The sequence below is a fragment of the Miniopterus schreibersii genome (genome assembly GCF_964146895.1).
Source record: "Miniopterus schreibersii genome assembly, chromosome: 3".
In the NCBI taxonomy this organism is placed as follows: Eukaryota; Metazoa; Chordata; class Mammalia; order Chiroptera; family Miniopteridae; genus Miniopterus; species Miniopterus schreibersii.
In genome coordinates, this window is record NC_138103.1 from 69,264,553 (window position 1) to 69,408,731 (window position 144,179).

Consider the following 144,179-nt stretch of genomic DNA (forward strand, 5'->3'; position numbering starts at 1 on the left):
TAAGAACTAATATTTTATCTGCTGAAATCAACCAATTAAAGTATTTCTTGGACACCTTCTACATGCTTACGGTTGTGTAAGGTCTTGCAGAGGACATAAAAGAAGTTTAGTGTATGATCTTCAACTAGAAGGGCTTTCAAAATTAGCATGTGAAAAGAATTATTACATAGTTAAGTGCTTAATTGTGTAGGATAGACTACAAAAGCAAATGACATATATTAGGTTGGCTTTCTAAGGTTCATAAAAAGCCACAAATATGTGTACACATATCAATTCTGCATGTGTAATTCCCCAATAAAAAGTCTGTAGTACGCATTTGCCCTGGTAACGCTCGTCATTTACGCTATGGGGGGAAGGAGGTCACCTCTGTCAGGCAACAAGCCTTTGTTAGTTTGAGTGCTTACTTCACAAAACTACTTATTTTATTGCATACTCACTGTACTCTCATTTCAGTAGGAAGGAAAATGGTCTGTGTAATTGAAACGAAAAACGGACCATTGCTTACACTTTTTAGAGGGATATAAATCAGACAGAATCAACATCAGGTCGAACAGGCAGGGTAAGGAAGAAAAACCACTCATAACTGTGTTATGGCCTGCATGTTTGTTTCCCCCTAAAATTCATATGTCATAGCCTAATTCCCAGTGTGATGGTATTTGGAGGTGGGGTAATTAGTTCATGGGGGTGGAGCCCACAGGCATGGGATTAGTGCCCTTATAAGAAGAGATAAGAGAGAGAGATGACCTGTCTCTCTCCCTGTCACATGAGAATGTGGAAGAAGGTAACTTATCTACAAGCCAGGAGGTTGGTCCTCAGCAGACACCAGATCTTCCAGTGCCTTGATCTTGGACTTCCCAGTCTCCAGTGCCATAAAGAATGAATGTTTGCTGTTTAAGTCACTGTTTATGGTATTTCTGTTAAAGCAGTCTGAACTGATAGACAAACTCTTTAGCGTAACAGCCTAATGCAGTGTATTGCCCAACTTCCAGATAAAGAAATCTAGCTCAAAGCAGAGAACCTCTCAAACAACAGGACCCCTTCACAATCTAATACAGGGCTATCTCTTCCATGATGAAGCCCCGGGCAGGCTGGCCCATTGTGATGCTCCCACCTCCTCAAATCCCCACGCAGAACTCCGCAGGGAGCCACAAACGCCCAGCTTTTTTTCTCCCGAAAATAGATGGAGTCAGCTTTGCAGAAAGGAGACCAATTTAGATGAAACATGGTGCCTGTTACTTTCCCTGTGAAAACTGTTCTTAGGTGAGGTGTCAGAAGTGCAGGGAAGTGATATGTCTCTCTTTGTTCCTGCTCATTAACAAAGGAAACTGTGCTACAGGGTTTAAATCATGCTGGAGGGGTTTCCTGCACTTTAGACCCGGAGCCAGGGGGCTCAAGCCCTAGCCCTGGCTCTGCTGTGTATGTACCTAAGACGCCCCTTAACTTCTTTAGTCCAAGACTCCTGATTCCTTATAAAGCCTGGCTGGCAATAAACACATTTTATGTGAAAAGATTTCAGGAAGTTTGGGTCCCTGAAACTCTTAGTGCAACCCTTTAAAGTGCCCCTGGGCTGCTTACATCTGAGGGTCACCATCCCTTGGTGGCTCGCCCCTGAGCTGAGTTTATTCTGGAGAGCACCTGCTCGCTTGCTCCAGTGCCAAAATGAGCCTTAAAAGGGCCTATTGCATTAACACAGTGTTTTTAAGTTTTGAAAACACTTTCATACACACCATTTCAGTTAATCCTCACAACACCTCTTTGAAATAGAGCAAGTATTATTCTTATTCTTATTTTAGGGATGAAGGAACCAAGGCTCAGAGCCCAGGAGCGTTTCACATCTTTGAACTCCAACCAACTCCCCAGCTTCTCTCTCTCCTTCCTGTAAGGTTCCCATGTTGGTTTTTCAGGCCCCTCTTCATTCTCTGAGCCTTCCAGATTAGAGCCTAGAAGCTCGGCTGGTCTTCCCACCCACCCTGCAGACAAATGTTTTTTCTTGTTCCTTTTAATCTCAGGTTGTCTATAATTCTTTATCTGGGAGAAAAAGAAAAGCCCTAGCTTTCTGTACGCATATATTGCCCACCTACCTTGCGCCAGGGGCTCTACCCAGTCACCCTCTCCCCTTCGTCTCCATCACCGTGAAGTCATGTATTTACTCAGCAAATACGCCTCGAGTTCCGACTTTTTGCAGGGCACTATTTCGATATTTAGTAGTGAAGGTAGCAATGCAGTCAGTGGGGCAGCTATTTGCATTTTTAAGTGGTATGACTTTTACGATTGCTCTTTATTTCTCTACATTTGAATTTTCAGTCTTGGGTTGTAAATTACACAAGAACTCATCCCTAGTTGGTACATGAAGAGAGATACTTCAACAGGGCATTTTTGTCTGACTCTGTGATTTCCACTGACCTCAAAAGCCAAGACTGATAGAAACATGAGAACAAAACAGTTTCATCTCAAAAGAAACAGCTAAATAAATGGTGGCAAAAGCAAGATCATCTTAATTATTGAATGCTATGTGTTCTTTAGTCTTTATTTCTAGCATACACAGATTCTCCTACCCCCAGCTGCTGGGTTAATGTAAATTCCCTACTAAGCACCAGCTACATGTTACAGATGCTCATTTGTGCATCTGCTTCATGGAGCCTATAGTGAAGTGTAAGTTCAAGACCGTCTTCATTCATTAGTTGGTAACTTATTGATTCTGAAAGCTACAGACCCTGTGCCTTGTCATCATTTTCATAAAGCACTCCTCAGGGTGGTGTTCTCTGTAAAATATGGAGCTTATTAAGAGTTTCTGGGCCTCTGATTAACTTTCACAGCAAAAGCTATGTTAAGTAAATTAGGTACCAAATAAATCTAAAATGATTGTGGAAAGTCATCAGCTAAATTAAGACGCTGGCAGCTCACATAACAAGATGCAAAGCAATGGTAATTAAGAAAAGTAACCACCTTTGCTGCTGAGAGTACAGGTTTGACCCCAGTGAAGTAACTCCCGAGGCATCTGTTCTAATAGACACATCTTGCTCTTCCGTTCTTCTGTGAAGGGGCAGAGGGGCAAGGGATCCCTTTCTGTATTCCAGTATTCACTGCGTACTCTAATGCAGACAATATGTTTGGGGATTAATCTAGTTTGAGCAGAAGGACAGATGCACTGAATTACCCAAGATCTCTTGTAGCCCTATGTGTGGCTGACTCACAGCTCTCCTCCCTGCTCTCCTCTCTTGAAGAGGCAAGAAAACCAAAAAATCCACCTTTATAGACTCATTTACAGGTATGGTCATGTGACCAGTGAGATGTGAATGGGGTCACTGGATATAGGTTCTGGGAAGCCTTTCCAAAGGGGACAGATGTGACCAGCCTGACCATCCTGTCTTCTGCTCCCTTGTCCTTCTGTCTTCTTCTCTTGGGAAGGTGACCAGGCTGCCTGGCTGGAGGTGCAGCAGCCACATTTGAAGGATGGCCACGTAGGAAGCCAAAAGGAGCCCGCTGTCTACGGGTTGCTTTCTTATTTAGGGGAACAACCCTTGTCTGTTTAAACCATTTTTAGCAGGGTTCTGTCGTTTGCCATCAAATACAAACCTTTTAGGATTTTTCAGCTCAGAGGATGATTCCCTCCCAGTGCTGCCGGGTTTAGTGGAAGTAAAATAACAACAACCAGAACAACCGTAGCGATGACAATAACAAGACTCGATTCCTTCAGGGTAACAATTTACACTACGCATTTTCAGACAACGACGTGGACTTCTCTGGAGGACTCAGGCCGAGCCCGTGAATGCAGGCCAGTGTAAGCATTATTGTCATCTGGCCCTTCAGTTTTCTTCTTGGGGGATAACTTTCCATCGATCTCAATGGATTTATTTGAGAAGCAGGATTGTATCTTCCTTGCCAGCTTCTTGGAATGATGCATCTGTGTTTGCTTTCTTGGGAGGTAGCATTTAAACCTCTCCTGCTCCAAGGAATGCTTCTCAACGTTTAAAAATAAGATGGGGTTTCTTGGCTATACTGCTTTCACTTACCAGACTTTTGTTCTTTTATATAGTCCTGGAAAGTGCAGCAATGACAACAAAGATAAATTCAGACAAGAAGAAAAGGAAGAAGGGACAGTGAGAGGACACTCAAACTTAACTCTTACAGAACATGATGCCCTACGTCACAATCTGTCTGTCATGCCCTCCACATATATTTTGGGCACTCCTTGAGCATTCAAGTAAGAAGACACTGGAAGGTGGAAGAGGTGGAAGCAATTCGAGAGGGAGGGACCCCAGCACTCCTGCATGTATAGAGGAGCCAGCTGAGGTTTGATCGTCCGGGCCTGTTGGAGGACATGCGTACACGGTGGCACGATGCCCTCTGGCTCCACTCAGCCGGCTGTGAGCTGAGGGGCAGGGAGTGGAAAATAACAGCTGCCCACACAAATGGCCACCGCGGGGAATCTCGGGAGACTTGAGCCATCTGATTTTCACCCTGACTGATTGTTCCCATTACATGGGGTAATTTCATTCCTTTGAAAATCACTATGAACTTTGGGCTGAGAAGAAATGGCATAATCTGTCACTTAAATGTGTGGTGTGTAATGGGGAAAATATGGAAAGAGTTTGATATCTTTTTAACAATCCTTAACATGAACAATTTAAGATTCAGTGCTGCTTCAGATCAAATAAATGATGTCACTATCCTCTTTATAATTCAGCCCACAGGAAGTAAACACTCAGTTTTCAGGGTCTTCCATGGATAGGTCCCATAATGACCTATGTAAAGCCAACCACATTTTATGGGAAATATCCTCAAGAGTATAGGAAATAGTACTGGACTGGGGCTTAGAAGACCTGGGTTCAATTCCAGCTCTGCCACTATTTATGTGACCGACCCTGGGAGTCACTTAATCACTCCCGGGCCTTAACCACTCACCTGTAAAATAGGAAACTGGGTTGGATGCTCTCTAATCCCTTCCAGCTCTAAGATTTCCTGGTTCTACAGTTTCCAGCCTATCAAATCACCTAGATTCTCCTCTGTGAGTGCCACATGAGTTGGACACTAGAGGTCACATTTAGATAACCACTCATAACACATTTATCCGAGACTGGTAAACATGCCCCACTTCCTTCAACAGACGACCCTCAGCAGCTAGATGATGACTGGCCTAGTTTCTCATTAAAAACATCCTTAAATGAAATTGTGTTGTTTCCCTTTCTGGCCCACTGAGGAGTCTGGGTTAAGTGAGAAAAGGGTTTCTCTGACTCAGGACTTTCCCTTTGGGTTAAATGCTATTTTCTTTCTCTCACGCATGACTCCCCAAGGCAGGCCAATCATTCATTCATGGGGAAAATAAATTCTTTCTGAAGCTTTCATTTTTTTCTCTTCCAATATTGCTTCTTGGGTGGGTAGGTGGTACCCCCCCAACTGGATCACTTTAAGAATATCAGAATTGCCTCCATGGAAAATCATTTTTTATAGCTTCTCATTGAATGATCAGTATTTCTTCCACAACCTGCTGTTGTTGTCCACTTTGCTTTCAGGAGAAGTTACCTGGAGAGATGGGCCCCTTTCCCAATTTCTTGGCCAGAAGGTCTCTGCAGTCTTTCTTTATCCTGATGGATGTGAGGTGGTGTAACTTGCCACATGGATTTTGGACTTGCCGTATATAGATATGTCCTATTGGTTCTGGAGAACTCTGACTACTGCACCTCCCCACACTTCTCTGCATCCAGGAGCCAGAGGGAGCTCCTCAAGATGCAAACCCGCAGGCCACTCCTGCCATCCCAGAGGCAGGTAGCCTGCGCATTCCTTTTCCACCCTCCATCTCAAGCTGGCTTGAGTTAAAGCGTGTCTTTGTGGGGAAAGAGTGGGTAATGTCATGGACATACATGGACAATACAAGGACAAGAAAAAAAGGACGTGTCAGAGGCCTAATGGGAGTCAGAAACGGGAACCCGTCAGTCCCTCAATCAAGGCCCCTCTCAGGGGCCCACGGTCTCTGTGCTCTCCTCCCCACTGTGCCCCCGGGGTTCCCTTCTCCTCTGCCCTCCCCTGCTTGCTCGTGTGCACTCGGCCTCCAAGTGGCTGACTCATGGCCCACGTCACCCAGTCACTCAGCAGTTGTAAGTAAATGCCTCTATGTGACAGGCGCTGTGGATAAAGCCGTGAAGAAAACCAACAAGAATGGGTCTTTCTAGAACTTACGTTAGAGTATGTGTTGGGAGGCGGGGAGTGGGGGTAGATATAAAAATAAACTAGGTGAATATGCAAAGCATATGGTTAAAAGTGTTTCGGGGAAAGAAAGCCGGGAAGATGGAGAAAATCGAGGTGGGACAGTATCCACGGTGGTAGGGGAAGCACTCACTGAGGTGGCCATGGGAGAATCTGCAGGAAGGAAGGACACGGGCAAAGAGAGCAGGGTGGCCGGGGAGAGGAGGCGCGAGGTCAGTTGCTGTGGGACAGAGAGCAGGTTGGGAGGGCCCTGCACACCAGGAGGGTTTTGGCTTTTACTTCGGGTGAGATGGGTGTTATTGGAGGGTTTTGAGCGGAGGAGTTCTTTGATCTGATTCACGTTTTAACAGGATCACCCTGACCATTGTGTTGAGAACAGACTGTGGGGAGACAAGGACAGAAGAAAGCAGTCCATTTAAAATAATTCCAGTAATCTGCGGGAGTGGCAGGGCAGCTTGGACCAGCGTGGAGCAGGGAGTCTCCTACTGTAGTATGATTTGGAGGAGTCTCTTTGTAAAGAGTTGTGGGATGAGGGGGCAGAGACCAAAGCATGATCAAAGCATGATTAATGTCCTCTTTTAATAATCCTGCAGACCATTTCCACAGCACTTGTGAGAAGATAGTCGCCAGGTTTGATCACTAAAGCCTCATTTGTCATCCACCTTGCTCTCTCCTTGAGGTATTGGATAGCACTTGTTCTAGATGGGGAAACTAAATGTTAACAAATTTTGTTCAGTGAGTTATTTAATTAGAAAAGAGCCTTTGCATATTTCACAAGCTTGTATCTCTATTCTGAAATTGGTCGATAACTCCTTCCAGAAGACCCGTAGTCATCCTGTTGATATCAAACAGATTGCAAGTGCCCTGGTGGGTACCAGAGAAAGATTATGCTGTGAGGTATTAACCTCTTACAGACCTCACCACTAATCTAGTTGATGCAAAGGGCTTGAGGCAATTTAAAAACTTTTTTCCATCTTATCTTAAGAAGATAAATGAAATGAACTGAAATACTGGAGAACTTATTAAGATAGTTTGGGGATTATTCTAAGTGGAAAAGTAAGATAACCTTCAGGATCTATCTCGCTTTGGAGGACTCACTCACAGTCCTGGGACTCTTCCTTTTGTGCATAGTAGGGCCTCCAGGGACAGAGGGAGGACAGACTCTGTTATCTTTGCACCTCTTAAGTGGTCAGAGTGAGGCTGCTCCTGCTCGGGGGCCGATAAAGAACAGAAGGAGCCCGGCCGGGCGTGGCTCAGCAGTTGAGAATCGACCTAGGAACCAGGAGATCAAGGTTCGATTCCCGGTCAGGGCACATGCCTGGTTGCAGGCTTGATCAATGACTCTCTCATCATTGATGTTTCTGTCTCTCTCCCTCCCTCTCCTTTCCTCTCTCTGAAATCAATAAAGATCTATTTAAAAAAAAAAAAAAAAAAAAAGATCAGAAGGAGCCAGGCCTGGCCTCGACTCCAGAGGTCCCAGAAACTGCACCTGATTCTCAAAGTCACCCCAACATGCCTAGACTTCGGAGTTTTGGAGGAGCAGGAGGAAGGCCTGACTAAGGGCTTGGGAACCGCGTCCCCGAGCACAGAGCAGTGATGGGCAGCACACAGGGAGAAAGCGGCCCATCGGCCCTTTCCACGGTGTCCAGGGGCCCATTCAGAATGAAAGAGCTGAGAATGCCTCCATGTGGCTGCTTCTCAGATGTGTGAATATTGATGTTTGGTACTTAAAACGCCACGGCAATCTTTCTTTGGCTTTATTCTATTCATCACCATAACCTTAAAATACACAGTCCCATAGGAATCCATGAAGCCATGCTCACTGAGAATGGAATGGAATATAGGTTGTAAAGATACATAACTTTCCTGAACTGAGCCTGGAACAAAACACTATTGCTGACTGCAGGACGAAACAAAGGCCCTGAGATGCGCAGGAGATTCAGGATTCCCGGGGCTGACACCGAGGGGAAGGCTGCCTGCCCTGTCTCTGGTGTCTCCTGTGGCAGAGAAGCTCCCCAGGTCCTGCTCTGGTCTAGATGGAGGGCTGGTCGGGATGCCAGTTTCATCCTCAGTGGCAGCGTGACAGCTTGTGTTCAGAGTATGCAAAACAACTGTTAGCTGAACCGAAGGGATTTTGCATGGTGACGTGTCCTACACAAACCTAAAGGCTAAGATGACTATGAGAGGGGTGTCAGGAACTACTGGGGCAGTTTACACCACAACTGGTGGTAGCTCCCTGGTTTGGGTGAGAAAGACAGCAAGTGGGAGGGAGAACCCAGCCTGCTTCCAGCACTGTGGCCCCAAACCCAGTTTTGACTGAGTTGAGTAGCCAGGCTGAGCCTATGAGATAGAAGAGAGAAAACATACCTTTTTTCTGGGGGCCATATCTTGAGAGGTATCTTGTCTGCCTCTACTGGAAGGAGCTAGAATGTCTCAAGGCAGCTGTGGTTCCTGGGGCTTGAGAGACTTTTCTGGTATTGTTGTAGGATTGGAATCCTGGGCTAGAGCCAGAGGAGTACGTTTGGGCAAGTTCAGCAGGCAGGCCTGAGGCACCTATGGGAGCAAGCTAGGGGTGTCCAACAGAGAGGGAAGGCAAGAGCAAAAAAATGAGACCCGGCAGGTGGAGTGGGACAGCAGGCTGAGGCTCCCCAGAGCCTGGCTAAATGGGCGGCCAGCCTAGTTAAAAACCAAGGATCAAACAAAGGGTAGGCCTATTCCTCCCTCGGTACAGTGTTAAGGAGAAGCTTTACCAGTCTCTGTGTCTCTCCCCTCCCTCAGGAGAGAGGCCAGCATCTTGTTTCTAAAGTCTGAGAGGCCCTCACATTACAACCTGTGCCAAAAGGACTGCCCTGCCCCCCCGGGCGCATATACAGGCACATATTCAGGCACACACAGGTGCACACACAGGCACATGCACACAGGCACATATTCAGGCACACACAGGTGCACACACAGGCACATGCACACAGGCACATATTCAGGCACACACAGGTGCATACACAGGCACATGCACACACAGGCGCACACATACAGGGGAAGTAAAGGGCTTTCATGATTTTAGGCCCCTCTGGGTTGGGGGTTAAGGGTGGAAGAGGGTGGGTCTTGAGTCAGTGAGGTGGAAGTGGCTGAGCCTGAAAGGTATTGCTGGGGGGCTCCCTGACATTGGGAAGACAGAGGAATAGCAGGTGGGGGATCGTGGCATGAGAAGCAGGCTGGATTTGCACTTGGTCACCAGATCCAGCCCACCCGCTTTCCCTCAGGGACACGTGCACTTCGCGGTCCACACTAACTCTCTCTGACTTCTCACCGAGCATTCAGGCTCCTCAGTCGGGAGTTTAGTAAAAAAGCCACAATCTCAGGAACACAGAGACTTAAAACAATCTAACCACCCCTTTGTCCAAACTTTGCAAGTTCTGCTTTTGCCTCTAAGTGTTAAGGCCCAGGAAACTTTTTAAGGAGCAGCTATCCTTTGGAATTAAACCTCTTTTAATAGTAATCTTATAAATTGAAGACAGATTCCAGTGTCGACATAAAAGATAGCCCCAGGAAAGCCAAATGCTCACTGTTTAGCACTTTCCCAAGCTCTCTTCCTCTTTTTGCCTTTGCACTAGGAACCTGTGTTTACGTATCATCCAGAAATATTCTACATTAAATGATGAATTAAGTTTGTTTTCAGCAATAATGCAAATGTTTGAAAGTCTTCAGACTCTCCAACAACTAACTTCTTTCTTTCTGCTATTCATATGTGAAAAGGAAAATTTTCCTTATTGCTGTTTTGAGTCCTCACCATAAAAACTGTCATCTCAGTTGATTGACTGAAGTGAAAAATTAAATTTTTGCTTATTTCCAAAACAAGGTTTCCATTCTGGGTTCCCATTGCTCCCATGTGATCACATGCCTTGTTGCAAAATTAAACTCAAAAAGAAAGTTCCTACTTCCTGGATGAATTCCAAAAGATAATGTAGCCATAGTAACCTCCTGGTCATCACTTTGTCAGCCACACAACTTGGAATAATTGCTTCTGCACTCATTTATTAAGCCTACACCTCTGTTTTCATAATGGATCTGAGGCAGCTCTTTGGAAAATCAATAAACATCTACCTCCACCTCACACATGTAACAAAGCTCACAGTAGTAGTGATATGTTTTCACTTAGAAGATACCTAAGTGATTTTATCTAAAGCTACACAATTACATATTTTATACATTTAAAATTATTTAAAATAATGAATTATAATTGTGTATCTTGCTGTGTTCCTGAATACTATAACTCCACGGAACTTGAAATTCACAATTTTTGAACTTCATAGTGTCATGAACAAATTGACCATGTGGCTCAGTCATGTGTGAAAGCCAGCTAGCAAGCCCAAGGTCAAGGTCGCCACTCCTTTCCCTAGGCCTTGGACCAGCAGCAGGCGCCTCATTGGTTCTCACTCATAAGCATCAAGTACTGAGGAGAATCTTATCAGTTGTCTTTTTACTCAGCTGGTTGGCATGGACTCTAATTGGGATTCCAGATTTCTTTCCCATCACCCCTCCCTTTTTTGGGATATTTTCCTCAAACTTGCCATTAGCCCAACTATCTCTTCCTATGTGATTAACTATCTCTGAAGTTTTGTCACAGTTTTCCCCTGCAGCTTCCAATGTCACTTGAAATCTGTGTGCTAGTGATTATTGCCATTCTGCTATAATGTTAGAGTAAAGGGAAAATTGTCATTCCTTTTATATTGGCCTTTCTCAAACCATATTCCACACAATACTAGTTCCTCCAAATGTTAACATGTGTTATAAAGAAAGGTTCCATGGTTAATATGGTTTGTGAAACACTGGTGATTATTACACATATTAGCATTTCAAAGGCTCCAAGAAGTCTTACAGTAAAGAAATTTGCTTAATTTGGCTTAACTCAGCATTTCCTGAATTTATTTGCCATAGCCCCCCCCCCCCCACTTTCATGAAATATAGTTTTGGACATGAGTATTCATGAATCTTGCATGGGATAACTATTATATCCAGAAAACATAGATGAGGGTATATTTACATACTGAGATAATTACTGTTATGACCCCAACTTTGGCTGGGGGTTGGAGAGTATTTTCCTAAGGATGTCGCTCTTTTGCTGAGACCTGAATGGTGAGGAGTTAGCTACCTGCTGGCGGGGGTGGGGTGGGGCAAGGAGCCTTCCTTAGGCCATGCCGTCCAGGCTTCTGACTCCGTGGAACGGCTGCTAGGCTTCTAGGTCTTCTCGGAAGACTAGGCTTCAGGAAAGCTAATTTATTCTCTGACATATGGCCATCCATTTTAATCTCTGGTAACACTGAGATTTCCTTAGAGAGAGAAAAGGAAAGAACAGAGAAGCCACTAAAGCTTTGGGGGGAAACAAAAACCCTCATAGGATTAGGAGACAGCTGGGATGTGGGAGGTGTAGCTGGAGGCAGTGAGGAGGGAGATGCCAAAGATAACACCCATTTTTATAACAAGACTTGGCTATTTTTACAAATAATTGTACAGATTGTTCAACTGTGGTCTATGAAACACAGACTGTCACTCACCAGTACTTATAGGATATTGTATAGTACAAACCTCAAAGAGTTTAGCATATTTCCCATCATACACTTGTTAACTGAATGCTGGAATTGTCTACCTTCACCGTGAATGGACTAAACTTAGTGCTCAAAGGCTTGAGACCAGGTGCAGGAGGCATTCACAGTTAGGGAAGCGATTATGGGTTTATTTAAAGGCCATAAAATTGGGCTTCTTTCTTTGATTTTTTAAAAAAGATTTTCCAGGGAAGATAATCTGAACATTTTCCTCCCTCTGGCAGAAGATCTGGTTTTGAGAAATCTGATATTCACCCTCTTTTAGGCTCCCCTAAATGTAATACAGTGCAGTAAGCCGGACCTTTCCGCAACGTTCAACAGATGATAGTGGCTTATCAGGAGTGGCATGACCTTGATGATTGACCAACAGAATACTGTTGATAAATGATTTACCCCAGCAATCTAGTGGGGGGGGGCAAGAGAAAGTACACAAACAAAATACTAGGACCTGGTGTGTAAGCAGAGTGGGTTATCATGGGAGGATGGGGTCTCCAAGGGTTGAGGCTTAAAGGAGGGGCAAAAGGCCAGGAGCGCTAGGAGGAGACTGAATTGCTCTCAAGCACTGGCAGCTTATTGAGCAACATGAGACTCCAGCCTGCCTTCATGGTGCACACTCAGTGCCATGGGAATCTCTCCTCTAGGAGAAAACCCAGTTTTACCAGATTGGCCCTGGGGTTCAGGGAGCAGAGTCAGAACAGCGTAAAGGGTTGCCGTGCCAGAGGCAGCCCTTAGAAACGAACCCTTCTTGCCCCATTTTGATCTGTGGGTTGGTGGCATTGTAAAGTTAACTCATGATTGTGAGCGGTGACAACACAAAATGAGAATTCTTCTCATGGGCTTGCTCTGGGGGAAACAAACACCACTAGTTTGCCATTGAAGTTCAGAGAATCTCTCTGTGACTTAACTGTCAATAAAATGTGGTCTTCAGAGTGTGGTTGCCGGAATGAAATGCACTGAACTTCGAATCCTCACTCAGCCACTTAGTAAATGCTCTATCAGTTAGGGTCTGCTCAGGAAAACAGAGCCAGTAACTAGATAAAATTTAATATGGAGAACTAATTGCAAGTGGAACGAAAGAGCTAAAGCTAAACAGGAGACAGTGAGACCACCCAAAGGCTAGCAAAAGAAGGAAGCTGTTTTCACCCTTGGGCCTGGAGGATGACAGGGAGGATGGGACTTCCTGGTGGGAGCTGGCATTCTCGTGGGATCCAGGGCACGCAGAAGAGGCAGTGTTTGCCAGAGATGTCAAGCACAAGGGGAAGATATCTTGGCTTCTCCCTTTATCCTGCTATTCGCTTTCCTGCCAGCGAACCTCTTAGTGAGTCAGAAGCCAGTTGGCAAGGGAGCCTGGGAAATATACTTTGCACAGCCAACAAAGCAGAGGAAGGCTGCAAAATAGATGTGAGGGCAAATAAGCAAATGACCAGCCCAGGAGCCATGTAATCCAGCTTCTGAATGCCTTGTAGCCTCAGTTTCCCCATTTGTAAAATGGGAACATCATTCCCACCTCTCAGAGTTGTCGGGAGGACCAATGACTTAACATGTTTCTGTTGGGTTTTCTTCGTTGGAAGGATCAGTCTCATTCAAAGAACCTCAAATAATTGGAGCGGAGGAGGAGAGATAATTATAAAGATCCCTGTGAAACCAAGGAACTAGAGGTCCAAGCCCAGGACCACGCTTAGCAGTAACTGATGAGGAGCCACACTGGCAGCCTCTGGGAGGAAGGGCAGGAATGACTGCAGAGCCGGGACTCCTGGAGGTGAAATCAGAAAGACCTTCGAGACCCGGAGCCCTCCTCTGGATCTCAGTGGTGGGAGGTGTAGAATTTCACTTTTCTTTTCTACACTAGTGTGACTCTAAATTTCTCTGTGGGTTTAGTTTCCTCCGTTAGCTGTCAAGTGGTCTCGTCATCTTTCACTCTAAAGCTTATACGATTTGTGATCTCAGAGCTTCTGCTTCCTCATGACTGTGTCTTGATAGTGATACATCAAAGGCCTTTGCCCCTCTCTGCCTCAAGATCCTTCAGATTTAGTTTTCATTGAAAATTGTTTACTTCTTGACATGGTTCCTGATCTAATTTCATTGGAACAAGACTCATTTGTGGTCAGTCCCTTTGCATTTGGTAGAACTTTTCATTCCAGGCCCCTCGTAAGAGCCCTGTGGCTTGGATGCCTTGGTCCTTGGTCCAGTCTTGGAGGGGGTAGGGCAGGATGGAGTGGTTCAAAATGTGGCTGCACAGCACTGTCCTGTTAGAAGGGGCTGTGGATGAGTAATATGCAGTAATAACCTTCTCTGGGGCATTGTGGTTTCCATAGTCCCACAGGACTGTTGACTTATGGTTCAGACCCCAGTGGTCTACTCTCCATTTTTCCCTCTTCCTATTCTAGTACATAGAGATATTTGTTTTGTTTTGAACATGGCCATGCTTTTTTGTTTTGTTTTGTTTTCCTTTTTTAAATTTATCATTATTGTTGAAAGTATCACAGGTGTCCCATTTTTCCTCCCAATTGACTTCCTCCACCTCACTCCCATCCCCTCCCCAGGCCTTCACCCCATTATTGTCTGTGTCCATGGGTTATGCATACATGCATATAACTTCTTTGGTTAATCTCTTCCCACCCCCCAGCCCCCTTCCCTCTTTCCTCTGAAATATGATCGTCTGTTACATGCGTCAGTGTCTCTGGATCTATTTAGTTTATCAGATTCTTTTGTTCATTAGCTTCTTCTTATAGAAGACCCTTCAACATTTCCTGTAGTGCTGGTCTGGTGGTGATGAACTCCTTTAGCTTTTTCTTATCTGGGAAGATCTTTATCTGACCTCAGTCCTAATTGATGGCTTTGCTGGGTAGAGCAATCTTGGTTATAGTTCCATGTTTTTCATCACTTTGAATATTTCTTGCCATTCCCTTCTGGCCTGCAAAGTTTCTGTTGAGAAATCAGCTGATAGTCGTAATGGGTACTCCCTTGTAGGTAACTAATTGCTTTTCTCTTGCTTCTTTTAAGATTCTCTCTTTGTCTTTAACCTTTGGCATTTTAATTATGATGTGTCTTGCTGTGGGCCTCTTTGGGTTCCTCTTCTTTGGGACCCTCTGTGCTTCCTGGACTTGTAAGTCGATTTCTTTCCCCAGGTAGGGGAAGTTTTCTGTCATTATTTTTTCAAATAGGTTTTCAATTTCTTGGTCTGTTTCTTCCCCTTCTGGCACCCCAATAATACAAATGCTGGGCCTCTTGAAGTTGTCCCAGTGGCTCCTTATACTATCTTCATATTTCTGGATTCTTTTTTCTTTTTGCTCTTCTGGTTGGGTGTTTTTTGTTTCCTCATGTTCCAAATTTCTGATTTGATTCTCAGCATCCTCTACTCTACTGTTGATTCCCAGTAAATTATTCTTCATTTCAGTTCATGTAGCCTTCATTTCAAATTGGTACTTTATTATGTGATCGATTTTCTTAGTTGTTTTTGTAATTATATGCTTGAGAATCCTTATAAACAAAATTCTGAACGCTGTATCTGTTAGCTTGCTTGGATCTATTTCATTTAGTTCCTCTTCTAGAGATTTCTTCTGTTCTTTCCTTTGTGACATGTTTCTTTGCCTCCACATTTTGGCTGCTTCCAGGTGTTGTTTCTATGTATTAGGTAGAGCTGCTATGTCTCCGGGAATTTGTAGAGTGACTTTGTGTAGTAGGTGTCCTGTAGGGTCCAGTGGCTCAGCCTCCCCAGTCACCTGAGCAGGGCCTTCTAGGTGCTCCCCTGTGTGGGCTGTATGCACTGTCCTGTGGTAGTTGAGCCTTGGTTGCTGTTGGCATCACTGGGAGGAATTGACCCCCAGGCCAATCGGCTGTGAGGACCAGCTGCAACTACAGCCAAAGAGCTGCTGTGCTGGAGACACCCCTATGGAGCAGGATTTACTTCAGTGGGGCTTTGGTGTTCCCCAAGTGCGCCCCTTGAGTGTACCACTCGTGGATGTGGTAGGGTTGTTATCCAGCATGGTCGAGTCTGACCACCAGGTGCACTGTCTCTGGGGCCTCCTGGGAGATGCAAAGTCAGCCTCTGCCAGTGCCTTGCCCAGGGCCACCCAGCATGAGCTACACAGCAAACCATAGTTGGCTGCTACTTGTGCTGGGCTTGGAGGTGTCCAGGAGAGGCCAAGCTATGAGCCAATGCAGCTGCCGCTAGTGCCAGGCCTGGGGCCACTTACCAAGCTGTATGGGGCCCGCTGCTGCTTGTTTGAGAGATTTTAGGAAAGTCCTAAGTATGAGGCTCGAGAGGCCACTTGCACAGAAAAGCCCCTGGAAATGGCCTGGATGAGCTGCAGGTGGGGAGGGGCGGGGCCTCCGGGAATCACGGGGCGGGGCCAAAGGTGGGAGTCAGGTGCTGGCGATTCAAACATGGCGCCCGCCTGCCGGCTGTGTGCGGGGAGGACTCGCCACAGGAGCCATGGCCTCCGCCAGCCCTTCTGCCTGGGAGGAAGCCGCCCCTCCGCCTCTCGCCCGGATTCCAGGCAGGTTAGTTCCCCCCGAGTGTCCCGGGTCCTTTCAGGCTGCTGCCCGGCGCTGGGCTCAGAGGGAGCGTCCGAGTGAGTCCGTGCCGGGCCCTTTAGAGGAGCTGCTGGGGCTCCTGCAGCCTCCCCGACCCTCAGGGACAGTCCCCGCTGGTTTCACAGCCCGGCGTTGTGGGGACGTCTCTTCCCGGCCTAGAGCCCTGGGCTGGGGGCCTGCTGTGGGGCTGGGACCCCTCCCTCCTCCGGGAATCCGCCGCCGAGATACCCTCCAGGTTTCAACCTCGGCACTGGGTGTGGGCCCGCGGCCGCATCTCTGCGATTCAGCCCTGATCCGCCCGCGTCTCTGTCCCTCCTCCCGGTCTCAGTGCTGCTTCAGCTCCCTGGCTGTGGGGCTTCTGTGCAGCCAGATCTTAGGAGGCTCTGAGGGACGGTGGTTCTGTGTTTTAGTTGTAATGTTGATGTGGTTGCAGGAGGCCGCGGGTGCAGCTATTCCCTACACCGCCATCTTGTTTCCTGTTTATTTTTTCTATTGTACGAATCACAGCAGTGCCTTTGGAGCAAAACAAAGCCTCACATTTTGAACTTGCAACACCATCTTGACTAGAATTCATACCAATCATTTCTAAAATGTATGGCCAATGAAAAGCTGGAAGTTATCAAAATTAAGTTCTTACAAGAAACTCTTTTAAGAAGAATGGGAGAGCCCGGCCGGGCGTGGCTCAGCGGTTAAGCGTCGACCTAGGATCCATGTGATCAGGGTTCGATTTCCTGTCAGGGCACATGCCTGGGTTGCAGGCTGCAGCCGATCAATGACTGTCTCATCATTGATGTTTCTATCTCTCTCTCTCCCTCTTCTTTCCTCTCTCTGAAATCAATAAAGATATATTTAAGAAAAAAAGAAGAATGGGAGAACAGAGGAAAGGACTGAAGGTGATCTAGCGCACAGATTGAGAGAACATGAAGACGTGGGTGTCACTAAGGCAACGGAGAGACTAGTGTTGTGGGGAATATAAGTCGGGCTCAGGCGGTTTCAGAGACTGAAGTAAATATGGGTTCCTTGTCTTAAAATCAATAACCTTATCACAAAAACCAAAACTAAAAACTCATAAACAACAATAAAATCAATAGACACGTGGATGAGTTGAGTGATGAAGGGAAAATGGGCCCAAAGGCAATTTTAGGATTGAGACGAGGGTGAGACATTTTGTCTTAACATCATCGACTCCTACTCGCTTCTCCTTGTCACACACTGAGCAGCCAGCACAACAATCAAGGATAAACCAGGACAAAAAACATACGGGACCTTGTGAGAAAATGAACTGCACGTGGGGCTTATCGCTAAGCGAGCAGGGCTTCTAGGGAGAGAAGGGGTTTCTCAGCGCCACTCAGTTTCTGCAGTGGAGGTGGGCAGACGGGGGAGGAAGACCTAGTGCGTGCAGCTCTGTCCCCCTCACTTCTGAGCCTGTGTGGGTCCAGAGCAGTGCCCCAGGCTGACTGTGAATGAGGGCACAGTCTTTCCTCAACCTCCTTATGGCCTGTCAGGACTTATACCTGTTGTTTCTCCACCAAAGCGCTTGGGGGCCCTGTCTCTTTCTGGCGTGGGGGATACGGCAAAAGAGATGAGAAAGGTCTGGCCTTGGCAGTCTCAGAGAGAGGAAAGCCAGGTTCTGCTGAGGATTCGCAGGTACGCTGCGGGCTTTCCCCAGCCCCATGCCTATTTGCGCTGCTTGTCAGACGTATGGAGTGAATCCAGGTTGATTAAGGAGTGAAGGAACTGTCTTCAGGGGTGGGGGACTTCCCTCACGGGAAATATTCTGGCTGGACTCGCTGACTGGAGACAGGGAGGCTCCCTTAGTGCTGCCAGAAAAGAATGGTCTTGGCTGACATCAATGGGGCTGTTTGTGTCTTCAGACCAGACACAGTATTGACTCTGCCTCCTGAACTGCTGTCTTGGGGCTGACGAGTGGGCAGACCCCGTGAAGCAGAAGGGACAAGTGAAAGGGGGTTGGATTTAACAGGGAGGAGGGGAAGATTAGCTGCAGAGTCAAGGGGCCTGGGCCCCTTGGGGTCCTGAGGCCCTCTCCCCGTGTGGCCTGGATTTCTCAGTACTCTTCAACAAAAGGAAAATTGGACTATTATTTTCAAAGTCTTTCCAACTCTAATAATCACACAGGTGGGTGGGGGGTGGGGACACATGGCATAGAGAGTGGTTCATTTGGAAGCTGAGGGAACAATTTAAGTTTAAACATCAAAATCGCAAAAATGGTAAAGAGAAGAAAGAACCCAATTTCTCTCCTCTCAGAAAGGTCAGGAGATTTTAGATCTGATCGCATCAAAGTTTTTTCCTCTTTTGCAAAAAATTTTTTAAAAAAAAATCACGCTATACTTTATTTTACTCATAATCCTTTCTAGTGACTTTAATACTTTACCAGTCCCTGTGTAGCTACTGGTTTTCACATTTAAGGTGGGGTCTTCATTATATAATCTTAAAAGTGTTGGTATGAAGCTCACTAATGGCCACACTGGGATATTACAGAGGTTCTGTCTAATGTTTTTGTTGCTTTCATGTTTCAGATCCATCCCCTCACCTTTTTTTTCCAGATAGAAGAATCCAGAGGAAATGCCATTTTAGATTCAAGATGTTATATTCATTCACTATTTATTCGATATTTGTTGAGAGCTAGCACTGAGAAAGATATCAGTGACAAAGGAGGGAAGCAGATGTGGTCCCCATCTTCTTAGTACCTATGGATATGTGTGCGTGTGGAAGGGGGCAGCCTGGAGACAGAAAAGCAGAAGACAAGTTAGGTAGTTGTGTGTTGTGGTAAGAGATATGAAGTAGACAAAGGGCTGGGTGATGGTGTGCCCAGCTGTGTGTTGGGAAGGGGTGAGGGAGCTCTTCTGAGTGAGTGGCCAGGGAAGATCTCTTTGCAGAAGTACCATTTCCTCTGAAACTTGAGGGAAGCAGCTATGCCCATAGTGCAGACCTGATTCTAGGCAGAGGAAAAGCGCTGTGGCCTCTGGAGATGAGAATGACTCATGGAGGGGATTGATGGATCCCCAGAGCAGCTGGGAAGGTAGATGCACGTTTTCTTCTCTACACACTAACATGTGTGGGATTTTCATTTATTAAGATTTAGTTTAGCTAAGTTCATATACATGAAACATTAGCAAAGGCTCCTAGAGACGTGTCTGGAACAGCTCAGCAGGCCTGACCTTCTTTAGTACAGGTCCCAGAAGAATTGCGCTTGGTGTGTTGTCTCTTTCAGTGAGCACCAAGCAAATTTGGGACTAGAAAAATCTCCACTTTTTTTTTTAATCCTTCCATCAACAGGAGCCCGAAGAATAGGAAGTTTATCCAAATGATAATAGTTAACCTTTATTGAACCTAATCCATGCCAGGCTCTTTCTAATTGTTTTACATGTTTATTATAAGCTGTGTTTAATTTCTATGAGGTGAGAATTATTGTTACCCCAATTTTACACATAAAGGCAGGCACAGAGAGGTCCATGTGCTTATCCAAGGTCCCACAGTTGCAGACTCAGAACCCATCCCCACTGGGCTACACTGCTGAGGGGTCAGCTTCACATGAGGACTTCAGCTTGCACAGCGTTAGAGGGGAGAGTGGAGGCTCTTTCTCTTTCTGGGTTCTTTAAGAGAATGCAAATTTTCCATTCAAGAGTGAGGTTTCTAGGACCCTCATATATACTCAATTAGAATTTCTAGGGGTGGAACTCAGGAATTTGCATTTTTAGATTGATGTCCAGTTGATTCTAAATGCTATCCCACTAATGTTTGAAAAGCACAGACATGGGCATTCACAAGTATGGAGCCAAGGGGCTGGACTCTGAATTTCTTCAATAATAGCAATAATAATAATAATGCCATTTCTCGAGTGCCTTCTCAGGGCCAGACATTATATTAGGTGTTTCCATGTGTGATAATGTTTAATCTTGATAAGTCTGCCAGGAACATATGATTTTACATTTTACAAATGAGGGAATCAAGTCAGAGAGATAAGTAACTTGTCAGAAGTTTTGTAGACAGTGAGTTGCAGAGCTGACGTTCAAAGCCCACCTGCCTGTTCATGTTCACCACATCATACCTGGTGTCAATAATTCTGCAAGGTCATTTTTAGAATACAGGGTAGCCAATTCATTTTTTTCCTTGTCTCATCTCAAAATGTAACTAAATAATTAAATGAAATCTTTCCAGATATATGGTTTTTGGCAAATTGTTTAGTCTCTCATTTTCTTATTTGCAAAATGGAAAAAAAGTAGTGCTTCCTCATAAATTTGTTGCAAAGATTTAATTAGACAACCTATGTAAAGCCTATACAGAAGTAACCAGCATTGGTAAATACTTCATTACTGCTGTTATACTGTCCAACTCTTCCTTAAGTGAATTTTTACAGTTGTCTCATGATCAGAATTTCTGACAACCAAGATTAATTGCTGGTTTCCTCTTGGTCCTTTTGAACTGGCAAAAATCGGTCTATTCCTTAAAAAGCAAAAATAGTCCTCAGATGTATTTGACCACCCTCACAAGATATCCATCATGGCATAACATCTCTCAGCTCAGAACCCTCCAAAGGCCACTAGAGCTCTAGTGCATCTGCTAGTTCACCTTCTCATTCCTCCCCTTTCCCTTTTTCAGGTAAACTTCCACTTTCACTAATCACTAACATCCCATCCATCCTTCCATCCATCCAATATTTACTGCAGACCTATTCTGTGCCAGGCACTCACTATTCCAGGCACTGTAGATGCCACAGTGAAGAAAACAAAGATCTCTGCCTTTTTGGAGCTTACATTCTAGTGGGGGCTGAGAGTCTGTTGTAAACAAACAAATAAGTCAAGTATAGAAGAGGTTAGATGTTGAGCAGGGAAAAGTTATAGAGAATGCCAGGGATGACGGGATTCAGTTTTAAATCGCATTGCCAGGGGAGCCTTCACCAGGAAGGGAATGTTCAGCAGAGGCTTGAAGGTGGTGAGGGAGTGGGTTATGTAGATTTCTGGGGGAGGAACTTCCCAGGGAGAATTTCGGCAAGTGAACAGTCTTTGATTCAGGTATGTTCAAGCAGCTGCTGCAGGTTGAGTGAGAGAGACGGTAATGGCAATGTGACCAGAGGGACCACGTAGGGATTTTTAGGCCACTGTAAAGTCTTTGGCTTTTACTCTGAGTGAGGAGGGATGCCACTGCAGGGTTCAAAAACAAGAAAGGGTCTCCCATGATGACATTTTCACAGGAACACTCTAGCTCCTCCATTGAGAATAGATTATATATAGAAGGGCAAGGATTGAGTAGAGCAACAATTACTTGACTGTCACAAAAATCCAGGTTCACTTAAGCAGAAAAATTTTTTTTATTAAAAGGATATTGGATAGCTGATCAAATATCTGAGTGGTCCAAAAACCAGCTCCATCATAGCGTAGAACTTGCCCCATGATGACCATCCACTGCCAGCACCACACCCTCAGTGTTGTAGCCCCACCCCCCCAGTGCCCATCCTCTAGAACCACTGCTTAGTGCCATCACATCCCACTTCTGATCCCTGGCCTTCTGATTCTAGGTCTGAGCGTACCTGTGACTGGCTGAGCCCAGGTCAGGGAGCTATGCCGACGCCCCAGCTACAAAGGCGGCAGGCTAAATGAGTGTATGACGCTCTTGGCTTCCATAGTGGCGAGTGGGTGATTCCCAGCTGTAGCACAGGGATTCAAAATGTTAATTGGCCAAAAAGAATGACAGTTCCAACACTGAGTGTTCCCCCTGTTCCTTAGCCCTTGCGCTTCTGCCTGGGTGTGCACCAAATGTCAGTTTGGGGCAAGTCTTCTCATGGTTTTTCCACAATGGCAGCAGCAGTGAAATATCATTGTTCCCATAGTTACCCACACCACATCCTCTCAGTGTTGATGATTCAGGTACATAATATGAGTCACGCTGAGATGCTATTTCTGTGCTTTTCCATTGTTCTATAGCATTTTACCGATTCCATCATTTGAGGCGTGTTGATCGTCTCCTGCTCCTTTCTTATCGCTATAATTGACAGTTCAGAATGGTGAATAGGTGGGGAAATTGAAGAGATACTTGGAGTCAGGGATGAGTAAGAAACACCGTGGTATTCTCACAGCTGTCACTATTGTGACCTCAATCACTTTGTCATCAGATGACTCATGTTATCGAATGAACCAAACATTTGAGATAAATAGAATTTAGAATCTGCCATTCCTCACTTATCTTAGAAAGACTGGGCAACCAGGCATCGTGTCACATCCCTTAAAGACTTTCTCTCCCCCCACCCATTTTCTATTTAAATTTAGTATTAATAGGTGCACAATGACCTAGAAGGAATTCATATGACTTTCAATCCCAGAAGCTGAAATGGCGCAAAGGCTAATTCAGTGTCCCTATTTGCAAAACTGTTGAAAGTTACTATTTGCAGAGAGCTATTAGAGACTGGGAATATATTACCTTCTTCACACTTGTTTGATATTATGCTTTCAATTTTTACTACTTGCTTCAACCTTTTGGTTTTATAAGTAAAACCCTGCTGAGATTTTAAAAGACAGTTTCCCTGATAAATTAAACTGGGGAACTATTAAAAATACCCAGGCACACTCAAGATCAATTAAATCAGACCCTCCAAGGCCCACCCCCCTATCCCTCTTCATTCTAATACACAGGCAGGAGCTGAGAACCACTGGTCTGGACCTTGGAAGCATTTGGATATTGAATCAAAGAGTATCTGGATGGTGGCTCAGCTGGTAACCGCACTTGACCGAGACCAGACATGGGAATGTACCAGATGGTCTAATGACAGTGTAGGCTTTGCAACAGGGAGGGACCCAGTACTAACTTGGGCTATGAGAGGTGAAGTGGTGAGGTTGCAGGGAAAGCTGGTGATTCCTGTCAATGTCACACAGTTCTATTCCCAAAGAAGAGTTAAAAAGAAGGATTTCACCCCAGGATGGAATCAGCCTTAAATACAGGTAAATGACTGTGTCAAATAAACTAAGAGAGAGGAAACTGGGTCAAAGGGTCAGAGAGACCTATGAGGGTGATAGCAGAAGGAATTATCATGTTGTGTGAGAATGTGGTTTGGACGGCAATGCTGTGAAGGTGGTGTCCTGAGAAGTTTAATGCTCAAAAGCAGCAGCAGCAGAAGCCCTAATGAGGTATTGCTGGCCTAGGACTAGTGATGTCAGCTCTGGGGCCTGTGCCAGCTGCTGCAGCAGGAGGATCTCCCAGGAACACCTGTGGTGTAATTTGGGAAGCCTTCCTGGCTTCATCCCCTCCACTCCCGATTCCCCAGCCTTCTGAGGGATTGTGGTCCCTCAGCATCCCTAAATAAATCACTGTTGTGCTTAAGCCAACAGGGGTAAGTCTGTGTTTACAATGAAGTATTCTGAATGATACACATATGTTCTTATTTAATACTCATTCAATTCAATGAGATAAAATATATTATTCCTATTTAGCAAAAAGGAAAGTGAGAATCAGAGAAGTTAAGAAGCTTGTCCAAGGCCAGACAGCCAAAAACAAAAGGGGGCAGAACTGAACTCAGATTCCCAGGTGAATGGCCTCAGAGCCCATGCCCCTTCCCAGACCCAGACCCAGACCCAGACCCAGACCCAGACCCAGACCCAGACCCAGACCCAGACCCAGACCCAGACCCAGACCCAGACCCAGGCAGGGGCTGCAGATGCTGAATAGTGGAGACTGAATATCTTTGGCTTGGCATCCTTCTCCTCCATGGTTCAGCCGAGAGAAATGATCTGGGGCTCGAGGGTGCCTAATATTTGCTAACCAATGTCTCCCTTTTACTGAAGTTATTCAAAGAATGTGTGCTCTGGCTGGATGCTTCTATGGTTTCATGTTTTTGTACTTTGTAATTTCCTAGCAAAAAGTCTTTCTGAAAAATTTCTTCCTTTTCAGTGTTGAACTTGTAGAAGAGATTTTCCCCACACCTCAGCCAGTATTAGAGTGGTCACATGTGTATGGCCCGGGGACCCAGTTTCAGAAGAGTTGGGGCAGATAATGAGTGTCCAGGAGGGAAGGAACCAGGAGTCACTGCTGCCTCCTTTTCCTGGTGGCCACTCACGGATGCCACCCACCCATGACCTCCACAAACAAAGTATTTAGACCCAAAGCCACAGTAGCAGGACCAGCTCTGTCCAGTAAGCCAACTCTAGATCTCCTTGGAATGTCGCTGGATTTAAAAGCTGGAAGGAACCTTAGATATCTCATTTTGCACGTGAGAAAACTAGTCCAGCAGGACTTTCCTGAAGGCACACAATGAGTGGCAGTGAGGGGTGAGGGTCATTGCTTTGAGTTGAGCACAATAGAAACTTACAGAAGCACTTTATAATGAGAAAAAAAAGAAAGTTTAAGAAAGAACATATGGCTCTCTATGTGTTCCCAGTTTAACTGGGAAGACATGTACTGAGAGATGAGAGATCATGTGAACTGTAAAAATGCTGCAGGATTCGGGGGGGGGGGGGCTTCACGAGGGGGCAGGGTGGTCAGAACTGGCTTCTGGGGAAGTGGAGGGGCCACCAGGAGAGCCTGGCAGCTGGCTATGGCGAGGGGAGGAGCAGGGAGAGCAGCTGGCCCCTTCCTGGCCTGGGCTTGGTGGTTCTCTGGGTTTCCCAAGTCCCTTTTCCTCACTCTTGAGGGTCTATTTCTTCCTGAATCATCGACATTTCTAGGCTTTGCTCCGGCTTCTCTTTTTGCCACTTGCTTCTCATTTTTCATCACTTTTTTCTTGATCCTTCTGTGTTTCTCCCACTTAATTCCCCTGGACTACCAGGTTTTGATATTCTCAATGGTTGGCTTTTATAACCTTCGGAGGTCCTGCCCTCCCTGAGTGTGCGCTGTTGTCTGGGACAAGAAATGGTTGCCTTGTGTCTTTAACCTTCAAGCTTTTTCTCTTCCCAGAGTGCTCACTCCCACAGGCCTTTGGGGATATTTTCAGGTTTGCAGCTGTTGTGGAGAATAGGTTGTGCCAGATGTCAGAGTAGTATCAGGTGACTCTTAATGCACTATTATTATTATTTTGGAAGTAAAATCTTGCCTTTGGAATCCCTTGCCTATTTTAAAATTAGTTTGCATTCCATGAGCTCAAACTAGTTGAGCTGTAGGGGGCAAATGAGCCAAGATGTTTGTTGTGCTAAATTCAGGAAAAAGCCAACTCGAATTAAAAATTGACCTCAGGTAATGAACAGCATAAATATTGCTAGATAATTAAGAAATGATGATAGTGCTGATTCTAATAGTAGCTAGAAAACACCTGAACACAGTATGAATGAGCAAAATAGAATAATTCAGAGAGAGTTTTCAATTTTCCAAATGATAGGTAAGCAAATATCCTATCAGAAAATTTCTTACAGTTCATTTTCTTCAGAGATTGGAAAACCTATTCTTTGTCTAGTTTCTAGATTTCCATGGGTCTTTCACATCTGACATACAGGTGGACTTAAGGATCACAGGTTGGCCTAATAGCATGAGAAAACAAAGTGACCTGATATCTTTAAAACACCACTTTCCCTGCAAGGCTTTAGAAAGTGTGGAACAAATGAGTTCAGACAGAGTATAGCTTTCTGTCTCCCCTTCCCCTTCTCCCACTGAAAAAGTAGAAAAACAGACCTCTCGCCATCCTGGATCTTATTGTGGAGCATCGTTACCCTGGATTGTAAAAGATGCCGGGCACCAAACAATTCAAGAATGCAGTCTGAGAGAGCAACATGAGGCAAAGAGAAGAGAGCACTGGGAGGAAATATTGAAGGTGCAGCAAATTGTTTCATTCAGGGGAAAAGATCATCCATCCATCCATCCATCCATCCATGTTGCTTAGAATTAAAATTTAGATGGGTTTGCCAAGGGATGTGTGTTAATATGGTTTTTTGAAATGATAAAAATAAACAGAAAGCATGTCTGAATGAAAGTAAGTCTGATTTTGCTAATTAATTTTCAATGAGGACAGCTTTGCCAGTTGTGTAACATTTTCTATGAATTACATGAGCTAAACTTGTAATTTTGAAGTTTTAAAAATATTACAGTATTAAACAATTTAAAATATGTCAGAAATTCCACTCTTTGAATTAATTTAAAATAGTGATAAAAATTTAGGATGCCAGCTTAAAAATGTGAGAATGGGTATAGAGTTTCCCCCCCAAATTTCACCCTGGGGATATCAGAGCAAAAGAATAGAGTACAATTGTGGTAAAGAATGGTCTGGGAGTGATGATGTTTTGTTTAGCAAAGAGACGAGGGAATTTTGGAGGATAGAGAGTTGTTCTCAAACAATTTAATGCAATTAAACAAAATTTATAACCCCTTTTTTTGTGCAGAACAAGGTTTTATGGACACACGGAGGTGAGTCAATGCTGATGACACTGCCATGTCCTTAAACCAGGTTAATTTTTTTTTTTTGAGTCTATGCCATATATCACTTTGTGAGGAAGTAGGTGCCCTAAGGAAATAAAAACAAGGCATTGTAACTCCAGAAATGCTGTGAATCTTGGGAGCGAACCATCTTCCTGGTAGAGAGGGTCAGAGAACCAACGGGCAGTCCCACATCAAACTTTTAAAATAAGAGCTGGCATGTGCCAGAACATTCGGGCAAAACCATGGATGTGGTCACAAACCAAACCAACCCAAATGCCCTCTGCAGTAGAGTGGGTATCAAAGCCTTTGTATTTAAGCAACAGAATACTTTATAACAATGAGCACAAGAGTAAACAGACTACAGCTATATACGACATGGTGGAATCTCACCAACAGAAGATGGAGTAACAAAAATGACATAAAAGAGTCAGTACTGTATGATAGCTTTTTATGCAAGTTCAGAAACGGGCCAAATGAATGGTCACCCTTAGAAGTCAGGCAGAGTCATGGTTATACCTCAGGAGCCAATGGCTGAAAGAGACGTGAAGGGGGAGGCTCTGGTGCCGATCACATTCCATCTCTGGCTAAAGCTGACTATGATTTGTGTTTTTCTGTAGATATGTTACACTTCAAAATATTTTTAAAACTAAGCAAAAGGAAAAAATCAGCAGTAGTCTGGTGTTAAATTAGTCCCGGGTTGAATGGACAGCCCTGCTTGTGTAAATCATTGGATCTGAAGAAGGAAAGAGAAACAAAGGTGCCTCAGGTGGCGGGAAGCCAGTGGATAGAGTTTAGGACTCTGCGTGTATGGTCAGAATTGTGCTGTTACTGTTTCTGCCCTGTCAGTTGCAACCGTGGTTTTCCCCTCCTTCTCCCACCCCATCACGAGGTCGGGCAGACTCTGGCTCTTGCTGAAAGTCTAGGTTCCAAACACCCCGTTTGGAGCTTACCTGCCGCGTCAGAGGCGTGGCCATACGCCGTTTCCACACACAGTTTCCTCAGTTGTCTGCAGGGCAAACATCCTTCCCTCAGAATCGGAATGAGCCACGAGGGAGCTGGGGAGGAAGCTACACCAGCTTGAGGGGCCTGATTAGAAATCTCTCCTGTGAAACCCAGTGGGAGGGACTTAGGAATTTAGCTCCTGGACACCCAGTGGGCGACTGGACAAGTATCAGAGGATGAGCCTCCAGGTGGCTGGCAGAGCACGGGAAGAGGGAGAGGCCTGTTTCCAAGGGGCTGTGCGAAGGGACAGCTTGGCCCAGGCCGGGCTGAGAATCCCTTTTGAAAACTGTGGCTGACATGCCCAGGACCATGCAGCCTCACAGGAGTGTTTTGAAAACATGAGAAACCGCCTTCCAGTGTTTCCAGACGATGCCTCCATATCCCGACTGGACGCCCCTCCGTGACATCAAAGCTGCGCAGTTCAGGTGGCACGGTCCCGCCCAGGCCTCCTTTGGGCGGTCAGCTGGCTGGGAGAAAACAACCCGCCTCAACGTGACAGTCCCCACACTCTGCAGACTTGAAAGGGAAATCCTCTGGACTCAGCCTGGGCTCCTGGGGCTCAGCCTGGCCTGGCCCCGAGGCTGCAGGAGGAATGAAAACACGGGAAGGGCTGCAGGCTGCTGCCACTGGTTCCTCAGGTGACAGAGCCTTGAGTCCTGCAAGGATTGTGCAGCCTGAGCGTCTTTGCCCCTCGCCCCCCTCGTTGTCTCTGCTGGTGACACCACAGGCCCAGGGCAGCCTCCCCCCACTTGCCCTCTCCCTCCCTCGCTCCACCTACTTCCGCGCTTCAGGCTCCATTTCAGCAGCATTCGCCCGAATTTGCTTCTGGACCCTCACAGTTACTGCAGAGGCGGCCCGACATTGCTACTCCTTTAGAAGGGGTGCTTCCTGCGCCTCCCTGGCCGTCCTCTCATGCTCCTCTCTTGCTTCTTGGGTTTTCCTTTTCCTTTTCCTTCCCACATCTGCAGGAGGGACATGGGAAGGCCGGCAGAGGCCAAGGGCACGCGCTGCGCCGGCTGGAGGAGCGTTCTGGGCTGGCGGCTGCTGTGTTGGCCTTGGGCAAGCCCTCCAGGCTCTTCTCTGGGTGCCACTTTCTCATCTGTAGATGGGGTTGGGTCACCCATACTGGAAACGTGTGTTGTGCCAGTATTGGTGCTGCAGGGAATCTCTCTCCCTCTCCTCCCCTCCCCTTTTCTCTCTCTCTCTCCCTCTCTCTCTCTCTTTTTGTCTCTCTCTCTGTCACACACACACACACACACACACACACACACACACACACACACACACCCCACCCACCCACCCACCCACCCATGGGCCGAGTCAGAATGTTTCTTAACCCTGAGTCTTTGTAAGTGGTGAAAATAGACCTCGGTCCTTGAGTTCTGGCTAAGAAAGAATTCAGAGCCAAAACTCAACTCCCAAGAGAAAGTTTATTCAGCAAGCAAAGCAAGAATACACCCAAAACAAAGTTTCCAGTGGGCCACTCAAAGAGCTGCCCTGGGTGTGGGCCAGGGCTCCTTTTAACCTTTTGCAGAGAGTTAACTGTTTTCCTCTTTGAGCTGACGTATTGGGGACGGTCCCATCATGTCCTGTCCTTGTATGGAAGTCAGATGGGGCTCTTCTCCAGCCTCCTTGTTCAGGGGGAGGATCTGACCCACATGACCAGAGACCATCTAGGAGAGGAAAGGGTGCCCCAGAGGCGAGGTCCTTGCTTTCCCAGTTTTGTCTGTTGTTAGGCACCTGGGGCTTTCTAGCCTGGTGACTTCTGTACCTGCCCATCACCCTTGCTCTGCTCCTGTGTCTTTCTGCCTACTACAACATTAGTAGCTCCTTGCTGTCAGGTATTTATTTTTCAAATTTGGTGAAATGAAGACATTAACTCAAGGCTGATTTTTTTTTTTCTACCATAAATGTCCACATTATTGCTGGATCACCTTAGTAGTAAAAACTACCCTGAAGCAGTAGTGTTTACTCTAAAATGGAGATAATAATTATACCAACCTCACAGACTCTTTGTCATGATTGAATGAGGAAATATATATAGCAAAGATTTATTATTGTTCCTCTTTAAATATTAAAAATTATTCAATTTTTTTTTTGCCTTTTTGTAAATCATTTACCACTGTTTTTTGAAACTTTATTGGCTTGTTTTCTAAAGCTCTATTGAGACATGGTTTGCATATAAGAAAATGCATACACCCACACTCTTCAGAGGTTTAGTTGCTCCATATCCCTACCAATATGTAGTATTTTTCCATCTTCTTTATTTTAGTCATTCTAAAGGGCATATAGTTACATCTCATTGTGGTTTTCATTTGCATTTCCCTGGTGATCAGCAATTTTGAACATCTTTTCATGTGTTTACTTGCTATTCATGTCTTCTTTTGTGACTCAAATCTGCCCATAATTAACTGATTATCTTTTTATTATTGAGTGATAAAAGCTCTTTATTCTGGTCCTCCATCAGATATATGTATCATGAGTATTTTCTCCCTGTCTGTGACTTGTCTTTTCATTTTCTTAATAATATTTCCTAAAAGAACGTGAAGTTTTAATTTTGATGAAGTCCAATTTAATAAGTTTTTCTCTTATGGGTTGTGTTTTTTTGTGTCCTAAGAAATCTTTGCTTACTCCAAGGTTACAAAGACTCACTCTTGTGTTTTATCCTAGTTTTATAAGTTTTGCTTGTATATTTTAATCTGTGATCCATTTTGAGTTAGTTTTTGTGTATCACGTGAGGTTAGGGTTGAGGTTCGTGTTTTGCCCATACAATTGTTTTAGCACCACTTGTTGAAAAGATTATCCTTTCCCCATCAAATTGCTGTGGCACCTTAAAAAATCTATTTGCTATTTATGTGTGGGCCTATGTCTAACTCTCCATTGATCTATACGCCTGTTGTTCCACAGATACCAGTCTTGATTACTGTAGCTCTGTAGTAAGACTTGAAACAAGGCAGTGTAAGTCCCCCAGCTCTGGTCTTTTTCACAAACTGTCCGGGCTCCTCTAGGTTCTTTGTGTTCCTGTATAAATCACAGAATTGCTTTGTCAATGTCCACCAAAAAAAAAAAAGCCTGCTGGGAGTTTGATAGGAATTGCATTGAATCTATGTATCAATTTGGGGAGAATCCATATCTTAACAAAGTTGAGTCTTGCAATATTGAGTATGGCATATCTCTCTGTTTATCTGGGTCTTTAATTTCTCATCAGTGTTTTCTAGATTTCGGTGTAGAGCTATTGCCTATATTTTGTTTTGTTTTTTCAAGCCCTCCCTTATATCTGCTGGGCTTTATTTATTCTTCAATGCTTCCAGGTAGTGGGTTTTTAATACACTGTCTGGAGCATATAGTTATTTGCAGGAGAGTTGCTTCAATGGGAGCTCCTCAGACATGGCTGGGAGTGGAAGATGCCCGGTTCCTACAATTCAAAGATGGTCTGAGAGGAGACATGACGTCAATCTTTCTTACAGATCATATGATAACCCATGTATATGTGTGTCTCTAGAATGGCTTTCCCTATTAGTTTTTATTTTTTTAAATGTTTTTATTAATATTTTTTAGGGATATACATATATATATATGGCAGCCAATGGATGATGTTTCCATATATCTATGGAAACATCATCCATTGGCTGCCTCCTGCATGCCCCCTGCTGGGGATTGAGCCCACAACCCAGGCATGTGCCCTGACCAGGAATTGAACCAATGACCTCTTGGTTCATGGGTTGATGCTCAGCCACTGAGCCACACTGGCTGGGCCCCATTAGTTTTTAAAGACTACCTTACATTTAAATAATTTAATTTCCTCTTAGAGGCCATATGCCAGGACACTTCTTAATTGCAGAATCCCACAGAGTCCTCCCGCAGGCGAGGGCTGGGCAGGCAGAGCCAGCCTTCCAGAGCGGTAATCCTTTAAAGGTGTGTCCCTGGAGGCACACCCCAAAGCTGTCTCTCCTGTGTGCCAGGCTGGACTCCTCAGTGGCTGCAGGGCTCCCCAGGAAGCCTGTCTCTCTGGGCCCATTTTTGTGGCCTGGTGATTGGTTCACTCTGTTGGCAGAAGCATCCAAACTCTCTCCAAGTGGCAGAAATTCAAAACAGCTCTCCTGCTTAAGGAATGTTGCCAGCCATCACTGACATCAAAGGGAGAAAGAAAGGACAAAGCTGATGGGGCTAATAGAGCCACTATCTGGGAGCACATGTCCTCAGAATCCTGTATGCAGCGTTGAGACGGGTTTTCATGTACAATATCATTAGACTGGAAAAAGCCCACTCAGTTGCCTTATTGGCATCTTTCCACTGACAATGAGCAATGTGACACTTCCTTCTCCCAACCTTCTCCTCTGCTTCTGCTGTAGGAGTGTTATTTGTCTTTTTTTGTTGTTGTTGTTTTCAAAATATGTTTTTATTGGTTTTTAGAGAATGAGGAAGGGAGAGAGAGAGAGACAGAAACATCGATGAGAGAAACATCAATTGGCTGTCTCCTGCACGCCCCCTACTGGGTATTGAGTCTGCAACCCAGGCCTGTGCCCTGATCAGGACTCGCACTGGTGCAGTCTTGGTGTGGGGTCTGATGCTCAACCGAGTCTTACTGCCCGGGCTTATTTGTTTTTAAATAAAGGCCAGGCCTCAGGAAATACCCTGAGGGATGTCATCCCCATTTCCAACATGTCACTCCCCATCCTTCCATCCCTATGACAAAGGAAAGGCCAACCATGATTTACTCTTTGAAGCACATAGCCACTCAGAGGAGGCTACACAAAACAGGGGCTCTGTTGGAAAAGAAGAGAGGGGAGAATTATTAACAGACAGTCAACAGCATCAACTTCACCTGGATAATCTTTATTAAACCTGTTTAGATACAAATATGTTTTAATCTTTGTTAATGACAGACACCATGAATTTCATGACCCACTTGTTCTCAAGCCTGACTGCACATAGCGATCATCTGGGGAACTTAGAAAAAGCTGATGGCTGGGTGCCTCCTCCAGAGAGTCTGGCTTAATTGGTCTGGGGCACAGCCTGAGCACTGGGATTTTTAAATGCTCTGAAGGTAATTCTAAAAACAGAAAAATTTGAGAACCATCATCAGGGTCCGTCATTATTTTACACATTCCACATAGCAAAGAGAACTAGAAATGTAGTTGCAATTAAAAGCAAATATCAATAGCTCCAGACTGTCAATAATTGGTATTTTTTTATCTACCATAACTGGTATGGCCTGCGACCTGTACAAGCAAGGTTAAAACTCAGTTGTAGTGTCAAAATAATCACCTGAGCCCTTCTTTCACCTGCCCCCCCCATCCTAACCAGCACAAATTCATAGAAAATCCTACATTCCTCTGCAGACGTCCCCTCATTCTGACCTTGGGATTGCCCAAGAAGACCCCTGCAGCTTACTCAGCCCAAAGGGCCAGTCCTGGTTCTAAACATCCCGTGGAGAAAGAAATGTGGGATTTGTTCACTCCTCTGGCCAGTCCTCCCTCTTTTCCTGCCATTCCTTCTGCTACTGCCACCTGATGGCCCTTATTTAAGGCAGACGTCCGTGTGCTGTCTGCTGCTACATGGATGCCTTTGCTGGAAGCCACAGCAGTAGCTCTTCAGCTATTATAAAAATGATAAGTTACACTCATCAGGCACCCCCATGTCTATTTATTCATTCTTCCAAATTTCTGACCGAAAGAAAACACGAAAGGTTTTTTGTTGTTGTTGTTTGCTTGTTTTCACTTTTGTTTTGTTAGCTAGTTACATGGAACCTGAGCCAGAAAAGCTTCCTTTTAAAAGCTACTACTGAGGCTTCTTTTCCTGTCTGGGAATGAAGTGTCCCTACTCAATTATCCAAATATAAGGTGAGTAGGCACTTAATACCCTGGAAGGTAACATGGCATTTATGGCCTTTGTTATGTAGAGGTCCATTAAAGTATAATGCAGTGGTCCATAAAGAGTTAAAAAAAATTATAGGGAAGGAGGTGAAGATGCCTTCTGGGAAGAGAGAGATAAGATCGCCTATTTTGAAGTTCAGTGTGGTCCTGACTGAACTATAGCAGCAGGAAAAGACATGGGGGGCCCTCTCAGGGTAGTTCACAAGGAGGAAGGGGATCTGGCCCACGACCTGGGCTGAGCAGTAGGCTGGGTGTCCATGTGGACCGAGCCAGTACAGCTCAGCACGAGGCTCAGGCAAGCTTGAATGCCACACCCACACGTCCCCAGGCACTCGGGGCTCACAAAGACAACGCTTATCTCAGGAGCCCCAGCAGGGGGCCCTACCTGGTCCATTTCCAACCCTGAATGAAGCTGTGAGAGGGACCACGGCAGTCCTCAACGCAGCCTGCTGTGGAACCCTCTAGATCTGCAACACTAGCCACACATGGCTATTGAGCTTTTAAAATGTGGCTCATATGAACAGAGGTATGTGCTGCCAGTGTAAAATGCACACTAGATTTTGAAGATTTCACAGAATACAAGATTGTAAAATATCTTCATTTTTATGTTGGCTGCATGTCGAAACAATGATATTTTGCATGTAATAGGTTAAAAATGCATTACTGAAATTAAATTCATCTTAATGTAGCTACTAAAAATGTTAGATGACACATCTGGCTTATATTGTGGCTCACATTGGACAGCACTAGTCTATATGATCCTATTCTCACTGCTGGAGCCATTCAGAAGCAGGTATTATCAGTTGGGATGCTTTTGTGTTCAAGTAATAGAAACTGCAACTCAAAGAGGTATAAATGATGAAGAACTATTTTATCTCACAGAGAAAGCTGTCAGAGGCTGGGAAGAACTAGGGTTGTTAACACACTGGCTCAACGACATCATTAGGACCTGGTGCTTCTCACGTTTCCACCCTGCTCTCATCTGGCTCAGTTCAAGGTCAATACATATCTGTAGAAGTCCCCAAAGTCACATCCCAACATTTTTAATGTCCAGAAGAAACAAAAGGGGAGTTGCCTTTTATCTCTCTTATTAGAAGTGGGGAAATCTTTTCCAGAAGGATCCTCTCCTGCTCTCATGTCTAATTGGCCAGAATTGGGTCACACATTTCGTGCTGAGCCACTCGCTGGCTACATAATTGGATACCGAATGGCTTAGAGTAATCTGGAGTGACATCTGTGAAGGAGCAAAGAACCAGGACAGTGAGAGGAGGAATGGCTATTTTGGAGCAAATACCCCTGATGTTCCTGTACAATTCCGGGAGAGGGCTCAGGTCCTGCAGGTGCCACTACACATGCCACTGTTGCAACTGGGCTGATTTAGTTTGAAACACAAAAGATGTTATTATATTGTATATGTTTGTATCCCCAGGCTACTGAAGCTTCATAAGTAAATAACTTTACATAAATAGACACCCAAAGCAAATAAAATCTCTTATCTCAGTGTGGGAAATGGAGAGGACACTGTGTCCTGATCAGGAGACTGGGCTTTCATAACACCTGTGTGGCACCTCTGAAGCTCAGCTCACCCACCTGGGCCTCAGCTGGTTAACCTTTGAAATGAATGTCCAAAGATTCTGAGTCAAAATGGCATAGTAATCATGTGACTACTTCTCCCTATGCTAATACACATAGGAATGGTGATAGCAATAGAATATAAAGCATTTACAAAAATGTCATACTCAGAATCAAAAGGGAAAAAAAATCTCTTTTTAAAATTAAAAATAGCAAGTATGTGGAAAGTTGAAGTCATGGGGCATGTGGAAAGTAGGTTCTGTCAGAGTTCTTTGGAAATGGAGGCCAAGTGCACTCTATGCATCGTGGCAAACCAGGTTCCCTGAGTTAAGCAGGGAGCTGGGATTGAAATAACTACCTGACCACCCAGCAGTGGCTAGACATGTTGCACTTGCCTAGAGAGTCATGGACTGGAACTGGAGCCTCAGTCTGCCTTTGGAGCCTCTAAACCACAGTGCCCAACCCTAGTCCAAGGACCTTCGGCTGCTCAGTTCCAAGTAGCTGTGGGATTCACGCCACTCTCAGAGTCACCCCAGGGACCTGGTTTTTAACTAGGCCTGAGGTTTATAGATTTCTCTGTTTGTGTAATGTACCCCCACCACTCTCATGTGAGCAAACATCTCCAAAATATTTTTCTAATTGTTTATTTACTAGCCATACACACAAGCTCTCATATTAGTTCATTATAAAACACACAGAAATTTTTAAACGAATGGAAGAAAATGTAATAAACCATACTCTTCAGGTTTCCTGCTCATTACAATGGCCCCATTCTATCACGAGCTGGTATCGGCTGGTATTGGTTGAAGTTTTCATTAATGACACAGGGTATAAATCTATATTTCAAGAAGCCTTCTTTTTTTGCATTTATTTTTTTCAATTACAATTGACATTTAATATTATATTAGTTTCAGGTATGAAGCGATGCCACCAATAAGTCTAATGCCCACTGGGCACCATATGGAATTACTACAATATTATTGACTATATTCCCTAGGCTGTCCTTTATATCCCCATGACTATTTTTTAACAGCCGATTTGTACTTCTTAATCCATCACCTTTTTCACCCAGCCCCCCAACCCCTCTCATCTGGCAACCACCAGTCTGTTCTCTGAGTCTAAGGTCTGTTTCTGTTTTGTTTATCCATTTATCAAAAAGCCTTCTTGACAGCGTTTAGGACTGTTAGCAGGCTTCTTTGCAGATCTGGTTACACTATCATTGTCTTTGCTTTGCAATGTGGTCAAAGGAGTAGGAAAATATCGGGTCTGCTATTTTCCTGTCCTTTGCCTGAGCTTGCACTATTCACACTCTATTTAATTTGTAGTTATTTTGTCAGGAACCTTTTTAAGCCAATCGTTAGTTGGCAAAATAGAAGCTGTATTTCACTGCAGTACACGGAGAGCGAATGAAGAGTGACAGTATAAGTGTCAACCACTTCACAGTGTGGAATTCCCTCTTTTCCCCTCAGGATAACTCAACTCTGTTTGTGGCCTGTGACCATCTTACATGTGGACCAAGGGAAGGTAATTGTGTCGTCAGGTGTATTAAATGTTGATAAATCTGAATTTCTTATGGGGAAAGATGCATATAAATAGCTCTGGAAGTTCCACCCACCTTTCATTAGAGACCATTGACTTGCATTTTTCATTTGCTAACTCAAACAAAACATTGTTGAAGATTCTGGCATAGTGTGAACAGTCATTTAAAGAATATACTGTGTTTAACTAAACCCACTCCTCCTCTAACGCCTACCATTTCCCTATGCCATCTCAGGTATCTTGCCCAGTAGCAGAGGTTTAAGAGAATTCAATTTTGTCTCAGCAGAGGGCGTCCCTTCCTTCTAGGAATGTGACAAGCCCTTAGCAGCAAGAGGCTATCTTAAGACCTGGGACCTATGTGGTTAGAGCAGTCTAAGTCTGTGAGGGCTGAGTGAAGCTCACTCACTCGTTACCCAACCCAATGTGCTCATTTCTTGGAGGAGCTGACATGCTGAGAACTGTTCAGAATTCCATAGTTAGCTGATGACTAAACCAGCGTCTACATTCAGGCCTCCTACCCTCAGCCCAGTGCACTTTCTAACATTCCTTACAGCCTTCTGATGTACAAGTGTGAAGCAATAGTAAGGCCAACCCATTTCCATTTAATGTAATTACTGATATATTTGAGTTTTAATCTATCATCTTGTTTCATGATTTCAATATGTCCTACCTCTTCTATGATTCTTTCTTTTGTTTTCTGACTTCTTTTGGATTATCTAAGATTTATCGTTATTTTTTCCCCTTTCCTATTTTGAAAGATTTATCTCTTTTTTTTAGTGCCTAGCTTAAAAACTATTTTTTCTATTAATTTGTTTTCAACCTTGCATTGTTAACATATCCAAATCTAATATAAATACTTTATCACTGGCCTATACAATTCAGAAACATACACACTTTAATCCCATTTACCCACAACCCAACTCATTTGCTATTATTGTCAACATTTAAAATGTTATATAACTTTTAAATTCCACAAGACACTCTTCCCTCCCCCTTTTATTTCTTCTTGCATCTCAGACTTTCCATCTGGATCATTTTACTTCATCCTGAAATATATCCTTTAAAATTTCCCAAACCCTTTCATTTAAAAAAGTCTTTATTAATCTTTATTGTTGATATTTATAATCTATTATATGTATATAATAGATTTTATATTTACTGGGATAGAACTCTAAGCAGGCATTTGTTTTCTTTCAGCATGTTGACAATACCATTTTACTGTCCTCTAACATACATTATTGATTTTTAGAAATCAGCTGTCAGTTTAACTTTATGTCTTTGACAGTGATATATCCTTTCCCTATGGCTGCTTTTAATATATGGTATACATACAGTTCAATTTCTTTTGGTTCCCATGGTTTTACTATGATGTGTTTCAGAGTGTTGTATAGATATACTGTACAGAATCTATGGATTGATGTCTTTCATTAGTTCTAAATATTGTGAGCTATTACATCTTAAAACATTACCTTGGGATCTCTCTTTTCTTCAAATAAGAGTCTCTCTCTTCTTCAAACATATCAAGGTGTTTTTATAATTTGTGGCTAATAATTGCAGCAGACATTATCCAGTGCTTATAGGCCTATTTGAGTTGTCTGTTGTTTCTGATGGTTCTTGCTCAGTATGTTTTGTTTCTCTGTATGACTATTTTTGACAGTGTGTTGGACATTATATTTTAAATATTTGTAAGAATAATTTGAGGCTTAAAATGATAGCATCTTCTTCCAAGAAGGATTTTTATTTGCCTCTGCCAGACACTGAGGTGCTACCATTCTGGATCCATCTCAAACCAAGTTCAAGGCTTGAGGTTCCCTGGACCACTCAGATGACATAGAGCCAGAAGGAAATTTTTTTGCAGGGATTGACTTGCTAGTGATTGACCTTACTTGAAGCTGTAACTCTTTGGGATCCTAGTTTGAAGTAGAGGTGGTTTAATAGAATCCCCACTTCTGGTCAGTTGCAGGTCTTCCTTTTGCCCCCTGGCTCTGGGAATTTGTCAAAAGTACAGCTCAGTTTTGCAGGTGTTTCTTTAGGATTGGCAAATGCCTTTAAGGCAAAATCAGATTTGAATATCAGTCTTGTTCTCTGGGTTCTCCTCTTCTACATTTTGGCTTTCAAACTCCTCACTACCTTGTTAACATTTTGATGCTTTTAAGAAGGTGTTTTTGAATATTTTGTCCAGTTCTTTATGTTTCCTTAGTGAGAGGATTGGTCCAAATTTCCTAGTCAACAATTACTGGGAGTAGAAGTTACAATTTATATATTCATCAGAGGAAAGAAAACCTTTCAGTCTTCTATTTCTACTTCCTGCTTATCAATTGTTAGTCCCTATAAAGCACTTTACATATGCCAAGGATGTAATATGTCCCACAGAACCAAAAGTTTATTATGGAACCCTCATGAAATCCTTTTAAAGGACTCCATCTGGTATGATATGAAATAGTTCATAAGATAACTTTCAGTCATGACTACTTCTGGCTTTTAGGATTCAGTATGATAAGCTCGTACCCCATCAACTCATAAAAATATAATGGAAGATCCCGTGATCCATATTTAACCTACATACACAATATCATATCCTACTAAGGGCACTCACTCTCCTACTAAATGAAAGCTTCTTCCCCTTCCTTTGCTTCTTTCAGATGTTTTGTCTCTTCTCCCCTTCTCCCCTAAACATCCTGTTTGGAATCGCAAACTCCCCTCATTCCCACCCTTCTTCATCTCCTCCCACGCTTTCTGTCACATCCTTACATACGACGTGTCAGATATCCTGGCTCTGCTTACCACCACCTCTCTGATCTTGATAGATCATCTTAACCGCTCAATTTCTAGGTTTCTCTAGATATAAAATAGGGTTAAGGAAGGCATCCCACCATTCCTCATATGGATGTTTCACAGATGAGTGTGGTGATAGATTAGAAAGTGATTCTAAAAGCTTTTTTTTTTTTTAAAAAAAAAGAACTAAATGAAAATCTAGAACTGAAAGTTATAATGTCTAAAAAAAATTCACTGGTTGGGCTTAACCGTAAGATAGAGAGAACAGGAAAAAAATAGTGAACTTTAAAATAGTTCAATATAAACGATCCAAAATGGAGAACAGAGAGAAGAGAGATTGAAAAAAAAAAAGAGCAGATCCTCAGAAACCCGTGGACAATATCAAAAGGTCTAATGAATATTTAATAGGAGTCACCGAAGGAGAAGAGAGAGATAATGGGGCAGGAAAGAATATTAGAAAAAGAAAAAAGAGTAGATGAACAATTTCCAAGTTTGGAGAAAGAGATAAATTTACAGATTTAGGAAGGAGAGCAACCCCCACACAGCATAGATTTAAACACACACACACACACACACGCGCGCGCGTACACACATGCACTCACACACACGCACTCACATGCGCGTACTCACACACGCGCACTCACACACACATGCACTCACACATGCACACTCACGCGCGCACACACATGCACACTCTCACACATGAACACTCACACACTCACACACTCACACACGCCCAGGCATATCAGAGTCCAACTGCCAAAAATCAATGCTAGGGAGGAAAATCTTGAAAGAATCCAAAAGGATTTTGAAACAGACTGATTCCACACAGAGTAAAATACTGCAGCCGAAGTTTAGTGACCGTGAAGCGCTGGGGAACACTGCCGCCCGGGAGGACCTGCGGCTTTTCGCCTTCGCCTTTCATAGCTCATCCTGAACGTGAGGCGCTCACTGACCGGCAGTGTGGGCACGTGGGGGTGGGTGGCCGGGCGCAGGGTAGCAGCCCTTCCTTCCCATTTGGGTTGGGCCAGGTCTCTGGAAGAGGCAAGATGCTGTGGGCTCTCTGGAAAACAGAAAGACTTTTTAAACAAATGACTTAAAATCAGGGAAAGGGAGAAGTGAGATCCTTGTGCTGAACTTGAAAATGGCCTGACCAGGAAGTGTAGTGTTTCTTTGAGCCAGGGGAGTTTTTGAAGTGGAATTAGAGGAAAGAAATTGGGGGAAAATGGGGAAGACCCAGAGGATTTTGATTATTTGACAGCATTTGTTTCCTTGGCCTGTTTTTCTTCCTTTCTCTCACCATGTAGCCTAATCCTCCAGAGGGTGGGTAGGCTTCAGGAGCGAGTGCTTTGAAAAGTAAGAAGGCAGATCCTTTCCTGCCCTTTCACAGGGAAATCGCAGGGTTCTGGCAGCAGCCATAGAGAAATTGGCCTTCTGGGGCAGAGTTGTGGTTCTGTTTTGGCAAATGCGGCCTCTTTAGTGCATAGAGGATGACTTTAATGGTTGAAAACAAATAAACAAAATCCCCGAAGGTAAACCCAAAGTTTGTTACTTGTAATTATATTTTCCATACTAAAGTGAAAACAAGGTCACAGTGTTTTCTTTTTAACGTAAGCCACTTTTCCTCTTTTTGTTCCCCCGTCCCTGCCCACCACCGCTCCATCCCTCACCACCTTTATGCTTTAGGATCAATATCCCCAAGGGAAGGAAGAAGTAAGTGCAGCCGGAGAAATGGCTGAAGGCCGGCGGCCAGGGCCCAGCCTCAGGTCCCAGGGCTGCGCACCCGCACCCGCACCCGCACCCGCACCCGCACCCGCACCCGCACCCGCACCCGCACCCGTGGGGAAAGGTACAGGCGCCCGCAGCATCTCAGCAAGGCCTCCAAGCCCGTCTGCAACTCTTCCTGTAACCAGAGGCCTTTTCCTGTGTTTGAACTCTGCCAGCAATGGCTGTCCTAGCAAAGGTAAACTGCAGCAGTCTAAGCAAACTACTCTTTTCCCAAAAGGAAGCTTTTAACTTTTCTTTTGGAGGAGGCAGGAGGGGGTTGTTTGAGGACTGGGTGGAGGAGGAGAGGGAGGAGGTGAGACAGGAGGAAACACAAGTGACCCTGAGCCCTGCCCTGCGTGGTTTTTCTTTCTTTTCTTTTCTTTTTTTTTTCTTTTCACCTCCCTCATTATTTTTGGCTGGCTCCTTTGTGCAGATCGCCTTCTATTCACTGACAGCTGCTTTGAACATCGGTCACATCAGGTCATCTGCCACGCTGTGTGCCTCAGGTCACATTGCTCCGAGGCCTCTGGTTTGTCAGCTTCAAAGTGCCTCACAAATGGTGGCTTGCCTCCTTCGGGTTGAATATTAAAACAAGGGGAAGCCTGGATGGCTCCTGACGCCTCTGGAATTAAGGCTGGAAGCTTCTATCTAATTTTGCAGATGAAGCAATCAGAACCAACGAAGAGCTGTGAAGCCCACTGCCAGGCCTGTGGCCAGTAAGTGGAAGGAAGGGGGGCCGGGTCTGCCCGTGTCTAGTCCCGAAGGTTTCTTCCTGGTCTTTGCATTTAAAACTGTGTTTCTCAAGGAGTCTTAGCCTCCTTGAAGGTGCCTCAGAGATGGTGACATTTGAGAGTGAATGGAAGAAGGGAACAGGGAGGAAAATGCCCAGTGAACAGTACTCCTCCTCCAATGGAGCCTGTTTGCTTTGGTTTCATTCCCTCATTCCCTCATTCATTCGTTCATTCAACAATGTTTATTGAGCAACTTCCATGGGCTAGGTGACTTCCAGACACAGGAGATACAACGATGAACCAGCAAAGTCTAGGTTTCTGTGATACATTCTGTTGTCTGTATTAGTTTCTAAAGTAGGATTATTTTTTTGGTAAAAGGTTTCTGTTAATTTTTTTTTCCCTTTTAAATCCAATATTTAGCTTTCAAAGGATTAACTGGTATTCATCAAGCACTCACAACACTAAGTGGAGATTTTATTAGCACATAAAGCAAATTAGCAACTGATCTTCTGACCCCCGGCTATTTAAAATCTGTCAAGTAAAGATACCTAAAAAGAGAACTTGCCCCAGACAGCATCACCTCCACTCACTGAAAAATGGAGAGAAATAAACAAATCGATGGTATAGGTGGTAAGCTGAACTCACAGTCTGATATATCCGTGCCAGGGGTCACTATTGCATTTTCCTCTCAGGTATTCCAGGTAGGAGAGGATAGGTATGGGATTACTCTAAAGTTGACCCCCTTTGGTGGTGGTGTGGAGGTGGGTATAGCAGTTAACAGCCTTGTTGAGTTTCAGGGTCAAACTGCGATTGCTACTGGCAAATATTCCACCTGGGATTTTTTATTTGAAAAGTTAAGGTCATATTTATTTGTAAAGTTGTAAATTAGTAGCTTCCCAAGAGCTAATGTATTCATTATCTTTTGGGATATAACAAATTACCCCCAAACCTAGTAGCTTAAAACAAATAAAAATGTATTATCTCACTGTTTCTGTGGGTGACAAGTTTAGGAACAGCTCAGCTGGGTGGTTTGGCTCAGGATTTCTCATGAGGTTGCTGTCAGGATGGGGCAGGGGCTACAGTCACCGAAAGGCTTGACTGGGCTGGATGATACATTACCAGGATGAAGCACTCACAGGGCTGTTAAAGGAAGACTCAGTTTTGCTTCATGTGGCCCTTTTTACAGGTTACTGAAGTGTCCTTATGACGTGGCAGCAAATTTCCCCAGAGCAAGCCATCTGAGAGAGAGCAAACGAGGAGGAACCTCAATATCTTTGTGACTTGGTCTCCTCAGTCACTCTCTGTTACTCTCACCTTACTCAATTTTAGGAATAAATCACTAAGTCTAAGTCATTAGATCTCAAAGGATGGGGAATTGGGACCATCTCTCAAGAAGAGGAATATCAAAGAATTTAAAATATGTAGATATATTTTAAAACCATAACATTTATATTCCCTTTGCATATAAAATTAATTTTTCCTGTAGAATCATAACACAAATCTCACTTCAGCTGGTAATACTTCACTATGTATTTTTAGAGCAAAGCCACCACACCATTATTATGCTCCCTCAAATTAATAATTCCTTAATATAATTTAAAAGCATTCTTTTTAATTCTAAAATTTTAAAATGAAGAGATTTCACATAAAAATCCAGATTTCTGTCTTATTTTTTTTTTAAATAAGATGATGTGGTCATGCTAGGCCTATGTTCTCACACAGTCACAAGCCACTTTAGATAGGACAAGGACTCTTTGATTTGCCATGTGCCCCACCACACCCTCTTGTATTACACATGGGGCATTGATTTGTGTTACTGGTTCATTTAATATTTAATTTTACCACTGGTCTAGGTACAAAGAAATTGAAAGTTGTGGCAATGGGTTTGAAGAAGAGAAAACCTAACCCCCTGTGTGAGTTGGATACCAAAATATTGGGAAATGAGGTAGATTGTGGATTTTCTTAAAGTAACAACAACCTTGGGTCTCAACTATATAAGGCTGTCAAGATGACAAGGATAACTGTAGAGGTCTGGGTGTTAGTCAGTATGGTCTTGGAAGATTTAGTGGACATTCCTGTAACAGAACTTGGCACTGAGGGTGTAGAGCCATGAGCAGAACCAGTCACTTCTGAGGGAACCATGAATCAGTCAATGTTGGTCAAGGCTCAGTGCTAATTTCCTAGGACTGCGAAAGGAAGTGGTGAGAGCCATGAAAAATAATGGTATAGGACTATTAGCCAACTTTATCAAGGAGGGCAAACTCTAATCATATTTAATTTAATGTATAAATAAGGTTATTTCTTGTCCTTTTTGTGCCACAGATACGTGCAATCTTAGGATGCTTGGAGAGGGACTGTAAGAAAAAAACACCTCTGGAGGGAGAATGTGAAAGATGAGCTCACTGAATTATGAAAGTGAATGCGGGAGGAGAATGCATGCTCGCCTCTGACCTGGTAATAAAGCCACAGTTATTTTTTAATACACCTACTGCCATGCCCCAACTTAAAAATGCTCATTTGTTTATATCAGATGTTTGGAGCCCAGAAAGCATTTTCCTGTAGAAACCACATGCTCCTTGGTGATTAAGTCCATAGGCCAGTCCTTAAGACCCATAGTATGCTGTAACTAAATTATGACACTACCAACCCACCACATATAACAGACTTGCCTTAGAAAGCCTCTGCCTGGGTTCTAACGTGGAATGCCAGGGTACAGTTTCTTCAACCCTAGTTAGTATTCAAACACTGAGTTCTACTCCATCCCTCAAACTCACCACTCCTGGCAGCTTTGAGGATGCCACCAGATTTTCAGTAAAGCAGTGGGTATGTGATAGAGGAACGTGAACTCTGTTGGGTGAAATGTTAAGAAATTTAGGCATGGGATACACCTTAGGACAGTGACAGCAGGGCAAGTAGACCAGGAGGTTGGGGTGGGGCGAAGGCAGATAGGTACTCAGATTTGGAGGCTCTGGGAACTGGGGATGGGGTGGGAGCATGGTAGAGGTGTTGCTATTCAGAAGTATGAACTTTCACAAGCCAGTTGTTTGTGTGCCAGGCACTGCCTATATTCATTCTGCAGCAGACTCCTGCCATACAACATATCAGTGTAGCTTGCAAACTATCGTCCCACGAACTCTCTAGGTAATGAACACATCCGCCTGCATCTCCTGAGAGCCCTACTGACACGATCAACTTTCGACTAGACTTTACAACTCTTCATCTGATTCTACTCTTGCCCTCCACAACCCATTTTTTACACACTGATCAAAATCGGCTTTTAGAAACGCATGTCTGATCATTTCTCATTCTTGTGTAAATCTTTAATGAGTTCTCATTTTCATCTTAGGATCAAGCTCAGAACCTGAACTTGGACTTACCAGGCCGCCCCTTGCATGAGCTGCTGCCTCCCCATCGTTGCCTGGAGCGAGCTTATTCATTCTCCGGGTCCAGTTTACGTGTCATTTTCTTAGGAAGGTCTTTTCTGACCTTTCATCCAGATTTGGTGCCTGACTACAAGCTCTCGTAACTCCCAGATTTCCTCTTCAGAGCACTGACCACAATGGCTTACTCAGGTATGAGTTGTTCAGTGTGTCTCTCCTGCAGCAGGCAGTAAAATCCAGAAGCACATTAGCCCCTCTAGCATAGGGCCTTCTGGTCCATTAGACGTGTGCGCCCGGTGGTCGCAGAGGGCACCCCTATGCCATACATTTTTACCTTTTGAGTTATAAAGGGTGTTGTTCTCCAGTTTTGGGGACCATTTATAGCTTTTTTACCATGTGACAGGCAGTGTTCATTTAGAGGGCAGGGTAAGTTAGCGTCACAGTCAAAAATTAGGGCTCCCGGCCAGAACTCCCTGGGCTTGCAATTTTGGTGATTGTGTGATGCTGGGGAAGTAGTGTAACTGCTCCGTGCCTCGGTCTCTCATTGTAAAGAGGAGGAGGTGAAGGGCGACACCAGCCGCTGCTTCACAGGGCCACTGTAATGATTAGGTGAGTACGACGTGTCGGGTGTTTAGAGCGGCATCTGGCACGTGGGGAGTGTGTGAAAGACATGAGTTCTTCCTCTTCGCTCCCAATGCTGTGAAAAGTGGGTGTCAGGTCATCACCCCCACTTGCCGAGTAAGGAAACTGGATGCAAAAAACAGACCTTCTCCAACAACTTGTTTAAATGATTTCTTCACTTCATCTTTTCATGCTCAAAAAAATAAGAGCTTAAAAGGAAGAAAGAAATGAATGTTCTCACGTTTTGAGGGTTTGGGACTTGGAGGATATTGGGGTTTGGCAAGATGGAGAAAATAAATCAAAGAAACAGAGGAAGTGTCACAGCAGTTTCAGGCCTGAGTCTTGGCCACCTTTTCTGCACATTAATATGGTGAAACTTAGCCTGTCCGTGAGAAGCCCAGAGCAGGGGGAGCTGCCCCACTCTCCCCAGAATCTGGAGGGGAGATGGAGGGCCGATGGAGTGTGACTCAGAGCAGCAGGAACTAGCATCTCCAGGCAGCAGCCAGAGCTGAGAACGGTGGCTCCCAACTCCTTCCAAAGCTCCTCAAGAACTCTGCCGTTATCTCCAAGGGCATCACCATGTCCTCAAACCTAAGCCATTTGAATTTTTAAAAAATCCATGTATGCCATGCATCCCATGTGATAGGAAATGTGTGCCAAAGGACGTCAACAAAAAGGCTGCGCATCACTGGAGTGGACAGTCTTCCTGGAGAGAGGTGAGCCCTGCATCAGACTTCAAAAGACAGCTGGCAGGAACAGGAGTATTCCTGGCAGCCCATTCGAAATGGCCTCGAACTAGAAACAACCCAAATGCCCATCTTCAGTAGAGCAGATGCATAAACTGGGATATAGTCACAGAATGAAATATTCTCCAGCCACGAGAGTGAATGAACTCCCACTGCACCCAACAACAGGGGCAAATCTCACAGATACAATACTGAGGCAAAGAGGCTCGGAACAAAAAGTTCAATCTGATATCACTTGTTACGTGAATTTAATACCAGCTAATGCACATCTAGGTCAGGTGTAGGAGTTAGGACCCTGTGACCCCTGAGCAGAGATGGTAGCTAGAGGGCCACAGGGGATATTCTGTTCTGTTTCTGTTACTCAGATGTGTTCATTCTGTGAAGGGTCACGGATGTGTACACCTGTTCTTTTGTACACTGTTCGGAACATACGTTATATTTTTATCCACCCTCGCTCCACCACCCGCCATGATAAGGGTTTACTTAGTCCTGTGTGGGCAGATAGCTCTAGGGTTCTGGATGATCAGAGCTGGACAAGTACCACTCAGGCTGCTTCAGCAGTGGGAAGCCATTGTGAGTAGAGCTTACGTTTCTGAGGTTCTGAGTTGGGTCACTGCTTTGGTCACACCAAATTTTACATGTTGGTGTTTCTCCCTGTCCCCTGTTCCTGTCCCAGAGTTGTGCAGCCCTCTCTCTCTACTTAAATGATCTCTAATATCCAAAGTAATGTGGCTTACCTGCCGCGTCAGAGGTGTGGCCATATGCCGTTTCCACACACGGTTTCCTCAGTTGTCTGCAGGGCAAACATCCTTCCCTCCACCTTCCCTCAGAATCGGAATGAGCCACGAGGGAGCTGGGGAGGAAGCTTCACCAGCTTGAGGGGCCTGATTAGAAATCTCTCCTGTGAAACCCAGTGGGAGGGACTTAGGAATTTAGCTCCTGGACACCCAGTGGGCGACTGGACAAGTATCAGAGGATGAGCCTCCAGGTGGCTGGCAGAGCACGGGAAGAGGGAGAGGCCTGTTTCCAAGGGGCTGTGCGAAGGGACAGCTTGGCCCAGGCCAGGCTGAGAATCCCTTTTGAAAGCTGTGGCTGACATGCCCAGGACCATGCAGCCTCACAGGAGTGTTTTGAAAACATGAGAAACCGCCTTCCAGTGTTTCCAGACAATGCCTCCATATCCCGACTGGACGCCCCTCCGTGACATCAAAGCTGCGCAGTTCAGGCGGCACGGTCCCGCCCAGGCCTCCTTTGGGTGGTCAGCTGGCTGGGAGAAAACAACCCGCCTCAACGTGACAGTCCCCACACTCTGCAGACTTGAAAGGGAAATCCTCTGGACTCAGCCTGGGCTCCTGGGGCTCAGCCTGGCCTGGCCCCGAGGCTGCAGGAGGAATGAAAACACGGGAAGGGCTGCAGGCTGCTGCCACTGGTTCCTCAGGTGACAGAGCCTTGAGTCCTGCAAGGATTGTGCAGCCTGAGCGTCTTTGCCCCTCGCCCCCCTCGTTGTCTCTGCTGGTGACACCACAGGCCCAGGGCAGCCTCCCCCCACTTGCCCTCTCCCTCCCTCGCTCCACCTACTTCCGCGCTTCAGGCTCCATTTCAGCAGCATTCGCCCGAATTTGCTTCTGGACCCTCACAGTTACTGCAGAGGCGGCCCGACATTGCTACTCCTTTAGAAGGGGTGCTTCCTGCGCCTCCCCGGCCGTCCTCTCACGCTCCTCTCTTGCTTCTTGGGTTTTCCTTTTCCTTTTCCTTCCCACGTCTGCAGGGGAGACACGGGAAGGCTGGCAGAGGCCAAGGGCACGCGCTGCGCCGGCTGGAGGAGCGTTCTGGGCTGGCGGCTGCTGTGTTGGCCTTGGGCAAGCCCTCCAGGCTCTTCTCTGGGTGCCACTTTCTCATCTGTAGATGGGGTTGGGTCACCCATACTGGAAACGTGTGTTGTGCCAGTATTGGTGCCGCGTAGAGTGCAAACAATAAGACTCTGTCTTGGCTCTTACAAACCTACTGAATCACAATATATTTATGTTCTCTTTATACATAGATTAGATAGATGGATGGATGGATGAATGAATAGATGATAGATAGATAGATAGATAGATAGATAGATAGATAGATAGATAGATGAAGATAATTAATAGGGAGTAAGCTGTTGGGATAAAAAAATCATCTTACAGACCGTAAGACCCAATAAAAGTCCTGTGGAGGGACTAGATCAGAGTCGCTTTTTTCCTGCTATTACTTTAATTGCTTTTTTTGATCAGGTGTAACTCTCTACCCCTTTTTTCAAAACTGAGTGAAATAGGGAACTACCTTAAAGCCAGTTTTTCTTTTACTGCCACAGAGGTCCACATAACTGCTGGTTCCTGTTCGTGGTGAAAATGGTCTCAACCAAATGAATGGGCACGAGACACATAGCACAAGTCAGAGGGTTTTAAGCCAAGCTTATTCCCAAGTGCCTGACCCTAAAGCAGAGCTCATGCCTGCCCACTGAGATCCCAAGTCCTCCTAACTCAGTAAAGGATGTCTCCTCCATTCTCTCCTTCTATTTGGCCTCCCCACCCTTGTGGCTGATGGATGTAAGGCCTATGCTGCCTCACAGTATTTTGTGAATCCAAGAAGCATTAAGAATGTAAAGGACAGAACGCTGTAAACAATACTTCTGAGAAAACTATGTCCAGCACCATGGTGGTAAGTTGCGTTTTCAAAAATTTTTAACCATCAGCTTGGTTTGGTCAGGGCATAAAGCTCAGTGAGCAGTGCATGGTGTCTAATAGATCCTGGGAAAACCCTACGGATCCAGGGTCAGGCTGTAGGTTTGCCTCAGTTAGCACAACAAACTCTCCTTTGCTCAGAGTCAACATGACATGATTTGTTCCCTTTTGGCTGTGTCAGTTCTGCAAACCAGATACCAGAGACTGCAAACTCAGGAGAGCCTCTCTCTGGAACACCGTTTGTTTGGACAGGCCGGGCCTGTAAGGCTTTTCATCTCGTTAAAGCTCCCAGGGCACAGAACATTTTTGAGGAATTCCTTTTCTCAAAGTTTTTTTTTTTTTCTTTCTTTCTTTTTTTTCTTTTTTTTTTGCCCCTTCCAACATTTTGTTTAAGAGAAAATGAGATGTCTATCTCATGTTTCCTTATTTTTTTTCAGGAAAGCAAAGGGTTGTTGACTTCCTCCCTCTCCCCTCCCTTCCTTCCTTCTTCCCGAAGGTACTCATCTGAGAAAAAGAGAACGAAGTATTGTTCCTGTTCTCCTTCTTAAGTCATTTGAAACACTGTCTCTGCGAGTCCTTTAAGTTCCCTGCAATCCGTACACGAGAGAAAGGGAGAGAGGGAGAGGCACAGAGAGAGCAAGGGACCAGGTAAAGCGCTGGGCTGCTGCAGCCATCCAGACTCGGGAGCGGGTAAGTTACCATGCAACCATTTCCACTTCCACCTCAGTGTCCCTGGGACGGGTGCTGCTGTGGGCATCTCAACAGAAAGTGCCTTGCTGGGTGCAATCCTTAATCAAAGGGTACGGCTGATGGATGGCCCAGAAGTTAAGCTTATACTTTTTAACAAACAGAATACTGATGCACTGCAGAGCTGAGGCTGGCTGGAAATAGGATTGCATTGGGGCTAAGGAGGACATTGTGTTAAATCTGAATTTTGGCATAGATAACGTGACTGGGTTAACCAGGAGCCCTTGGAGTGTGTAATGTGTCTCACTGGAGAATTTAGCTCCTCCTCAGAGCTCTGTCTTTGGAGCCTTATCATGGTGTCTGCTAAGAACTGTGGTTTGCTCTGAGGCTTCTGTGACCCGTTGTCTAGATGGAGGTGCCCTTCTCTTGGATGTTTTGCATCACTGAGGTAGGAGGGAAAACAGAAGGGAATGCCACTTTGAATTGTACTGTGTGTGGGGTGCTTCTGTGTTCAGGCTTCACAAGTGGGATGAGTGCAAATTTATTATCCACTCAGTGGAAGATGTCATCTGCCACACAAGAGAAGACAAAGATTTGGGGGCATATCGCTTTAGTTTTGGAGAATGACAGGTACCTGGAATAGGAGGGTTGAGATTGATCACTTGTGTCAGCAGGATGAAGAACTAAGCTGTAGGTGTCACTGAAAAACATTCACCCAGAGCCTGCTTTTCCAAACTCCAAATAGGACACAGCAAACCAGTCAAGCTTAAAAACACACAGCTTGCTTTTATACGTCTAAATTGTTTCAATTAAGTTTGTCAGAAAGGGTAAGGTTACTAAGAACTCATCATGGAAAGCCACGAGGTCAGAAATGGGCCAGCAAAGTCCCTCGGAAATACTATGTAGATTTACTAATATTAATCATTTAATTCAGAGATGTTGAATGGGTGAAAGACGAAAACCATGCAGAGCTTTTTTTATATTCATTTCTATGAAATTTACTGGTTAAAGTCACCTGGGATGTGAAAAGTATAATAAAAATAGCCGATCTCTCACTTGTAAATTAATTTGGCCCGACTATACATTAACCACAATCAAGTAATTAATCTTTATTCAAAACTGAGCCATCATCTTAATAAGAGTGAGAAAATATGATAGAACTGGACTGTAGGTTATTGTTAGGTAGGTTTTGTTCCACTAGGAGACTTCTTTTTTCTCCATTTTTCAAGAGATTTTCCTTAGGAGCACTGTAAAATGAGCGATGTAAAAGAGACGTGATGAGCGTGTGCTTGATTGAGGCTGCAAAATCATGCTAATCACAGCTGAAAGTGGTTTCCAGCTCCCCTACCACCCACCCTAGCCACCCGTTTCATAGATCTTCTGGTGAAGAGGCAGCAGGAACTGCTTGGATGGGCACTTTGCATCTGTTATCAGCAACTGTGACCCCAGGAGAAAACTCAGGGCTGCGATCTTGACTAGTTTCTTTCGGTTTCGCTTTTCCTTGATAATGTATTTAATTTTGTGTCCAATTAAAACAACATCACGGAACGATCTCCAGTTTTGGTTATTGGATAAAAACATAAAATGCAACACAATATTTTTAAAAAGTGACAGCAGAGTCACACTGACTAAAGACAGATAATGCAGAAGGTCACATGCCAATGGCACACAGAACAGCCCCCTTCTAGGGTGGGTCTCCACTGTGGCCTAAGGTTAAGGAGCTCAGGACATGTTCTTTTATTTTAAAGAAAAAAATTATATTCACTATTTCCATTTAAAGTGTTAAGTCATTGCCAGGAGAATATTTGATGGGTCAAACAGTTTCAGCTACTCAAAAAGCCATTGACTAGTTTAGTCTGGTCAGTGCCAATCTGTCTTCACTCCTTTCCGAGGAGTGAGCTGGCATTTGTGGAAACTTCCAGCGTGTGATTCTTCTCTGGGGTCATCGGAGGCTCTTTCGTGATATCATTAGGGGAACTCCAGCTTGGAATGATCCAGAATTTGACAAACAGAACATTTTATTAATTAACTTGTGCCCAAACTGTACAGATACTCTAACTAAACTACAGATTTGTCGTATAAGTGCTATGCTAGGATGTGTCCTGTGGGTCTGTGTGCTGGGCCGTGGCTCAGAGCATCTAAAGCAGAGCTTTGTTGTTATACAAGTTTGGGTGTGGATTCCAGTTTTGTGGCTTACTGACTGTGAGCCTTATTCCAGGTAATGAACCTCCTTAAGCCTCAGTTTTCCCAAACGTAAAATTGCATCAACATAATAGACTTGTTGTGAAGATTAAATAAGATTATTTATGCAATGCAATTAACACAGTGCGTGGCAAGCACTAGGAGTCGATCGGTGGCAGTTGTAACTTTTTAAGAGGCATATAACTACTTACAGGTACTGCATTTTTTTAATGTAGAGAATAGAATATATCTCTTATAGTTTGTGTCATACTTCTTGGTAGTTGGGCACACATCCAGTGAAGATATCCTGAACCCCAAATTCTTGTAAAATTAAGGAAAGTAGAGGCGAATGTTTTGATGTTCTGTTTTGATAATGGCGGAAATGCCAGATTTAGCCTCATTAAAATGCCAGCTGTGTTCAGTAGAGCTCCATGCGGGGGAAAGTTTACCTTGGGATAGAGGTTTCTAATTTAGATGAACGTTCGAAGAGACTGCAATCATACTGTAGACATTCATTGTCCCTTTCACCACTTCCCCAAGCTCTTGACTCAGTGTCATCGGCGACCTTTTCCCTGGCCGTGAGGGCTGGAAACACCTTTGTGGAGACCATCGTGGTGGTTCCACGACAACCATAGAGAAAAGGAATTGAAGTAACATGTTCTTCCACCACCAAGGGCTAAGCACACTTGGAGATCCTGTTCCTCAAACATGTTAGTATTGAACCACTTACCTTCACACCGATAGATAGAACCCTAAGGTCACCATAGTGTGGGTATGGACGGGGTCCGGGGGGGGGTGTCATCCAGCTGCTGTTTCTCTCTCTCTCAACTTTAAACATACATGCTGGTTAGTTTGTCAACTAATAACGGGACTTTAACTTGGGTCTTAAACTTCCCTCTCTACTTTCCAAAAGCAAAACACACAACTGCAGAAACCACCAAAAATCGACCACCAGTAACCCAAACCCGTGAGCTTCTTTAGTTAGAAAAAGAGGCTCTGATACAATAGAGATTTGTTTGGGCAACTTAACCTTCAAAGAGCAAACTGAAGCTGGGTTGTTCCACGCTTATGTGCAAAAGGTGTCTCCTATTGCAGCTTAGTGCATAGAACAAAGACCAGACGGAGGCCGGCATTTCTGTTCTGTTCTGCCGGCCCCTGTATGTGAGACTTGGCAGGATTCTTTACTTGCTTGGACCTCAGTTTTCTCACCTATAAAGTGATGGGGTTGAGCCAAACCAGTGATTCCTAAGGTGGTGTGTGTGCGCACCAGAACTCACCTGCAGGCTTGTTTATATTCTGCTTCTATCCTGCCCGCTGTGCGAGATTCTGACGCTGACATCCTATGATCTTCTCAAATGGATTCTTAGTGTCTTGCTCTGTCTTCTTCAGGGTTGCACTGATAATAAATAAAAATGTATTTTTTAAGAGCCATGCTTTTAAGTGGAATTCCTATTCAGCTTTGGATATTCTCTCTAGAAATTAGTTTTGAATATATCAATTGTTATTCTAGAAGTATTATAGAGCAGAGAATATGCTTGTCAGTCAAGCAATCTGATGAGACTGATCAATGTTCTTTAACCATATATAAATAATAAAAAAGCAATTAGTGAGATCTATCAATACTCTAGTTCTGTATGAATAGCCCTTTTTGATTTATTCATTTCTATATTATTTGTATCTTTTAGTGAGCATGCCTTCTTTTTTTCATCAAGGAAAACAGATACTACATTTTTCTATTCACTTAAAAAATATTGGTAGAGTCAATCTCATAAGTTTGGTTTTGTTTTTACCTTTTTACAATATGTGCTGTGCTGAGCCTATTTTAGAAGATAGATTCTTGTCCCTAAGTTAATGGTGACATAAAGGACAAAAGATTGATAATGGTGTTTAGAAAACTAACACTCACAAGTCATGTTAAGACTGTTTTAATTATAAGAAAAATCTGTAATTTAGAGAAAAAAAATTGTTTTGATTCTCCTGATTTTATTTCTACCTAAATCACTAGATACTTTTCCTCCTATATTTATATGGCCATTTAAGTAAAACACCAACAGACACAGGTCTCCATCTGACAGGAGCAGAGAGGCAGCAAACATTTTGATGTATGCTTTCAGGAACAGTTAGCCAAATACCAAATACAGCTAGATGTAACAATGGCATTTAGATAAAAGAATAGGAATAGATCTTCACCCGAAGTTATGAGTGATATGTAAGCTCATGAAAAAGCAAGCATCATGAGGACAGGGACTTCATTCACCTGTATGCCCGGAGCCTAGAACAGCACATGGCATATAGTTATAATAGATGTACAATAAATATTTGTTGAATCAATGATTTAAATAAGTGGGCTATAGATTAAATATGCTACCTTTATATAATGCCAAATGCAGCACTTCATAAGTAAAAAAGTTAGTCACACTTTATTTGGGGTCTGGACAATACCAATCTGCCAGCCTGACATATTGACTCCCCATCAGAACTGGCTGGAATCATGGCTTGTTCCACCATTCTGGGCATGGGCTGCTCCATCTATATGACTGTGCCATCTGGAAAGGGCCACCACCCCCTTGCTCTTGGAGATAAACATTTAGCAGGTACACAGAAAAGACTGTTGGTGCATTATATTTTTCATTTATTTTCTGGACAGATGATGGGTTAGCAGATTGTTTTTGGTGAGAGAGAGAGAATGGTCATTTGTTTTTCCTTGACTGAAAAAGCTGGGAGCCAGGATTCAGCCTTGTAGGAAATCCTCAGCTCCCTGCTTTTTTTTTCAGCAGGGTTGTAAATCCAAGTTAAAGGGATGCCACTTGGGCTGAGTTTACACAAACACAGGGGGTGAATTCAGGGAGGGAAATGTGACATCCTTGTGGAGCACAATGCCCTTTCCTTTATATAATTAGGCCATGGAGACAGCCAAATGAATAAATCCTGGATGGAGGCAGTTCTGCACTTATTTGGCGAATTTAAAGTGGTAAATATAAATTTGTGGTAGAAACGGAAGGAGCTCTCTCTGTTCACATCGATAAAGCCTGTCTCTTTAGTGTCAAGTACAGGGCACACACAGGCAGTTCTGACCCCTTCTCCTATTTTCCACCAGTTTATTATGGCCTCACTTAAGCCTCGTTCCATGACGGCCACTGCTGTTGAGTGGGAGAGTGAGATAACCAGAAGGGCACCATCACCTCCAGTGGCAACATTTTAGGAGGAGTCGCTGTCAAGTTTGGGGCCTGCTGAGAACTCCATGTACATCATTTCACTTAACCTTCCCATTCTGAGAAGTGAGTGCTTTATTACCCCATTGCAGAGATGAAGAGATGTAGAGATGAACCACCTAGTTTAACAGATAGACAATAAGTGAGTGACTTGTCCAAGATCACCAAATTGATTTGCTTGTTTATAGGTCTCTTGTTAAGAAGAAAGTGTCATTTGTAATGATTATTTTTAAAAAATTAAGTATCCCTTAAGGCAGTGCTGTTCAAAAGTAGTCCAAGAACCAACAGCATAGCATCACCTGGGGGGTTGTTAGAATCTCAGGTTCCACCCCAGACCTCTCAAATCAGAATCAGCATTTTAAGACAATCTCCATGTGATCCAGGTCTGAGCAGCACTACTTTAGGGTCTTGCCCTGTTGTGTACACAGATTGATTTTGGAGTGTAAGTCTTCGTTCCAAAGAGTTTCAAGATAACTTTGACCTTGACCAAGACAACATAACTCCCTCTGGGATAGTGGTGTTACTGGACAAGTCTGAGTCTACTCAGCTCTGAGCAACGTTAGGCATGATTTCTGTGATCTCATTCAGCAAGTTCATTCCATCCTGAGGGATCTTGGTAATCTCAGAGAGGAAAGGTCTGGGGTATTGTTTCTCAAGTATGTTCTGAGCACCAGACTTCAGAATCACCTGGGGTGGATTCCTAGGCCTTTCCCTAGATCTAATAAATCTAGGGAGAGGCCCAAGTCTCTGTCTAGTCCACAAACTATTGGCTCAGGGTAGGAAAGTCCCAGCAGGGGCAGTGACAAGTATTTTGGGGACATCACCCCAAAGAGATGTTCAGCTTTTTCAGCAGTTTGAAAAATATTTAAAAGCAACAGTTCAAGAGAGAGTACCTCAGAGTCCTTCCAGGAAAAAGAGATACTCTGTCAGCTTTCTCCTTTGACTGCTGGAGAATGGAGACAAGAAACCATGCTACTGCCTGGTGTCCTTGGGGAACAGGGAGGGGGGCCTGGATGTCCATCATCACCACCAGGGAGCAGATGCCAGAGCACACACCTCACTCTCCCCAGTTAGAAAGCCTGTGGAAAGAATCCTTAGAGTTTCCTTTGCATTTGGGACTCACCGTTCTTTCTTGGAACAGAAATCAAGAGGGGGCTATTGTTGGAGGGGTGGGGAAAGGAAGCAGGGCCGGAAGAGAGTGAGGGAGAGGACCGGAATTGCCTCTGGTTTGCGGCAGCCTGGACAAAACGGGGCCTCTGCCTGGATGGAGATGATGGCATCGCCCCGTTAATGGAGGCCCTCTGGTCTTCCATAAGAAGTGAAGGGAGAAGAAAACTTCAGGTTTTCAGCGCTGTTTTATGGAGCTCCTACCACAATACAACACCCCTTTGTTTCTTGCTGTTTCTCTAGTTCAGGCAGTTTTCTTTCCCACAGCATAGTGGAACTTCCTCCCCTTACCTCACCCCTGTAGACTTTCTCAGTTAAAAAAATGTACAAAGAGGGGTCTTCCAGCATTACCCTAAAAAAGGTGTATACTGAACACTTTTAAGGTGCTAATACTTAATCCACAAAGACAGGGTTTCTGCACTACTAGAACTTGGCCTCGCAGGGTGAGGAACATGCAGAAGTTCTACACGGTTACCCCTAGGTGTATTGAGAATCCCGCCTCCTATCAGATTTCTTTTTAAGAGATATGGGCAAGGAGGGGCTATTCTGAGCATCGTCTTGGGCATCCAATAATGCAGCAAGCAGGTTGGCATCTCTTGCAACATTATCCACAGCCTTCCTGAACCCCAGTCATATCCTGGCACAATCACCCATCTCTGGCTCCATTAAGGTTCCAAGGGATGGAGAATTCTTATTTCCTGGTTGCAGCCCAGGCCCTTGGTCTGAAAGGGAATGTTAGAGAAAGAGTGGAAAGCCAGTTTTTGGAAAAGAAGGTGCAATCCCAAACTACATCGTTTTGAAGAAGGCAATTTGATGTGTCTTTACAACCTCTAAGTGCTCATATATCCCACTCTTTACCAGGGCTTACCTCAGCTCCTGTCTGCTCCTTCTGAGCCTCCTAGGAGAGGACTTTTGGCATCACCTATTTAATACCTGCGTTTGGGAAGGACACTGAACCGTGAGCAAATCCTATCCCAGAAGGATCAGGACATGAAGTACTAATTTCATTTGCTCTTCAACCAATATGGGTTCGGTTGAATAAAGTACTATCTCTTCTGTATGTGGCACATCTGCTTTACACATGTGTGTTCAAACACACACACATTCAGCCTATCTGGAATCATTGGCTCTTATGGAAGGAAGCCATGAATTACCACCAAATTGTGTATTTGACTCAAGAATGTGGTATCCAATTCTCAGTCTCTTGTATTTCCACATTTACTGTTGTAACTATATATTTCTTAGCGATGTTAAAAAGAGTTTGAATTTTGTTAGCTCATGGCAGTGGGGTAGAAGGTGAGAGAAGACTCAAGTGTTATTGCAGGCAATTCATAAGTGCTTCATTCACTTACTGTGTGGTGTTAGGAGAATGTTGCAGGAGAGAAGGCTAAACTTGGATCCAGAGATAGAGATTTGAGTGTGCTTGTTGACACATAAAAAGATGGCAAATCAGTGAACCCAAATGCATATGAAAAAAAAATTTTAAATATATCTTTATTGATTTCAGAGAGAGGAGGGGAGAGGGAGAGAGAGAGATAGAAACATCAATGATGAGAGTCATTGATCGGCTGTCTCCTGCATGCCCCCTGCTGGGAATCAAGCCCAAAACCTGGGCATGTGCCCTGACCAGTAGTCGAACCATGATCTCCTGGATCATAGGTTGATGCGCAACCTCAACTGCTGAGCCATGCCGGCCAGGCCATATAAAAATTTAATAGATGATTAAAATATTGCATTTCCAAGGGGAAAGTTATTATATAATTATTGATGTTGGGACCACTAGGTAGCTGTTTGGGGAAAAAATAAACTTATATCCCTACTTTAATTCTTAAATTAAAATAAATTCCTGATCAAAGATTTAAAATGTTAAAAATAAAAACAAAAATACTAGAAGAAAAAAAGGGAGATTTATTTATCTTGAATCTCTGAGTAGGGGAACTCTTTCTGGTTTTACCCAGGCCTATCATTTATTGTATATTTTATTACATTAAAATAAAAAGCTTCTACAGGCCCCAAAGTAAATAAACAAGATCAAAAGACAAACAAAAAACTAAGGGAAACATTTGTAATGTGTATCACAAAGAACATAATATGAACAGAATATGGGCAAATGACATGAAACATGCATTTCACATAAAATGAAATATAGTTGACTCTTAAATGTGTAAAAATTAAAGATTTTCATCCTACTTCTTAAGAAAATGCAAATTAAAACTATGAGATACCATTCTTACCTACTTGATGAAACAAAGGATGAAACATTTGTTATCATGTAGTTGGTGAGTGGACAAAGGGTGGTATATCTACACAACAGAATACTAGTCAGCAATAAAAAGAAACTCTTATATGCAATTTGTGAGTAAATCTCAAAAACATCTTGCTAAGCCAGACATAATATGATTTAAGGAGCCAGATATACAATAAGTATTGAATGATTTTATCTATATGTAATTTTGAAAAGCACAAAATTATGGAGAAAGATTAGTGGTTGCCTGGGGCTCAGGTGGAAGTTGGGAGTGATTGCAAATGAGCATAATGGAGCTTTTGGAGGGGTGATAAAATTATTTCAAAATTAGATTTTGGTAATAAATTCACAACTTTATAAATTTTCTAAAACTCATCACATTGACACTTAAAATGCATGAATTCTATATTGTGGAAATTGACCTCAATAAAGCTGTTAAGAAGTTGACAATAAGAAGAATGAGGCAGCTTTGTATGCTCTGATAATGGAGCAATTGCTAACCTGGATAATTAAGTTCAAAAAACAAGATTCTGCCAGTGTGTAGAATGCTGTAATTTCTTGTGTAAAAATAAAGCCTATTTTTGACATGCAAAGAATATCTCTAGAAGGATGCAATAGATCTGCTAATAGAATTTGCCTTTGGGCCGGGGATGAGATGGCTGGGGTGGGGGAAAGGGGTGTAAGGGGAACATTTTCACTGCATATCCTTTTGTCCTCGATCAAAAATAACTATTGAGAGAGGAGGGAGAGAGTGTGTGTTTTGAGTCCTACACCAGCTCTGCGGTCTTGGGCAACTGCCTGAGACTGTATTTCCTCATCTGTAAATTAAAGGGGTTAGACCATTGATCTCTAAGGGTACTTCAGATTTTAAGTTCCTTACTCTGAGGATTTACTTAAGGATGATCACCTCGCACTGTCTACATTCCTCTTGTCCTTCCTCTGCCAGCACGTCATCACTGCCACACATCGAGCCACAACCAAAGGCTTTGCTCTTTCTCACTCAATTGCCTCTCACTTTATTGAGTCTCCATCCAACATGTAAAATGCAGGTGTCAACCAGGGTGAGAATGCAGCCCAGAAAGCCTGAAGTGAAGGAGTGACGAGACAGCATAGAGGAGAGGTTTCAACCCATGTCTTAGGGGCAACTGCTTGATGTCCAGCCAAGCCCCTTGCTTGCTGCAGTGTGACCAAGGGTAGTTGTAATTTCTTCATCTCCATGGTGGGTGTAACATCGCACCACCCTCTTAGGGTTTGTTGTAAGGATTAAGAGTGATAATTCATGTCATTGTTTAGCACAGTGCCTGGTAATACTCAATAAATGTTACCCCTTTTAATTAATCTGAACTCCGCCTGCGCATGGGCCCTGGAGCCTTCCTGGAGGCATCTAAGTTATCGAGCCGTGTACTCATTAACACCATGAACCTGGAGTCCTGGAGTGATGAAATGGCTTTTTTTTTCAATCCAACAACCCAAAAGGACAGACTGGAGGAATTTCTGCTGCCCTGAAGCCAATATCATTGAGGGAAAGTTCTTCCAAGATTTCATCCCTTGGAGGCAATTATATCCTGAAAATGTGATGAATACAGGCTGTAAAATTGCAAGTTTGTGACATTGTGCAGCGAGCTGAACCAGTTAAGTTAAACAGCAAGTTTCTACTTGCATGATAAATGTGCCTTAAATTACTTTTGGATCAAAATCACATTAAATATTAATATCAGGGCCATTGTATAACTTCCTCTCCATGGTAGCCATTTAATGAATATGAGTTGCAGCTTCAAACCAAACCAAAAACCTTCCATCACCATGATGTGCACATGCCCGTTTTCCCAAAATCAGCCTCCGCACAGCAAGGGATGTATCTCCACCGGCAACCTGTGGGTTCCTGTAACTTCAAGCTTCTCAGCCACAGACACCAGCCCCCCTTCCCCCAATATATATATTTACTCTTAGTGATAGAGCTTAAGTGAATTGAATTCCCTGTGTGTAAGGTACCCCTTTTGCATGCACTCCCTGCCTTACAGATGATCAGATCACATTCTAGAACTAGATCCCAAAGGCATAGTTTAGTTTAATGGATTGCCCTGCTTACTAATTCTTTCACGTGTCTGTTCTCCGTACTACATTGGGACGATATTTGTTAGGGACTGTGATATTAACCATTTCTGTACTCTCCAGTGTAAGAGCTGTCCAAATTCTTTCTGGTCTCTAATTCTCTCTGAGACCCTCTAAAAAGCCTCTTGTTATCCCCACTGTAGAGATGAAGAAACTGAGGCTCAGAGAAGATAAAAGATTTGGCTCAAGCCATGTAGCTCTGTGGATCTCTTGGGGGGCAGGTGTCGTGTTCTGTGGAGCGTGCAAGGAGTTGAGTCTGTGTTTTGAAAGTATGTGAACCTCTGCTTTTCCAATCTGGTTATAGTGTAGTAATTAATAAAATATAAGTTAATTTAAAGATGTATTGAATTCAAAACAGCTTTTTGTTGTTTTGTATTTTTTTTTTCTGACTTACTGGGGATTTGCAAAATAAGTTTATTTTTAAATTTTACAAAGGCCTCACGTTGAGAAATCTGAGACCATTGCAGTAGACCAAAGCTGGGGTCACTAATACATTGTAGGAAGGTGCTTTGAATAGCCCTGGCCTTCTGGTGGCCATGAGCTTTTCCATCCTTAAACTGCTCCCTAGAGTAAGTTTGTATATTTGATAGAAGTCTAGAAAGCTTCTGGAAATATGCATCATTATTGTTTAATCTCTTCCCTCTAACAACTATCTACAAAAAACTCCTGGTTCCTTCCTTTATTATCTGTGTGACCTTGGGCGATTTGTTTAACCTATATGTGTCCTAGTTTCCTCAATGGCAAAATGAGGAAAAGAGTAACACCTACCTTGTAGGATGCTGTGACAGTCACATGAGTCGGTGTCTTTAACACATTCTTGTTGCACAGGAAACACTCAGCAAATGTTGTGTTAGGCACTGCTTGCTAGACATTCTTGCAGTCAATGTGCGAACAAATGAAAATGTGAACTAGGAATAAAGGGCAATTCTAGATATGTCATTCCTCATCTGCATGCCCTTGGTCACAGGCAGGCAGTGAGGGCAGCTGCTTTCAGGCAAATGCTACATTTGGGAATATACGCTTCAGTGAGCTCGAGCTAGACGGATGATAATGTTTCTATATCTTCTGGTCCAGCAGACTTTCCAAGTCTATGAACTTTATGTGGAGATTCATCAAGACATGTACTCAGGCAGAAAGAGTTTGGGCTTGGAGCTGATGTCAAGTACAGGCTTTATTCCTCATTAAAAGCTCTAAGAGGAAATAAGTCCGGTAGAACATTAGATAGGAGAGAGAAGCAATGTTTTCTTGCCACAAACAAAAGTGCTGAGGACCACAGCAATAAGAGGGCCAAAGGAAGTTACAATGGCCTTTCATTGCCGGTCAAAGTTTATCTAGTTTAAAATTTCACTTCCAGATCATCCCGCAGATAGTTCTGTAGCTTTATTACGTACACGGCCTTTGAGCCTGACAGAAACTTTTGTTTCCTTCAGTGTTTGCAAACCGTGGTGTTAAAGGTAGAAGAAAAGTACATGTTGCTAGACTATAAAAGATGGGCTGTCCTGGGTCTCGCTGCTGGCTGGCATGTAGTTTTAACAAGGTCTCAGACCGATGGGTCAATGAACAGATAATCAGCTTCTCAGAATCGGCTTTTTTCCAAGACCCGCCAATAGAAATTCTGGCAGCTAAAGCTCCTCGGCTGTCCCACTTGGATGAGGCTCTGTGCTGGGGCTATAGACACGACAGCGAAGGAGATCCAATTTGAGTCTTCCAGAAGTTTCCAGTAAATTCATGGTTATACCGAGTGGAGGCGAATGCTTCCCTTATCACCTCCATCCGCAGGCCCTGTCTCTGCCTACTGGGACCACAGGAAACAAACCCAGTCCATCTAAGCGTGAGCTCTTTGAAGTATTTAAGCATAAGCTCTCAAGGCCCAGGCCTCCAACGCGCCTCCGGCACAACATACCAGGTCCCATCTCAGCAGGACGCGGGCTCGTGTCTCCTCACCTCTGTGCTCTCTAGCTTGTCCCTCTCCAAGCGTTTGACCCAGAATGGCCCCTCTCCCCACCCCAGGGCTTTGGCCAGTACACCACAGAGCTGGGCTCTCCGAGGCCCATTTTCAGGGTTGTAGAAGCTGCTGGAATTCTTCCTCAAAGGGCCCAGATGGAGGGCCAAAGGAAAACCACGGAACTTGGAATGAGAATTACTGATTTGTCATATTACTTTTCTATCTCCCCACCCCTAAGCTTGTGTTAGGTCCTCCTCTTGTTTTACAACCATGAGGATATCTTCTTACCAGGGTTGTTAGGAAGCCCAAATACTAGTACACTTACTATTTATTGTATAACTTTTTTTCGATATCAGAGGCTTTCTAATTTTTATTTTATGAAATCTTGTAGTTACCCTGTGAGATGTTATTTTTTTCTCACCATATTCCATATGAGGAAATTGAGGCTCAGAGGTTAACTTGTCCCAGCTCTATCTCATCTGTATTCCATTCCTTTTTCCTTCCCCTCTTCTCAAAATTTTCAACAATTTGGAGACTCACAGCTGCAATGAATGCTTTCTAAATTGATTAGTTGGGATTTATCCTTTGAGACATGGCTTTCCACAGTAATTTTAGGTAGGAGCTTTTTTTCCCTCCTAAGTAAACTCAAACACTAAAAAGGTATTAGGCTGGTGGCCGAAGTGAGTAAGTTGTTAAGTGATTAACTCTAAGCATTTGCTCAAAGCTGCGGCAGTGGCCTGGTTGGCTCCCCCTCTCACATGCATAGAGCTACAGCCTGGATCAGGTGGAGGAAGGGGCAGGCCTCTTAAGGAGCCAGTGAGGAAAGACCTAAAAGCTTGAGATCTGACCATCTTCATCATTCTCGCTGAAACGAAAGCTGGTGTTCCCCCAGAAGACAAGGACCCCACCTCCCTCCAGGACAGATACCTGCTAAAGGGGAGTCGGAGCTGGGTCTCATGAGATATCTGTGCCCTGATCCCAGCACAGTGCTGTAGGGTGGAGTGCTCTCTGTGGTTGGAAATTTTCAGAGTTCATTGGTTTTACTTTCTGGCTGATTCCTTTCATAAGACCCTTAGCTCCTTTCTCTTTTGTGAATTTCAGAGAACCAGGTTCTCTTCCCATCGTGGGAACTCCCAACTTGGCTCCACTCGGGGGCTCTCTCGTGTTTTTTAAAGGGATCTAGGGAATACTTGAAGAACTCTTGAAATGAAGTTTATTTTCATTTTTCTGTAATTGAAAAACTGTCTGATGAGTAGCATAGCTCAGGGCTGATAAGGAAGGGCTGGGAAGGATCACAAAGCAGAGATGTTTGGTGAGGGAGGAAAGAACTAACATTTTTTTAGCACCTGCTGTGTGCCATGGGTATGACCTATTAGGTATTCCATTTTAATCTTTCTCCAGATCCATGAAGTAGTATATTCATCAGGATAGACTAGGTTATGCTTTAATAGCAAACAACCTCTAAAAAAAGAAAGAAAGAAAACAAGGATTTATTTTCCACTTTCATCACATGTCCATTACATAAATCAGCTGTAGCTTTGACTCAGGTCATCTTAACTTTCAGCTCCAGGCTGATAGAACTTCAGCTCTTATTGGAAATGCTTGAGGTTGCTATGGCAGAGGGAAAGAAAATTATGTGGAATCATGGATTGCTTCTCACAGATTCCACAAGGAAATGACACATGTCACTTGTACTCACATTTTTTAAAAAATTGTATTGTTGAGAGTATCACAGATGTCCCCCATTCCCCTCCCCTCCACCCATCTACTTGTTCTCACATTTTATTAGCCAAAGAAAGTCTCGTGGCCATGTCATCATATAAAGGGAATAGGGAAGTGCAATTTAACCATGTGCCCGCGACAGCTAGAAATAATTTGATGAATGAAGTGTTATTATGGCTGAGAAAATGGATACTTAGGAAAGTTAGTAGGTGGTGCAGCTGGGATTCAAAGCCAGGTTTTCTGACTTTGTGTCCTGAGCCCTTTGCTCCCTACATACATGGTGCTGTGCCTTCTCTCCAAATGCTGTGCTGGGCTAAGGAAGGAGACACACGTGCATGTGCACCTGGGTGTGGACAGGTGAAGCCAAATCAGTGATACTGTGGCTCAGCGTTTATTTTATTTTACCCATTTCTATTTTCTTTAAAGGTCTTCAACACATTCAGTGTGAAATCATTATGTAACAGAAATTTCATCTGTGAACATGTGCCAGCTTTTTCTTTTTAATCACAGCCTTGAGTGCGATAGGTTTCCCTGCTTATCGCTTCTCTTTGCTGAACGAGAAAAGGGCCACTATGCCCTTAGTTTGGTGAGACTGTTGCCTGGTGGCTGTTCAAGGACCAGGGAAAAGGGTGGCCCAGATTCCCTCCGTTACCAAGAGTCTCCAGAAAAAAAAAAAAAAAATTCTTGCTCAAAAGAACAATAAAATAACAAGACTGATTCCACAAGCCCTTAGAAAATCAATCCCAACATTTCATCTCCCTGGAGCCCAGAGGAAAGGTTGCTATGTCAGTTCTTCTCAGGTTTTTAAGTCTAAGTACTCCTAATGGGAGAGAAAAATCTGGAAACGAAATCCTGAGTGGTCTGCCACAAGTGGAATTTCAGACTTGAACCTGTCCTGTGTTTTTTTTTTGCATTCTGCTTCAGAACATAGTTATATTTGTTTGCATTTAAAATGTTTTCTGAATGAGTCATTGGGGAGAAAAAGGGGCATCTGTAATATTTTAAACTAAAAAGTAAATGTTTTCTGTTACCACTACATAAAATTAATAGGCCAGGAAGACATACCAACTTATTCTATTGTTTTCACCACCCTTAGGAACTTGACCTCAGGCCTTCCCCATCCATTAACAATATGCTTAGCACCTGAGAGTGGGTACCAGAGGGACAGGGGTAAGGGTTCCTGTCAAGTTGGGGATATGGTAGGTTCCCCTCGGCATGTAGGGTTCCCCTCGGATAAGGGCAAAGCAGAGGAGGAGGAGGAGGGGTAGAGAGAAGGGAGAAGAGGGATGGGAAATGGTGTCTGGAGACAGGGTGAGGGGGCAGGACAGCCGAGGGAGCAAGTCACAGTGTGGCTTAAAAACGCACGGAGGAAGAACTCAGAACTAATTTACTGATGAAAACAATTGTTAAAGAGGTACCTTTTTAAATCGGTCATATTTTCCTATTCATTAAAAGACACAAAGTACTTTGTGCAAAGCACAGGTAGCTATAGCCTTAGGCAAATTGTTTAACCTTGCTGATTTCCCAGCCATCAGGCATGAACTCAAGTCCTGCTCAGCCTAATGGAGTGTAAAATCTGCAAAACTCTTTGAAGGCAGAGAGTGTAATTTAAGTATTATGTATTATTAAATAAAATGCCTGTTTAGAAAGGGAACTCTCCATTAGCATTAGATGTACCTTAACCAGCAGTCAACACTTGGTAGAGCTGGTTGTCAAAATGTTTTTGACAGAAGAGACCCAGGTGCTAATCACTTAAAATAGAAAATAAAAGAACAAAGAAACAAGCTTAGGCAGTAAAAAAAAAAAAAAAAAAAAAAAAATGGCATGCACCATTAAGGCACTGGCTTGGTTCAGAGAGATTCCTGAGCTAAAGAAGACCTCATTTACTGGAATGGAAAAATATAGGGCCAGGAAATTGCTCAGAGGTCTTCTGCCTTTTCCTGTGCCCATTCAGAAGCACTATGTGTTGGCTACTGTTTTGGATCAGAATCTCAGTTTTAGAAATAGCCTGAGTTGTGTCCTTGGAAAGGGAGAGGGTTGTGTGGAGTATTGTGTGTGGTGGGGGTGGAAGAGGGAGTAGAGAGAGGATGTTGAGAGGAGCATTTAGATGCTCTCTGGAACCAAACTGCTTCCTTGGGCCTCACAGTTTCAGAAACGAGCTGGGAGATTGAGCAGTTGGCCAGGGCTTAGGAATCCTCCAGGTCTCCTGCACTAGCTCTGAGGTGGAGCCAAGGCTGTCTCCCTGATGACACAGGACAACTCTGCATATTCACACTCGATGGCTGGGTTCACCTATTTTTCAGATGCATTAGTTGAGCCTCAGTCTTTCCTTTAATAAACATTTATTGAGCAACCACCTCCTGGCAGACACTGGTTTAGGCACTGGGGATATATCAGGGAACAAAAGACAAAGTAGTGAAGGAGAGAAGGTAGGAAGTGCTGGGGGTGGGGGGAAGCAGGGGTAGGGTGTCTCACTGAAAAGGTAATATTGAGTAAAAACTTGAAGGAAGCAAAGGAGAGAGCCATGTAGGTATCCTGAGGAAGAGCTGTTCAAGTAGAAAGAACAGAGGCTGTACAGGCCCTGAGGGGTACAATGTCTGCCGTGTGTGGGGAACCACGTGAGGCCAGAGGGGCTGGAGTAGAGTAAACAAGCGAGAGTGTGGTCGGGTAGGAGGTGAGAGTGGTGCCTGTCTCATGGGGAGCCTTGTAGGCTACTGGGGGGACTTTGGCTTTTACTCTAAAATAGAAAATCACTGGAGGGTTTTAGGCAGGGGAGTGACAAGATGTGACTTACATTTTAATAAAATCAGTTTGACTATTACGTTGAGTAGGCTAAGGGGAGCCCAGGGTGGAAGTAAGGAGTAGAATTAGGAGGCTATTAGGAAGTGATTTTCCATCTATTTCAGAGGAAAAGCCAAAACTCCTGGGGGAAGGTAGTTGCGGCTTGGCCAAGGTAGGGGCAATGGAGGTGGTAAGAAATGGTTGGATTCTGAAGAGACAGTGAAAACCGAACCCGTGGAATTTGCTAATCGATAACCTGGGGTACTCGGGTGCTCTGTGGAGGGGCACGTTAGTGCGCTGTGAAGGAACGGTGAGGAGCAGTGGAGGGCAGTCAAGGAGGAAGAGGCGGGAGTCTGGCTGGCACAGACTGCCTCGCCTTTCTCCCTTTGTCCTTCCTGTTAATTGAGGGCCTGTTATGTGCCAGGCACTGTGCTGGGAGACAATAGTGAATGTGAACTAACAGGCTTGCTGCCCTCATGGAGCAAGCAGTCTACAAAGGGAGCCAGACATTAAATAAATAACCACACAGGTAAATGTAAAATGCCTCTGATATACACTGAGTGTCAAAATTAGTGTATCTGCCCTGGTCAGGAGGTGCTGAGGAAGGGACACTTGAGCAAGGATCTGAATAAATAGGTGTCAGCCAGGAAAGAAGGCAGAGGGAGAGGAATAGTGTTCTAGGCGATGGGAATGGCATGTCTGGAGGTTCTAGAGGAAGGGGGAGCCTAGTGTGGATGAGGAACTGAAAGAAGGCAATATGAGTAAACACAGAAAGCTTGGGGAACGGGGCAAGCTACAGCTGGAGAAATGCATGAGAGTCAGGCTGTGTTGGGCTTGTGGACAGCGTTCCAATTTTGAACTTCACCCTGAAATGACTGAGAAAATATTGGAGGCCTTCAAGCAGAGGAATGACATGATCACATGCGCTTGCTGAGACGCTCACAGTGGCTGCCTTGAAGAGAAAAGATTGCGGGAGTGCAGTAAGAGTGCGATGCAGAAGACCACTTATGAGACAAATGCAGCAGCTCAGGTGAGATCATGGTTGCTTGGGCCACGGAGTTGGTGAGGATGGATGCAGAGATCTGAAATGTATTTAGTGAGTACAAGCTGGCTTTGAATTGACCATGAGGATTGGTGAGTTCAAGAATAATTGCTAGTGTTTTGTTTAAAATCCTGATACAAGTAGATATAAGACTCTCTACTACTTATATTCAATCAAGTCACTGAATTTAGAAAATCTATTTTTCTACAAATCTTTAAAACAAGATTTACTGTAAGATGATTTAGTTGGTGTCCAGTCTTACTGGAAACAGGGAGTGGGATAGATGGCCTCCCGGAGTCCTCTCCAGCCCCATGGCCTGGTTTTATAATAAATTGATGGAATCCTTCATCAAAAACAATCTCTAAACCAATGTTGTTCAATAGAAACATAATACAATGCAAGCCACAGATGCAATTTTATATTTTCCAGTAGTTATATTAAAAAAGGAAAAAGAAACTGTCGAACTTAATTTGAATAATCTTTTTTATTTAACCCAATAAATAAAAACTATTATTTAAACCTATGATCAATTCAATAATTGTTAATGAGGTATTTTACTTTTTAAATAACTTTTTAAAATCCAGTGTGCTTTTTACATGCACAGCTTGTCTCAGTTCAGAGCAACTCAAAGCCACATGTGGCTAGTGAGTGCTAAATTGGACAGCACAGCTCTAAACCATCAAAGCAGACACACAGCCGTGTACATAGCACTGGAAATATAGGTCCTCCTATGTTCAAAAGATAAGTATACTTTAAATAGAGCCTCTTAAATCTGAATGTTTGACCTCTCATTAAGAATTGGAGAGGAGGTGCTCATTTTCACTCCCAAAGGAAGATCACTGTTAGTGTCCAGATAAAACTGTCTACAAAGAGAGAGAACAGGACTCAGTCTGAGAACGTTTCCCTTTTGCATTTTCATCAGCCAAAGGAGTACTGAGTTTAGGGTACCAACATATGGCACAAATGCTAATTTTAAGGAAAATTTGGCACACTCCGCACACTAACCCATGCTCCTTTCCACGCATGTGATACTTGGCTTCAGTAGTGGCAGTACAGTGCCAGATTTTCTTAAATGTCAGGCATTTTAAGAAATTATTTCTCTAACTTTAAAATTATACATATACAAAATAAATGGAAACCCTACTGAGATGTTTCTGAATAAAATAACTGACCCCTGGGGGAAAGTGAGGCAGTAGCTGACCGGAGGCCACGGCGCACTCTTGGCTGACCGTCACTCATCAGCAGAGAGCGGTTTTAATTCCTAAGTAATATATTGTAATTCCATAACGCAATAACCGGATGATGATCTGCAGAGAACATCCAAAAAGCCTTGACAGTTTTCCTTGAGGATTCCTCCTGTCTGTTGGTAGAACTCACTCTTGCTACCTAAGTCACACGAGCAGGTGCCAGTCATCCAACGAACCAACCCCCCGTGTCTCCGCACACTGCAGTGTTCAGCCGTCCCCGTGGTCAGGATAGTCTGAGAGTCAAATATGTTGAGCTGGGAGCCCTAGATTTGTTCTTACTGTTTCCCTTGACCACTTCAGTTTATCAAGTTCACCCCAAGCGCAGACTTGCCTCTCCACTGCATTAGCTCATTGTCATCCGCATGCTCTTGTAGTTTCTTTTTGGGTCATCATACACATCACAGATAAAATGCTCGTTTCAAGATTGCTCTGTCTCTGTTTCTGAGTCTGAGTTCAGATTTCCAGTTATTGCAAATCCCCATGACAGGGAGAGATTGAAAAGCATACTTTCCAATGGATTGATACAACAGTGCAGGGGGAGGAGGAAATTGGGAATGACACGTAGCCTTATAGGGACCAGTACAGAGTCAAGGTCACCAGTGGGAAGGTAATACATAAAGTGAGATTCCAGACACTTAAGCTCTAAAACTTTAAAGCTCTCATAGCTTCCATAGCTTCCCTGTGCCTCTGTCAGATCGAAACATTAATAAATCTGAACAAGATGATGTCTGAAATCCTCTTCCATGGTCCAAACAGTCTACAATTAATTCTTTTCCTTTCATGGGGTTTGTGTGGGGACTAAATGTAATAATGGGTATGAAAGTTTTTGAAAACATTGAGAATGATCTCAGTGTAAGTTACCACAAATATCATAAAATAATTATCTCAATAAATCTAGAATTACAAAAATGTTGGTTCAACTTTAGGAGCTTGCTTAATTACAGGTGGGGAAAGTAGGTTAAAAATACATTTAAAGAAATGAGTAGTTTAAGTATAAAATTAAGGTGACCTTTCTGGAAATAAATTTAGCAATATGTATTAAGACCTGAAAGTTTATATCCTTTGATTTAGTAATTTTATTTCTTAAGGATCTAATCTAAGGAAATAGAGACTCAACCAAAATTTATGGATAAAGTTGTCTACTGCAGTATTATTTGTGTGTTGCATAGAGATGTACAGTAAATAGTGTTATAAAAGAAAACATATTCGTGCATGTAGAAGACTTGAAAGAAACAAACCAAAATATTAACAGTTACTCTTAGGGGGGCATTATTGATTATTTTCGTTTTCTTCTTTAAACATTTCAGTATTAAATTTTAGAAGAGTAATGCATTTATAGTATCTAAAGGTCATTAAAAATAAATTGTGTAGAGTAGGTCACCTTAATCTAATTCTGGAGCCAACCTATTTTGTCTTTTAATCCTTCCTGATCAGTAATAGCCAGCTTCTCTCAGCTGCTTTCATGACTCTCTTCTTGTTCTGATAATCACGACACCCTATGGGCTTTATATTGCGTCTGTCATTTGCCAGCAGCCCAGATAGCACCCAGGGAGCTGAGTCACCTGTCAGTTTTAAGATGTCTACATATGGTGCTCATTCCTTCCTTGGCTATCCCACACGTTCTCTCTTCACATGAAGCTCACGAGAATTGGCCCAGGACTTGTTACTTCTGGAAAAAGATATACCAAGCGACATTGTTAAAGTTTGGCTTGAGTCTCCCTAAGAAGTTCTTAGGTGGGAACATTCTCCATTCACGTTGAATTTCCCATTAATCCCTCCAGAATAGCTGTTTACTCTGAAAACCTAAAGGCTTTAGAAATTATAGGCAATTCCATAAACTCTAGGTTGAATGATCTCATATTTGTTATTATCAAAAGGATCCAACTGAGTTACCTCTTACCAGGTGAGACCCTCCATAGAAATGTGTATTGTTATTTATTAATTCCATTTTTCATTCATTTTAATTAGTTCCACCTTAAATTAGCCTCACCATTTCTTCACTCAGCACAAATTAAGATGAAAACTTGAAGAGGCCATTTCCCAAATACTCCATTAAATAATGTTATTAAATTACACTTTTTATAAGAAAGTTGGAGAAGATTAATAATCTAGCACAACCTGTTGCTGGTAACATGGTGGGGAAGGGGAGAGACGAGAGAAGAAACCAAACCAAGTTATCCCAACCACACTCAAAATCAAAAAGCTCCAAGGAACAGAAAACAGGCCATGGAAAAGCACTTAAAAGAACTCTTGCTTTTGCTAACCCTTCCAAGGAAATATTCTTTACCCAGAATCCTCTAGATAACAGTACTGTAGCACGCAGACTCTCAGAAACAGGCCCATCAGTATCCTAATTGACTTTTTCTTACCACCTCATCAATTTGCCACACAATTCTTACTCAATTTAGATCCAGCTATTTCGGCACACTTTTACATCAGTTTGGAAAATGTCCTCCCGCTTTGGTTCTGCTCTCTTCATGAAATGTCATTTGCACCAGGATGATTTAATTTCATGAATGGATTTTCCCCAGTGTGATTTTGCTTTAGATAAGCCTTAGGTCTTGTATACTTCATTCCAGACATTGCTGCAAAGGAAGCGTTTGTGAGGCTGCTTCCTTCTTTTCCCCTAAATATATACAGTTGACCCTTGACCCATGCCGGTTAGGGGCACTGGCACCCTGCCCCATGCAGCTGAAAACCTGCATATAACTTTTGACTTCCCCCCAACTTAACTACTAATAGCCTACTGTGGACTGGAAGCCTTATTGATGACATAAACAGCCGATCACGCATATTTTGTATGTTATGTGATGTATTCTTACAACAAAGGGAGCTAAAGAAGAGGAAATGTTATGAAGAAAATCTCAAGGAAAAGAACATACATTTACTGTTTTTGTTGAAAAATAAAGCACGTATAAGTGGACCAGTGCAGTTCAAGCCCATGCTGCTCAAGGGTCGACTGTGTATATTTCATCTTCCCTTTGCCCAAATTCTCAGAGTTGGAACCTTGGTTATATTTTTATATGCTGCGTTCATACATTTTACATCTGAGATTCAGTTCAGTCCTTCTCTCCATTATCATTCTCGCCAGTCATCCGAAATGTCTCGGGCAGGTGCAGGTTTGGAGAGAGAGAGCGCACCCACCCACACACATACACATCTTAAACGTGCCAGATCTAATTCTGCATGTTTTGTCAAAACATTTCCATTACCGGGGATGACATGAGAATTGGGTGTCAGGGGTTACTTGAAACTATCCAAAACAGTTTTGTTTTTTTTAAATTTGTCTTTAGAATTGTTCTTGGCTTTTGCTTTATTTTCCACTTTAAATAGTCACTTTTGTGATTGATTTGTAGAAGCTCTTTGATATCAATACTATCTCTCCGTTATATGATGCAAATGTTTTTTCAGTTTGCCATTTCCTTTTTAATTTTATGTAATTTTTTATACACAGAAATATTTTTCCTTATATAACCAAACTATTATACTTTTCTACTTTCTAACTCTTAGCCAAGGGTTTTGAAAGGTCACAGGGTTAAGGCAAAGACACATGAAAGCCCTCACAGCCGATGAGCTGGCGCTGTGGGCTTGGAATGAAGCTGTACCATATTCCCCAACGCACTGTTGACACCACTGGGCAGGAGTTAGGGCAGGGAGGAGGGGCTGGATTTACAGCCATCCCGAGAAGAAAAAGCCCATTTGAAACTAGAAGAGGAGTCTCTTGGGAGGAAGGTGGTGTGGGGAGGGATGGCGATGACACTTTTGTGTGTGTTTATAAGTCATTTATGTGTCTAGAAATTGGATGACTATTCTGTAACCTTTTCCAAGTTCCTAAGTTTTGGGCAGATTTCAGGGGATTTCTGGGAGCCAATTCCTTCCTAGTCTTGGGCAGTCTGAATGATTCAGTGGCTGGGGTCCCCTGGGTGCAGGGGAACCCTTTCAGTGGCCAGCGGTATGGCGAGGAGGTGAAAGGGCCTGACTCACCACAACTATGACCAGTTCCCTGACAGATGCCATCACCATGCGTACTCAGAAGTGTTTCACGTTTGCAAGGATCTTTCACATACTCTCTCTCCCTTGATTTTTACAGCAACTGTATGAAGCAAGTAGGGTACCCCAAGGTTTCTTATTCTCCCCTTTACGGAGCAGAACTAAATAGAGTTTCAAATTAGGGGTCAATGGGGAAAAAGGGGGTATCTGTAATACTTTCAACAATAAAGATAAATTTTTTAAAAATAGAGTTTCAAATTTAACTGACTTTCCAAACTCACTCAGTGATTGAGGTATGAAGCAAGGTGAAGTGTGCAGTCCACTATAATGGGGCAGTGTGGCCTAGTGGAAAGTGTACAGGCCAAGAAATTGGGCACATCTGGGATGAAATGCAAGCTCAGCGGGCATTTGCTCTTTGACCTCAGGCAAGCAGCTTCCCTTCTGAGCTTCTCTTTCTCATCTATAACATGAAAAATGGCACCAGTCTTGCAGGATTGATGTAGGGACTAAATATAATGCTCCATTTTCTTAAATTCTTTGATGTTGGCGTGTTTTTGAGTGCCACCTTGAAACTTGCATGGAAGGAGTGGCATATAAAGACTGAAGAAATGGGAGAGCATGAAGGGGTCCCGCACAGGGCCTGGCACAGGGCAGATGCTGCAAAAACGTAGCTGCTCCTCTGCTGTGCCAGCTTACGACCTCCTGAGAGCTGAGGAGCACTTAGAGGCTTTCCTCCAAAGGATCCTTCTGTGGTTTACAACCCCACTCATTCAAAAGCCCTTTCCCATCACAACATTCAAGTGTTGCCAGCATTGAGCAATAGAATTCATTAAAAAACTCAGTCACTTACTCAGTGGGCCATTGTATGAGCAGGCTCAATGAGTGTTTGCATTAAATGTCAACGTAAAAGACCTTCAAAGTAGGTTATTGAAATAAATGAGTCCACCAGCAGGCCTCAAGAGAGAGCTTAGTGTCATGGCTAAGATTTAGCAAACTACAGCCTCAAGGCCAAATCCAGCCCTCTGCCTGTTTTTGTAAGTAAAGTTTTATTGAGACACAGACACTCCCATGGCAGCTACAATTGCTTTCACTATAACAGCAGGGTTAAGGCCTCACAAAACCAAATATATTTACTCTCTGACCCTCTACAGTAAAAGTGTGCCAAACCCTGGCTAAGAGCTGGTACTTCCAGGCTGTGTGACCTTAGACAAATTATTTATATTCATTGTGCCTCAAATTCCTTATCTATAAAGTAGGGATAATAGTAGTTGAAAGAGATAATTCATGTGAAAGCCTTGCATATGGTGAGCCCTCAGTTAATGACAGCTGTCATGATTACTACTAATACCATTGATTTATAGCAAAACTCTTTGGGTAAAACACTCACCCTGAAGAAGGAACAAAACCTGATTGTTCAACCCCAGTTTCAAAGGTTCCTCCCTGTGGATATCAACAGGTAGATCCTTTTTCGCCAAAGTCATGCTTTCTTAGGGTCAGCCACTTCAGTGCCATTGGCTCCGAGAACAGGATATTATAAATGCACTTTACCTTTCCTCCACACTTACTGTAGACATTTGGATGAGTGTCACCGAGTATTTTCCAATAGTCTGTGTACCCTATCTGGGAGAGGGAAAAATGGAATGAGGCGTTTTGTTGGAATTAAATGTCAAGAGAACCAGCTGCTTCTTTCTAAAAATATGAGCTAGATATTCCAAAAGGTGTGAGCCATCAATCAAAGTATAAGGGAAGATTTTACATTTAGTTGTCTATTTTGGGAAAATTTTTTAAAAGAGAAAACCAACCTTGACAAATGGCATTGAAAGCTATTAAGGAAGCTGAAATAACAGCAGCCCCACTTTGCCTCCTGAATGCAGTGGGGAACACTTTCTCAATGTAAAGAAGAAGTCCTATGCTACAGTCCAATCCGCATGTGGAGGTGATTTCCCAGAGAGAAGTGAAAAGAAAAAAAATCCCACAGCTCAACCTTTCAGAAGTATCACAGTCATGCAGGAAGAAAGCCTTCGTGTGTCTGCTTCCTCATTGCTGAGCATCAGAGGCAGAGCCTTGGGGTGGGGTGGAGGCTTCGGAGGGGGCACAGGGGCGGGGAGGGGTCCCAGTCTGAGACCCATACGCATGTAAATGGTGCATGGGTGGCACCCACTCGCCCTACCTCCCCAGGGTACAGCATGAGCCGTCCAGGATGCTTCCCTTTGTGGATTACGGGGACCCCAACATGGCCATTTCCATGGACTGTGCGTGGAGGAGAACCTTCTCCTCCCCTCCCCACTCCATCACTAGCAGCCTGCGTGAGTGGTGGGAAGGCAGGTGACTGCAAGTCACAGGGCTTCTTCCATCGGAATCCCTTCTTTCCCACCTCACACCCGCTCATGCTCCCCTTAGCGTATTGCTTCTGTCATTTACATTCGACAGCACCTTAAAGTAGTTCTTAACCTTGGGTGGCCACGGTAATCACCTACAGAGCTCTTAAATACACCAATGCCTAGGCGCCCACCCCCAGAGGTCCTGATGTAATTCACATCTGGGGAGGCACCTAAGCATCACAGTGTGTGTGTGTGTGTGTGTGTGTGTGTGTGTGTGTGGCGGGGGTGGGGCATCGTGCTGTGTTTAAAACTTCTCAGGTGGTTCTAATACGCTGACCTACTATATTCAGGGCATTCTTCTAGGTGGGTACAACAGTGAACGGCATGGTCTCATGGAGCTCATGGTCTAGCAGGGGAAGGCAGACAATAAGTGAATAAATGGCTAAGATGTGTTGCAATGCTGCTACCAGGAAAGTAAAACTTGGGGCTGTGAAAGAAGGAGCTGGAGGATGGGGAGACTTGTGACTTTAGATTGCATAACTTCAGATAGAGTGGTCAGGCCATCACTGTTGTGGGGTCCTCCTTTCTTTCTTTGCTCGTGAGCTCTGGGAGCACTCAGGGCTAGCAACAGGCTGTGATCAGACGCCTGCTCTTTGTTCACTGTTCCCTAAACCAAGTTTCTACAGGCCCAGGACCCATGGGAGACCCTCCCTGATTGGGTAGCCCAGGTGACCACTGTAACCAGAAGCCACCTCAGGGTGTGCCTTATCCCCAGCGCTCTAACCCTAAATGCCCATCCTCTTTCCCTTTGACCTCATTGGCCAACCCACACTGAAGTGATATCCTCCTGTCAGCATCATTTATTGAACACATTTTGCTGACTAGTCATAATGATAACAGGAAAAGCAGACTGAACTGCACTTATTATGTGCAGGCACTGTATAAGACACATTATCTCATTTAATCCACTGCTAAGGGGGCCTTATCAGCCCCATCGATGTGGAAACTAAGTCTTTGAAGGTTAAGAGACTTGTATGTGTCTTACCTTCTTAGGCCTTCTAGGTCCCCTCCAACTCGGAGACTCTGTTATTTTGTGTTCTCTGGCTCATTTCCTCAACGAGGTGGCAGGCTCCCTGAGGAAAGGTGCTGCATCTTACACATCTTTGCAGGAGGGTCTCTTTTCTCCTCACCCCCATGGGCCTTGCTTGTGGAAGGCAATAAGCCCCTCCGAGATCCACCTGAGGAGGCAGCCTGGCTGTCACTCCTGATGCCTGAGGCTTCCAGGAAACCTTCAAGACCTGCAGGCCTCAGGCCTCAGTGTTGTTGCTCATAAACTCGGACTTTCCTTCCTTCACCCTCAAGACTGTCCAGTGGGGTCCTCACCTCTGAGGTTCCTCAGAGGGGCCCCAAAGCAACTCACAGACATTTATAAACGTTCCTGTGGGCATTTGCCCCAAGTCTCTGTCACATGGAAAATCCAAAAGAAACAATTATTTTATGCTTTCCTTTTTTGTTTATTTGTTTTGCTAATTAAAATTTCAAAACCTGAGATTAAAACACCAAATAAGGAAGTTATTGCAATTCCTAGATTAAGGATCGTTATTCCATAAGGCAGACTTGTGTCACTTAAGGTATTAGGAGAAACTATATATCTTTGAAAAGAATTCCCTATTTTTTCCAGCTTTCTTGAAGTATAACTGACAAATAAACTTGTAAGATATTTAAATTGTTCACCATGATGTTTGGATACACATATACATTGTGAAAATATCCTCTCATCTAGTTAACTCATCCATCACCCCACATATTCCCCATCCCCCGGTTTTGGTAAGAACATTTAAGTTCTACTCTCTTAGCAAACTTCAGTTATAAAGTACAGTGTTATCAACTATAGTCACCATGTTATACATGAGATTCTCAGACCTTATTCATCTTAAACTGAGGGTTTGTAGCCTTTTACCAACCTCTTCCTATTTCCCCCACCCCATCAGTCCCTGGAAACCACTTCTCTACTCTGTTTCTATGAGGTTGACTTCTTTTAAAATTTCACATATAAGTGACACCATGCAGTATTTGTCTTCCTTTGTTTGGTTTGTTTCATTTAGCATAATGCCCTCAAGGTCCACCCATCTTGTTGCTTTTTTAAAGCTGAATAATATTCCATTATATTATTCCATTATATTACACACACACCCCCATCGCATTTTCTTAATCCATTCATCCACTGATGGACACTTAGGTTGTTTCCATACCTTGGCTATTGTGGACTAATGCTGCAAGGAACACGAGACTACAGATATCGCTTCGAGATAATGATTTCATTTCCTTTGGATACATATACAGAAGTAGGATTACTAGATCATATGGTAGTTCTATTTTCAATTTCTTGAGGAACCTCCGTACTGTTTTCCATAGTAGCTGCAACTCTATTTTGTGACTGTAACACACACACACAAAGAATATAGCAACACCCGTGAGTGTGTGTGCACATGTGTGTGTGTTTGAGACAGAGAGCAGACAGTGTTTGAGAAGAAAGCAAGGATATGAACGTACTATATCTCACTGAGGAAAATTAATGTAGAAATTGAAAAGTTACATAACCTTCACTTATGAATTTGGATATCCCTTCCCCACAGTGACGTCCTTTTTGATTTTCAGTGAAGTGCCCAAGGAAGAACACAACACTGATTAAATAGCCCTGGTCGGGTTGGCTCAGTGGTTGGAGCATCGGCCCGCAGACTGAAAGGTCCCTGGCTCGACTCCGGCCAAGGGCACATACCTTGGTTGCGGGCTCGATCCCCGGCCCTGGTCGGGGTGTGTGAGGGAGGCAACCGAGCAAGGTGTCTCTCTCACATCGATGTTTCTCTCTCTCTCTTCCACTCTCTCTAAAAAGCAATGAAAAAAATATCCTCCAGTGAGGATTTAAAAACAACAGCAACTATCTAAATAAAAATCCCATGATTACTTCCATTTCATGGGAGAGAGATTAAACCCTCAGAGGTTTATCCACAGCGGCATTTCCCCCTCTCCCTTCTCCTTTCCTCCTTTGCATGCCAAGGAGAGCGCTGCCCTCCCAGGAGGCTTCTGGGCTGGTCCGCCTGCACAGCCATCCTGCCCGGATCCGTGCAGAAGCTTGACAGCAGACCTGTGGCCCCTCACCCACCCGAGCCCTTGAACTTGCCTTCGCTCCCTTTGAGACAGGGAGCAATGGGCACCAAGGAGTCCTAATCTTATAACCTCGCAATGCTGAAAACCCAGATTTAATGGGTTGGAGTTGATTGCCAGTCGCAGTAAATGCTCTGTCAACATGTGAATCCAACATAGTACTCAGAGCAATAAAGCATAGTGATCGTGTTCGCTGCTACAAATTTCTCCCCGTGGCAAGTCAATTCCCACTGATTCTGAACTGGCAACCAATGGTAATATTAACTTACCAGATGGAAATGCAGCCTAAAGTCACACGCGCTCTTAAAGCCACAGACAAATCTGTTTTAAAAAGCAGATATAGCAATGCATACTAACAGAACCCCAGCCAGAAAACAGTTCTGTGCATCTTCATGGTGATCCGCATCCTGCGAGACGCAATGGGAGATAGAGAGTGTGGATCCCACGATGAAGGGAGCTTGGGCGCCGGTTGGGAAAACAACCTAACCATGAAATAGCCAGAGTGTAATACCGGGGAAAACAGTTTTCAACCCAGGGCTCCGTGAGATGATGCAATAGGATTCTAGAGAAAGGAGAGATAATTGGGCAGAAGAGTAGGGAGGGAAGGCTTCCAGGAAGAAGCTGAACTTAGTTCAGCTTGGAAAAATGAGATGGATCAAAGGAAAGAATATTCCTAAAAGCCAGCCAATCTAAGCAAAGGCAAAGAGGCACGAAGAGGACAGTGAGAGCTTGGGGTTAAGAAGATTTGAGAGAGAAGGGACTTTGAAAGTCAGGGCGAGGAGCTTACATTCGATTTGCTTTGTGTTTCAGGCAGGCTTTGTGTTTAGCTACAAGCCCCAGGACTCTGAATACATTTTCTTAACCAAGTAAAGGATTCATTTTCTCAAATAACAAGAAAACCAGTACCAAGTGCGTACAGTAGCTCCATATGGACACTTTCCCTCTTCCCCTCAATCAGACCTCGTGGGAGGCAATGTCAGTAACGGTGGTGCTTCCCACCTCCAATATGATATGACAGTGTCCCCCCCCCCCGCCCCCCCCATAGCCACATTCCAGGCAGAAAGAAGAAAGACAGGAAAGGATAGCAGGTGGTTTCTGCATTAGGAATGCAAAAGCTTTCTCAGAAATCCCTAGCAGTCTTCTGCTTACCTCTCACTGGCCAGAACTGTGGCAAAGAGCAACCACTAACTGAAAGGATGTCTGGGAAAGCTAGTGTTTTTGCTGGGACATTGTCACCACAAGCAAAACCAGGGTTCTGTTTCTTAAGGAACGAATATTGAAACAGCAACTAGCAATCTCCACACTGTGTAGAGCAGCAATCTCTATACTCTATTATTGCAGGTTCCTGAACAGAGTTGTCTTAGGAAAAGTGATGAATTTTTAGAAGGTGGATTTGGCATTGGTATTCGTGGGACTTGGAAGAAAAGAGAAGAAAGACCTGGAAGAATGGGTGGAAACTGGGGAAGGTAATCTAGGGGTGAACTGGTGGCCACTTGAACTAGAGTTCTGGATGTGGGAATGGAAAGAAGGAGAGGAGCTAATAGTCATTTCCAAGAAACAATGAACAAGATTCTGTAAAAACCATCCAAGAACGAGTGGTCAAGGTAGAAGGTGTTGGCAAGTTGACTCCTTTGTTTTTCCATGCATCATGTTAACATTTGGAGTGAATGGGAGAGAACATACTAGAAAAAAGAAATTGATAAAGGAAAATCCAAGAATCAGAGACATGTCGAAGCAATAACGAATCCTGGAGTGTAATTACATTTTAACATAACAGGCATCTGAGGTGTAGAAAAGGGATGAGTTAGGTTCAACGTTAGGGGATTCTAATGTGAACGTGCTCCTTGGGAATGTGAGCATTGCTTTCCAGGGCCATTCTCTAAACACAAGAAGTGAGGATAGCCTCTAGAATGCACCTGTGTGTGAAAAGCAAGATAACCCAGATATGAAAACAAATTATGTTCCTTTTGATGACTAATCCTAAATGAAAAAAGCATTCTGCCTATTTGTTATAAGGAAAGCAGAAAGGGAGCAGTTTTATCTGCTAGTTATTGTTAAAGAACAGAAAATCATTTTAAGACTAGAAAATTACTAATTCGAAAACTCATTATTAAAAATGGAAGTAAATACCAGTCACTGCACATGGCATTAAAGACACAGAAAAGTTTAGGCTTTGTGCTTTGACAGTTTATGATTCTGTGGTGGCATAAATAGATTTGGACTTTCATTTTAGCCTGAAAGAAACTTTTAAGCAGCCCCATACCTTAGGACCCTGGGGGAGGGCCTGACATTGTTCCCAATCCCACAGTCTCATTCCTGGCATCTCAGAGTTCCTTGGCAGCACTGGGGAAGGAGCCCAGGAAAAACTCAGGGACGGGTAGAACAGAGAAACCAGACTAGACGTATTTGCCATGTGTGATTCTGTAATCACTGTGAATCTTCACATCAGGTTCATGTTTGTCTGAGTTTTCAAGGTTGAAAGGTATTTATTTTTGACTTACACACACCTGGCTTTCCTAGTGCAGTTCATCCAAGGTCAGCCCCAGTTGTCGAGTCCCCGAAGCCTCCCTGATCTACAGAACACACAGATAGTGAAGGTGGGGCCCTGGTGGGGAGGGGGGAGGTTTCCTGGCTTGGCTCACTTTCACAGCTATTCCTTCATCAGTTTCATGTTGTTCTAACCTAGGTTTTAATGACAAAAGGGAAAAAATAAGAATATCTTGAAAGAAAATATTTTGTTAGTCAAAGAAATGTCATTCTTGTTGTTCTTTTATAGTCAGTTAATCAACACAGCTACTCAAGGTTCCTCCACTGTAGCTCCTAGAACATTTCCCTCCACATCTGTCTGTCACTTTCTTCTCCCAGATGGGGAGTTCCTCGAGGCCAGCGTCTGGCTTATTAGACATTGTCTTCCTGATCCCCAGCACAGTGCAGGCACAGAGGCGGCACCTGAAGTGGTTGCCAGGTGAATGCCTTTGGAGGCTTCTCCCGGTCAGAGTCTTTTTCCGTTGCTTATACTTATTTCCCTGATGACGTCAGCCTGGGTCATAATGCTGCATGTCCAATGTACAAACTAGAGTGAACTCTGCCAGGGGCATCAAAGACCTTGGGCAGAAAACTTGAGTAGTCCAAAGAAACACTTGGAGAGAATTCTTAAAAAGAAGAGAACCCAAGACTAATTTTGTCTGAATGCTGGCTGTTTGAAAGCGAATATGAATTTCTATTTTTTTAATGCAAGTATTTGAACAGTTAAGTCCGTCACAGTGTACAAAAGTCTAAGTTGAAGTGATATACAATTAAAAGTCTCCACCCAGGGATCCAGACAACTGCAAAGGCACCTTCCTATGGGCTATGAAGTTGGTAACTCGGCTGCTGGGCTCCTGAGCTTCCTCCCCCAGCCATACAGTGTTCCCCCCAGGGGCAACCAACATTACCAGATTATTGTATTTTTCCCCCAGAGATAAGCTATGTGCCCATGTATGTGAGAAGCTAAGTACGTATATTTTATAAGCATATATATTTTCCAAGAATGATTTTAGTGAGCAGAATCAATAGAAAATAATCAGCATAAAACAGCTCAATCAAGATCTTGAGCTATAAGGTATAAGAGAGAAAAGGTATCCAAGATGAAGAATGATCACTCATCAGAAAGCAGAGATAGAGCAGGAATTCTATCTGCATGAAAAAAAAAAAGGTGAGGTCATAGATCCACATGCTCTTTAGGGTGGGCATTTCCACAAAGCGAATGGACACTTGCCTGGAGGGTCATGGGGGAACTTGCAGTTGTTGAGGGAGAGAAACTGTGGTGTTTGCTAGAATGTGGGCATGTTCTACTCTATGGTGACACACTCCCTTAGAGGCTTAGTGGCATTTGATCACTGCCCCTGCAGAGCCCTCCCATATTTATTCATATTATTTCAGTGTAACAAGACATTCAGGTCAAAAGAATATGACCCACACTGGCCAAGGATCCTGAGCCAGGATGGAGCAAGGGGGCGGGGGCATGTTTTCTGAAGAGCACTCCCCTACTCATTGCTGTGCCTTCATTTAGCTAAACCACCTTCCTCACTGGAGATGTTCTTGGCAGTTCATTGGTGTGAAGTTGGCTTGGGGTGCACTGGAATAGGCCAAGTCAACCAGTTGTTTTATTTTTCTGGTAATGCGAAAATTCTGCTGGGGATCAGGAGCAAGCTAGAAAAAGAGTATTTGTCAAATGAATTTCCAAGTAATTATTGGATTCCAGCAACATAGAAGGAACCAAGCAAGTTTCTGACTTTCTAACCAGATTCTGTTAGAAATGTAAGATACCCACCCACAAAGAAAGGTCATGAGCAGCATGGTGCCCTATCAATGAATGGAATGTCAAACGAGTGTGACAGGCTGCAGAGAACTGAGGGGCTTTCTCACCTCTAGGTCTCCATAAGGCCTCCAGGAGGTAAGGTTCTCTCCACCTCCTGCCCTGAAGAATCTTGGGACAGCCTGGTTGATAGATCCAATGAAAAGTATGAAAGAAAGAAGGCAGTTGGCTGCTCAGGTAGACTTCATGGGACAGCAGCACTTGGTGGGTTGCCATGACTCAGAATTTGGCCTATGGGTTTGGAGATTTTTGAGTTCCATTTGTAAGAGCACTCGATTAATCGGGCTTGAGGAAAATGATTCCAAGAGTGATCTATGTACCAGAATGTCAATGCCAATCTACTGATTTACAAGGGGTAGGAGTATATTTTCTAATGACCAGAAGGATCTTGTCCACTGATGGTAGACTACTTTACATACTGAAGAATGTTGAAGCAAGTATAGGGGATTGTTTACGGAGTGCAATCAGGGCCAGATTAGAAGACCTTGAAGGATGACTTAATGCACCATCCCTGCCCCACAATATTCTTGCTGAAGAGAATACATACAAGAAAAAAAGAAAAGAAAAGCCTGTTTTCTACCATTTAAAGTTTCCCCTTTGGATAAAGCAGAAATTAATAGTATCAATTCGTATAAGCCAGTTTCTCTCTTTATAGGCCATATGCATGTTATTGGATGTATTCCACAGATATGAACTGATTAGAGGGGGGAGTCTAGTCACCTTGACTGTTGTTGGATATTTCCCAAATATCCTCTGTTACTCTTTTATAATGATGTGCAAAGTAGCATTTTGGTATGTTTCTTTTATATTTTTAAACTTATTTTTAATGCATATACAGTAAAATTCATCCTTTGAGTTTTATGAGTTTTGACAAATAGAGAGTTATGTAACACCACAGTCAAGACATAAAACAATTCTTCACTCGCCCATCAAAAAATTTCAAAATAGATTCCTTCCTCAGATGGCTAACCTCTATTATGTGTTGATTCTTACCACTTTTGCTCACAGAGGGTCATATTTTCTGGCATTAGCTACCAATTCTGAGGCTCACCAGACCAAATATGCTATGATTCCCAGAGAGAGAGAAAAATGAGGCTTTCTAATATGCGTGTGTATGTATATTTGCTTAGTCAGTAGTGGGTATATCAAGTTTACTTCATCTATGAACTTACAGCAAAACAACCCTCCCCCCAAATTGACATATATTCTATTGACATATTTCCCCCAAAGAAAGTAGGAGAAAAACTCTAACATTCCAGATGGAACTCCATCCACAAGAGCTATATTAGCTCAGAGGGTTGGGAAAGAGAACTGCTAAGTCATATCTCCAATTCATTTCCTTCCTTTAAATGAGTCACGAGGACAGAGATAACCCCAACACACTAGCAGCTGCTCCAGTGCTCAAGTAATTATATTCACTCCTGCTTTCCAGAAACTAGGCCTAGGCATTAAGAACTTTCCTAAGTGAAACATGCATCCATTTAACCTATGCAAAGTAGCAGGTGAATTTTTTGTCGTTTTAATAAGGGCTCTTTAAATATGTATATAAAAATGGTATATATGCATGTCATTATGGAGAATTTTAATATGGAAAACTAAACTTGACTTTAACTACATTATGTCTTGGTGGGATTTAGGAACTTAAAATATAAATTATTTTTATTCAATTGATTATTTCACATATGAACAGGTCTCATTAATATTTCTGACTACCTAGGGGACTCAGTCAAAGCGATGGGCTGACAGATTACTTTCTATAATAAAATGGGAGGAATTTGGGTTTAGAAATTAAATGGCGGCCACAGGGCATCCAGAAGGGCCCTGGGATCTGGCTACCAAGCATCTGGCCACCTCTTCTTGGCTCTACCACTAACCCAAGGACTGACAAGGCAGACCATTCATTTCTTTAAGAACATATTGCTCTATCTTCCAGATGTGTATAGAGACCCTCTATTCCTGCCAGTTGCAGGAATACAAGACTGAATGATTATTTGCCAAATACCTGCAGATGAAGAATTCAGCAGTACATGTACATATACATATACATATACATATACATATACATATACATATACATATACATATACATATACATACAATTATGTTGAATCATTACAACATTTAATTCTAAGACTCAAAGTCTCCTGTTACCACAAATTCAGGAAGAACCAAGTGGTCCAGTAAGATCCCACATCAGATAACAAGATCCCCTTGTCTGAACAGAGAGGTTGCAGCCATCCCCGTATTTCCCGGCCTGCCTTCTTGTTAGCCCAACAGCCCCCACCTCGCTTAGCACCGCTTCTTACTTTAAATCTCTCCTCGACTTGGTCCTCTTCCTTGCTTCCATTTTTGCGGACAGTAGATCACATGAGAAAAGTACCATTTTATCAAACTGAAAGGGAAGCCAGTGTTTACAACAGTAAAACGTAACATTTTCCAATGAAACACTGGAGATGCTCAAGGAGGAAAGCCTGTGAGAGAATCCCGTTTCGTGAACTGCAGGATGACCAGAAAGGAGATAAGCAGGCCTGCCCCTGGCATGCTGACTCACCATGACTCTGCCACTAGCATTTACTGGAATGACCTTTGGTTCGAATGAGAACCACAAAATGCCAGTAATTTTATCTGGGGAATATTTATATTTTGGTGCAGTAGGTAAATTCCCAAATAAAGGGCATTATTAGAAGCATTTTCCCCCCAACTAAATGTAGTTTCATATTGGTTAGGCCTTGCATTTCTAATTGGTCATTATGGTTCAAAGAGAAGATTTTGTTTTTGTTTCTAAAATCCATTCATTCTCCATTTCCTCATAACTAACTCTCATGGATAATACCTGTTAAAGAAGACACCCTGAGTCCCAGATTCCTCTAACACAGGTCAACCCACTATTTTCCTCCTCAAACAATCTGTTCCTGACATAGAGCCTTGTGGGTTTGGTAACTGAATATACATAGAAGAGAGCCAGGAACCCTGAACATTCTCTGACAATGACAATAAAACGTATGATTGTTCTATCTAAGGCCTCTCCCTCCCCACCCCCACATTAGTACAAAAGGTGAACTGCTACTGATGTCCCAAACATTTCCTATGGGTGGAAGGGTGCAGGGTGACTCTTGGTTTATGTTTCACATTCTCAGTCCAGGGGTCTTTCTATCTCCTATTGTCCATTGGACTTTCTGGGCATCTGTTTCATGACTGGGGTGCAGAACCTTGTGGCACTTTAAGAATGGCTTCTTAGCATTAGTGAAACCAGGAATTGGGGCTTACCCCAAATCTGAGGGTCTGTTCAGAGAATGAAGCCCTTGGAAACTGAGGGGGGTAAGCAACAGCACACACAAAGTGTACCGAGGTCCTCCCACAATAACTACCTGAGAATTTGTGAGTGCGCTCATGATATCCCCAAACGTCATCTGCAGTCAAAATAATGTAAGATAAAATTATACATTTAAAAGTTCCATACGGAGACTTTAAAAATAAAAAAACCCATTGATTCCTTCGCTCATCCCACAACAGTTTACAGAGCATCTATACTTTGGTGCCAAGCACCATACTGAGAACTGGAAACACAGCAGTGAATAAAACAGACCCAGTCCCTGTCCTTGCAGTCCAGCAGGAATCGCAAGAGCCGGGGTTGACCCAGCACTGTCCCAATGTCTGAGACTTTGGGTTTGACAAACAGGATCTCCTGTCCCTAGAAGGTGACCTTTGATAATAGACTAGGGGCAATTCTTTCTTCTATTTCCCATAAATTGACTGAAATAGCTCACAAGGCTACCCCATACCTTTTGTCCCCACTCACCAAAGCCATCAGTTATTAATGAAGGCTCAGAGATACCCTCAGGATAGGAAAGAGAGCCATGGAGAAGGGATGAGGGGCTTCTTAAACTGGAAGGTTGGTCTCCACACTGAATGAGGAAACTCACCTAGGCTTTACCCACTGGCCTCTTTGAGTGGGGTTCGCATTCACTGCTGGGACAGGACCAACTCAAGGCATATGGGCAAAGCCTTGGTTTGGAACTTGCAAAGCAGAGGCCCAGATGCCAGTTGATGGTGAAGAGCTTCAGCTTGGAAAGCAGAGATGATGTCAGTCACGTCAATCCATTGGTCAGCAGCTCAGCCCTCCTCTCCTGTCCACTCTTTCCTACCCCTCACGAGCACAGCACCGTCCAGTGTGCAATACACTTTCATATACACACTCTATTTTAAAGTCTCCAACAACCCAGTGGGGATATCCCAATCCTCATTTCACAGATGAGGAAAATCAGACCACCCAAAAACATGCTCAGTTCTCCACACTGTAACACAAAGCCAGCGCTCAAACCCAGACCCTCGGGCTCTAAACCAACGTGCTTTTCCACTATCCTGCAGCTGTCTACTCTTATCATTTTAGTTCTTTCCTTTTGCACATTGTTTCAGCATGTTCTGAGGGGCAACTATGCTACAACCTGCCAGTTTTCTGGGAGCAGGCAGGTCTCCTGCAGCTCCCCGGCCCCCTGCCCTGCCTTGAGGAGTAGTCATCGCTGCCCCCAAACCATAAGAATCTCACGTCTGTCATGGATGTCTGTGGACCTCCTTTTAGAAATAGAGGGGAGGACATGGGTGGCACACATTGAGGTTTCTAGGAGTCTATTAATAATTTTGCAGAGGCTGCTCAGAGTTTTAAATTGACTGATTTCAAGATAAATTACCTCCTGAGGAAGAGATTTTTCCCTGCTTTTCCCTTCAACACTCCTCATCCCCAATATGGATTTGTTTTGAGGGTGGTTTTCTTTTACCCCCTATGGGTTGGCCTTGGTGCCCTGTGCTCAGAAGACAGGGATATTAAAGAGTAGCAGCAAGTCTAGCTGACTGAGCTCTCAAGAAGGCCGAGGGGAAACACACCTAGCTCTCCTTGACCTCTGTAGGGACTGGCAGTGCTCCTCAAGCTCTTTATGCAGAAAGGGACTGCTGTTTTAAAGACCTGGAAAATGTCCATGGATGGATCCCAATGCTTTTTTAAACCTCCTGAGTTAATAACTACTATTTTGGGGGTGAGGTGTGTATATGCACAAGTCAGAAACTGGGGAAATTGTTTTATTATACTGAAATTAAAATGTACAGATGTAAATTCTCAGGATTTGACAGACATACTTCTGCCTTTTATGTTAAAAAACACATTATTTCTGTTCAACAATGTTTCTTTGCTTTGACTAGGTCAATGGTGATAAAATAAAAATGCAGACACTGAAAATCAGTATGCTTTTGAAATGAACATATTATAAATGACATTCTTTATATATTGAGTCCATTAGTAGACTATGTCACAACTAAAAACAAAAATACTAAAAGAAGGTAACAATAATGTGTATAAATTGAAATACTTTCCGTTTCAAAATTAGTGATAACATTCCTTTCCAATTAACGAGCTTTCCAGTATAAGATACAAAACATAAGATATAAAAATACCAGACATCATTAGCCATGCATTTTCAAATACCTTCTTAACAATAAAATACACAAAAAATTCAATAACTTCTGGTCCATGTTCTGACATTTATATTGGAGAGCTTAATTTTCCAATGAAGCTCTTTAATATAAAGTAAGAATCAACTGACTTTTAACCAGATCAGAAAGAAACAGACAGAACCTATTTGCATTTGGATGGGCTCAGCTGTGGTTTGCCATAGTCATGTGTAGCCCAGAAGAGTTCTCTCCAGTCTGAGCAACCTTTTTGCAAATAGGACTTTATTTCCAAACAGGGTATAAAACCAACTGTGGCCAAAATGAAATTCCAGAGAAGGGAGCTGCCGCTTTTCCTCCATTTCAATAGGACACGTTAGCTTAGCCTGAAAGTCAACTATTTCTATACATGCAACACATTCTTGGGGCAGGCCACAACCTCTATAACTATGTGAGTTTAGGGCTCAGGACTTGCTGAATCGCAAGCCAAGAGACAATCTAATCAACATGACAAACCACCCAAGAGTCCCTGGTGCATTTGACAGTGACAGCACCGCTCCCCTCATTCTGATACCCTTCCCACACCCCTCCCAGTCTCATAAAGCGACACATTTCACCCTCCTGCTGCGCTCCTCACTTCCTACAAGTGCCTGGGGCTTGAAGCAGCGGTGGTAGAAGACCTAGCATTTAGCTAACAGTTTTAGAAAAGAGCAGAAAAAAGGTGGGATACAAGGGCAGGCATCCCTTTCCCAGGACATGCCAGCTCTCCCTCTTAATTACTAAGCCAGAAACCCATGGAAAGAAGACAATACAGGGCTATCTTCCCACTCACACAAACGCGAAGGTTAATAGATATTATTTTTTAGTTCTCTGACACACAAAACAATTTTAAATCATGCCCAAATATTCATTTAATAGGGCACATAATTTTCCCCTCAGTTGGGTTGGTTGTGTATGGCATTGGTAATGCAATAGGAAAAGGTCCATTTTTAAAAACTGTGCTGCAGTTCTCAGACCTCTCATAAGCACACCCACGATTTGGGAATATCTAGATGATTGTAAAAACGGTTTTTGCCTTACCAAGGACTACAGAAAACCACTGGAAGTTGTTGGCCTTCTCACCCCTGAGACCCTCAAACTATACTGCTCAGCATGCAGCCATTCCCCAGGGTGAGGACCCTGAGTTAGTCCAGGACCCTATCCCAGCCCTGTCTCCAGGGACCTGAGGCCTGACCTTACACCTGGCCACGGTGACTGGCTCTGAGGTATCCTCTAGTGAGCAAAAGTGACCAATCCCATTAAAACTCAAGAGATTTAGATAGAAATGGCTCTCACTGAAATTGTGGAGTCAGCCACTTAGATCTTCCTGCTAATATCCTTGTAAAGGGGGTAGAGAAATGGCAAGGAGACAGGTGAAAGGAAGCATGGTCCCTGGCTTAGACGGTGGCCCCACAGCCTGTCCCAGACACAGGTGATGTAGTCAACCAGGCAGCAGGAACTGGCTCAGCAGAGAAATGTCAGGTACTGCAGGAGTCACCAAAGGCCATGCTTTCCCCTGACACCCGTGTGAAGGGGGAGATGCAAGTGCAGTTTTAGAGACTCCCAGTCCTGGAACGTCTCCCCCGAGGTGGCTTCGGGTGTTCCATCAGGATGCGTGTAGGCCAGATGACTTTCCAACATTAGGTTTAGGCTCTTCTTAATCACGTTGCTCTCGTTCACTCCGTGCATCCGGGCTGCACACCTTGCTGGGGGTGGATACCCAGAAAATCTGAGAACTGAGCTAGTCCCCTCTCCCGAGTGCCCTTGAATGTCTCCACCCTCCAGCAGCAAAGGCCCCAGACGGAGAGAGACGGTGGCAATCATTGGGGTGGCAATCATTGGTTCTCCTAGGGAAGAAAGAACCCCAAAGGCACAGCGAAGTCCCCGTTAGCATATGCAGTTCCATCTCCGGGAGAAAGGGCGCCGCGGACGCCCAGCTCAGCTGCTGCCCCGGGAGCTGGGGGACCAGGCTCCACGTCTGGGGGCTCGGACCCTCCTGTAGGTGGGGACACGGCCCAGCGAGTTCTCAGGCGGCTCCTTCCCGACGCTGCCCACTGCCCAGCGCGCCCCAGCTGTGGCTCCCCGCTGAGGGTCTGCTGGGGCCCTGGGGCCCCACTGGGGCAGGGCCGGCCGGTGCTCCGCGTCTGTCACCGGGTTCAGGGGAGGACCGCGCTCTGGCGAGCAGCGGGGGACACGGGGGGCGGGTGCTCGGCGGGCGCCCCTCTCGTCGGTCAGCGCCCACGTCCGGCAGGAGCCCTATGGAGCAGCCGCGCTTTTTAAACCAGTTTCTTTCTCTTTAAAGGGAAGTTGCCAAGGATGCAGAAGGAAATGAAGATGGTCAAAGACGAGGACGGGCGTGTCAACTCGGGTGTGAAGAGGGCCCCCCCTTTCCCCCACTGCCTGCAGCCCGCGGCTTCCCGGGGGAAGGCGCCCCCAAAGCACCCCTTCCCAGAAGCTCTGCGGGGGCCCTTCTCCCAGTTCCGCTATGAGCCGCCCCCCGGGGACCTGGAGGGGTTCCCGGGCGCCTCGGAAGGCGGGGGGTCTCGGAAGCGGAAGAGCGTGCCCACCAAGATGCCCCACGCCCTCGCGGCCCAAGAGGCCGCCCTCGCCCTGCGCCCCGAGGACGGCCGAGGCCACGCGCCCCTGGACTTCCCTCTGCTGTTCCCGCAGCCCCCGCGCCCCAAGTACGACTCGCAGATGATCGACCTGTGCAACGTGGGCTTCCAGTTCTACCGCGCGCTGGAGCACCTGGGGGGCAAGCCCGTCAAGCAGGAGCCCGCGAAGCCCAGCGCGCTGTGGCCGCCGGCGCCCGCGCCCTTCCTGCCCGCGCCCTACCCCTACTACCCCAAGGTGCCGCCGGGGCTGCTGTTCCCCTTCTTCGTGCCCCCCGCCTCGCCCTTCCCCTTCGGCCGACACGCCTTCCTGCCCAAGCAGCCGGCGGGCGCGCCGGGGCCGCGCAAGGCGGAGGCGCGCGCGAGCGAGGAGCCGCGGCCCAAGGTGGAGCGCGTGGACGTGAACGTGCAGATCGACGACAGCTACTACGTGGACGTGGGCGGCGCGCAGAAGCGCTGGCAGTGCCCCAGCTGCGAGAAGTCCTACACCTCCAAGTACAACCTGGTGACGCACATCCTGGGCCACAGCGGCATCAAGCCGCACGCGTGCAGCCGCTGCGGGAAGCTCTTCAAGCAGCTCAGCCACCTGCACACCCACATGCTCACGCACCAGGGCACGCGGCCGCACAAGTGCCAGGTGTGCCACAAGGCCTTCACGCAGACCAGCCACCTGAAGCGCCACATGATGCAGCACAGCGAGGTGAAGCCGCACAACTGCCGCGTGTGCGGCCGCGGGTTCGCCTACCCCAGCGAGCTCAAGGCCCACGAGGCCAAGCACGCCAGCGGGCGCGAGAACATCTGCGTGGAGTGCGGCCTCGACTTCCCCACCCTGGCGCAGCTGAAGAGGCACCTCACCACGCACCGCGGGCCCATCCAGTACAGCTGCTCCGAGTGCGACAAGACCTTCCAGTACCCGAGCCAGCTGCAGAACCACATGATGAAGCACAAGGACATCCGGCCCTACATCTGCTCCGAGTGCGGCATGGAGTTCGTGCAGCCCCACCACCTCAAGCAGCACTCCCTCACCCACAAGGTGCTGCGGGCCGGGGCGGGGGGGGGGGGGGTCAGGGGTCAGGGCCAGGGCCAGGAGTCAGGGCCAGGGCCAGGAGTCAGGGCCAGGGCCAGGAGTCAGGGCCAGGGCTGCTCCCCACCTTGGACGGCAGGAGCCGTGTAACCCGGGCAGAGGCTCTCCGGCCTGAGCCCTGGCGGCCTCTTCACCTTGAAATGAGAAACCAGCAATCAAGTGCTTGCCCACCTGGCCTCCCAGAGCCTGAGACGGGCCTAGAAATAAATGACTTCGGCTTGGAGAAGAGGGTGGGAAGGAGGAAGGAAGCAGCAGGCCTGGGTGCTCTTGCTGCTTAGTTTCCTAGAATTTCTAAAATTCTGTCTCTGGAAATTTCATCCAGGGCGCTAGCATGAGTGTGTCATAGGGTTCCATCTACCTGAGACCGGCTCTGTGCCTGAGATACAGTAATCAGAGCCTTTTTCTGGAGAATTCTCTTGGTCTCTTGCTGCCAAGGCAGTGGCTGCATTTCCGGCTGTTTTCTCCCTTAACTTCTTCATAGGCAGGTGGCTCTGGGGGAGCAGGCTGCCTTTAGCCGGGACTGTGTTCTCCTGGTGGAGCCCCTGCCTAGTTGACTGCAGTGCCACCTGGATGGTATCGTAGGAGGCCTGAGAGAGCATCCTTATATGGTTGGGTTTTGTCTTCCCTGGGCTCAGGTTTTCAAGGATAAATCCAGGTCCAGGGGTCTTAGTTCAGCTGACTTTGTAACCAAAGCTCTGGAGTCATTCAGGATGAACTAAAACAAGGCCCCAGTGGTGTCCCAAAATCGTACTCAGCTGAGCTCACTTGGGGCTGCTTTGAGCTTCTGAGAGGGGAGGTTTGCCCCACCGACCTTTACCCTCACACCTTTGACCTCAAGTGGTTTCCTTGGCAGGAGATACTTCCCGTGAGCCAGAATTTCTAAAACATTCTTTAGTTTTTAAAGGTCAATGGAGGACTTTGCCCAGTCAAGATACCACTTATGTTCTTCCATAATGGGTCCCATTGGGTAGGTTAGGACAAAGCATACGCATTTCTGGCTCTGCTGCAGAGATGAAATGTGTGGCTGCCTCGTGGACTCTGCAGACAGCTCCTGCCCTGCACAAAGCACCTGTAGATAACATCCAGAGAAAGGATGCTGGATGTTAGGAACCATCAACATAGAAACTAGACAGATTTGGCCACCAAAGGGATCATTTGCTGATTCATGGGGGTCCTACATGTGTGGAAAGGGAATCAAAGGTGCATTTTGATTACAGGTATCATTACTCCAAAATTGCAAATGCAGCACTGAGGCATGGGGAGGTCACCCAGAATCTCTGACTCCAGCACCTGCGCTCTTGAACACTACTGTCAAGACTTCCTTTTCCTCATCCCCTCCTCTCCCCTCCCCTCCCCTCCCGCTCCCGCAGGCTCTCCCACTGTGATTTCACTGATCCTTTTAGAGACACAGCAGCTTCCTGTGTTCCCCAAAGTTGTGTCCAGGCTCCCATTCACTTGGGTGGTAGGCCAGCCCACATGTGAATTTTACTTTGGACACAGAATTCTCTTTAGAGAATTCCAAAATCAGTGATAAGGAGATACTTCTCCTTGGTTCCAGCACAACTGGGTCACAGCCAAGTGTAGAGACAATCTTGAGAAGAAAAATGCTGAAGTACATTTTACAAGCCATCAAGAAAATAGTTTCATTAATTTTATATTTTAAACTCACTGTTTGAATATGCAACATATTTTAAAAATTCATCTTCTTAGGAGGGCAATAAAATTGAGATCCCTTCATTAGCATAAATCCATACTCATCTGTAGTAATCTAGACTAGGGAGCATTCCAGCTAGAAAGAGCCCCCAGGTTCTTATGGCTCACCTCTTCATCCTTAGGTGAGGAAGCTTCAACAGGAAAGGCCCCATGACTTAAGTTTTGCAGCCAGTAAGTGGCTGGGCAGAGACTAGAACTCATCATTTAGTGCCATGGGATCACCAAAACTGAGGAATGGTACTTTCTTATCATGTCCCAAATTAAAGAACTGGAAATACCAGCAGAGAGAGAGTCAGAGCTAAGCATGGAACCCCTCCCTCCATAGATCACTAGGTATACCAGCCAATATGGGATTTATAAAGTAACATTGTTAGCTAAGCAACTTGCTCTAAACCTGCATTGACCTTAGTTTTAATGCCATGGTTCTCTAAGTTTTCCTCCCAAAAAGTCATTCTGGGTCAAGATCCCTTGCAAAGGCCTTTGCAGGGAAGCACTGGTTAGTCAGGATTTGCTAATACTCTGTTCATGCTGCGAGTCCCTGGATGTGCTTTCAACTGAGCGTCATCGATCCTTAAGTTATTCATTCAAACACTTCACCGCCACCTGCAAGGAAATAGAAAATCTCCTTTGGTCCCGTTTTCTTACTCAGAAAGCTATTCTCTGCCAAATTTCGTTATAGGTTGGAAGCTGGCTTAGAGGAGGTTTTATACCCAAATCACACAGAGGTCACTGTGACCTATGGGAACCCAGGGGACCATCTCAAAAAGTGATTATCCAGTTGTAATTTATTGAAGTGTGGATATGAGTTGTTCTGGGACTTTCAAGTCCATTAGTGAGAACTCAAGATATGGGAAATGATATCAGTTTAGGAGGTTTATTTTTCTTCATTATCATGAAAGCCGGGTTATAGACTCGTTTCTCATATCATTCCACAGTGCTCTTACCCAAATCCTGTCAATCCTCGAGAACTGTTACTACAGAATTAGCCCCAGCAGAAGCAAAGACAACAAAAGTATTAGCTTTCCTTTTCTCTAACTTTATGTAGTTTATGATTTTCAGAAGAAAAAAGATTATGTAATCAATATTTTTCAAGAAAATAGCGACTTAACAAGGCTAAAGCCACACCGTTTGGAACTAAACATGTATCAGCAAGCTCTTCACGGACTTAAGTGGCAGAGAGAAAAACAAAGACCATGACCCTGATGACAGCACGTTACCTGCTAACCACAGTTGTTTTGAATCTTGCCTCCCTCCAGGGCGTGAAGGAGCACAAGTGTGGGATTTGCGGGCGGGAGTTCACTCTGCTGGCCAACATGAAGAGACACGTGCTGATCCACACCAACATCCGCGCCTACCAGTGTCACCTCTGCTACAAGAGTTTTGTGCAGAAACAGACCCTCAAGGCACACATGATCGTCCACTCTGACGTGAAGCCTTTCAAATGCAAGGTGGGCAGGGGGCCCTGGGAGAGTGCAGAAAGGAAGGACTCGGGGGGTTGTGCAGATGCCCAATGGGGAAGTCTCCAGGGAACCTTCTACTCCGCTTTGTCGGGCCCACTGAAGCTCAGAGTAGGTCCATGGCCAACCCCATGCTCATCTGCTGCTCTTTCCCTCTTTCCACCACACCTATGGTCACACCAACCCTCAGCTGGGCCCTGTTTGTCTCACTGTGGTGTCAGTGCCCACAGGTGGAGGCAGCCAGGAGGGGAAGGTCTGAGGGTGGAAGGCCTATTTGGGGAATGAGGTTGTTAAAGGGTGAAGGCGATGTGGAGAGCTCCTGTTCTAGAAAGGAGCGATCCAGTGTAGCCCTCTCCCTATACAAGCCAATGAGTAGAATACAGAAAGGAGTCAGAGAAGCTTCTAGCCCTGCCCCACTCCCATCCCACTCCTCCCCTCCTGCCCCCTTGGCGCTTGGGCTGAGTGGTGTGATTTGAGGGCAGGTCTTCAGAGAGGATGGCAGCGATTCTGAGGGCTAGCCTTCAGAGGGCCTCCGCAATGCTGCTTGGGGCCAAGGGATGACTGTGGGCACAGTCATCTGAAGCATTTCTCATTTATTCCTAAGGACCACGGAGCATCTTTGTTAAAGTCTCTGTGTTACATTAACTTGGCGGAATTTTTATTTCATCAGCTGAGATAATGGGTGACCTGGAGATTTGTAAAACCAAGGCACTGACTGGTGTCACTCAGAAATGCTCGGGCTCTCCAGGCTGTCCCCTCCCAACATTGTTTCCCTTCTAAGAGGAAAAGGAATCCTGCTCAGAATTGAGTAGTTTCATTCAAGGAATGTACTGGCAAGGGTCATCCAGGTCTTGAGGAGAGGGATGAGGGGAAGAGGAGGGAAATCACCACGTCAGTATTGTTAGAGCCTTTCCGTTTGAAATGGAAGTTTCCCTTCTCTCTGTTACTGCATGTCCGATGGGGTCCAAATGACATTCTCAGTCGATCCATATTTCTGAAGTAAGGTGTCCTGCTCCCAGGGCTGTTCCTGCCTTAGAGCCCCTGCAGCATTTCTCCCACTTGAAGGAACCCCCTGTGAAGCTGACTTCTTTCCTGTGTTGAACACTCCTGGACGGGGTGAGAAGGGTCAGGAACCAGAGCTTCCCTAGACCTGTGTGGGCATTCTTCGGAGGTGGGGGAGGGAGATTTCTCCCTCCAGCCCTTTTCCTGCCACCCACTTGTGTTTCCCCTCCTTTCCTTCAAGTTCCAATGGTTTGAAAGTCAATTTATGTCCATCTTGAGTCATCTGAGCTGAAGAGGGAGGAAGCTGCATGTAGGACCTGGTGCAAAAGGAAAATGTGAGGCCCTTTGTTCAAATGTTATAAAGAGTTTAAAATGGTAAAAGCAGGACTCGTGCCAGACTCAGGACCCTTCTGAGTTTGGAGTCCCGTGTGACTGCCCAGATTGCACACACACCCACTAAGCTGGCCTTGCTGAGTGAGTCAATGGACGTCACAGACCAACTCTTCTCCCTCTCTCTCTCTCTCTCTCTCTCTAGGTACTTCTTTGATTTCCTACCCACATCACTGAGCCCTTTGACCCCTTCACTTTTAATAGAGCTGTTCCTGCGTGCCAGAGTTTCCTGTCTGCTACAATTGAGATGCAAGCAGGAGCTCTTTTCTATTCTTCATTCCTTGTGTTGAGTTTACTATTCGACTTTGAGCACATAGTGTATTTTTTATCTTAACTAGTGGTAGAGAGCACATAAAGTTGATAAAATATGGAGGGAGAGCCATTGCATAGTTAGAAGTCCCCCCAAAATTCACACCTGTCCAGTCCAACCAATTCCCACCTCCCTCATCAATTCAGGTCCAGTAGCAGTGGTTAAACCAGGCAGAAAACATCTCTGAAACTGAAAGATATGTCAGGGGTAAGAGCCAATATAGGACAAGGGCTTGCAGGCTATGTGTGATTTGGGGGCACAGAGACAGTCCTGTTTCTCTATATCAAGGGCCTCAGAGGAGCCTGGAGGATTTCATGGCCCAAGTGGTATCTGAGGATTTTGACACCATTTGGTCTGTGCTCTGGCACCAGTGCATAGAAGACTGTACAATGCCATACAACTTGGGCCCAGTAATGCAGTGAGCCAGCCTAGCTTGATGGTTCAGGCCTCCCTTCATGAGCAACTTCCCCCTCCTCCTTCACCCCAATGACAGTGCACCATACATGGTTCAAGGGTGGCTGATGGTCAACTTTATGGTTCAAAAACTCATCCTGACCTCTCCTGAGTGTGTGTTAGACTCTCTGGATGTCTGTTGACACCGTAAGAGAGGGGCTTATAGCATAAAATGCCAGCTCTGAAACGATGCACAGTTTATGCTCTCCAAGGGGAGGCGGGCCTGGAGCAGGAACTGGACTGGTATCTTCAGAGTCACTTCTTCCTGGGAGGTGGGGTAGATTCTCTCAGCAGCTATAAGTCAGGGGGCTGCGTAGGAGAGTGCATATATCTTTAGAACAAAGAATTGGATGTTAAAGGGTTTAAAAAAAAAAAAAAATCAAACTTAGGTGGCCCTTCTCCATTCTTAGACATTTCTGACACAAGAACAGGTGTCAGTCACCTTGAACAAGAGCTCTCTGTCTCCTGGAAACTGCCAGAAGCATACTGCCAGGTTCTTCCTCTATTTGTTCCCATCTCCCTGCAAAGTGCCACCCTACTCAGTGTCCTCTTCCAACTGGCACCCTCTTCACTTCAAAGAAATGTCATGTCTGAGTTTACAGGCTATGTAATCAGCCTCTGTGTGTTGGAAAACTAGCTCCAGATGCCATTGTGAAATGGGCCACCTTGAGATGGCGTCCTGTGGACTTTGCTTCCCATCTGTATTGTGCTGGATTCTTGGAAGTCTGGCCCTGGGTGGAGCCTGCTGGGAGCTGGGAAAGGAATGGAGGGCCGTTAGCTCATTGCTATGCAGTCCATAGCCATCAGAGGAGTGGCTGACAGGCTCCATAGCGATGGTGGAGAACAGGCCCAGACAGCTAAATCAAGGCTTTATCGTGGTAAGAGGACAGACTTATTCCCTTCACAGGATTGGCATGGCTGGAAAAAAAGGCAGGCCTTGCTCCAGCCACACTCTGAGAGAGCTCTGTTTCCTTCACCCCAAACCTTGCAAAAAAAAAAAAAAGAGAGAGAGAGAGATTCTTTAAGTAGATTCTAATTTCTTGGGACTCTCACCACTAAAAGTCCTTCCTAAAATAAACCCCTCCCCCTGTTGCAACATGAACTGGTTCTCTCGGGCCCATGCTCAGTGGAAACAGCTGTCCATAGCAAGCAGTGAAGTTTGCTCGCTGGGGGATTTAGCGTTAACAATAGAATGGAAAATTAGAGGAGAAGAAAGGTTTCCATTCTATGTTTCTTTTTCTTTCCTTATAAAATATTACTGCCCTTCGGGGCTCTTTTGCTATTGGCTCGGCTTCTGGACTGCTTGCTCTCGGAGCCAGCTGGAGCTTCTCCAGGGGCCTGCGCCTGTGCACTTAAGCCGTGTTTCAGAACGACGCTTCCCAGATTCTGCGTAAGCACGCGGGGTCGACTTGGATGCTATCCTTGTAGCGGCCACACTCCATAAAAGCAAAGAACCAGCTGCCGTCTTTGGGAAACCTGTCCAGGAAAAGCAGCCATCCAGAATTTCCGGGACAAATTCTCCTTTGAGATGGGTGAAACCGGGAGCTGCCTAAGTTATGAATCACCAGGTCATCTGCAGCCTGGGCTGAAGCAGAGGCCTGAAGGCCGAGGGCAGAGCTGGTAGAAGAGGGCGAGGTCTCCTTGAAAAGGGTCCCCACCGCCTCGACCAAACAGGCTCCGTCTTCCCCTCCAGCTCTTGGATGCCATGTAGGGGAAAAACCATGTGGGGACTCTTAGGGGCTCCGTACTTGTAACCAAGGTTCTCAGGCTGGCATTGAGGGGGTTAAGGCAGTGACCAGATAGCAGCCTTTTGGCAGCAAAGCCCTCCTCAGCAGAAGGAAGGATATAGCTGTATGAACTGCCTGCTTAACAATGCCTCACATGTCCCCAGGGGCCCGCCTGCAAATAGATTTCATCTTGCTTTCTCTTGTACTTTTCAAAGCTTCCTGTTTTCTCACGGCCCTTTTGGACAGTTTACAGTCTCTCTCTCCCTCCCTCCCTCTGTCTCCCTTTGAGGAAAGGAACACCCTTCTTATTAAGAGAGAGGGAGAGGAATGTAAGGGAAGGCAGTTGAGCGGAGGCCCTTCTCCTGGGCTGCAGGCTGCAGCTCTTTGACCTTTCCTCTCAGAATAGGAAAACACAGGCTTCCTGGCGCATCTCGGTCCTCAGGTTCAGATAGGCTAGCTGGGCAAAGCGCCGTGGCTCTTCTTGGCGTTGTGGGCCTCTGGCCCCAGCCCAGCAACTGCCCGCTGCTGTCACCTTGTCTCTGCACAGAGCCGCCTTGACTTCTGGGTGGCTCTGGCTGTCAGCATTGTTGCTGGGGCCCATGGGAAGTTGCCTGAGATGTCTTCAGGCCCTGGACCAGGAGGGAAGAGGCACCAGGAAGCTGGAGTTTGGAGCTCCTGTGAAGATGAGGAACAGGGCACCTGCCAGCTGTTTAAAGGGCTAGGATCAGGGAGCCAGATAATGGGCCTCCCAAAACCTGCAGTCCAAGATGAATCTTCTCTTTCCATCCACTTACCCCAGTGCAGGGTCAGGCACAACTGCTTCCATTTCTATTATGCCTCAAGTAGCCTGGCAGGTATTTACTCAAAGAATTCCTCACTTCTTTCAATATTCCCTCCAAATAATTTGGTTTAAAAAGACAGCACCCTCATCTTTGACGATCTCTCTATTTCTGGAATGTACGAGTCTACTATGTACATGATAATGATAGTAATAAAAGCTCATATTTATTGAGCTCTGTTGGCCATGCCCTCTACATGAATGACCTCATTTGATCTTTATAACAGCTGCCCTAAGAAACTATTATTATCATCGACATTTTAGAGAAGAGAAAATGGAGCCAGTTCTCTCTCCCTCTGGGGTCTTACCATCACCTCTCTGCTCTGCCATCTCAAAGCCTAATGATCCATGCAACCCACTTTTAAAAGACAGTTCAAAAACACTCATTCCAAATTTCTATTAATGTTGAGGTCCACCTACTTCTTTAAAAAGTAGGCTTAAAAGTGGCCATCCATGGAAAAGCTGAGATTTAATGTCAGGCTCACTAATATCCCTCATTAGAGAAACTGAGAGTTCAAGAGAGGTGGACTGGTTGAGATGACCACCTGCAAGATGAACCCTGAGTTCTCACCACTCCAGCAGCTTCCTGTGCCAATATCTGCCCATATTTTAATCTTCTCAGACCTGGGCAGGAGATGATTCAGCAAGTATTGACTTGAGCAAGCTCTTAGCCTCACATGCCAGGATAAAAGGGGGCTGCTTTTCTCAGAAGAAGAAACTAGGGTTTTGGTGCTCCTGTCAACCTTTCTTGTTCCTTCCTGTCTCACTCCCTTCCTCTACTACAGTGATTATGCTTGGAACTCATGTCTCAAACCCCACCAAGGGCTCCATCTTTAATTGACACGATCTTCTTTCCCTGGCCCCCCTTCACTTACAGTGACTGAGAGGCCTCTCTCTGAACCTCACAGACACAAAATACCTCCATACACTCCTGTATTGTCACGTGAGGACAATCATCTGAGAAAGAGGAAGAGGCCAGTGTTCTAGACAATAACCAAGGGCTTTGTGGCAGGGTCAGAGGCTGAGAGGAGGAAGCTAATGGTGCCTCAGATGTGAATGGCATCCAAGTACCTTGGGTCCTGAGTTAATTGTCTTTGTTCTTCTACTACTGAGGATTTTGGTTTACAAGTGAGTGTGTATAGAGTTATATACACTATAGTGGGGAAAGGAAGACAGTTGGTGATGGCTGCTTTTTGGAGTTTTTGTGTGGGGTAGTGATATTTTCCTGACTTGCTTTTCATTTCCCCAACCAAATACTTAGGTATTTATTAAGTGTTACTATGTGTGTACCCCTTTGCTTGATACTGAGGTTAGCCACAAAGGCAAGGAAGGTAGCCCTTGCATTTCTGAAGATGATCTCAAGACCTTTCTATGCCCCAAACATTTTTTAAAGTTGACACTCCTCCACTAAGCCCTGGGAAAGCTCTCCATTGGCTGGCCCAGTAAGCTACTGTAAACCATGAAGGATACCTCTGGAATAAAAAAATTAAATTTTACCAACAGCACGAAAATCAGTCTCCTTTCCCAATCACACATCAGATAATGTAGCTTACCAGCCATGTCCCACAGTGGACCTTCCTTGAAGCCACAGGCCTTGACTTCAGGGGACACTATCATTTTAATGTCTCAGTGTTCCCATGTAGCATTGAAATGTCCCAGGAAGTTCAGTAGAGAATGAATTGAGCCAGGAAAAAAACACATTAGAATAGAAAAAAAACACTGAGCTATGATAAAGTGTCATAAAGGTTGTTTGTCTAAGGCTGAGGAAGATTCTGGAAAATGCCCAGTGGTAGCCACTGTGATGTGTGCTCACCTCTGTGTGTGAGGCGGAAAGAGGGATGAGGGGGAAGGGAAGTGGGACCTTGAAGCAGGTGAATTACAGGCTCTGCTCTGACCCCAAAGTTACAGCAGCTGTGGCAGCAACAGCAGTGGATTATTATCACAGCAGTGACAGTGACCTTGTCTGTAGTCCAAGACTGTGTGAAGTGTCTAAAAATGTTTAATGAAAAGACTTTATTCTTTTTTTTTTAAATATATCTTTATTGATTTCAGAGAGAGGAAGGGAGAGGGAGAGAGAGATAGAAACATCAAGGATGAGAGAGTCATTGATCGGCTGCCTCCTGCACGCCCCCGACTGGGGATCGAGCCCGCAACCCGGGCATGTGCCCTGACCGGGAATCAAACCCCAATCGCCTAGATCCCAGGTCGATGCTCAACTGCTCAGCCACGCCCAGCTGGGCCCTTGTGTCAAAACAAAACATAGGGCACTCTACAGATTCTTCATGGTTAGGCTACAATTCCATCTCCTTTATAAGACCCTGTTGGACCAGTCCAGCTTCTAATATCTTGGCAACCATTAGATAACAACTAAAAGTGGAATTTTGCCCTTCATGGGATCCATGTGCAGAAGGCACTCATCTTGTCTTTTCAGTTCTCTCTGTTGGCCTGTAGGACCGTGAGACCCATTTAGGCTTGAACTAGTGCAGTAGCTTAATTAATCCTGCAGCCTCCAGCTCCTCTCTCCCTACATGTTTTGTTGTGGGGAGAAAGGAAGACGGGAGCTAATTTTTCTGTTTTCGGTCTTCTGCTGCAGGATCACTCCAAATAATCAGGAACCAAATGAAATGTACTTTTTCTAAAATGATCCATGACTGGAAATATCTAATACAGAATCTTTAAATTCAAAGCTTTTTTTTCTCTTTAGCCAGAATGGAGAACTGCATAAACTAAGCTAATAATTGGATCAAAAAGGTTGCCAGAACTTGCATACTAAGCCACGGGTTGATAATATCTTAATAAGTCATCTCTATTGAAAATAAAAGAAAGAAAATATCCATCCCACAGGTAGGACTCCTGAGGATGTTGAAACTAGACCAACTCTCTCAGCCTTTCCCTTCTTGGGTCACCTTTTCCAGATGAATGTGTGTGCAGATGCTCTGAATACTGAGTGTGGGACACCAGTGTGCTGAATGCATTTTTGCTAGTAAGGAAGTAAAAACGGAAAAGGTACTTAACACTCCCAAATATGAATCATTTAAAAATACAGAACCAACCCTTTATTATCCATGTGTAGATTCTTTGTGACAAATTTGTAATCCCAGACTGGCTTCCTCCTACCACCCAGCATTCTTTTGGGTTAATCTCTCAGGGTCACCATCTGTTAGGTCTATGCAATCTTTCAAGGCCAGCTCAGCTCTCACCTCCATGGCCCCTGAGGAAAACATTGCCTTCATTAATAAAAATTCAGTCCAGACTCCCCAACATTGGCCCTGAAAAATGCCTCTCAGTGAGAAAGGAAAACTGATGTCAGCTTCAGAGGACGCTGTACCCCTAGGCCTCTCTCCGTGGCATCCCTCACTCCATACTGCCCCCTCATGACCCAGTCCCCTGAGGTTGGGAGGGAGGGAGAATGTTTCTCCCTTAACACTCAGTCCAAGCACAGACACAAAAAGCCTTCTTTGCATTCCTCCCAGCACAGCCAAGGAAGGGCTGGAGTCTCCAAACCCTGCTTGGGGACAAGAGCAAGCAAAGCAGTGGCTTCTGCTTCACACTCTCCCCACCTGCACACAGTGCCTTGGACAGGACAGTTTCTCTGCTGAAAGAAGCTGGAAAACCACTGCTGTGATTCATCATGCATGTGCACTTTCATGGAATCAAGAGAAATGACAAAGAAAAACTGAATAAAACATGTTTACTTTGTGTATGCTTGAGATAATATTTTCAGTACTTCAAATCTCTACCCAGAGGAAAGACACACTCTTTCCTTTACATGTCTCCTTCTTCCTTTCAATTTTTAAATTCATCCCCATATTAGCAAATTTAAAAATTGGAAAGTATTGCCTGATGTTGTCTAACAGAAGAGATTATTGGGGCGGGGGGGGGGACAGTATGGTGGGGTCATTGAGCATGTGGCCTCTGGTGTCTGATGACCTGAGTTCATTATCCCAGCTCCAACACTCACTAGCTGTGTGCCTTGGCCACACCCTCTGTTTGTCCATCTGTAAAACAGGGGTGACAGTAGTACCCGCCTCATAGGACTGATGTGAGAATTAAGTTAGATATTCCATGACAGACTCGGGGTAGTGCCTCCTATATTGTAAATGCTCCATAAATATTAAACAAGCAATAGCAATTGCATTGTTATTATTCAAGTGAAGCACACTTTGAGCAATTGCTTTTCAGATCAGTTTTTCTCTTTTTCAAAAGGTTCAATAGAAGCTTTAATAGCTTTGTGATTTTACCTTGAGTTTAAAAATCTTCTACCACAGGAACAAAATCTCAGGAATCCATCCCTACCTGCTCCACCTCTGAGCCTGGACACAATCCAGCTCCCTATGCCCCAACTTCCATGGGGACATTTTTTGGGGGAACAGCTTAAAATGCCCAGATCCAAGCAAAGGGCCTCACATGGGCCTGAGAGTGGGTTCACCTGGGTGGGGTCCCCTGCCTGCAAGTAACCTGTGTTCTCCTTGTCACTGTCTCCAACAGCTATGCGGGAAGGAATTTAACCGGATGCACAACCTAATGGGCCACATGCACCTGCACTCTGACAGCAAACCCTTCAAGTGCCTCTACTGCCCCAGCAAATTCACCCTCAAGGGGAACCTGACGCGCCACATGAAAGTCAAGCACGGTGTCATGGAGCGGGGCCTCCACTCACAAGGTACTCACTCTTCCAAGAAGCCCCCCTGCTTGCCAAGGCCAGTGGGTAACACATGGGTGGTGACCTTGTTTACAGGGCACTTTATTTTATTCTTATGATCAAAAAGGGAGTGTAATTGTCAATGCCACACTAGGGTAGCAGGAGCAGGCTGACAATGTCACTATAACAAATGAAATGCTAAGATCTAGAGGCAGTGAGCAAAATGAATTCTAGGAAGTCAGAGCCTTGTTACGATGCCAGCCGGTACCCTTACTAGTTTTTTTGTTCCAGACATGGCATCAGGTGCCTCACCTCCTTGAATCCTCACAGCAGGTTCAGGCTGGAGGAACTTTTGCTACCCCCATTTTACAGATGGGGAAACTGAGGCTTTGAGACATTAATTTGCCCGAAGTTACTCAACTGAAAAGTGGCAGAGTCAGGATTTGTACACACACCTTTCTGGCTCTAAACCTTGTATTGTATCCACTTCATCGCACAGCTGTTAAAGGGCATGCGATTTTTCTTTCCTTTCAGAAAAACGGGTCTGCCAGCTCTGTTATCAGCAGAAGTGTGTCTGTAGGAGGGAGGCCTCCTCTTACCTGTTCACGACCAGACACACTCAAGGGCAATTCTCGTGGCTCGGTGGGGCTTACATCTCCCTCCCCAAGTCCTGACTGAACTGATGGAAAGCTCTCGCCTCGTTTATTGTCTTAGCCCTCGGGCCTCAGCAGTGAAGAGTTCATGTTCCAGGTCTGCTGAACTTGGCAGGTTGCTCCTTAGCCACCTAATCAGGCAGCCCTGCCATGAGCAGGCAGGAAGGGCAGCCTGTCCCGGGCAGTGCGCTCTGAGCCGTGGCAGCGCTGGGCAGAAGGAGACAGCGTTGTCCTTTGGGTCTGCATGTAGGGAGAGAAGACATACAAGTAGGTAACTTAATCATATTAGCTGGCTGCTCTTTTCTGGACACTAGGATGACCAAAGCACAGGGCTAGACACTTTAGGGCTCATTCCCACAATTCTGTGCAAAGTAGGCTGTGTCATTCCCATTTTATACAAGAGGAGACCAAGGCCCGGAGGTGTTATGTAAACTGCTCAAGGTCAAACAGCAAGTCTGAAGGCAGAACTGGAATTCCAACTCGAGACTTTCTGAGTCAAGCCATGCTCACCACACTAGGTAAAAAAGCGGGTGATTCATTCCTGTTTGCTTTTTCTCCCACCCTTTACAAGAGGTGGGCAGATAGGTACACATTTTCATAAATAAGGTGCACACAGCACACACAACATGAAACAGAATGACTGTAGCTTTCAGATTTTTACAATGCCCACTGAGTTTCCGGTGACTCCCGGGCGACGGAACTGGGGTCATCATAAAGCAAGGCCTAGAGTTTGTGCAAAAGCCCTGAAAATTTTCTTGTTAAAAAACAAAAGCAATTTTCTCTCTTGACAAATGCTTTTGGCCTGAATTATTCTTTGCATCTCTAGTTGCCTGAGCTGCTTTCCAGAATAGGTGAAGTTTGTTCAGTCGCTAGGGCTGGAGGCACAGAGGACCGTGATGAGACAGACCTCCACCCAAAAGCCTAACCTGGCCACCACATTTACCCCATATGGATACTTAAATCCTAAAAGGCACCTGCCGACTCCGTCATTCTGGAAAAATAAAGAGCATCACTATGCATCAGAGAGTTGCTTTGAAAGATGTTAACAGACTTTCAACAATTTTAATGTTTTCATCTACAAAAAGTGTTAGCATTTTTTCACTCTAGTTTTTGAAATGGCTCAAAAATCATGGCCCAGATGAAAAAGATCCCCCTGTGCCCCTGACAAGACTAAAGCTATAGACAGCTTCATCGGCTGACGATTTCATAAAGCCGGCAACGCTGATCAGCTTCCTTTGCATGTCCCCACCCAGAAGCCTGGTCCTCCTTCGGGGCAGCAAGCTGCACCCCCAGACCCATCCCTCCTATTTCTCCTCCCCAGTAGCCTCCACCTGTCCCTTGGGGCCTGACTGCTGGCTTACCGCAATCAAGATCAAATCAGGTGGCGTGCTACCATGGGGCTGCTGGCTCCTGAAGTCTGTCCCTGCAGAGTCCTCAAACTGAAACCAGCAGTGAGACCCTCTTACATCACTGTCCCTGATAGCAGGGACACTTGTAGTTGGACACAGGGGCTTTGGGGGTCCTCTGAGCACCTCTTTGTGCCCTCCTTACTCAGGCTATGTTTGGGGGCCCAGGTATGGGATGAACTCCTTGGCCCCAAATGGTATATCTTTTTTTCCCAAGATGAAAATACCTTTATTATTGTTTTTATTTTTCCTCATGGTAAAATATATGCTCACTGAAAACAATAAAATAAATACATCAGAAATAAAAGGAAAAAAATGTTAAAATCACCTCATTTTCGAGGCTTTTGACATACATCTTTCATTTTTTGAGACAGAAAGAGTGAGGCAGAGAGAATGAATGAATTAGGCCTACACTATAAATGTATATAATGTAAGTATATATTTTTTTAACTTAAAATATATGGAGAATACGTTTTTATGATTATGAGGTCTCTACATCTTCCACACATACTTCATTGTGTGGATGTACTATTATTTATTTAAACAAACCTCTACCATTAAATCGATAAACTGTTTTCACAGTTTCTTTACAAAACGTGGTGCTGAGCATCCTCACACGTAGATTGTGTGCACCTGCCCATTTGCATACTTTCATTTCTCAGCAGTGTAATTGCAAAGTCAGCGGAAGCTTGTCTTAAGCTTTAGGTGCGCGTTGCCAAATTCACCTTAAAGGGGTTAGACCCATGTAGCCTCTTCCCGGGAGTTTATTTTTAAAATGTAAAATCAAACCGTCCTGAACGGCCCTGGGCACCACCCCCGCCCGCTTTCAAAGGCTGTGCTGGGCCTGACGGCTGCCTTTGCTCTCGCAGGTTTTGGAAGGGGGAGGCTCGCCCTGGCCCCGACGGCGGGGGTCCTGAGGGGCCTGGAGCAGGAGGAGCCCTTCGACCTGTCCCAGAAGCGCCGGTTCCTGCCCGACGGGGAGAGCGCCAGGGGCAGCTCCCGCCCCGAGGAGGACGCCTGCTGCGAAGCCGAGCGGGACAGCCCGGGCCTGGCCTCGCCGGGCGGGCGGCTCTGCGCGCCCCGGGACCTCCCCACCGAGCCCGGGGAAGCCTTCGAGGAGGAGGAGAGGGAGGAGGAGGAGGAGGAGGAGGAAGAGGAGGAGGAGGAGCAGAAGGAAGCTGGCCCGGAGCCAAGCAAGGACGGCCTGGGGGCGGAGGGCGCCCGCGGGGCCCAGCGGCCTGGCCTCCGGCTGCTGCAGAGCGCCCGGGGCGCCTCCTTCTCTGATTACTTGTACTTCAAGCACAGAGATGAGAGTTTAAAGGAATTACTGGAGAGGAAAATGGAAAAACAAGCAGTGCTTTTAGGCATCTAAGTGGACAGTTTTAGAATCACGGAAAAGGAGACGTAGGCAGTTCAAATACAGCTTTTCTGCATGAGTGTCATTCGCTGGAGGCTGGCGACTGGCTCAGACTGGTGAGCAGGGACCATCCTCAGTAGTGTCAATGTTCCTCAGGTCATTCCTGGCCCCTGGTTTTTAACAAACAGGTCTCTTCGGTGTTATTTCTGATCTCCGATATAATAAGCTGCATACATTCTTCTAGATATCTCATTGTAAGCTGATGCTGAGGTGCTTTTAGAAATTCTATTTTTCTTTAATATACAATACATGGTAAATTTCTTTCAAGTTGCAAAACTATGGTGCTTGACATATTACCTTATCAATGACTATTTAGTCGAATGTGTGAAAGTTACAATATTTTTCCAGATAGATGCAAATATGAGTAGTTGTATATATAAAAGTTGCCTTTATTAAAAAATTCAAAAATATCAGAAATGACACAGGAGGGTGAGTTATTGAAAAGGGTGTTCTCACTCAGTCGCTGCAGAAATAAGATTTCCAGAAAAAATGAATAATTCTGACTAAGGAAAGCCCAGCCATACTTAGGTTCCTGCCCGGGTCTGCCTTGCTCAGCTCCAGCCACCTTCATTAGGTGTGGCATTAAGAGCCGATTTTCAGATGCCCAGCAGCGCTCCCACCTGTGTCCTGAGCAGAGCTCCCTCCTGGAAACCTTGCTTGGGGGGCCCCATGCCCCATAAAGCAGCTGCAAAAAGAATTGTCACCTGTGAGCAGTTGGTTTTTCCTCGGGGCTGGAGCTGGAGAAGTAAGGGGAGTTTCCCTGAAATCTAAGGTCTGACTTATTTGGAGTATTAGAATAGCTAGCAGCTAATCGATAGTAGAGGAGAGTCTGGGCTGTGTTCTGAATGTGCCTGCATATTAGAATCAGCTGGGGGAGCCTTTTGGAAACTGCCTAATCTGGGTCCTCACCCTCTGAGATTCTGATTAAATTGGTCTGGAGTGGAGCCCCAGCTTCAGTTCTTTTCTAAATTGCCCCCATGATTCTTATGTGCAGCCAGGGTTGAGAAAGACTGACTGGGCTCAAATAGTGGCTCCCAGGACCCCCTCCTAGGGACTACATAAATATTTCTGTGTCTGGCTTCAGACTCATTAAGAGAGAGCAGGAGACCATACTTCTGAATCATACTTCTGACTTAGGCTTTTCCCCTGTTCTGTAGGAGTCTCACAAGGGGGGACACACACACACAGTATAAACACACACCCTCTGTATTACGAGATGATGCCTGTGATGTTTATGGTCACTTAATGTTTTAAAATACATAACCAGCTTATAGTGACTAATTATATCTTCCTAGATGCTTGAATCATGATTCCAGTGAATGCCAATGTTACAGTGGGTTGGTTGCACCCAGCAGGTAGGCTTTCCTTAGGCATGGGCACCGGGTAAAGCAGTACTGACAGAACGTCACATACCTGTGACTAACCATAAGCAGGAACCCTCTGGTACTGTGTCTGTGTTTATATAAAAACTGCCTCTAGGTTGGTAGTTTCAACTCTTATTTGTAGAGCTAGGTACTGTTTATGATTTTGCCTCCTCTCCTCCCAAAGTCCCCAGTACATTTCTTTAGAAGACCTGGCCCATCTCTGACGGCTGGTTGCTGGCTTTTTCTCTTGGCCAAGGTGCTTCCCCACCAGCCTCATCTAATTCCTTTCATTCACTAGGTGCTTTGCCAATTCCTGATGCAATTCTCCTGCCACTGTGCCTAACACGCATGGCTTTTGCAGTTACAAACACAACTCTGGGCCAAGAACCTGTTCCAAGTCCTCAAGGGCCAACTTGCTTTTCATTCATTATTAATGTGGCTCATCCATGCCCTGATGAAATCACCCAGGAGGCTGACCCTGTGGTCTGTGAGGTCCCAGCTCTTAGGGTCCTGTTCCATACTTACTCTTTCAGCAGTTATGTGTTGAGGACCTACTACTATAAGGGCTGCAGACTTCCAGTTTGTTCTGGGTCTGGCTAGCTGGAAAAGGAACCAGGAAATCTAGCAGAGCAAGCTCTAGTCCTTTCCAACCAAAATGGATCATGTGCGAATGTTTGAGGAACAAGGTAATGTTGAGATGGAGAGAGTACGGTCTAGAAGAGTGGTTTTCAAATTGTCTGTTGAGGAGCCAGAGGTCCCTGTGAGGCCCCTCTGAGGACTACGGTAGAAGGAGAAGCTCTCAGCCTCGTGCCCATGTCATTCAGAGTGGTTCAAATTTCATGTTTTCATACGTTAGCCTTCTGAGTAAAATTTCATTTGGAAGGAGTAAAAGGTCTAGGAAGAGTAGTAAAAATTGTTATGGAGTGTATTCTAAAGCCTGTTTATAGTTCTTGACTCTGGGTATGAGATATTTAATTAGATCTAACCCCATGGTTAGTATACACTGACATTCTGGGAACCAAGGTTAAAAATGTTGGTTTAGTATGTTGTTGAGTGACCAAAATCCTGGTTTGCCTGGGACAACCCTGGTTTATACCTGTGATCCCAGAGTAATTACCAGTAGTGTCACCTAAGCTCTCAAAATTGTCCTGATTTGGGTAGTAAATTATATGGACACTGATGCATAAGTACAGAGCTCAGGAAAGGGTTGGCCAACCCTGTCAATGGGTTAATTAACCAGAATGAAAACCTGAAGCAGAGTCTGGGGCCATCCTCAGAGAATTAGGGGATGAAACCATCCAAGGTGATCAGCACTCCAGGGCCAGGATGCCATGGCATTCATCACATTGTTACACTCTGAAAATAGGTCACTACCAAATGCTTTCCAGGCTTTTGACCACTGTCACTTTGAACCAACCATCCGACCAGCCAAGTGGCATATTTTTCTCCATCCTTTCAATTCAGGCCTATGACTACCCTTTCTTGCTGTCTTTCAATTCTTTTATTCTTTCTTTTTTAAAAAATGTGACTCCCCATTGGCCATGAGCCTGAGGCTGACCTTTCACAACCCTGCAGAGTAACTGGTGTACTTGTATTTGGGTAGCTGTGTGAGAAAGCCCAATGCTCATATTGTATTTATTAAGGCCTGAAGGCATTTGCTAAAATATTAACATCGTGTTTGAATCATGATCTTTGTCTGCTTTACTGGAACAAACTGTAACGGAGCTAACATTTCCAATCCTTCACATATTTGGACAACATTACACCAAATGTTGATTTTGTACAGAATTGTGGCTTGCTATTTAAAAACTAAAACTCCAAGTGTGTAGCAATCCAAGTTGTGAATATTGCTTTCTGCTTTAGTGAAAAAGCAGTTTACCTGGAAAGTTCATGTAACCTATATTTTGTTAATTTAAGCAAATAAAGATGTGTTGAAAAAGCTGAGTTAGTTATTTGCAAATACCCAGAATTTTGCAAGGAAGCTGCCATTGTCCGTGTCTCACTCCTGCCCTCATACTCTCACCAGGGTGGTTCCCGTTGGCCAGGGCCCAGTCCAGGGACACAGATGTTGGATTCTCCCTCCCTCAGGCTTCAGACGGGATTAATGCAGCTCAGCCCATGGCCAGGCAGGTGATACCTTCCTCACCCTCTCCATCTTTTCTATTCAAAACAATTAGTTCTGGAAGGGTGGCATGGGGAAGTGGGAGGTTAGAGGCAGGGTTCTTTGTAAAATAAAGTTCAACCAAGAGGCAGTGTACCTTAGTGGGCAAGAGCACAGCTTCTGGTGCCAGGTTCCTGGGTTCAAAGCCCAGGTCTCCTACTTCCAATCTTTTGGACCTGACACCAATTTGTGAACTTCTCTGTGCCTCAGTTTCCTCATCTGTAAGATGGGACTAAGAACAGTACCTTCCTTACCAGGTTGTTGTGTGGGTTAAATGAGTTAATATATGTGAGATGCTTACGTGCCTGGCTCATAGTCCATGCTGTGTCAGAACTGGGCATTATTATCATCAGCAAAGTGGCCAGGAAGCAGGACACTCAGCTCTCCCTCCTCAACAGAGAACTCACAAAGCGGCGTCAGCATGGGAAACTGGTGGTTTCTATGGGAGCTGCCCTGTTAAACACTATACACTGTTACACGCCAACCACTGTGCCAGGCATTCACACTCTCGGTCTCATTAAGCCTCACACAACTCTGAGAGGCAAACGCTGTTACCTCCATCTCGCCAATGCTGAAATGGACGTCTGGGAGGGTGAAGCACCTTGCTTCAAGTTACCTGGCTCACAAGTCCCTCCTGTGCCTTCAGAGCATTTAGCCTACCGCAGGTCCAAGTCTCTGAAGTAGAGGCTGAGACAAACGTGAGTGCAAGGTGCTAATCAGGGATTGGCATCTGTTAAAACAAGGGTGCGGAAAGAAGACTGAGCAAAGAGAGAAGCCGAACTGTGATGTGGGCCCAACCAAGCCTCAGCGGGCAGCTCTGGGGCAAGGACTTCCCATCAGAGCTATGCCACCTTGGGCAGAGGTGTCAGGGCCTTTGCACCCCCACCAGACAGCATGAGTCCAGGCAGGGGAGACTCTTCCCCAGGGGCAGCTGGAGGCTATCACAGGGCAGAGGGAGTCCTTCCTTGAAGAGAGCCTGGTGACTCATCTCCAGCACAGTCCACCCCTTGCCCACTCCCACCACATGGCGTGTATGCATGGAGCGTCTCCTCCAGGGTCGCAGCAGGCTGCTCTTCCTCAGGGAAAACTTAGACCAGAGTTAGTGGGACAAATTTCAGCCTGCACTGCAGCAATTAGTCTAGTAGACTAATGCTCATCATCGGCTTCCTTATTGCTTGTCTAGATACCTCTCACTTTTCCCAGTGGCATGACCCGGGTCCTCATCACCAAGGGGTCTGAACCTTGGCCATCACGTACTATGGACTTAATGTTTGTGTGGTCCCCCCGCCCCCCAGATTAGAGTCGAAGGCCTAACCACTAGTGTAACAGTATTTGGAGGTGAGGCCTTTGGGAAGTAATTAGGTTTAGATGAAGTCATGAGGGTGGGGTCTCCATAATGGGATTAATGTCCTCATAAGATAATGGGAAGACCGGAGCCCTCTCTCTCCACCAGGTGAGGACACAGCAAGAAGGCAGCCATCTGAAAAACGGGAAGCGAGCCCTCGCCAGACATAGGACCTGCCGGGACCTTGATCTTGGACTTCCCAGCCTCCAGAACAGTGAGGCACAAATGTCTGCTGTTGAAGCCACCCGGTCTCTGGTATTTTGTTATAACAGCCCAAGGAGACACGTGCCCTTGTCAGAATGGTGTTGCTGTACCTGTTCATTTACAGTCGCAACTGGGGAGAGAAATACCAAAAGAAACCCAAGGGAGTGACCTGCGTTCACACATATTCCTCCCTGACCAACTGTGTAGCCCTCCTCCCTCCTCGTGATCAGAACAGAGCAGGAGAGGGAGTGATGCTAGGTGAGGCTGGCGAGGAGAGCCACTGAGCATGTGGGTGAAATCACGGGATAGACATTTTCTAAAGCGCATTCTGCCTGTAGGGTGGAGGACGGGTTGGAAGGAAGGCAGGATGGTGCTGGAGACCATTAAGAGTTAGTTTTAATAGTCTATGAGAGATAATATCAGCCTGGGTTAAGGAGGGAGCAAAGAAGAAACTAGAAATGGACCGTTCAAACCCATTTTGGAGGCCCATTTGACTTGTTCTACCAAAGGCAAATTTTAATAAGACAAACGTATGTCTTTCTAGGTACAAAATAAACTGACAATATAAGGTTCATCTCACATGACAGAAAGGATGATTTCAATTTTTATAGCTATCATAGAACCCACACTCCTCACCCCATTGTCAGGAGAACGTATTTACCAAGGACGTAATGTAGGTGGAACTCGGTCCATCTGGTGTCTCTCAGTTTGTTCTGGGCTACACCTGGTAAAGAAGTAGAAAGTCGAGACTGAAGAGGACACAGGTCCTGGGAACAAATGGCAGAAGTGAAGACAAAGGAGAACAGAGTTGAAGACCAGAAACCCAATGGAGAGAGGCTAGAACTCCGAGACCCTCAGGTGAGGCTGCAGAGCCCTCTTCACCCCTAAGGGCCTGAGGGCATCTCTGGTCCAGCCAGTGAACAATACAGGTTCACGATAATGAACTTGCTTGGTCCAAGGACAGTTAGTCTCTACCTATTAACTAAATATATGTTCACTTCAAACTGTTCAGTTCTCAAAGGGCTACAGTCCAATGATCTGGAAACTTTTATCCAGTACTCACATTATTTTCTAACAAGGCGGAATAAACGAGATGTGGCTGTAGTTTCAGCCCTAACGTGAATGGCCCCTGGCACTCCAGACAGCACCTAAAGAAGAAACAAAAACAAAACCTGAGGAAGGAGTCAGTCCCCGCCCTTCAGGAGCACACAGTTCTCTGCAGGCCTAGGGAGGCTGACAGGAACACACTAATGATTTTTCAAACGTCCTTTCTCCAAATCTCCAAACTCTCTTCTCTGTGAAAACCCAGGTGTGAACACAGCCGGTTCCCTGAAGCATTGTGGTATTTCATTTTTTTGCACAGCAGAGCTGAGCCAAGAGTAACTTCCAGTCTCATTACAAACATGCTCTACAAGTGGAGGAAGACATGCTCATTTGATAGCTGGGGAGTGACCCTCAGAGGGTCCCTGGGGACCCAGTATCAGTGGCGCTCACTGTTTCCTCTTCCCTGGATGCAACAATATATTAAGAGACAGAAAAAAAAAGAGGAGGTTGGCTCTTTTCATGATTTTCCTTTTTAATTTTTGTTGAAAATGGAACTGTGTTCTCTTGAGCCTTCAAACAAATGGAGGGGAAGTGGAAGCCCAAAAGTTTCTCTTAGGCTCCCCAGAGAGGGGTCTGTGTTTGTAGTGGGATGTGGGAAAAGTCCTTGTGTATCTGCTGCATTGTCACGTCGTACCAGAGTGATTTGCAACAGGAAGTGTGGGATGAATGCAATTTCTATGTAAGAGAAAGTGATGGAGCCCCAGCCTTTGAACCAAAGATCTCCACTTGCCCTTCATCTGTAAGATGTGCTTCCCCTGACCTCACCGCCCCCCCATCTGTATTGGTGGATGAAAGAAACGCAGGAACTCTCTCTGAACTTGACCCAAACAAGAAGTCCAGCCAGAAATCCTTGCTGTTCAGAATGCACTTGGGCAGGGAGGGCGAGAGGAGGAGGGTGCTTGGAAGCACATGCCAGAGATCACAAAGGCAATGGGGGGGCAAAGGGGCTGCTAACGCCTCTGGCTTCGTACCTGAAGAATCACTTCACACTGATGCTTGAACTACGCATCAGGAGTCTATTCCCAGGGCAGGTCTTAAACAAATGGTCTTTGGAAGGAGAACAGAGGAGATAAATTAAGAGACATCTAAAAAGATTACAAGGATACTTCTTTCATTTTAGCAAGTCATCGTGTTAAGATGCTGGCAAATAATTTTGTTTCTTCCAGAAAGCCGTAGTAATGAAGCTGGTCTCCAGCCTGTGTAGGATGAGAGGGTGGGCGAGGTAAAATCTATTAGTCATTCTGGGCTTGCAGAGACTGTGTTAATGGCCCTGTTGAAGGACAGCTTCCCTTCCAACCTGCAGCGAGCCGAGCGAAGAAAACAGTTTCACTTGGAGTGGCAAGTCGTCCAAGTCAGAAGAATGTTGAAAATCCCGAGCTGTGGCTTTGCAAGACTGTGTACATAGGGCATTGAGTCAACTGCCTCTTCTCAGTCCTAGAAATCCAATGGAAAATAAAAGAAATATCCTCAGCAAAGTCTTTATAGGAGGAAAAAGCAAAAAATCAAAGCAAGGTGATGCAGAGCCTTAGCAACAGATAATTACAACGCCAGCATCCCAGGGGACATTCAATAAACAGTCATCGAGTGTAATGATGCGTCTCTGAAGCGAGCGCAGCCGACAGGGGCTAATCCCCTCAGAAGTCACTCTAAGCTGCTATCAGCACACACCGGTGGTTCTGAGGATTTCAAAGGGCTTGTCTTTGCAGCAGCTCTGGGTGCCCGCACACTGCTAATCCCCTTACCTTCCGGCTGGGACGCTTCACTTTTGATCCCAGGTTTATGCAATTAAATGCTTCGTCTTATTCATATTGGTAGCTCCCTGAGCCAAGGACTTGGCCACCACTGCGCCATCTCCAGCAAGTTTTTAGACAGACCTCGAGATCGGATGTGACTGGTAGACTAGAGGAAGGGTATAAGACGCACATGAACTTACCAGGGAGATCCTTCAAGAGGGCTTGTAAGAAATGCTGCTGTCCCAAAACATGTATCTTTCCATTATGGCCAAATAAAACTCTACGGAGCCCTAGCCCGTTTGGCTCAGTGGTTAAGCGTCCCAGGTCCCTACCAAGGGCTCATACCTCGGTTGCAGGCTTGGCCCCTTTGGGGTGAGTGTGGGAGGCAATCAGTCGATGTGTCTCTCTCACATTGATGTTTCTCTCTCTCTCTCCCTTCCACTCTCTCTGAAAAAACAATGGAAAAAACATCCTCGAGTGAGGATTTAAAAACGAACAAACAAACAAAAACTCCACAGAGAGGGAGGGGTCTCCCTGAATGGTGGAGTAAAACCTCAACCCCAGAGAGACATCTATTGAACGGGCAACAATTAGCAAAGACAATCATCCAAAATCTCTGGAGATTGACCAAAGGGCTTAGAGCAATTTAAGAAATATTTATTCAACGAAATCTACAGAAGCCCAGTGGGATGGTGGAAGGCATGGCTGCACCCACCCTGCCTACCAGATCCACGTTGTGGAAAATTATTCCAGTGGGCTTGGCAGCCGGGTGGCAACTCCCATCTCCCCAGCTTCGTGCAGAAGACCTGTCCTGGGACGATGGCCAGGCAGCGATGGCAGTTACCCTCCCCAAGCCCCTGCTCAGTAAGGAGGAGCCGAGTAGGGCAGCTGGTGAGGAAAGTCCCTCCTCCCCCCGCAGGCCTGTGTCATGGAAGAACGATTCGAGTGGATTTCCAAGTGGACGTTGCACGCGGCAGCCCCCACCCTCCCGGTCCTGGTGTAGGAAAGCGATTCTAGGCCGGTAAGCACGGCAGATCCCATCCCCCGCCTCTGCCCCTAGAAGACCCGTTCTGGGGGAGGGCAGCAGCTCGTGGGGATGTTTGTACAACATTGTGAATGTAATTCATATATTCTAGGGTTTTATAGTATGTTCTTTTTTATTGTGGTAAAATATACATAACATAAAATGACCATTTAAATTATTATTATTTTTTAAAACATATCTTAGTTGATTTCAGAGAGAGGGAGGGAGAGAAAGAGAGAGAGAGAGAGAAACATCAATGACAAGAGAGAGTCATTGATCGGCTGCCTCCTGCACGCCCCCGACTGGGAACTGAGCCCGCAGCCTGGGCATGTGCCCTGACCGGGAATCAAACCGTGATCTCCTAGATCCTAGGTCGATGTTCAACCGCTGAGCCACGTGCGGCTGGGCTAAATTATTTTTAAGTGTGCAATTCAGTGGCATTAAGTACATTCATAATGTTGTTCAATGATAAACAGAAATTTTCCGTATCCCAAACAGAAACTCTTTACCCACTAAACAGCTCCCCACTCTCCCCTCCCCCCAGTCCCTGGTAACCTGTCTTCTACTTTCTGGGTCTATGAATGTGACCTCTCTAGATAACTTTACCTAAATGCAATCACACAATAGCTGTTCTCTGTATCTGGCTTATTTTACTTAGCTTTATGTTTTCAAGGTTTATCCTGTTGTAGCATGTGTCAAAATTTCATTCCTTTAAAAAGCTGAATAATATTTCATTGTATATCTGTCTAGCTGTCTCTGTATCTATCCACCCATCTCTCTATAGATGCCACATTTTGTTTATCCTTTCATCTGTCCGTTGGGTTGTGAGCAATGCCGCTATAAACATTCGGGTAGACATACCTGTTTGAGTCCCTAATTTAATTCTTTGGGGTATATACCTAAAAGTGAAATTGCTGGGTCATATGGTTACTCTGTGTTTAACTTTTAGAGGAACTTCCAGACTGTTTCCCACACAGCAGCAGCATTTTAGATTCCCACAAAGGTTCCAATTTCTCCACATCCTTCCCAACACTAGTAATTTTCTATTTTTTGGATAATAGCCATTCTAATGGGTGTGAAGGGGTATCTCTTGATTGCAATTTTTAAATTTCTTTAATCTGTCTAGCTATTAATGCAGAGATCCATTTGTATAATCTCATGAGTATAAAAACAGAAAATAAAAGATGGAAGATGGGCTGGAACATCTTCCTCAAAAATAACCCCTGAGCGCCCAACGATTTACCTGGGTTTCATTCTTATTTCCTTGTACCTCCCATCCTTCAAAGGCAAGGGCTCTGATTGAGTTTTGAAAAGAACTATTTGTTAAAGTGGTTTCATTACCTTTTACCAGTCCATTTAGGGTGTGGGTGATCCTAGTTTCCCTTGACCCCAAGTTGCCAGGTGACCTAATAGCTATAACAAGCTGGCTATACCCTTGGTTGGCCCCTGTAAAGCCTGTACAAAAAACAATTGGGGTTAGTCTTCCCTGGGACTATAGAAAGTTCCCAAATTATAAGCAAAATAATTGCATTCCTGTTGAGGCAATGATTATAGAATTCTGCTCGTGTAAAATAACTGTGTATAATATTAACAACAATTAAAACTATTCCTTAAATGACTTCAGTGGTATTGGTAGAGTTGCCAATCTAGACACCTCCCCCTTCACCCCAATTTTAAGTGTCCCCCCCGGCACTAGACATTTCTTTTCTGGAGCTTTACAAGGTAACAGTGGACAAGGACTGGTGCTAAGTATTCCGAGAACCATGCGGCACGGGCCCTGCCCTCCTCAGCGTGTTTCTCTTTCCCTGAGCAATGAAGTTAACATCGCTCTTGGCCTGTCATAAGGTGCATGGGTTAAGGAGGAGATTTAAGAGTCAAACATGTATACTGAACTGGAAACTCTGTTAAGTCCTCACACCTTTAGGGTGAACTTTAGAGAACTTCGAAATGTTCCCAGGCTTGCATCGCTATCTGCCTAAGGGTACAGGGTGACTGACCTGAGGCCCACCCCGCCGCCCTCCACCCCTGGCACCCTTGTGGAGACTCAACACCAGAGCTTCTCGGCAGCAGCCCTGAGGCCTTTCACCTGCACCCCTTTCCTCGCCTTCTCACTGTGCTCCATTCCCCCGCTTTCCCCACACAACAGGTCACTCTTCTTAGTGACAGAGACACACGCCTCTCTTTGCCATGTAACACAGTCAGCTTCAGGGAGGCAGATTCTTGACCAGGCTGGTAGCGTTTGCATTCCCGTCATGGAGCTGCATCAAAGGGCGTCTGGAGGGAAAGCCCCTCCCCGGCTGCGACAGGCCATCAAGCAGAGTGACAGAGCCAGGTGCAGGGACGGATATTCCCATCACCCGCACCAAATTACAGCACACTGATGCCAACTTCTGAGAGTCTCCGATTTATGTTGCTTCCAGTACATTTAGCAAGGATAACTGTAACTTATAAAAGAACAATTTAGCAAGCAGACAGCTGAGGCTTTTAAGATTTTTATTACACAAGGCAAACACCTGAATTTTTCCTCAGGCCTGTGGTGTGGCAGTGCTTTTCAAACTACAGGTTATGACCCATTAATGGGTCATAAAATCAAGCGAGTTGAGACCAGAATTTTTATAAAATAGAATAGACTGGAATAGAAGCTATCTGAGAATATTATGCGTAATGAGGCTTAGTGTTTTTGGTGATTTTTTTGTTTTAGATACATATAGATGAATGGATGCTGGATAGATTGCAATGTAAATGTTTTCCTTATTGTTAATCATGGCCAAAATAGTTTGAAAGCCACTGAAATACTAAATGTACAGAAATAGCATGTGCATTTTATCAAAACAAATGAAAACACTCACTCAGTTTTAAGGAAAACTGAGTTATGGGCAAATTATATATTTTTAGATTTGTATGTCTCTGAAATTAAAAGGGCATTTTTGTTTGTTCTGTTTTTTAGATTCTTTGTTCAACCTATTTTACGTAGCATAATGCCCTCTTAGGTCCATCCATATGGTCACAAATGGCATGATTTCATTCTTTTATGGGTGATTACTCCATTGCATATATGTACCACAACTTCTTTATCCACTCATCTATCCATGGACACTTAGGTTGCTTCCATATCTTGGCTATTTTAAATAATGCCGCATTGAAGCATAGGGGTGCATATATCTTTTTTAGTTTGTGGTTAGATTTACTTGGGTTGCATTGTAGCTCTATTTTTAATGGAATTGTTGGGTTGCATTGTAGCTCTATTTTTAATGTTTTTGAGGAAATTTTGTTCTGTTTTCCATAGTGGCTGCAAACAGAAAAGAGCTAACTCATAGATACAGAGAACAAGCTGATGGTTGCCAGAGGGAAGGGTGGTGGGGAGAAAGAGGCGAAGGGGATTAAGAAATACAAACTGCCAGTTATAAAGAAGTCACGAGGATGTAAAGTACAGCAGAGGGATATAGTCAATAATACTGTAATAACTATGTAAAGTGACAGATGGATACCAAGCTTACTGTGGTCATCACTATGTAAGTTATATAAATGTCTAATCACTACATTGTACACCTGAAACTAATATAATATTGTATGTCAACTGTAATTGAAAATAAATTTTTAAAAAGGAGTATGTCAAAGACAAGTTCCAACTTAAAATCCTATGATTCTCTCAACTCATCTTGGCAGCTGTGGTTTCTCGAGTCACCAACTTCTCTAATAAAGTGGAAGCCTTTCTGGGGTGATGACACCTGTATATGGCATTTAAGACTATTTGTTTTCCCTGCCTCCATTGTAAATAAAGTCCCTGGAAGTCAGAAGTTTTTAAAAATTGTCTCGCAGTTCTAGGATCAGTCTGATTTGTTAAGCAGGTCTTCAGGATGATATGAGAAAACTTGTTTACAAAAAAACTTACCAAAGAATTGTGTTCTTTTCTATTACCGTGTAACTCTCTTAATCTCACCCTTCCAACCACCTCCTAAGATCTTGTCTTTGGATCAGTGATTCTAAGAACTGCTCTCACTCCTCCAGTATCTACATGCCCAGTACTTTCAGGTGGGAGATGTGTTTTGTGAAGCTTACCCATAGGGAGGGGTAAGGAAATGACAGTAGTTAACATGTCCCAGTCCATTTATTTTTTTATTTTTATTTTTTTTAAATTTATCTTTATTGTTGAGAGTATTACAGGTATCCCATTCCAACCCCCAAATGGCCCCCTCCACTTTGCTCCCCTCCCCTCCCCAGGCCTTCACCCCATTATTGACTGTGTAAATGGGTTATGCATATAACTTCTTTGGCTAATCCCTTCCCACCATCCACCCCCTTCCCTTTTTCCTCTGAAATATGATCATCTGTTGCATGTGTTAATGTCTCTGGATCTATTTAGTTCATCAGATTCTTTTGTTCATTAGCTTCTTCTTATAGAAGATCCTTCAACTTTTCCTGTAGTGCTGGTTTGGTGGTGATGAACTCCTTTAGCTTTTTCTTATCTGTGAAGCTCTGTATTTGACCTTCAGTTCTAAATGATAGCTTTGCTGGGTAGAGCAATCTTGGTTGTAGTTCCATGTTTTTCATCACTTTGAATATTTTTTGCCACTCCCTTCTGGCTTGCAAGGTTTCTGTTGAGAAATCAGCTGACAGTCGCATGGGTGCTCCCTTGTAGGTAACTGACTGATTTTCTCTTGCTGCTTTTAAGATTCTCTCTTTGTCTTTAACCTTTGGAATTTTAATTATGATGGGTCTTGCTGTGGGCCCCTTTGGGTTCCTCTTGTTTGGGACCCTCTGTGCTTCCTGGACATGTAAATCTATTTGTTTCCCTAGGTAGGGGAAGTTTTCTGTCATTATTTTTCCAAATAAGTTTTCAATTTCTTGGTCTCTTTCTTCCCCTTCTGGCACCCCAACAATACGAATGTTGGGCCTCTTGTTGTCCCAGAGGCTCCTTATACTATCTTCATATTTCTGGATTCTTTTTTCTTTTTGCTCTTCTGGTTGGGTGTTTTTGTTTCCTCATGTTCCAAATTGCTGATTTGATTCTCAGCATCCTCTAATCTACTGTTGATTCCCTGTAAATTATTCTTCATTTCAGTTCCTGTAGCCTTCATTTCAAATTGGTACTTTATTATGTCATCGATTTTCTCAATTATTTTCATCATACTCTTACTAATATCCTTGAGCATCCTTATAACCATTATTCTGAACTCTCTATCTGTTAGCTTGCTTGGATCGATTTTATTTAGTTCCTCTTCTAGAGATTTCTTCTGTTCTTTCCTTTGTCACATGTTTCTTTGCCTCCACATTTTGGCTGCTTCCAGGTGTTTGTTTCTATGTATTAGGTAGAGCTGCTATGTCTCCTGGAATTTGTAGAGTGGCTTTGTGTAGTAGGTGTCCTGTAGGGTCCAGTGGCTCAGCCTCCCCAGTCACCTGAGCTGGGCCTTCCAGGTGCTCCCCTGTGTGGGCTGTGTGCTCTGTCCTGTTGTAGTTGAGCCTTGGTTGCTATTGGCATCGCTGGGAGGAATTGACCCCCAGGCCAATCAGCTGTGAGGACCAGCTGCAACTACAGCCAAAGAGCTGCTGTGCTGGAGACACCCCTATGGAGCAGGATTTACTTCAGTGGGGCTTTGGTGTTCACCAAGTGCTCCCCTTGAATGTGCCACTCGTGGATGTGGTAGGGCTGTAATCCAGCATGATCGAGTCTGACCACCAGGTGCACTGTCTCTGGGGCCTCCCCGGAGGTGCAACGTCAGCCTGTGCCAGTGCCTTGCCGAGGGCCCCCCAGCATGAGCTACACAGCAAACCGTAGTTGGCTGCTACTTGTGCTGGGCTTGGAGGTGTCAGGAGAGGCCAAGCTATGAGCCAATGCAGCTGCCGCTAGTGCCAGGCCTGGGGCCGCTTATCAAGCTGTATGGGGCCCGCTGCTGCCTGTTTGAGAGATTTTAGGAAAGTCCTAAGCATGAGGCTCGAGAGGCCACTTGCACAGAAAAGCCCCTGGGAATGGCCTGGATGAGCTGCAGGTGGGGAGGGGCGGGGCCTCGGGGAATCCCGGGGCGGGGCCAAAGGTGGGAGTCAGGTGCTGGGGATTCAAATATGGCGCCTGCCTGCCGGCTGTGTGCGGGGAGGACTCGCCACAGGAGCCATGGCCTCCGCCAGCCCTTCTGCCCGGGAGGAAGCCGCCCCCCACCTCTCGCCCGGATCTCAGGCAGGTTAGTTCCCCTCCGAGTGTCCCGGGTCCTTTCAGGCTGCTCCCGGCGCTGGGCTCAGAGGGAGCGTCCGAGTGAGTCCGTGCCGGGCCCTTTAGAGGAGCTGCTGGGACTCCCGCGGCCTCAGCGACCCTCAGGGACAGTCCCCGCTGGTTTCACAGCCCGAAGGTGTGGGGACGTCTCTTTCTAGTCCTGGAGCCCTGGGCTGGGGGCCTGCTGTGGGGCTGGGACCCCTCCTCCTCTGGGAAACCTCCGCCGCCGAGATGTCCTCCTGGGTTTCAACCATGACACTGGGTGTGGGCCCGCGGCTGCGTCTCCGCCCCTCCTACCAGTCTCGATGCTTCTTCAGTTCCCTGGTTGTGGGGCTTCTGTGCAGCCAGATCTCAGGGGGCTCTGAGTGATGGTGGTTCTGTATTTTAGTTGTAATTTTGATGTGGTTGCGGGACACAGCGGGAGCAGCTGTTACCTATGCCACCGTCTTGTTTCTGCTCTGTCCTGGTGCATTTAGAACTGGGTTATCTGTTTGGAGGATGTTTGAAAAGGAAAACCTGCCTTATGTCAACCACGACACAGGAGCAAATGGTGAAATTAGAAGAAAGTCACATATCTTTGATTCTAGATAGGACATTAAAGAACTAGGCATCGCAATAGTTTTTTTAATTCCTTCTAGTTGAAGATTCTGTCTTTAAAGGAAGACAGGTCATGAGAAATGAGCAGCTAGCTACATGGCTGGTGGAAGTTCCTGGCAAAAGTTATGGAGTCTTGAAGGAACACGTTTAATAGGATCAGAATAAATGGCATTCCTGAAGCTATGGCGGGGGAGAAAAGTTCTAAGAAAAACTATAATGTGAAATGTTGGGAAAGGTACCAGGTCCGAGAAGGCTGAAGGGATGACGGCTGTCAGAACCACAGCTTGTTCAGTAGCGGCACAGGACAGAGCAGAATCCACAGACCAGGTAAGCCTGCCACGCAGTGGCCGTGACTGGGGCAGTTTCTAGCATCTGGAAGGCCGATGGAGAGCAAGGATGTCTTGCAGACAGCAGGAGAGGGCAGGCAAACAAGCAGTATCAGGGGCATCTGAAAGCAGATGGCCACTCATTTCTGGCCCTTGGAGCTGTCTAGTTCCTATGAAATTGGGGTACCAGTCAGGCAACAAAGCACGCAACTCAAAAATGGGGATCAAGAGAAGGACTCAGCACCAACTGGTGGTTCTAAAAACACACTTCTTAGACTCACAGCACCAGCAGCACCTAGGAACTAGTTAGAAATGCAAATCCTTGGGCCCGGGCCAACTGAAATTAGAAGCACCCAGCAATCTGTGTTTGGACAGCCCCTCTGTGATTCTAACTCATGCTTGAGTTTGAGAACCATCTGTTTAGTGATTAAGTGCATGGACTATAGAGCCAAAATGCCTGGGTTTAAATCCCAGCTCTGCCAGCGTGATCTCAATTTCCTCATCTGTAAAATGGGGATAAAAATAATACCTATCTCATAGTTTTGAGAGTTAAATCAGTCTCTCTCTCTCAGTGTTTAGAACTGTGTCTGTGCACATGTAAGTGTTAGCCAACATTGCTCTTATCATGAGTCATTAGAACTCGGGTACACAGATGAAGTAGAACCAACCATCGCCCACTTGATGTGGAAGTGCAAAGGTCTGAATTCAAGGATCCTCTCACCTGGGTCCCTGACGGGCCTGCAGGGAGGGGTAAGTTCTAGCTATGGAAACCAGAGAACTCAGGGAGCCAGGAGGGTGAGTGTACTAACTGGCTTTAAATGTTTGAGTACTGTGCTGCCCCATTCCACATTCCTTCTAAAGAGCAAAACTAAGGCTAAAAGGTGAAATGTAAAATGTTTTTAAGACAAGGAAGAACTTTGAAAACTGTTAGAACTGTCCGGCAATAGGATAAGCCACCTCCAAAAGCAGCAGGCTCCTCTACAGTATGTGCAGACTCTGAGACCAGGGCGGTGTTTGCAAGGGGTGGCAGCAAACAGATTTCTGTTTGGAGGGGAGGTGGTGTCTCGATGATTCCTCCCACTTTTTACAATCTAGGAGTGTAGATCTTTGAGCATGTAGATTTGCAATAGGCCCCTGCCTCGTCCCCTTATGAATGCCACTTCTATTAGCATCAATATCCCCTCCCCATCTCCCCACTGTCCTCCCTTCCTTCCTTCCTTCCTTCCTTCCTTCCTTCCTTCCTTCCTTCCTTCCTTCCTTCCTTCCTTCCTTTCTTTCTTTCTTTCTTTCTTTCTTTCTTTCTTTCTTTCTTTCTTTCTTTCTTTCTTTTTCTTTCCTTCTTCACATTTATGTCAGCTTTGGGATACAGATGTGACCTGGTTTCTAGTCTGGAATGAATTAATACATAACCAGATGAGTTATTGTAATATTGTTGCCTTTTTGTTGTTTTTTTTCCCTCTTTACTCTAGACAGTTGGAAAGAAACAAAGGGAATTTTACCCCCTTTGCCCCATAAATAAAGGCTGGGCAGTTGGGTCTTTATTCTTACTTTCCAAAGGGAGTTAACAGTGGTTTATACGTTTCAGTGATGCTCCATGTGTGTGCAAGGGCGGGTGTAGCACACTCACACACACATACACACAGAAGGAAAGCCACAGACCCTAGGAAGACAACTGTAAAGAGGCCTTACTTTCAAAGGCCTGAGATGACCCTGCATGGAGAAAGTCTTTTGTGTTTTGAAGATAAAAAAGGAGAGTATTTCTTATTAGGGTTGCTGGTTTCCAGGATACTAGGAGAGACTGGGCTTGTGGGTTCTTCATGGGTCAGGGTCCAACCCACAGGACCTGTATGATGCCTGCAGAGGCCAGATGCCAAAGGACTCTGCTGGCCTTGAGAACAGAGCTGGGCCCAGGCGTTGGACCTCCAGTGGCAGCAGAGAGGTGCTGGAAACTGTCTAGAGTGGCCTCACTGACAACTGGGGCAGCTCTCAACAACAGTAGTGTGAGCAGAAGGCCAGTGACAGCAGGGTGACCAGAGTGAACTGAGGCCCTGCACACACACACACACACCCATCTTTGGAGACACATCTGGGAAGACCCACTGTCCAGGTGCAAGGCCAAGGAAAAGGAAAACATGAAAAAATGACAGATATTAGACTGATACTGACCCAAGTGGGATGTTGGGGCCAGAATTTGTTCTGAAGCTGAAGTGCTCTGATACAACCAATAGATGTTATAAAGCTGTAAGTTTTTCCTGAAGGCCTATGAAGCGACAGGACATCAAACATTATGTGGACTCTGTGTTTTTTTGGAAAATAAGTGTCTGGAAATTATTTCAAAGGCTTGACCAAGTTGCAAAACAGCCTCATATCCCTTACGGCACCTATGGGGCCTTTCTGTCATCCCTTTAGTTACGTGGGGAAAGAAAATACAAATCAGTCTGGTGGTGGGAAGGAGGTCTCTGCCTCTGATTTGCCTGAGGCTCTGACACTGTGGCCCGGGGGCTGGGTGCCAGGGACAAGCACTGGCTCTGCTTCAGCTGTTGGAACTGAGAGCAAACTGCTTCCTTTCTGCACGCCCTATAGGCTTTTACTATGTTCAGCGATGTAGTCTTTCGGCCTGAATCCTGGATGTGTTCCTGGGTTACTTTATTTTAAATCAGTTTAGACACAGACCTGGGGAAGCTGCCTCACCTGAGGAAGGGTAAACTCTGGACTTGTGGTGTATTTTAGAGCCTCAGGCAAGCCTCCTCCATTTCTGAGAACATTGCCAGGGGTGATATTCATGTTATTCTGTGAGAAAATGGTTCCCTATCTAACTTTTGAGGTTTTTATAATGCAGACTGTGCTGATGTGGTTAATTTCAAAGAGAAGACTCTCGTCCTCATTGTCTCATCATTACACACACACACACACACACACACACACTCTTATACACAGGACACCCACTGTGAGCTTGCACTGGGCTGCACTTGGGGATACGAAGCCGAGGAGGAAGGTCTGGCGAACACTTGCCGTCTAGCAAGCGGCACCAATGAGTCGGGTATCAGAGGACAATATATTTTGACCGTGATGTAAGTTCAAGAAGTCAGGAGAACAAATACAAAGAGAAGCTTCAATGTTCAGAAAGAAAATGGACACTCTCCTGAATGGCAGCTCTCACTTTTTGTGTAAATAGGACAATTCATACATAATTCCACTCACCTTCTGAGCACTCGCCGATTATTAACAGTGGTTATCACCCAGGGGTAAAGTTAGAGGGATTTTAATAGTTTTCTGTTTGCTTGTCCAGTTTCCTAATTTCTTACAACCCATATGCATTGCCTTTGAAATTAGACAATGTTATCTGAAACACTGAACATTATAACCAAAAATGTTATTTATTAAATTTAAATACTCAGTACTAGGGTAGGTGTTACTTATTACTGTGAGTGTGGGTAGACTCTTTCTGGAAAGCACCACGCAATGTAACAAACCCTTAAACTTCCACATGCCTGTGCCAGTCTAGGTCTGTTTGCCCTCAGGCTACTTCCTCTGCCTCCCCCTGGTCTGCTCTGAACGGAAGGGGCCTGCTGATCCCTGCAGGTCGTGTGTTTCAGACTCCCTGGTCACCTGGCCATGGGAGGTACTATTCAGAAGCTGGGGGGTGGGAGGAAAGGAGAAGATAGTCCCCCCCCCCACCCTTCACCTTGGGTGGCAGACCTGAAAGCCACTACTGGGGCTTCAGTTCCTGACCAACAGGCCTGTCGTGGTTCTAGACTCCACTGGATTCCCACAAGGGTGACAGTGGCTTTGCCCCTAAACTTGGGTAACCTGAATTCCCCTGATGGCTCCTCAGACACTTCTAGAACCCATGTAATTTTTTTTGGCATAAATTCCCCATTGTTATACAAACCTAAGAGTATTTTTTGTTTTCCTGATTGGACTCTAATTGATACTCCATCTGACCCATCGCTCACTTCTACTAACCTATCAGACTGAAATAACCAGAAAAGGTGACATCAAAGACTTACATAAAAGAATGTTTGTTGCAGTATCATCATTTGGAAAAAAACAACAACATCAATTTCCAATGGGAGTTATGTCCCCCAAGAAGATATATTGAAGTCCCAACCCCTGGTACCTGTGAATGTGACCATATGTGGAAACAGGGTCTTTACAGATCTAATCAAGTTAAGGTTAGTTGTACTCCATTAGGATGGGTCCTAATCCAATAAATGGTGTCTTTATAAGAAGGGGGAAATAGGGACACCACCACACAGGAGAGAAGGCCATGTGGCAATGGAGGCAGAGACTGCAAGCCAGAGAATGGCAAGGATTGCTGGAAACCACCAGAAACTGGAAGAGGCAAGAAGGATTCTTTCTTAGAGTCTTCAGAGAGAGCATAGGCAATACCTAGAATTTAGAATTCTGGACTTCAGAATGATGAAAGAATACACTTGTCATCTTATGCCACCTAATCTGTGGTCATCTGTTTAGGCAGCCCTAGGAAACTAACATATAGGAAGCCAATATTTTGAGAGAACTGAAATTAGCCCAAATAACTGATATGTATTATCTAAATGTATGTGTATATAATATAGAAAATAACATAAAAGAAGAACTACATATGAGAGAGCATGTTTAAAATGTGTTCTGGGGCACCAGGTATTCCATAGATATTCTGATGCAGTAAGTCTGACTTAGCAGCCACTCACATGTCCTAGAAATCTTAGTCATCAGGTGGCAGACTCCAGCCACCCCTGGCTGGAGTCAGTCACAGTTGGACCTTAATGTTATTCCCTGCGGTGTAATTTAAATGATTTGGGAGACAAGGGCAGGGGAGAGAAAAAGAGAGATCACTTTTCTTCATTTTCACTCTCAAGTAGTCTCAGATTTCAATGGAGCCTTAATTTTCAGCTAATTAACCTGTCAATCTTCCTTAGAAGAAATTGGTTTCCTTCTATCAGAATTGGAAAGATAGAACAGAAGCCTGAAGAGGTTTTTGCCAGCTTTCTGACCATCTTAGATAAGGCTCTTCTGATCCCAAATTTCACAAAACCACCCCAGCCAACTTAAATAGATGATTGATAGATGATAGATGATTAGATAGATAGATAGATAGATAGATAGATAGATAGATAGATATAGATTGATAGATGATAGATAGATGATGATAGATAGATAGATGATAGATAGATAGATAGATAGATAGATAGATAGATAGATAGATAGATAGATAGATAGATGATAGATGATAGATGATGGATGGATGGATGGATGGATGGATGGATGGATGGATGGATGGATAGATGATAGATAGATAGATAGATAGATAGATAGATAGATAGATAGATAGATAGATAGATCGATCAAGAAGTCCCAGGAAAATCTGAACAGCTAGCCTAAGGGAGGGCTGGACCCAGGGCAGATTCAGTCCTTAGCATAGCAACCAGTCCAGGCTGCTATCCTCACTCAACAGCATGGATTCCTGATTATCTGTTCTTCTCAGTTCAAACTTCCAAATGCCTCAGAGACCAATCTGATTGGCTTCATTGAGGTCAGGAAGTCCCCTGGACCATTCAGACATGGCTAAGAAAAAATAGGGTCCTGTAATTTAGACATGGCAGTAGAGGGCCCATTCAAGTTAAAAGGGGCCAGTTCTCAGAGCAGGCAAGTGAGAAGGGGCAGCTGCCCCAAGGTGCAGCCACTCCCCTGGCTCCCTCCCCCAACTCCTACCCTTCGTTCTTCTCTGAGGAAGATCTTCAACCTTCTCCTAGGACAGGCCATTTCTGTCTTCCTTTCCTAGTCCACACTCCCTTCCAGACCAACCCATTTCTGACATGCCTCTGGAGTCCTCTTTCCTCACAGCTCCCACTTATGTGAAATGTGGATTCTTGTCCATCTGCACACTTACACTTTCCTGTGAGATCCCCTCTCTGGAGAGGATTCATTTAGAATCAATGAGATGACACTGCTCTTTGGATAAATGAGACCAGGAAATCAGAGCCAGTAATTCTTGGCTTGGGTTATTTTTCTATCAGCAGTGATGGGCCATGTTGAGTCATCCATACTAGTTTCCCTTGTGACTAATATCACACACTGGAGAGCAAACTGATTGATTAGGGGACAGTCTTTGGCCAACAGCAAAATAGGGCTTTCCCCTGCGGGAAGGTGGGGTGGCCAGTGCAGAGAGTGAAAAGTTAATCCAGGCACAACAGCACCACACCCTAAATGAAATGAGTTGCCAGTTCTGAAAGCAACCTATGTCATTCAAGTCAACTCTCTCCCACCAATCTCTCCTTCAAGGGTGAGCTGACCACACTGGTAGAAAGCAAAGCAGTTTCCTTGGGTACCTTCATGCTTTCTTTCTCCACAGAAACTACCCCAGCGACCACATCATCAAACATTAGCTATCACAACACAGTTAGCTCTTCATGTCATGGCAAGGTATGTGGTCCTCTGAATGGAACTCAGAAAAACACATAATGGAAATGCTTAGATTACCCTGTGTGCCATTGGGGCCCGTTACATAACCTCTGTGACTGTTTTCTCAACAGTAAAGTGACATAATAATGGTCCCTCCCTCAGGGGAGTGTTGAGACGATTAAGTGTAAAAAAAATTAGAGCAGTTCCTGGCGTGTGGTAAGGGCTCAATAAATGGTAGTCATTCTAGACATTTCCTGACACCTTGGGTAATGTTTGGTACACCTTGTCTCCGTGAGGGCATCCTGTGTTGTAAATGTTAGTCTATAGGTCTTTTCTCACCCCTAAACTAGGGCTCTAGGTGGGAGCCCCTTCTCACTTGTGTCTCTATCATCCAAAGAGCCAGTGATGCTGATGCACGTGGGAATGGTTGCTGGAGAACCCAGGTGTCACCAGGTCTGAGATGTGATAAAGAGAACTGTGACCCCAAATTTCTTTAGCCTGTGTGAGGAGTGAATGTGTGAGTGGGAGGGTTTGCCCAAAGAGCATAAGGAAAGAGTGGAGAGGATTAGCTAGAGGTTCCTGCGACCTTGGGCAAGTTGTTTAACCACACTTAGCCTCAGTTTCATCTGTAATGTATGGATTGGACTTACTTAGGAGCACTGTATGAGAACTGAATGCAGTAACAGGAGTAAGTGCTTGGCACATGATGAGCATAAATAATAACTATTCAAGAAAAAATAGTTACGAAGTCATAGTTTCCTCACCAAAAGTGATGAGTAGCTTGATGACAAAAGCCTATAACACGACCCACTAATGCCTCAGCTCTGACTCTGCTTTTACCAGCTTACCTTCTAGATAGTGATCTGGTTTCCCAGGTGGACTTCCCTAGAGGAGAGCCAGGACTCACCAGCCAACAGGGGGCCACTTGACCCTTCTGAGTGTTATTTGAAATGGGCATTTATAAGTATTCTCTGAGAGTCCCAGAGAGCTGGCCCAATGCCTTGTGACATAAAGGGATGTTTCTGGACCTGCAAAAGTCAAGGCCTGATAGTGGCACATGGCAGCCCCCTCTCGTTTGGCCACCCAGCTCCAGCGTTTTCACAGGAGGCACAAACTCATCTGCTTCTCTCTCTAAAAGCAAGAGACCAATATTGGATGGCAGTGTTGGCTATAATGAAGCTCCGGAGTGCAGCACTGTTCACAGAAGGGCGAGTTACAGTACAGTACTCTTCTATTCTGGGAATATACTTTGGGAAGGCACACCGATAATTCTGGCTCATAGTTTTATATAAATATACTTTTAATGGCTTGGAAGGTATACTATTAGGCTTTAAACAGTGATGCAGAAGCCTATATTATGCTGAAATTCATGTACAATGTTTAAATGTGTAAACTATCTCTAGAAAGATTTATGATAAACTGGTGACCTTGGGGGCCTATGGCTGGAGGAGTTGAGTGGTTGGAGGATAGGAATAAATGGAGACTTTTCATTGTGTGTCCTCTTGAATCTTTTATTTTGAACCATGTAAATATATTTGTTTGCTCAAAAAACACATTTTAAAAATGTTAAGAAATTCATTGAAAGAATCCATTTCTGCCACATTTAGTAATTTCCTAAAGTCTCTTATGCTTGTGGTTAATTCTCATTCATGGCTTTATGCAGTTAGTTCAAAAATTGCATTTTAGTCATTCCATTCTTAAGGATATTTATTTTCTAATTCTCTTTTAGGCCACCTGTCACTTGGTCATTGATTTCTACTCACTCTTTTTAAATCTGAACAAAATTTTTAAGGGGACTTTTTTTTTGGTTGATCCTCGCCTGAAGATTGATTTTTTTAGAGAGAGTGGAAGGGGAGAGAGAGAGAAACATCGATTTGAGAGAGACACATCAATTGGTTGCCCCCCCGCACGTGCCCGCACCGGGGCCGGGGGTTAAGCCTACAACCGAGGTACGCACCCCTGGCCAGGATCGAACCAGGGGCCCTTCAGTGCGAGGGCCAACTCTCTAACCACTGAGCCAAACTGGCTAGGGTGAGGGGACATTTTTTTAATTTGAAAGGAAGCAAATAATTGAATGATGTCCAGATAGTGTTTTCTGACTGGGAGATGTGAGGAGGTGAGTTAAAAGCAAATAGAAAAGCAAAGTATTTTTAAAGTTCATATTTTCTGTTTCCACTCATTATAAGATCATTCTGATATTTGGGTGAACATTTTATTATTGAACTTGCCCTAAATCTCTAGTCATCTAAATAGAAAAATGAATGAATGATTAGCTCAGATGTTTAGCAGACCCTCTGATTTATAGAGAACTCTCCTGACACCATTTTATTTCTTGGCATGGAGTGTGTGGGCCACAGGCATCCTCCCTGAGGCCTCAGAGTGAGACTGAGACAAACAGAGGGAGATGGGAATGAAGGTGAGTGCTCCGAGATCTCGCACCTCTACCTTCAGGTACCTCCCCCTTCTCCTGGAGCCTCCTGCCTCTTGCTGCCCCTTCACTCCACCTCCCAGGGTCTTCCTCACAACACAGATACACAGAAACTCACTCCCAGTGCCTCAGGTCATAGCAGAGATTGTCACACGTGAGTGTGCAACCCAGGTACCTGCAGGGCTTGTAAAAACCCAGATTTCTGGGCCCAACTTCCAAGTTTTTGATCCAGAAATTTGGAGTGGGGGTCCAAGAGCATGTGTTTCTAACAAGTTCCCAGGGCAGTGCTAAATTAGGTGCTGACCTGGGACCCACACTTTGAGGACTTATTTATATATTGCTCTCCTTTCCTCAAAGTCTGGTCTCTGCTTATAGCACTTTGAAAGGATCCCTATCTAATTAATGAATTAATTCTAGTATAGTGGGAAGAGCTTGGGCCTTGGAAGCAAGGAAAGCAGGTTCACAGACCCTGGCGTTTGTTATCTGTGTGATGCTGAACAAGAATCTTAACTTCTCTCAGTCTCAGTTTCCTTATCTGTAAAATGAGAATACAATCCTACCTCACAAATTATATTATGTGTGAAATGGGCCTCAACCATTAGCTGTTCAGTGAATGTCAGTGTCTTTAACCCCCACTCCCTGTCCTGATGTATGACCTGCTCAAAGGGTTAACCCTTCCAGGAATGCCCAGGATGATAAGAACAATTACTTGTTGGACAACTCTTTACATTTGCAAAATAAGTCAGTAGACTTTATTTTCTGAAGGAGGCCTGAGAACTTACATTTTTAACAAACACCCAGGATAATTTTCATAGGTACCAAGTTTCAATAGCAACTAAGATCTCATTTAATCCTCCGGACAACCTGAAAGATGATGTCATTAATCAGATTTTGTAGGCGAGAAACTGGGACTCAAAGAGGTGAAGTGACTTGCCACAGTAACACAGGGACACAACCCCCACCTCTGGCTTATGAACTCAGTTCTTCAATACAAAGATAAAAATTTTTAATGCATCAGAGACTGGGAAGTGAAGCAGCTATTTTTGTTTACAAGACTATTCTTGGCACCACCTGATAACTGATGGGGAATTTCATGGGAATTTGGGAGGCTGACTGGTCAATTCACATTCGATCTTGTCCAAGTATGTAGCTCCTGTACCACTAAGGTAAGGAAGGAAGCACCTGATCCAGGTGTCCTGGGGCCTTTCAACTCTGAATGGCTGACCCAGTGCCAGCTGGCCTTCTGGATGGAGTGTTTAGTGACCCCGCTGACAGACAAGCTTCCCCCTTTTCCATTCCTCTTTCTAATGCAGTTGCTTCTAAATGTGGTTCTGGAAAAATCTTAACCCAGGAGAAAACGAATCTTGGCTTGGACTGTTAACCGTCAACCAAGACATCACCACCAGTGGGTTATTTATACTGCAGAAGGAAATCATTTATGTGTAAACTACCTGCTTTCCGCTTCTGCCTAATCTAAAATGTCCCAGAAACCAAAAGCTGGAGTTGAAATGAACAAAACAAATTATTTCATGGACCTCCACATGGCTTCACCTCATAATAGTGAAATTTTATGCAGTTTCTCATATTAGAGGCTCACTGTTTAAGTAGCTATTTTTAATCAAGACTGGCCTGATCCCCTTCTGAACTGCCCATCTCAGATCCTCGTGCTTCTTGGAAACTCCTGCTGTGCTCCTGTGTAAGGAATGCCCCACGGGCTGCCATGGAGATTTTCTTTGTACTTATTATTTTGACAAAAGGATGCTTGAGACACAAACATAACTATGGACAAGGGCACTGAAACTAGCCAAGAGAGACATTAATCCTGAGTGGGTGCAGAGTTGGACAACTGGGAATGAGTTTCTTATGCCTGAGGACATTCTGACCTGCATGGTAATAGCAGCAAAATCATGTAAGCCAAACATTTCCCCATGAGCTTTGGAAGGAAAATCCCACCTTTTTATCAAAGAAGTGCAGTTTATCCCCTCCTGCTTCCAACTAGAAGCAGAGCATGGCTTTTCTTGACGCTGATATCCCAAGAATTCACAAGAAGCCCCACTGGGAATCTGGTGCCTGCAACTCAGCAGTTAGATCAGTGCTTATGGAAAAGGTAGAATAGGGTTACTTACCCCAGACTGTGAGCTATGTTAGGGTCTAAACCTACGTTTTCACTCTCCTTTTACAGGCAAGCCTGAGCCTATGGAAGTGGGTAGTAATCTACGCCCAAGGAACCAGTAACTGTGAAATAGGCCATTTTCACATTGGAGACATGGCTAATTTGTGGTGCTCAGAGGCCATGATGCAATCAAATCAGAAACATTAAAACCAATTTCTGCAGTCTAGCTAAAGACCCAACACAAGTTTATGAGCCTAGTGAGAGGATGAACACAAAGGTGCCTCCTGGGAATGCTCTTACGATCACAAAAATACAAATTCCAAGCCACCCTTTCCTTTGCACATTCTGCATTTCTCCAATTGGGAGTGGAAGCTATCAAGAAGAGGAGCAGCCAGTTCAGTCATTTGCTGCCCAAAGGAGGCCTCGTCTCCCAGATACAGACAAAGCTGCTCATCCTGAGCCCTCTCCCTGCAGAGGGGCCGTTTCTTTGCCCGTCAGGTTGCATGAGCTGCTGGAATCCAAGACAATGGGCGAGTCAGGGTCCTCCCCTCTCAGTTTCAGCACAGTTTTGCTTGGTGATAAACCTGCAGTAACTTGCACTGTAGAATTCTGGACTTAAACCCCAGACCTGATGCACACCATGATAAGGAAGACAACATTGGAAAGCCTAGATGTGGTGGCAACACGAAGAATTTATGTGTAACTCAGAAGGGTGAGCACTGGATTGCATTCATTTACTCACTCATCTGTTCCCTAAGACAGGGGCGGGCAAAAGTAGGTTTACAGTTGTCAGTACACTAAACACAGTTAAGAAGGCTATTGTAAAAATTGTAACCTGCATGGCTTTTTCCATACAAACAACTGGGAACCTACTTTTGCTGACCCCGTATATATTAAGCTCCCGGTCAGAGGGGTACTACACAACCCTAGGGCGTGCCATTCACAGATGTTTCCAAGCTCTACGTGAAGCTCCGGGGCACAAGGGACAGTCCTGCCTCCCAGTGACCCACGTGCAGTGGGAGAAAGGCACAAGAGGTCAGGCGATTGCTGTACAAGCAGAAAGACCTAAGATGGAATGAATGGCACCAGCAAACCTGGGGGCTCAAAGGCGGACACTTATCCTAGCCTTGGGGGATGGAGGGCAGCTACCTGGAAAGGGCTGCACCCTAGAAGACTCTGAAGGAGCAGATAGGATGTAGCCAGGTGAAGAGGAAGGAGAACAGCCCAGGGTGAAGGGACAGCACATACAGGGAAAGAAGGCTCCAAATCCAGAAGAAACCATTTGGGACCAGCTGAGTGGACAAAGGAAAGAAGACAGTTGCCAAGAAAAGGAGAGGAGAGATAAGAGGGGAAAGGAAGAAAGGAAGGGGGAGGGGAAAGACAGGGGAGAGCAGGACAGAAGAGAGAACGTAGCCAGAGCGGAAAGCTGCCTTTGCTCTCCCCCTGCCTGTGGCCATGCTGCCCTGGTGCCAGGGTGTGGCCACACCATTCCTTACAAGCAAGACTAACAGGGGCTCCTGATACTCAACACACTGAAATGCAAGTCCGGTGTTTTTAAGCATGCAGCTGACTGGCATGTGACTTACAAAGAGTTGTTCAATTAAGCTGCCCCTTTAGTTTAGAACCGGTTGCCTGGGTTCAAACAGCTACTCAGGACCGCAGAGGGAAATATCTAGGTTTGCCCCTTTCTAGTAAACACTCCCTCTCGGCTCCTGCTGGCTTCCCACCCACCTGAGAAATGCTTACTCTGAACTCTCCTTTCTAGTCTTGAGGCTCAACGGTCAGGCATCCATTGAGGGAATAATTAGAGGAAATACTGGTGGCTGACTTTTCAAAGCTAGATTTCCACCTAATGAGACAACATACTTGAGTAGGAAAAAAGGCCGCAAAAGAAGGTTAAAAACATAAATAACAGAACAAGTGCTGTGTCCTCCTGCATGTGAACTCTTCTATCTTCCTAATTCCTATACTTTAAAAAAATGCCTAGTTCAACGAATAATAACTGCTTAACAAGACCAAGAGCAAGAAGAGCTTTAACCTTTCCTGACGACTTTATTCTCTCCCGGCCACTCTGCCACTTCCTGTTCAATCATCGTCTATTAATTTTTTTCACACCACAGTCAGAAACCGGTAACACAAAGTTACTGAACATAAACATCTCTAGCCTACCTCTTTCTTATAGTTTTGTTCCTCATTTTTCTTCTCACTTCCCCTTAAGGAGGATTTTTCTCTCTTTCCTAAATGGGCTCCAGCCCATAATTAGTCCTGTGAAAGCTTGCACTGGATTTTATATTCAAACATTTTCACATACAAAATGCCTTGAGGGTTCTAATCCCAACATAATGATCTCCAAAAATATGGTGTCTATTTCTGAGAGAGAAAGAAATTCTAAGAAGCCTAGTTACAAGTCAGTAATAGGCTTTCCAAACAGTTGTAGCTTAAACAAAAGAAACAAGATTTTCTCCTATGCCCTACTTGGTAAACATCGCTCGTCTTTATTTTCATAGCCACACCTTCTAATTTTAATCCTAATCTTCAATTATTAAGAAAGAAATGTCCTGTTGGGGTCATTAACGTCCCTCTTCTCAAGTCATGCCTTCTATAGTCTGCTTAATATTTTTTTAGGACCAACCATTTTTAATCCATCCAATCTTTCCTCTGCCTCTATGCAGAACCAGTTGTGCCCAAGGGTTTAAAGCAGAGCATGCAGCAGTCACATGTCGCCAACCATCTTCATTTCACTGGCAGCCGTGGGGGACCCTGTCACCATCGTGTGGGCACCCTACACATTCCCTTGAGTGAGCCATTTCCCATGGTGTGTGAACCACACTCTCTCTACTTCTCTCTGAGAGTTTCAATTCTTAAAACGTGCTAATACTGAATCTTTTCTTAATTTCCTCCCAAGAAATTGAATTCCTCTCTAGGAGACACAGTTTTCTCTCGGAATGTTTTCCGCCTTGTCTCTTACCCTCTTTGCTCCCTCTTTGACAAGCTTCTTTCTACCCTGGAATCCATTCTGGGCCAGCATTCTTCCATTCTGCCAACCTAAAATGGGAAGGATATAAATGAGCTCTCTTCTTCTGACTCTTTTCCATCATATCTTAAGACCATTTGAAAAAATTTGTTCTTATTCAGTCCTTTTTAAAATATGGCTAAGCTATGGTTATCCCTGAGTGTATGGTTGGGGATAAAAATTGAGAGGTGAATGGGGCACCTTTATATTTTATTTCATGGATTTTTACTTAAAGTTTTTATAATAATGTTTTCTTTTGCACTGAAAAATATTTCTTTTACTCAAAACTATCTTTACATTATTCACAAGGGAAAAGATTCCCACCTAATGCTTTTTAAACTCTGAGATTATAGTTATCAAGATTTTCATAACTAAATAGTTATTCGTTGAAAAGAGGAGAGCAGAGATAGTGAGAGACCATAACCTCAGAGAGACAGTATTATTCAAAGTCAGCATTCCCTTTACCTGTGACTCAGCTGTGAGCCCCTGACTGAGCTCTGCGAGCATCATGCCAAGAAGGCTGCACATGCGAGAGCAAGTAAATAAATCTAGGTAAGTTATGTTGATATCCCTTTAGGAACTTCTGATTCAAAAGAAAAAGGCCGCTCTCGATTTCTCCTCTACCCAATGTGATACACGCACAAATCTTTCAGCATGTGTTGCTATTGCAATTAATCACCCTCCCCCAAACAAAGCTCCCATTCTGCTGAGGTTGCACATTTTAATCAGGTGTCTTTCCTAATGCCTCACACTAAGGTATGGTATTTGCCAGGGTGCCAGCAGGGGTCTAGAGGGCAAAGGGCCCTGCTGGAGGGCAGCCCCCCTGCCAAGAATGGGTGGAGAAAAGGTTCAGAGGGAAGAATGGGAATTCAGCACAGGTGTGGTGACTAAGTTATTTTAGCAGTTACATGTTGATAGAACATCACAATGAAGTATTGAAGCACATATTTTCAAACTGAGTCACAGCCGTTATGTATGCCATAAATAAACGTGCCTGGTGGGTCGAAGCTGCTCACTGCTCACAACCAGATTCACAGGCCTAGAGAATTAGGGGGAAATTGCCAGTTTCTGAAATACTCTTTTCAATGACAATTTATTTATTTAACTGGGACACACGTGGGTCATGGTATTTTTCCAAGCTCAGGTGTGGGTCCAGACCCGTTAATAGTCTGCCTCCCAGTTGCCTTCCTGATTCTCATAACCTTTTTGCAAATCTCTAGGCCTTTCCAAACTTAACTACTATGTCCAACATTGTGATCTGAAAGTTACTCATCTCCAGCATCACATTCCAAAATGTCAACTTTTTTCTGGATTTCCTATACAAAGAAGGTTCTATTTACAGAACTAAACTTGTCCTGAGTGTTTTCCATTTGGTCGTGTTTAAGCACTGGCATGTGTCTTAAGGTAGGAATTCTATATTTCTGCTTTCTTGCTGCATTCACGATACCTTTGCTCTTAAGGGAATTTTTTTGGCAGCTCTATCTTAGCAACCTTAAAATCTCTTCTGAAAACTCTCCTCTGGCAAGTTCAGTCTCACTTCTATGAAAAGCTTTTCCTCATGGTGGATTCATAAGCAAAAAATAGTCTCAAAGGTTATCTACGCCAATCCCTTCATTTGACTGATGAGAAAAATTCTTCCTGCTTTTTTCTTTTCTAATGACAGTACTTAGATTCCAGCTAATCTCTTCCTCTCCCACGTGTTCTCCCGTATCATTTATCTTTCAACTGAAGTCTAAGATCTCCCACACCTCTAATAACTCAAGATAAAAACAAAAAACCCTGGGGTTTCTTTCTCCCAGAGAGTCTTTCCTATATTCCACTCCCCAGGTTCAATTGCTGATGACATCGGACCCTGTCTCGGAGAGTCTGGTTAGGTTACACCAGGAATGTAGAATTTTGCCATTAATGGCACTCTTGCCACACCTACATGTGCTTAGGCCAGAACTTTTCTGGGTCCTTGTGGTAGAGCCTAGTGGGTTCTTACTGTGTAACAGGCACATTCACAAGCATCCCCCCCCACACACACACATACACCTGATCCTCACAAGCCCTGGTGAAGTGCAATTGTTGTTCCCATATTAATGAGAAAGAAGCAAAGACTTTGAGATCAAGTGTCCCGAAGCAACATAGCTAGTGGGGCAGAGCTGAGATAATAAGCTTGCGGCTTCTGACTCCAACTTCTGCACATCACTGTTTCCTTTACACACTGCTGAGTGCTTGGCTTTCCTTCCTTTCTTTGCACTCCACTCGCCCGCTCAACCCCACGTCGCCAGAGGAGAGATAAGAGAATGATGGAGGAGAAACGCCACCAGCCCCTCCCCTGGCCGCCTAGAGTCAAGGTCACTAAAAGGTCTCTGCTTTTGTTTTATTACCCCTGAAAAGAACCAATACGTTAATTTTTAACCACTTCTTCCCTCCTGCTTTCCCCCACCCTCTTGTTAATATTAATTTAACACTAGGTTGACTGTAACATTCCCCTAATAGTAAATTTCATGCCATGTTTTAGGATGTATCCCTCTATTCAAGGCAGCTCCTTTTTCTCCATTCTTGGAACAATCCGTTGGAGACTCTGCCCCCCCGGAACCTCTTTCTTATCACTGCTTTGCTTCAGTGGAATACTGTGGGGCAGCTTCAGGATTACAGCAAATGGGACAGAGGGGAGTATGTGTTACCGTGAACATCAACAACAACGACACAGCCATTCACACCAAAACGCAATCCATAAAATAAAAGGGCTTTATCAAAATGAAAAACATTTGTGCTTCAAAGGACCCCACTAAGAAAATGAAAAGCCAGCCACAAAATGGGAGAAAATATTTGCAAATCAGATGTCTAATAAAAGATTTGTATCCAGAATGTGTAAGAAACTCTCACAACTCAATAATAAGAAGACAAATAACTCAATTTAAAACTGAGCAAATGATTTAAATAGATATTTCACCAAAGAAGATATAGAAATGTTTAATAAGCTTATGAAAAGGTGTTTTATGTCATTACTCATCAGAGAAATGCAAATTAAAACCACAATTTGTTATCGTTTCACACATGTGGGAGAGGAGGGAGAGAAATGAGAACCTCAATACGTTGCTGATGGAAACATAAAATGGGAGAGCCACTTGGGAAAATGACTTGGTAGTTTCTTAAAAAGTTAAACATAAACTCATCATACAGCCCAGCAATTCCACTCTGAAGTAACTACCCAAGAGAAATAAAACCAAATGTCTACACAGAGACTTGCACAGAATGTTCATTGCAGTATCATTCATAATAGCCAAATATTATACCAACTGAAAAAAGCCAGATGTACATATATATTATGCCAAGTGAAAGAAGCCAGATGTACATATATTTTCCATTTATATGAAATCTATGGAGACAGAAATCAGATTAGTGCCTGAGGCTGAGGGTAGAGTGGAGATTTACCACAAAGGAGCGTAAGGTAACTTGCAGGACAATGGAAACGTTTTGAAACTGAGTGTGGTGACGGTTGCGTAACTGTCAATCGGTTAAAAATAATCAAACAATTACAACAGGTAAATTTTATGGTATGTAAATTAAAGGTTTGGGTTTTTTGTTTCAACTTTGCTAAGTTTTTATCTTTAGCTTTATTGACATTTGAATCAATAAACCCGCCCTACTTTGTCACGCATTTATTCATTTCTGGGAAAACTAACATCGCACAGAAGAGAGCATCCAAACACATCACATTGTCCCTTGGTGCCATTTACCCATGCTCGGCAACCGAGCAACGAAAACTACAAACAGACTTTAAAGTGTATGTTGATTTCCACTAGTGGGTATACCAAATTTTGACAATGTTAGCCAACGTCTTCAAAATCTAACGTTGACTAAATAGACACATTTGAAATGCTGGCTCTTGAACCTGAAAGAATGCTTTCACTTTGTTCAGTCAATTAAATACTCAGAAACCTAAGCATATACGTTCTTTTTTACAGGCAAAAGGAAAGAAACCATTATTTGTACAGTTGATCCTGGAAAATATATGGAGGTTGTATGATGCTGTCTTTTAAATGCCATCTTTTAAAAGTTAAAAGATTTATAGACAAGAGGTAAAAAGAGGCCATATATTTTCTCTTTATCAAGGTCAACTTTTTAAAAATCAAAATCTGGGTCCTCTGTTACCTATCAGATTGGGCTTCTTCCTACAAAGAGAGCATTAACCTATTCTGGTTTCATGTTGGTAGAAGGTCAAGAATGTTGCCATGTGTCCTCACCTACTCAAACATCATGTGCTCTGCTTTAGTGTTATTCTATATTAGTCATGAGAATTTATCCTGCTTGGGAAAAGAGCCAGAGTAGCTGAAGAAACCCTACTACAAGTGGCTAATGGACAGAATCTCCCTGTTCTGGTTTTTAGCAACTGGAATGAAATTATATTTCCTTGTCAGACTACTTATATAATTGTTATTTTTACATAGAGAACTGGGCTCTGGCTGCATATCTGTGGCAGTTCACCCATCAGATACCAAATATGTTTTAATCTGTTAAAGTAAGAAGTTGTATCACCCTTTGCAACAATAAAATAACTAGGAACAATGGAGGAAATTAGGTAGTGATTCATTAAATAACTCTAATTTAAATGCTATAATTTGCACTGATTCTCTGAGTGCTCACAAACTTGAATCCTCCTTATGTCTATATAGGCCATTGGTTCATTTGGAAATGAAAAGGCTCTGATAATGATTGTCTCCAGAAGCACTGCCAGCTAGTTGCTAAGAGACTCACAATAAAGAATTTACCGTGATAATTTACTAAGACTTGGGTAGCAGTCTTAAAATTAGAAATCTTATCAATCCAGTGCTTGATGATTGATTGATATTTAGCAGACACTGAGAATAGACACGCCCCTCAGGGACAGACTCACATTAACCAAGTTCACAGGGACTGATATACACAAACCAGAATGCCAATCCATGAATTTACTGTGAATCATAAGCCATCTGGAAGACTAGAAGACTTGTATTAGCAAATGGGTGAGTCCCCCTCTCACTCCCAGTCATGGGCAGCCAACTTACCCAAAGGTGAGGATACAACGCTGGCAATTAATTTATCCTAAGGAGCATCTCTCCACTAAGAGAGGGGATGTCCTTTTGCCCATCAGAGGGACAATTTACCATGAAAATTGGGACATTTAAGGCTGTTGGGCCAAGAATCCCACCCCCTTGCAGAACTGGAATATGTGTCACCAACCCCAGCCTATTCTCCCACTGTCCTTTGTCTTTGTTTCCAGTTCATACTGGCACACTCAGCAGGGTATAGTCATTTCAAAGTCGCCTGGAGTCACTCCATCTCTTAAGGATATGTGGGTTATCTCTACTATGTAACATAATGTATTGATTTTTGAGGCTAATTTATAATTATGCTGAACAA

At 44.6% G+C, this 144,179-nt stretch overlaps 1 protein-coding gene across 1 annotated transcript; it reads left to right on the top strand.

The window, feature by feature from the left end:
• Window positions 1-50,034: 50,034 nt before the first annotated feature.
• Window positions 50,035-112,058, top strand: ZNF366 (zinc finger protein 366). The gene is made up of 5 exons (XM_081133863.1): window positions 50,035-50,100; window positions 91,365-92,707; window positions 95,728-95,919; window positions 105,137-105,311; window positions 108,219-112,058. The coding sequence occupies exons 2-5, from the start codon at window positions 91,379-91,381 to the stop codon at window positions 108,719-108,721; spliced, it is 2,199 nt and encodes a 732-aa protein (XP_080989989.1). The 5' UTR covers window positions 50,035-50,100; window positions 91,365-91,378; the 3' UTR covers window positions 108,722-112,058.
• The last annotated feature ends 32,121 nt before the right edge of the window (window positions 112,059-144,179 follow it).

What these genes read in the sequence shown, in the direction of transcription:
- ZNF366 (XM_081133863.1), top strand. Translation starts at nt 91,379, where the DNA reads ATGCAGAAGGAAATGAAGATGGTCAAAGACGAGGACGGGCGTGTCAAC. An exon ending in AGCACTCCCTCACCCACAAG is followed by an intron (nt 92,708 to 95,727) that starts GTGCTGCGGGCC and finishes GCCTCCCTCCAG; the next exon opens with GGCGTGAAGGAGCACAAGTG. An exon ending in TGAAGCCTTTCAAATGCAAG is followed by an intron (nt 95,920 to 105,136) that starts GTGGGCAGGGGG and finishes TGTCTCCAACAG; the next exon opens with CTATGCGGGAAGGAATTTAA.